Raw genomic sequence first — 124,486 nt, 5'->3', positions numbered from 1 at the left:
TTTTTACTTTTTGCTATAATAAATATCCCCCAAAAATATATATAAAAAAAATGTTTCCTCTGTTTAGGCCGATACGTATTCTTCTACATATTTTTGGCAATAAGCGTTTATTAATTGGTTTGCACAAAAGTTATAGCGTCTACAAAATAGGGGATAGTTTTATGGCATTTTTTTTAATATTTTTTTTTACTAGTAATGGCGGCGATCAGCGATTTATTTTTTGTGACTGCGGAATTATGGCGGACACTTTTGACACCATATTGGGACCATATTGTCATTTTTACAGCAATCGGTGCTATAAAAATGCACTGATTACTGTAAAAATTACACTGGCAGTGAAGGGGTTAACCTGTAGGGGGTACTGAAGGGGTCAAGTATGACCTAGGAAGTGATTCTAACTGTTAGGGGGCGTGGCTTGCCATGACACGTCACTGATCGCTGTTACCGATGACAGGGAACAGACGATCGGTGACATGTCACTAGGAAAAACAGGGAAGATGTATTGTTTACACTGACATCTCCCCATTCTTCAGCTCTGTGACCCAATGGTGGGACACCGGCAGACATCGAGTCCACGGTCACAGAGCTCGACCACACAACGGCAAATTAAAGGGGACGTATATATACGGCCATTTGCGCAACCGTGCCATTCTGTCTATGTAAAAACTTGTGCGGCGGTTGGCAAGTGGTTAAAAGAAGTTTGGTTGTTTTTTTGCAAAATCATGCTAACCTAGGTGGCTGCAGCATCCGTCCAATGCTGCATCTGTCCCCCGCCGGCTCTAACACTAAGAACCGAGTGATCAAACGCCTCCGAACGCTCGGTTCTCAGAGCTCCTTGAACAGAGAGCTAGGGACTATTAGTCAGCGCTGTATGCTCTGCCCCCCCCCCCCACTCACTGGAGCGCTGGGCTGTGAAGATGCTGGAGTGGCTGGCTCAGACTCTGTGTCTCGCTGAGAGGCTGAGCCGGTTGCCGTTCCAGACATGTGGGCGGATCCCGACTTCATTATCACGATTTTGCCTGAACCTGAACCGGCTCTGTGACGTCAGATGACAGCGTGCTTCAGCCTGCAGTCTGTTAAAAATGGGTCACAAGAGGGCGGAACGAACTGCAGTCCTGCGATCCACAGAAGTACAGCCAATTGAGATTTGAATGGTCTTCTCCTTTAACCACTTAAGGACCGCCGCCTGTAAATATACGTCGGCAGAATGGCGCGGCTGGGCAGATGGACGCATCGGCACGTCCTGTACATCTACCCAGCCGTGGCGCCTGCAACCCAGTCCGAAGCTCCAGGACCGGCGGACCCGATCGCTGCTGGGGTCCCGCGATTGCTCCCCGGAGCTGAAGAACGGGGAGAGCCGCGTGTAAACACGGCTTTCCCGTGCTTCACTGTGGCGGCTGCATCGATCGTGTCATCCCCTTTATAGGGAGAGACAATCGATGACGTCACTCCTACAGCCACACCCCCCTACAGTTGTAAACACACACTAGGTGAAACACATCCCTTCAGCACCCCTTGTGGTTAACTCCCAAACTGCAACTGTCATTTCCACAATAAACAATGCATTTTAAATTGCATTTTTTGCTCTGAAAATGACAATGATCCCAAATATGTGTCAAAATTGTCCGAAGTGTCCGCCATAATGTCGCAGTGACGAAAAAAATCGCTGATTGCCGCCATTAGTAGTAAAAAAAAATTTTTTTTTATAAAAATGCAATAAAACTATCCCCTATTTGGAAACGCTATAAATTTTGCGCAAACCGACCGATAAACGCTTATTGCGATTTTTTTTACCAAAAATATGTAGAAGAATACGTATCGGCCTAAACTGAGGAAAAAAAATGTTTTATATATTTTTGGGGGATATTTATTATAGCAACAAGTAAAAAATATTGAATTTTTTTTCAAAATTGTCGCTCTATTTTTGTTTATAGCGCAAAAAATAAAAACCGCAGAGGTGATTAAATACCACCAAAAGAAAGCTCTATTTGTGGGGAAAAAGGGACGCTAATTTTGTTTGGTAAACCACGTCACACGACCGCGCAATTGTCAGTTAAAGCGATGCAGTGCCGAATCGCAAAAAGGGGCCTGGTCCTTTACCTGCATTTTGGTCTGGGGCTTAAGTGGTTTAAGGGGTTTTAAAGGTTCTAAATGGGTTCCTTTAAGCTAGTGCATTGTTGATTCACTAACCTTTTCCTTCGATTTCCCTTCTAAATGTTTTCTTTCTTTGTCTGAATTTCTCACTTCCTGTTTCTCCTCAGTAAGCTTGCCCCCATTATCCATGGGGGTTAGTCAGCCAGAACCTCCTGAGGAGAAACAGGAAGTAAGAAATTCAGACAAAGAAAAAACAATTTAGAAGGGAAATCGAAGGAACAGGTAAGTGAACCAACAATGCACTAGCTTAAAGGAACATATTTAGAAAATAAAAAACAGACCTTTATAACCCCTTTATGTGTCTTCTGCCCATCCAATCCTCATTTTCATCATGGTTACTGTAAAGAAGTTTAAACTACTTTTCCTGGCCGCATTGTCATATTTTTTTTTTTTTTACCTTTTTGGTTTTCTTTAAATATATTCCTCAAAAGATGTCTACTTTTGTGTCGGCTAAATAAATGCCTTTTACACCCAGATAATAGCTTTGAATAAGTAGCAGTGACATCATCACTGTGCTGTATGTAGTCTGTGCGGAGAGCAGAGCTGTGGGAGGGGATCCAGCAGCCCTACTGTGGAAAACGACAGGAAGGGGGCGGATACAAGACCAGTCACCTTATAAAAGGAGACACAGCAGCAGTGATTGGTCAGTACTACAGGAAAATCCTGCATAGGGACAAAGTGCAGGAGTTATTTTGTGCTGCAATAGCCTGGATTTGGAACAAATTAAAACACAGTATGCCAAGATGCAGGAAGAATAGACTTTATTTCGACAATAATGGGGTTGACTTACTAAAACTGGAGAGTTCAATTAAGCTTTGTCAAAAAAAAAAAAAAAAAAACCCGGAAGCTTATTGGCTAACATGCACAGCTGCAGTTTCACTCTCCAGTTTTTGTATAGCCTGGAGTTCAACTTTAATTCCCAGAAACATGTCATTTTGTACAAATTAGTAGATATGTGATTATTTTTTATTGATTCTGAAATAATACATAATAAAAGAATACCAGAAGCAATACTCAGCAGCTAAGCATTTTACAAGAAGCACTTTTACATTTGTACAGAGAGGGAAGATCTGTTCTGTCTGTAGTCCCTCTATGATGGATGGGTCAGGTTTGTGCATTCTAAACTGATAATAATAATATCTATACATCTGTGGAGACAGGAGGGTCACAATCCATTCGCAGTCCCCTTCTGATGGACTGGTCAGGTTTGGGCATTCTGCTGATCCAGCTGAGCCAATTCCTGCTGGCGGATGACTTCCTGGGCATCGCGCTGCATCTTCTCCAGCTTTGTTAGCGTTACCGACTTTAGAGGTAGAAGCTTCGGCTTACACAACACCATGGTGGGGACGTCTTCAACAAATAGCTGCCCTGCAAACACAGATTAGAAATCCTGTCTGTGTTGTCATAATGTACGGTCATACACCAAGCCCCTTCAACTGGGAACGACAAATACTAAACTTTTTATATCATTCAGGGACTCAGAGAAAAAAATGACATACCAAATGTGGCATGTAAGGGGGCGAGGAGTGCTTAAAGTGGAAGTTCCACTTTTGGGTGGAATTCTGCTTTAATTTAGGGGGTTGTAAAGCCTCCTGTTTTTTCACCTTAATGCATCCTTTGCATTAAGGTGAAAAAAACATTTTACTCAAAAAGAAATAGAAAAAAGAGGACGCACAAACCTTGTGCCATTATCCTTAGATATATTTTAATAAAAGAGTAAATTAAAAACTACTCGCATGTGAAAGAAAACCGCAATATAAAATAGCCTTTAGATGATGGCAAATTGGTTTGACAATAACAGTCTCCAGATGGTAATAGAGAAGATTTTGAGGGCCACTGCTGGCTGACGCGCTTCGAAAGGGATACCTTCTTCCTCAGAAGGTATCCCTTCGAAACGCGTCAGGCGGCAGTGGCCCTCAAAATCTTCTCTATTACCATCTTGAGACTGTTATTGTCAGACTAATTGCCATCATCTGAAGGCTACTGTATATTGTGTTTTTTTTTTCACGTTCGTGAGTATTTTTTAATTTACACTTTTAATAAAATATATCTAAGAATAATGCACAAGGTTGGTGCCCCCTCTTTTTTCTATTTCTCTTTTGACTGCTAGGATACCCCTCTCCTTGAGGGCAGCAAGGCCTGAGGCATTGTCCACTACAAACTTTAGTCCACCTGGTTAACACATTTGTGCACTAGAGTATTTGTTTTCTACCCCCATTTTACTCACCTAAGCCCCATAATTCCCACCCTGGAGACGCGTTCACCCTCTCTGCCTGTTGTCTCAGCTCTTGATTGGATAGATTGATAGCAGCGCAGCCCTTGGTTCCCACTGCAGTCAATCAAATCCAATGACACGGGTGTCTAAAGCTGAACTCGGGAGCGCGCTCGCACGATAACCCCCAGGGAAAGCCAGGATAAGGATTACCATTCTGGATAGCTGCAATTGAAGAAACAAAGCCCCAGCAGCGATGTGGAGAAGAGTCTTTATTGAAGGGAAAAAAAGTACAGCATGGTTGAAGAAAATACGATTATCTTTTTTAGCACACAAGTAAAAAAACTGAGGCATGCTTGTAGTAAGAGTGGTTACACTTTAAACTGGGCTGGCCTGTAACAGCAGTGATCTCTAGCAGTTTTGTGTAATGTGTCTCCAGTCTCCAACAACCTCTTTAGCATGTTTACAGTCTCTGACCATCTTTTTTTTTTTAGAATGCCCTCAGTCTCTGACATCTCTTGCTGCATGTTCTCAGTCTCTGGTAGCTATCTGTAGTAGAGGCTGGCAGATATATCGGCCGATTTTTGCCACTTTTTAATTAATCGGCATCGGCCGATTGTTTTAAAAAAAAGTCGATTTACTTCAGCGCGACTTGCATTGACTTCTATGATACAGAAGTTATTTGCAAGTGGAGCGACTTGTCTCTGGGCAGCCTGCCAAGTTTGAGAAAAGATACAATGTTGCTACTTATCAATGAACTGAACTCTGTGTGTAGAAGTTCTCAGTTTAACCATTTAAAGACTAAATCTTTTCTAACACTTGTTGCTTACAATTAAAAATCCTGTATTTTCTGCTAAATACACTTTAATGAATAATAAAAAAAAAAAAACTAAACAGTAAAGTAAGCCCGTTTTTTTTTTTTTCTTCATCCAAAAGTTCTGATTACCTGTTTTTGTGCCTGATTCCCTTACCAAAGATGGTAGCACCCGAGAGCCAAGGGAGAGATCGGCTTCGGGTGCCGACATCGAGGGCGCCCAAGACAGGTAAGTGACCATATATTAAAACTCAGCAGCTGCAGTATTTGTAGCTGCTAACTTTTAATTCTTTTTTTCGGCGGAACTCCGCTGCTTTCACACTGGAGTGGGCAGGCGCTATTCGGCTGCTAGCGGGGCGCTTATAACCCAGCTAGCGGCCGAAGAAGAGGTTAAATGCGCCTGTGTAGCACCACTGCAGGAGCTTCGGCATCAGTGCCCATTCATTTCAATGGTCAGGAGTGGTGGAAGAGCGGTATACACCACTCCAAAGATGCTGCTTGCTGGACTTTTTTTTTTCGTCCTGCCAGCGCACCGCCTCAGTGTGAATGGCCTCGGGCGTTTACACTGAGATTGCAAGGGAGCCATTTTGCAAGCACTTTACAGGTGCTATTTTTAGCCCAAAAGCGCCTGAAAAAAACCTCCCAGTGTGAAAGGGGTCCAACTGTTAGATTTCATGAGATGAAGGGGACATTTTTGTTTTTTTTAAATCGGCTTAACATATCGGCCCCAAAAAATCAGCATCATATATCAGCCGCCGCAATTTCTAAATATCGGCATGAGAAAAACCCATATCGGTCGACCTCTAATCTGTAGCATTACATCCACTGAATATAATGCTACAGAATCTTTAATTTGCAGAGATCATGAGCTTTTCTGACTGCGGAGCCATTGATCTGACACAGCAAGGGTTGTGTTGGACCTCTGCAGATGGACCACTGCTTCTGCACAAAAAGCAAGGGTTTTTTTTTCAGCTTGTTTTTCCTTCTTCTTTTCTGCAGCATGCTGGCAACGGACAGACTTTTCTACTCTATCATTGATTTTAAAAGAAAACCAACTGTACACTTTTTGTTAGGATCCTCTTGAAATATTCAATAAGCCTTTAAAAATATTTTCACTCACCTTGCTTGGGGAGCACCTCCCGAAACATGGATTTTACTTCTGGCATCCTGGAGATCTGAAGACCCAACAGAGAAAGACACATTTTTATAAGAAATGTATCTGCTATTATAAATGTGCTAAAAGTTCTACCTATGCTACAAATGTGACATGACAGGCAATTTCGTTACTGCCTATTCTATATGGGTAAAAGTATGTGAACACTCCCCTTTCCAAATAAAATAGTTTAGATGTTTCCAGTGAAAGGTCCTGTGACTGACAGCAGTACAGTGCCTCCTGCCCTCCAAACCCTTCCAGCAGACTGAGAGCTAATACCAGCCTCTTTACCCCAAGCATCATACACAGACAAGATGTTGAGGAAAAACCAAAGGAATGACTGTTTATTGAACAGAAATACAGGTTTTTATACATTTAAAAATCAGGGCAGTCACCACATGAACAATAAAACCAAATATTACCCAAAACATCACACAATAATTAGACAAGGAGGTAAAGTTGACACAAGACTAAACCCATCATGTAAGAACCTCCAAGAGGATTAGCCAACAGACAGAAACATTAGGTGACTCAATTAACTATGGAAATTCACACCTAGGAAGCACACAATGGAAGAGACCCACTTAACAATAAGCACATAAGACCTTAATAAACAGATTATAGCAAGAGACCCCAGTAATAGGTTGTTTTGAGCGGACTATATCTATATAAAGTATAACATCTATTTTGAGTCTAGGAGGGGGGTTGAAGCACTCGTTGCTGGTTTGGGAACAGTGGTCCTAAATCTGTATCCGGGTCTTAGATTCCCAGAGTCTGTGTGTTTCGCGGAAACAGGGACCCGAGTCCGAAATAAAACCACTCCAAGGGTCCTCCAGGCACACAACTCCCAAGAATAGAGCCACTTGAAAAGCCAGGGACCATAGTCAATAGGCTAACTTGCAGTCCCTCACAAAAGCGATTGTCACACGTCCTGTTAAGTCTAGAGTACACAAAGACAATGCAGACAACCATGCACTTCCAACCTTGTAACAGTTTGGAGAAGACCCCTTATAGGTTCCAGCATGGCTGTGTACAAAACCAGCTCCATAAAAGACATGGTTTCACCAGTTTGGTGTGGAGGAACTCAAGTGGCCTGCACAGAGCCCTGACCTCAACCCTACTAAACACCTTTGGGATGAATTGCAATTATGATTGTGAGACAGAACTTCTCACCCAACATCAGTACCTGACCTCACAAATGTTCTTTTGGCCAAATGGGCAAAAATTCCCACAGACGCTCTAAAAATGTTGTGGAAATTCTTCCCAGAAGGGTGGATGCGCAGTTACACTCGTTTACATCATCAGTCAGATAGAGTCTGCATAATTTCCTGGGTGGAGGATGCCTAGCATCATCTAGCCAATAGGTGGGCAATTCATTGTCCTAAGGGGCCACATGAGAAACTGGGATTGTTATGGAGGGATCAACTTTATTATGCTCAATATTAAAGCGGTAGTAAACTACTATTATATTAAAAAAAAAGAAACTTTCCCCTGCAAAAAAATAGCATAATGTGGTATTATTATAGGCTTACCTGTAGGTAAAAATCACAAAGCAGACTTTACTACTGCTTTAATTTTGGACCCGGAAAGGTCTGCAAATATGTAAACATAGGGCCAGATTCACAGAGCAGATACGACATTTTTTTCTCCTGATACGCCGTCGTATCTGTTGTTCTATCTATGCGACTGATTCATAGAATCAGTTACACATGGATAGCCATAAGATCCGACAGGTGTAATTGTTTTACACTGTCGGATCCTAAGATGCAATACCGCGGCCGCCGCTGGGGGGAGTTCGCGTCGTAAACCAGCGTCGGGTATGCAAATTAGGAGTTACGGCGATTCCCGACGGTTTTTTGCGTTCGCTACGTCGCCGCTAGTCTAGTTTCCCATCGCAAATTTAGTCGTTTTTTTTGGTGCCTTAACTTTACACAGCAATCGTATTGCTGTATAAAGTATGGCCGTCGTTCCCGCGTCGAAATTGAAAAAATAACGTCGTTTGCGTAAGCCGTCCGGGAATACGGAATTACGCTACGCGCGTCGCCGTTCGAAAAAATGACGTCACTTTGCGCAAAGCACGGCGGGAGTTCGGAAACGGAGCATGCGCGGTAGGTCCGGCGCGGGAGCGTGCCTAATTTAAATGGCACACGCCCATTTGAATTGGCCCGCCTTGCGCCGGAGGCCCGCCGGCGTAGGTTTTCATCGCAAGTGCTTGGTGAATCAGGCACGTGCGATGAAAAATTGCGGCGGTGTAACGTATCTACGATACGTTATGCCGCCGCTCTTCTATGTGAATCTGGCCCATAGTAAACAAACACACACAAGGAATAGTAGGTACAAGTAATCACGAAAAAGGTCTAGTTTAGACTGGAGGTGGGGGTTGGTAGCACTGTGAAATAACAGCCAGACCGTCACATGTCACGGCCCTGGCATTTTTAATTTTGAGTGCAGAGTTTTGAACCGCCTGTCACACTCGCCCATTGAGTTCAATGGGTATGTTCTGGAAGTGCTTGCATTGCAGCATGTTAACATGGCAATATAGGGTTACATCAGACAATGAGGAGGTGCTATAACACCTCCTCACTGCCTGTCAAACGCCCTCTGAAAAGCACTGCGACTGGAAGAAGAGCGCCTGAGATCGGTGCAGCTGGGGATTTCTGCAGATCCTGACCTGGAGTGAAGAACAGGTTCACGGCTCCTGGGGTTTGCAGCACGCGGGTGCCAACACAGGAAGAACTTGCCCAGGTATCAGAGTGGCGGGAGAGTGCAGCCGGCAGGCAGGGTTGAGTGGGAGCCGACTCTCATCCCAACCTCCACCCCCTGTAGCAGGGCCTGGCATACAGCGGTAGTTGGTAAAGATCTATATGAGGTGGGGCGGGAGCTGCCAAAGTTTCCAGGAAGCTCTGTAAAGCACCCTGCCAGCCACTCCTCCTACCAGCCAAGACCTGCCTTGGAAAGAAAAGCACAGAGACCCAGTGATGGTGTCTCTTGATCTAACACAGGGGTCTCCAAACTGTGGCCCCAGGGCCAGATCTGGCCCTTGGGGCACTATTCCTCCCACTGACACCAACAATGGGGCACTATATCTTCCATTGATACCAATGATGGGATACTATTCCTCCTCCTAATAGGGGCACTCCTCCTCCTATTGACCACCAACCCTGAGGCCATATTTATTTTCGCTGATGCTGGGCCAATGACATTTTCTACCTCTGCTAGCCACAATCCGGCCCTCTGAAAGTCTAAAGGACAATAAACCAGCCCTTTGTTTGAAAACTTCCGGGAAGTGGGAACAGGTTCCTTTCAAAAACAAGTACCAGCTCCCCTGAAAGGTGCCAAATGTGGCAACGGAAGGGGAGAGGAAGATAACAAGCGGAGCTTCCCCTTTTGGGTGGAGCTCTGGTTTAAGGCCTACTCCCCCACTTCTATTTGTGAAATGGAGCTTTTGTGGGGTGCGTGTACCCGATACTGACAGGCAACCGCTTCCACTCCAACCATATAGGCCACAGGTTCCAAACTGATGGCCCTCCAGCTGTTGTGGAACTACAAGTCTCATGATCTATTGCAAAGCTTTTTTTAACAGAAAACTGAGCTTATAATGTGAAATACAGTATTTAGAAATCCGACAAACTGTTTAGATGTAGAATTTAGCGGCAAACCTTCTGATCTCACAGGTTTGCTAATTTGACAGAACGCCGCTGCTTTTAAATTTCAACATATAAACAGTCCGATGGATTTCCAAATCCTGTATTTCACCTTATAAGCTCAGTTTCCTGTTAAAAATAACTATGAAATGCAAAACTCCGGTGGGTGTAACAAGATGTCTGCTTGCCCCCTTCTCGGTGTATTGTTACTGTGGAGGAGTGCGGGGTGTAGCAAGATGGTGGCGACGGAACATCACTTCCGTTACCAATTCTGACGGAACGCCATATCTGACGGTACACCTGCAACTGTCAGCCTTGCAATAGATCATGAGACGTATAATTCCACAACAGCTGGAGGGCCCCCAGTCTGACACTTCTGCTACCAATTCTGACGGGTTACCAAATCTGACGGAATGCCAGCATGACTCCATCAGGCAGAGGCATGATGGGACTTGCAGTTCTGTAACAGTTTCACCCCTCCTCCCCCCTAAGTCTTCTGTGACACATGACAGGTCCCAAAAGACTGTAAGGACCTGATCAGCGCCACAAGCTGTCACAGCCGGGTGCCCATAGTAAAGATGGCGGTGCCAGAGGACACAGGGAGAAAACGGCTGGGGACATGTGAGTGTCTGTTTATTAATAGTCAGCAGCTACAGTTTTTATAGCTGCTGACTTTTAATTTTCACTGAAGAGCTTGGAGCCCCTCTTTAGGAAAGTAGAATGAGGGCTGCTCCTACCCCAGTGTGATGTATGGAGAGCATTGCTCTTCTCTAGGGAGATTCTTCCTCCATAATCCCCTTGGCAGTGAACATACAATGACCATGTGGGGTCCCCCCCTTCACCACCCCTCTCCCCAGAGCCCAGCCAGGCCTCCCCACTGTCTTGTTTACCTCTCTCCCCGCAGAAGACGTGCTTCAGACCTGTTGCCAAGCAACATCCGCCGTCACTACGTCCAGCGTGAGCCTCTCGCATTGCATCATGGGATCTATATTTCTAAATCAAGAACTACTTTAAATCGACCGCAGTATACAGAAAACACCGATCTATGTCACATTCACAGACTGGGGGATCTGGCCGGTAAATACAACTTTCACTGAAAAGTCAAATGACTGTTTTTTTTGGGAGGGGGGTTCTTATCTGCGGTAACACGAAATTGTCCGGTTTCAATAAAGATCGTTGAAAAGGGAGAAAAACAAAATATCGCGAGAGAACGCATGTGGATGTCACGTGACGCCAACAAGCGGGTGGGTTGTAGTGACAGCTGGGTCACGTGAGGCGGAGGGAGGGGAGCGTGGTGACGTCATGCGACGCAGCGCGGAGGAGGAGGCGGAGCGGAGGAGGAGGATGGCGGCGGCAGCGGCGGCGGCGGGCAGCAGAGCGGGGAGACAGGCGGAGAAATAACAACAACATGACGGTGAGCGGAACCACGGGGCGCCCCGGGACCTCTTCCCGCTGTGTATGAGGGCAACCAGGGAGGGGAGGAACCGACACCGCCGAGACCCTTCTTCACAGGCCTGAGGGGCTGACTGACACCCCGCACCGTCCACTCAGCGACACCCCTCCTCTGTGTGCGCCGACCCCGCCCCCCTCACTGACACCCCCCCATCACCTAATACAAGACTGACCCCCCCCTTAATACAAGGCTAACCCCCCCATCACCTACTCCATGACTGACCCCCCCATCACCTACTCCATGACTGACCCCCCCCCATCACCTACTCCATGACTGACCCCCCCCATCACCTAATCCATGACCGACCCCCCCCCCCCCATCACCTAATCCATGACTGCCCCCCCCCATCACCTAATCTATGACTGCCCCCCCCCCCATCACCTAATCTATGACTGCCCCCCCCCCTATCACCTAATCTATGACTGACCCCCCCCATCACCTAATCTATGACTGACATCCCCCCATCACCTAATCTATGACTGACACCCCCCCCCCCATCACCTAATCCATGACTGACACCCCCCCCCCATCACCTAATCTATGACTGACACCCCCCCCCCCATCACCTAATCTATGACTGACACCCCCCCCCCAATCACCTAATCTATGACTGACACCCCCCCCCCCCATCACCTAATCTATGACTGACCCCCCCCCCCCCATCACCTAATCTATGACTGACACCCCCCCCCCCATCACCTAATCTATGACTGACACCCCCCCCCCCCATCACCTAATCTATGACTGACACCCCCCCCCCCCATCACCTAATCTATGACTGACCCCCCCCCCCCCATCACCTAATCTATGACTGACACCCCCCCCCCCAATCACCTAATCTATGACTGACACCCCCCCCCAATCACCTAATCTATGACTGACAACCCCCCCCCCCAATCACCTAATCTATGACTGACACCCCCCCCCCCCCCATCACCTAATCTATGACTGACACCCCCCCCCCCCCATCACCTAATCTATGACTGACACCCCCCCCCCCATCACCTAATCTATGACTGACACCCCCATCACCTAATACATGACTGATCTCCACAGCCCCCCCCCCCCCATCACCTAATACATGACTGATCTCCTCTATATCCCCCCCCCGGATGCTACACAAACACCTTCCTCATCCTCTATGGTCGCCGCTGATGATACAAATATCTGACCCTCATCCTCGCCTTAGTACTGACTGACGTCAACCCAAATCACTACCTTGACTGTGCCTCCAATCACTCGCCTCGTTGCCCACGACTACCATACCCAAAGACTACTGGGCCTGACAGACCATCAAATGTCCTCATTCTTACCTTTAATGACACATCTTCATGCCACCCTGCTTCTCAATCTTCATGCCACCCTGCTTCTCAATCTTCATGCCACCCTGCTTCTCAATCTTCATGCCACCCTGCTTCTCAATCTTCATGCCACCCAGCTTCTCAATCTTCATGCCACCCGGCTTCTCAATCTTCATGCCACCCGGCTTCTCAATCTTCATGCCACCCGGCTTCTCAATCTTCATGCCACCCGGCGTCTCAATCTTCATGCCACCCTGCGTCTCAATCTTCATGCCACCCTGCGTCTCAATCTTCATGCCACCCTGCGTCTCAATCTTCATGCCACCCGGCGTCTCAATCTTCATGCCACCCGGCGTCTCAATCTTCATGCCACCCGGCGTCTCAATCTTCCTGCCACCCTGCTTCTCCATCTTCCTGCCACCCTGCTTCTCCATCTTCCTGCCACCCTGCTTCTCCATCTTCCTGCCACCCTGCTTCTCCATCTTCCTGCCACCCTGCTTCTCCATCTTCCTGCCACCCTGCTTCTCCATCTTCCTGCCACCCTGCTTCTCCATCTTCCTGCCACCCTGCTTCTCCATCTTCCTGCCACCCTGCTTCTCCATCTTCCTGCCACCCGGCTTCTCCATCTTCATGCCACCCTGCTTCTCAATCTTCATGCCACCCGGCTTCTCAATCTTCATGCCACCCGGCTTCTCAATCTTCATGCCACCCGGCTTCTCAATCTTCATGCCACCCGGCTTCTCAATCTTCATGCCACCCGGCGTCTCAATCTTCATGCCACCCTGCGTCTCAATCTTCATGCCACCCGGCGTCTCAATCTTCATGCCACCCGGCGTCTCAATCTTCATGCCACCCGGCGTCTCAATCTTCATGCCACCCTGCTTCTCCATCTTCCTGCCACCCTGCTTCTCCATCTTCCTGCCACCCTGCTTCTCCATCTTCCTGCCACCCTGCTTCTCCATCTTCCTGCCACCCTGCTTCTCCATCTTCCTGCCACCCTGCTTCTCCATCTTCCTGCCACCCTGCTTCTCCATCTTCCTGCCACCCTGCTTCTCCATCTTCCTGCCACCCGGCTTCTCCATCTTCCTGCCACCCTGCTTCTCAATCTTCATGCCACCCGGCTTCTCCATCTTCCTGCCACCCGGCTTCTCCATCTTCATGCCACCCTGCTTCTCCATCTTCATGCCAGCCTACCTGTACTAACCCATCCACTGCCTCTTGCCTAAAGCTCCAGGCTCGACATTCCTGATTCCAGCTCCATCCGAGACACCCGACTCTCTCCCTTCCTGTGTGCAATTCATCACATTTCCTCCATTCCAAATCTAACTGATATCCCCTTTCCTCACCCCTTTCACCTTTTCCATTGTGTGACCCCCCCTAGTCTCTACCACCGCAGTGTGACCCCCCCCTACCCTCCATCTCTTCACACTTTTTATAACCCCTTTCTCTAATGTGTTATCTCCCCACCTCACACCTTCCTTGTCCAGACGTCTCCTGCCCCCCCCCCCCGGAATTTAGTGTTCACCTAAATCAAATAAAAGTTAAACAAACATTTTACACCCCGTTCTTCACTGTACCTATGAGCAGGGATGCTGAGCTGCGAGTGCCCATGCAGCCGGATCATTCTGGGAACTTTAAATCCCCGTTCTTCTCATTCATCTCTGTGCAGCACTTCCTGCATGGACCAGAGGGATCTGATGGGTCAGCACCTGCCCTCTGACCTGTCTCAGCAGTGCTGCACAGAGAAGAGCGGGGGATAAATCCCTGGACCAGCTGCATGGGCACTGACAGCTCGGCATCCTTGGAGGTAAGTACGGGGGGGGGGGGGGGTCTGTACAGAAGTCTACAGTGTTCACCTTATCTGTAATTCAGCTGTTAGAAAATGTTTGCTTGATCAGTGCCACTGGCTACAGTGCTGAGTGTATAATTTCTGATGGGGAAGTCTCCCTGCTCTCAGTTTACAATAACTCTGCAGGAGGGATTCCCCCCCATCCACCTCAAATATGTGAATGGGAGAATCAATTCATTTTTCTGCTGGTTGAAGCAAAGAAAAAAAATCCTATATGACCAGACAACACTTTTTTTACTCAAGCCAAAGTTTTTTTTTTTTTCCCCAGGTTTTTACTCATGTTTGTCCTCATTAGTGTGCTTGCCCTGTCATGTCTTCATCGCAGAGCGTTAAGCAATGGAAGTGTCGCCAAACGTAGAACTTTGCCAGTGTTCGTTGGAATAGCTATCCTTGTTGTGAGAGATGCCCTTACCCGCTTGTGGCAGCTGTGGATTTCCCATCACTTTCTGTCCTGAAGACAATGGTTAACAGGACAAAGAGAGAGGGTAAATTTTACTACTGTGGGCAGACAGCGAAGAACAACTGGCAGGGGTTCTAACCCTTCTACACAGAATCCAAACCGTAATGAAAAGTTTGCACTTTAATGTCCCCGCCGCTGTCTGTTGTCCCCGCCGCTGTCTGTTGTCCCCGCCGCTGTCTGTTGTCCCCGCCGCTGTCGTAGATCATTCTTTCATGTAGATGTTTGTGTGTGGTCTTAGATGCTGTATACATGTTAGTATATATATTTTTTTTGTGTGTATCGATTGTTTTCAAAAATGTTTTAGTGTGGTTTTGGTAATGTATGTTTTGTGTGCCAGTACTGTAGTGGTTTTCTGTATAAGACACTTTTTGCTGGAGGTGCACCAAATAGAAATTTTGGTACCAAAAATTTAGGCTGCACTAATTTTATTATATTTGACTTTTTAATTGATCTCATGAATTTAAATGAATATGAATTCCGGTTTTCGGCCGATATGTTTGTGCACATCTCTCTATTTCGCTAGTTCTTACCTTTTTTTTGAAGGGCTTTATACATTGTGGTTATTACAAGACAGATTGTATTCTGGATACTTTATTTGTTTGGATTCATGCTTAAAGCGTAGCTCCACCCTATTTTGACACTTCACGTTAATAACATTGCAGCGGCGATTGCAATCAGAAACTGACCTTTTTCTTTTTTTTTTGGCGACAGTACCTGTTTTATCGTCATTCGTCACCTCCTTCCTGTCTCTGTTAGCTGCGGGTATTGTGCGGGCAGTGCGTCATTTCCCTTTACTGCAGTGTTTCCTGGGAGCTTTGGTCATTGCTCCTAGGAGTCATTGGGGTGGCTTGCTGCGAGTTCTCGTGGTATTTCGTACAGCGAAAGTGACGCATTGCCATCACAACGGGGCGGGTGCTTCCTACGACGCCGCCGTTGTGATGGCAACATCAGAGATTATCTGCGCTGAGGTGCGGAAAGCGCATGCGCGAGAATGGGGCGGGATGGGACAGTTCACGGTTCCTGTATCCAGGAAGTAAATGCTTGTGAGCTTCATGCCCACAAGCAAAATGAGAACCGAGGAAAACATTTTTAAAAAGTGTCTTTTTAAGTTTATTCGGGAGATCGGCGGCTAATTTAAATACAGTAAGTGTGAACTTACATATACAACATGATTCCCTCATGAGACACATATATAGATTAAATTGTTAAATGTAGTGGGAGCTCCGCTTTAAAGATGAACTCCAGGCAAGAACATAATACCCCTGTAATGCCCCCCTGCACTGCAAGGGTAAAGTGTTCATTCTGTCTAGGGGTGCTGGAACAAGTAGAAATACTTGCCTTATTTGGCGTTTCAGCAGGCTCCCTCTGAAGTCGCTCATGGCTGCACTTGCATACTTGCCCCCACTGCAAGGTTAATAGCCCTGCATTGCATGTGATGATGCTGAGAGCCCACTCACATGTCAGAGTTTTAGGAAGAAGAGCATTGTTGCTTTCCCGATCATTAGAGTCTTGCGCTACCTAGGAATTCTGACAGCCAAGGTTTTGGGAATTGAATATATCCTCAGATGATCGCCAGCTCTGCCCAGTTTGCCTCTGCTGGACTACAGAACATCTGCACCTATATTATGGACTTGAGAGTGGGAGGTGTTTTGTAACCCAAACCAGGAGCAATGCGGCAACTGCTCCCCCATAGTTGCATTAAAGTGAGTGTTGCCCTAGGACAGTGATTGTGAACTTTGGCACCCCAAATGTTTTGTTACCACATTTCCCACGATGCTCATGCACTCTGCAGTGTAGTGGAGCATCATGGCAAATGTAGTTCTAAATAATCTAGAGTGCTAAGGTTTTCCGTTACTGGCAGCATCACCAGGTAATCAGAATAGAGAAAATAGCCTGGAAAAAGAAAACTAATGCAGCCACCACATTTAAGAACTGGTAACCTGAAATACATTTTCTATTCTGAGTTATATTTCCCTTAAAAGCAACCCCCCCCCCCCCCACCACAATCGGTAAAACCTCATGCATGGACCATGCTGCTATTTCTGTGGATCTGTGATTGACCTTATCTGCACCGTGTGATAGCTGTAGCCAATCAAATTTTTTCAATAGTACACAATGAATGTCATTCATGCAAATGATTGCTTATAACCGTAATCATCACTATTCTAAGCAATCATAGTGTGTAAAAAAAACAAACCTAAATACTTCCCTAGGGTAGTGAGTGAGTGAAAAACTCGTAAAGCGCAACGCATTCGAACTGAATCGCCTCTGGGCGCTGTATCCATTTCATGGGTAAGGAACCCCTTGACCTCAGAAGAGATAGGTTTTAATCTTTCTCCTGAAGGCCAAGTGGTCCGACTCCAGTCTGATGGTGGTTGGTAGTGCATTCCACAGCCGAGGTCCCTGGACTGCAAATCTTCGATCTCCTTTGGACTTGTATTTCGCTTTGGGTATCTGGAGGACGTTTTGATTGGCGGATCGCAGAATGCGATTGGGGTTATGGGCTTTTATTTTTTCGCATTGATATTGAGGGGCGTTTCCTTGAATACACTTATGCATTAGGCAGAGTCTCTTGAAAGTGATTCTGTCTTTTACCGGCAACCAATGAAGGTAGTGCGGTGCCACAATGGTAACGCTGATCTGTAAAAAAGGTAAATGATATACTGTCACCAGTCAGTGTCCCTTATCACCGCCACACCAGTTGTATTGTGACACTGTACTGCTCTGACCATATGGGCAAAATAAAAACTACATTTATTTTTAATTTTCCTACAAAGTACAACTTCTAAAAACTCATGCCTTTTACTAAATACATTGGACTGCCTACTTTCCAAAAAGGGGTCATTTTGGGGGGGGGGGGGGTGTATTTGTGCTGTCCCTGGGCCTTAAGAAATGAGAGAGGCTGTCGGTGCATCAGCATTAATTGATTTCTGTATATATCCTAATAAAAACCCAGTAAATGCCACCAAAAGAAAGCTCTTTCTATGTAAAAAGAAATAGATACAAATTGAATTTGGATATAGTGTTGTATGACTGAGTAATTCTCATTCAAAGTGTGACCATGCTAAAAAGCTGTAAATTGGCCTGGGCGGAAGGGGGTCAAAGTGTGTGTGTGTGTGTGTTGAAGTGGTTAAATAAAGAAATCTTGCAAGATCTCGGCATCAAAGGAATTTTTTCCCCTGAGAGAGATCTGCCACAGATGTCAGAATACAGAAAGAAAAAGCAGGCCACGGATGGACCTAAAGATGGTGGCTTGGCTATAGGGGGGGTTGCTTCTTTATTGATCTTTCTTTGTGCACTGGTCCAAATCATTTGGTGGAGGGGCAATTACGGTGTGGGGTTGTTTTTCAGGGCTTGGCCCCTTAGTTCTGCTAATGGGAACTCCTAAAACAATTTGGACAACTTCATGCTCTCAACTTTGTGGGACCAGTTTGGGGACGGCCCCTTCCTGTTCCAACATGACTGCGCACCAGTGCACAAAGCAAGGTCCATAAAGACACACATGAGCGAGTTTTGGGGTGGAGGAACTTGACTGGCCTGCACAGAGTCCTGACCTCGACCCCTTAGAACACTTTTGGGGTGAATTAGAGCGGAGACTGCAAGCCAGGCCTTCTCGTCTAGCATTAGTGCCTGACCTCACAAATGTGTTTCAAACATTCCCATAGACACACTCCTAAACCTTGTGGACAGCCTTCCCAGAAGAGTTGAAGCTGTTATAGCTGCAAAGGGTGGACAAACTCTGTATTGAACCCTATGGATTAAGACTGATGTCCTCGTAAAGCTGGAAATTTCTGAAGGAGACACCGCTGCTCCAGTGATCGCCATTTACTTCCACATCTCATGTTGAAGGGCAGGCCTGCCGCACTCTGAACACAGCAGATTGGAATCTTTGCTTAGAATTTTCTGATTGGGCGAGGTGGAGATTCGGGGCAGTAACATCACAGGCGTCTAGTAGGTAGAGCGTTTTGGTTTGCTTTTAAGCACAATTTTTTTTTTTTTTTTCTGTGCTGCTCGAATTTCTTTGTTTTGTGTTTTTTCGTCTGAAGGTAGATCTTGCTGAGAAAAACCTTAAGGCTTTAGAACCACTTTACTGCTTAAGTCTTGCAATATATTTTGGAGTTACACATATGAAAGAGATCTGCTTCTTGTTGATCTTATCAGTGTGTTGAACATTATTTCTATATATAAATTTCCTGTTTGGATTTTATCTCAAATGTTGTTAAAGTGATTGTAAACCCTCTCTTTTGTTTTTTATCATATTTGCCTCCACTGTGCAGCCCGTTTTGCAGAGTAGTCCGATCCTCGACTTCAGGTTCTCTCAGCGGCTCCTCCCCCACATCAGATAACCCCCTAGGGGAAGCGCTCTCCCGGGGGGTCACCTTGCGGACGCATTCCTGAGTCCAGCATTTGGCGTTCATAGACACAAATGCCGGACCTCAGCACCCGCGTAATTGGATTTGATTGACGGCAGTGGGAGCTGCGCTGATATCAATCTATCCAATCAAGAACCAGGACAGCGTGTCTCCGCCGAGGGAAATGTCAGGGCTCAGGTGAGTAAAAGGGGGGAGGGGGGGTTTTACTTTAAGGTGAAAAACATGAACCTTTACAACCCCTTTTAAGTAGGGAGACTCAATGAGGCCAACTCAAACCCATAGCTCTCTAGGGGTCATTCTACACACACGTGTTGGGGGGGATATATATATATATATATATATATATATATATATATATATATATATATATATATATATATATATATATATATATATATATATATATATATATATATAATCTAATCTCTATCTTTCTATCTCTAATCATGTGAAGTTGCACTTAAAGTGATTAGGTTCGACATAAAAAAAAAAACAACAAACGTCATACTTGCCTCCACTGTGCAGCTCGTTTTGCACAGAGTGGCCCCGAACCTCATCTTTTGGGGTCCCTCGGCAGCTGTCTCGGCTCCGCCCTGCATCAGCTAACCCCCTCTGGAAAGCGTTTTCCCGAGGGGGTTACCTTGCGGGCGCACTCCCCAGTTCAGCATTTGCGTCCATAGACACAAATGCCGGTCTTGGCCCCGGTGCCCGCGTCATTGGATTTGATTGACAGCAGTGGGAGCCAATGGCTGCACTGTTATAAATCTATGCAATGAAGACCGGGCCGAGATCAAGCACGCTCTCGACGCGGGACTTTCGAAGGTTCTGGTAAATAAATGAGGGGTCTTTAACTATCTGATGTTTAACCTTAATGCATAGGACTAACAACCCCTTATATATAGTTAAATATATAGATACATAACATTTTCGTTCAGTTTATTAATCCAAGAAAAAAGTCTGTAAGCGTTGTATGAATACAAGGCAGACAATTCCTCTATGAACCTTGGCATTATGATACATCAATACAAATAAATTGTAACTGGGTATTATAACGAACAAAAGAGTGCAGGGTGAAGAGCCTTAGTTACTGCATGTGGGTCGTGATTGTCATGGGAAAAGCAAAATCTAGAAAGGGAAAGAGTGAGGAGCGAGCCACAGGAACGTCCGGGACTGGCTATCCCCTGTGCCTTCCAGCACGGAGAGAGGAGACATTTGTGCACTACATGCCTTTTTATTTTTTCACACGCGAGTTGATTTACTTGCAAATAGTTTTAACCCTATACTACACTTAGATTGGTGCTACCTTCCTCAGTTAGTTGGGTTTAAGGGATGTAAGGAGTAGGAGGGGGAAATGGGAGGAGGGTGGACATGGCAGGGGATGTCTACTGAGAAGCACCCAAAACATCACCATATCAACTACCTAAGGCTATTTAAACTAGAGGTGCACCAAATGGACATTTTGGTACTGAAAATGCAGGATGCACCTGGCCAAAAACTACAGGTGTGTGTGTGTGTGTGTGTGTGTGTGTGTGTGTTTTTTTTTTTTAGTTTTTTATTTCCCCCAAAAAAGTAAAACATCTTCTTTTTTTTTTTTTTTTGTTCAGTACAATTTTACATATTACCCACGTTGGTGATTAGATGTCTTTAGTTTATTATAAAGACTGTGCCAAGAAAATGACAGGTTTGAAAAAATATATATATTTTTATATAGAATTATATTCATCCTTTTTAATTAATATTCGGACCCAAAGACACCAACAAGCAGTCCAAGTGATGTCAGTGTAGGGGGGAGACTGTCACTTTGTTCCACAGTGGAGGAAGATCTCGGAGAGCCCTGATATCTTGCAGATTCTAATATATGCATGTTCGATCTACGTATGCGTTCCCCTCAGCCTGAGCAGGGGGGACGGGCGTGAAAATGTTTTTATTTTTTTATTTTTTATTAAATTCGATTTTTACGCTGTCACTTTTTTATTTTTTTTGTATTCCTTTCACAAAAAATTTAAAGATCCCTTGTGATAGAAATAAAGCATGACAGGTCCTCTTTATGGAGACATTTGGGGTCTAGAAGACTCTCCTTGAAAGCATGAGACCAAGGGAATTTTTTTTTTGATCTAATGCTTTCCAGAAATATAAAAATGGCATTGTTTAGATCTTCTCTAACTAGAAGTGAGGAAAATACTTGTCCCTTGCAGTTTTCTAGACTATAGAGGTGATCGGGGACCTTCTGATGCCTGCAAAAACAGTTCAGCGGCTGATTTGTAGAGCATTGTCAGCCGAAGAAAACCATACCGGGCTTATGGCTGATAGCTGCAGCCATAGCCCTGGTATAACCCCTTGAAATCAGTCCCGTACATGTACGTGATTTAGCGGCACAGCGCCTCCTCACCCACTTGTCAAATGCTCTCTGAAGAGAAACCTAAATGCAGATCGCTCTTCAGAGAGCAAAGCTCCGGGGAAGAAGCCCTAAAAGCCATTCTTCTATAGCTAGCATTTGATACGAAAGATGGACTGGTGGCATGCAGCTATGGTGCCTAAATCTTTCCCTGACTGGCAGATGATACCGTCACTATGCAGTAAAATAATCCTACTTTACTGGATTGTATAGAATCCTATCTAATTGCTGGAATCAACAAGTAGGCACATGATATGGACTGGGACATATTTTAACAACTTTTAGATCTACGTAGGAATTTCAACAGTTTGAGCCTACCGTGCATTATATAGTACATGCTATGAATATTTTGGACCTCCTGAATAAATTATTTTTATTTTTTTAGATGTAAATAAACAAGTTTACTTCAGTATGTCGAGAGGTTTTGTGATCTTATTTAATTGCTTTATACTTGTGGTTACTTTTTATTTATTTTTTATTACTGTTGAGCAACATTTTAAGGAGCCTTTGGTAATGGGTGTGATTTAACCGTGTTTATTCTTGTTGGTTGGCTCCAGTATCTGGATAATTTATAAACAGAACAGCCTTGAAGAGCATCATAGTTTTGTGGTAGTTTAATCAAGCCGTAGGACAGGGGTGCCCAACCTTTTGAAGAGCGACTTGGTAACTGGTTGCGGGCCACAATCAGTGCAGCGGGCGGATGGCAGGTCCATGTCTGCTCTGCATATGCAAAGCGGACACAGCCAGATCAGATTGGAGGTAGGACACAAGTCGGTTTACATCTGCCACTCCTTAGAGGTGAATTGAGGGTTCAATTGGGTCGGACTGACCGTGTAAAAGGGGCCTATGTCTGCTTTCACACTGATGCGCTGTGGTTTACCTGCACCGCGGGTGCAACGCAGTGTACCTTTGACTTTTCTGCACATTGCAATAGACTTCTATTATATTCTGCAGGTGTGATGCACTTTCAGAAAGCTCAAACTTGCAGGTAATAACAGAAGTCTATGACTCGGTGCAGGTAATCCGTAGGTGCACTGCTCTGCATCTGCGGATTAGTGTGAAAGCAGCCCAGTAACCACTGCAGGACAGATATGCCCATATATGCACTGTGATTTTAGTAATAAACTGACCTTTAATAACCGTATTCTATTCCATCCCAGAACAGGAGGTCGCAGGCGACATCAGAGCGCTCCGCGGGCCACTGTTTGGGCACCCCTGTCGTAGGAAAATTTAATCTCAAACCAATTATTTCTCTACTTTTTATGGTAGTTACAAGTATCTGATGACCTAATAGTGCGACCTTGCAAGTGGTTTAAAGGGGTTGTAAAGGTTTGTTTTTTTATTTTTTAAATAGGTTCCTTTTAAAGTGGAGGTTCACCCAAAAAAAATATTTTTAACATTACATTCAGCCGAGTTGTCCTAATGACAATCGGCTGTTTTTTTTTTGTTTTTTTTTTTCCCCCGTACATACCGACTTTCACTGCCGCTTCCGGGTATGTCTTCTGTGGGACTGAGCGTTCCTATCTGATTGACAGGCTTCCGACCGTTGCGGTGAAAGTCGGTATGTACGGGGAAAAAAAAACAGCCGATTTGTCATTAGGACAACTCGGCTGAATGTAATGTTAAAAATGTATTTTTGGGTGAACCCCTGCTTTAAGCTACTGCATTGTTGGTTCCCTTACCCTTTTCCTTTCGATTCCCCTTCTGTTTTTTTTCTTTGTCTGAATTTCTCACTTCCTGTTCCTCCTCAGTAGTAAGCTTGCCCACATCATCCGAGCCGTTCTGGCTGGGGGTTAGTCAGAGTGATCGCCTCATCCCTTGAGACTACATCCCTGCGGGGAGATGGTATGTTCAGTGTCCCCCTGTAGCGATGTAATCCAAAGTGAGGGGGCGAGGACGCTGACTAACCAACGGCTCGGATGATGGGGGGCAAGCTTACTGAGGAGGAACAGGAAGTGAGAAATTCAGACAAAGAAAAAACATTTTTAGAAGGGAAATCGAAGGAAAACGTAAGTGAACCAACAATGCACTAGCTTAAAGGAATCTATTTAGAAAATAAACAAACCTTTACAACCCCTTTTAAAGTGCTAACTTGGGTAAGCCATAGATTGATTGAGCTCCAGAACACTTTATTCCCTTCATAACCAGGCTATTTAGCACTGTGCTACTTTAACTGGTAATTGTGTGGTCATACAACGCTGTACCCAAGTTTATATCTTCTTTTTATGTGTGCACCATTTTTAGGCAAGTGAGTATTTTGACCAAATCTTATTTTTTGGCATTTTGTCCAACTCCAAGCTGTATAAACATAAATGCTTTTTGTTTTTAGGCATGTCAAGTGATGTGCATTTATGTAATGGAGGGAGTAGTCTAAGGACATCAACACCCTATATCGAGGTGTGCATAATTAGGCAGCATATTTTCCTCAAGCAAACTGGGCCAAAAAATTGTTTAACTGACCTGTAAAGTCAAAATTGAAAACGTCTGTTGGAAAGATTCAACACTCTTGAAATTGGGAAGATATTGGGGCGTGATCACTGAACCATCAAACATTTTGTTGCAAATAGTCAACTGGGTCGCAAGAAACGTATTGAGAAAAAAGATGCAAATTAACCGCCAAAGATTTCAGAAGAATCAAACATGAAGCTACCAGGAAGCCCTTATCTTCCAGTGTATCTACAAGGTGTTCAGTGCTCACAGACATGGCCAAGGTAAGGAAGGCTGAAACCCAACCAACACTAGACACATAAGTTAAAATGTCAGGACTGAGCAAAGAAATATCTGAAGACCGTTTTTTTTTTTGTTTTTTTTCCCTCAATGGTTTTATGGACTGATGAGATGAGTGACTCTTGATGGGCCTGTGGTTGAAGCTCCACTTCCACTCAGACAACATCAAGGTGAAAGTGGGCTACTGGTATGGGCTGGTATTATTAAAGATGAGCTAGTTAGACCTTTTCTGGTTGAAGATGGATTCAAAATCAACTCCCAAACATACTTCCAGTTTTTAGAAGACACTTTCTTCAAGCAGTGGTATGTGAAAGTCTGCATCTTTTTCAAGAAGACCATGATATTTATGCTGGACAATGCTCCATCGCATGTATCCAAGTGCTCCACTGCGTGACTAGCCAGTAAAGGCCTTAAAGTGGATGTAATCCCTCACATATACCCAGTGACGTGAACAGCCTCAGATGATACACAGATGAAACAACTCTCCCTACATAAGTTTTACATGAATATCTGCTGTCTTCAGCTTTCTAGACTCTTTAGAAAGTGCACATCATGTTAGAAATGTTCTTCCTATTTCAGCAGTGGGAGTGGAGTCTGGGCATACACTGTGTGTGAGCCGATTGGAGTAAAGACACACACCCCCCTCTCCGCATAGGCAGAGGAACGAAGATACTTGCAGAGCTGTGACTAAACAAGCTCACTGCTTATCTGTTTCTAAGTTACCTCGTCAAAACAAATTTCCAGTTTCTTTTATTTCCTGTGTCAGAACTTGTCAGAAGTTTATCATGCTGATAACGGGAAACAAGCAGCAGAAAGACATGGGACTCCGGGCTTTGGAGAGAGATAACTAAACACTACAGATATGTGCCCAAATCAAATTTCATGAATGGGGTTTACATCCAATTTAAAGATGAAAGAATAATGACCTGGCCCCTTCCTTACCTGACCTTAACCCTATTGAGAGCTTTTAGGACCACCTTAAACGGGAGATTTTATGGTGAAGGAAAACAGTATACCTCTCTGAACAGTGTCTGCGAGGCTGCACAAAACGTTAATGGTCAACAGATCGATAAACGGCCAGACTCCATGAATGGAAGGCTTATGACTGTTATTGAAAAGAAGGGTGGTAACAGTTGGGTCCATATATATTTGGACCCAGGCAGAATTTTCATACTTTTGGCTCTGTATGCCACCAGAATAAAATTAAAATGAAACTATTCAAATTATGTTGTAGTGCAGACTTCCAGCTTTAATTCAAGGGGTTGAACATGAATATCAAGTACAAATTTTAGGAACTGAAACCATAATTTGACAAATTTGGACAAAACTAATCATAAATAAAATGTTCTTTTGCAATATGTTGTTGAGAATCCTTTACAGGCAATGACTGCCTGAAGTCTGGAACCCATGGACATTACCAGAGACTGGGTTCCCTCCTTTCTGATGCTTTGCCAGGCTCTGACTTCATCGGTTTTCAGTTCTTTGTGGGTCTTTCTGCTTTTAGTTTTGCCTTCACGTGAAATGCATGCTCAATTGGGTTGAGATCAGGTGATTGACTTGTCCATTGCAGAATATTCCACTTATTTTCCTTCAAAAGCTCCTGGGTTGCTTTTGCAGTGTGTTTTTGGATCATTTGTCTATCAGTACTGTTAAAGCGTCGTCCAATCAACTTTGCTGCATTTGGCTGAATTTGGGCTGACAGTATAGCTCTAAACACTGCAGAATTCCTCTACCTGCTTCTGTCACATCAATAAACACCAATGACCCAGTGCCACTGGAAGCCACTCGTGTCTATGCCATCACACTGCAAGCTCCACCATGTTTTACAGATGGTGTTGTGTGCTTTGTAGGGCCGAAACAACTAATCGATTAATTGACAACTAATCGATAGTGAAATTAATCGATTACAATTGTCATAATCGATTAATTGACCAGTAACATAATGGGGTTAAGAAAAGGAAAATTAGTCTTTTAAAGTACAAAAAAGCAAATCACTACTGTAAATATTTCACTGTCCCACAGTAAAAAAAATGAACCCCCCTTACAGTAGCGATTATTTGCTCTTTTTGTACTTATTTTTTTTTTTATAACCCCATTATGTTACTAAACATCTCAGTCCTGGGTTCACACCTCTGTTTTTTGGTTCTTTTTGCAGAAACACACTACAGTTCATTTACATGTTTTCCTATGGGACACGTTCACGTCCATGATTTTTTTTTTTAGCTGCTGTGTATTTGGAAAGGGCAAGGACATTTTAACGCAAAGCGGTGCTTTTTTTTTTTTTTTGGGTTCAATACACTTCAATGGAGAAGCTGCAGAAAAGCATATAATGTGTTTTTGCGGAAATTTGTCCTTTGTAATTTGTCCAACAACAAATTGGCCCCAAAAAATGTAAAAATTATAATTTTTTTTTTTAGGGTATTATCCGATTAATCGAAACAATCAAACAACAATCGGCCAACTAATCGATTATGAAAATAATCGTTAGTTGCAGCCCTAGTGCTTTGGATCATGAGCTGTGCCAAGCCTTCTCCACACTTTTTTTTTTTTCTTCTTCTTCTTCCTGTCATTCTGGTACAGATTAATCTTGGTTTCATCCGTCCAAAGAATGCTTTTCCAGAACCGGTTTGGCTTTTTTTATGGTTTTATTAGGCAAAATCTAATCTAGCTTTTCTATTCTTCAGGCTTATGAATAGTTTGCACCTTGTGGTGAATCCTCTGTATTTGCTCTTGTGAAGTCTTCTCTTGATTATAGACTTTGACAATGATACGCCCTCCTCCTGTCCTCCTGGAGAGTGTCCTTCACTTGTCTGGATGTTGTGAATGGGTTTTTCTTTACCATAGAGAGGCTCCTGCAATCCTCCACCACTGTTTTCTTCCGTGGATGTCCAGGCCTTTTTATGTTGCTGAGCTCAGTGCATTCTTTCCTCAGATGGCCACTCCTAATGTTGCTGCTACAATGGCCTGTTTCACTTGCATGGATAGCTTCTTTGCAAATACCACACTTAGAATCAACCTCAGACCTTTTACCTGCTTAATTGATGAAGAAATAACGGAGTAGCCCACATCTGGTCATGAAACAGCCTTTAACTCAATTGTCCAATTACTTTTGGGCCCTTGAAAAATTGGAAGGGGGGGGGGGATGGCTAAACAGGTCCATATTTTTAGACACAGTTATCAAACTGTGTATTTGTTTTATTTGTAAATTTCTAGTTGTATGTTTGTTTTCATCTATAAAAGTGAGATGGGAATTTGGGTTTTTAATTAAACTTGCATGATAATTGTGCACACATAGATATTCTCCTAAGAAAGCCAAAATCTAAATTTTACGTTCCTGGAGCAGTTGTATACCCACTGACACAATTTTTTTATTTTTATTTTGTTACCCAGTAAGGCAAAAGGCATAATGAGCTAGTATGCACCGCATACTAACTCATTATGAAATACTTCCCTACGAACGAGGCACTGGACACTCACCTGGTTCACGCCGAGGTAGCTGACATGTTCCCTCGGGGTGTCTTCCGGGTATTGCGGCTCCAGCGCTGTAAGTGGCTGGACCTGCAAAGTCATCATTCCCGCACGCACTTCCGGCAAGGACCAGCGTCAGCCACTGCAGGTCATTGCAAGGGGAATATCTCCTAATCCATTGCGAATATGAACCGGGTGCAATTTGCTTCTGTGTGCGTTGACCCTAATGCAGCACAATGCTCAACAATGTGTGCATTACAGTGTCCTGTATTTTGATGCAGATTTATTATTTATATAATATATATATATATATATATATATATACATACATACATACATACATACATACATACATACATACATACATACATACATACATACATACATACATGTGTTTTATGCTAATGTCTGTTTTTTTTTTCTCTCCTGTAAAAGCAAATTTTGGCCCTCAAACAGCCCTGAGCCTTTTGATCCTCTTCTGTAAAGGGCAGACTCAGATTAACAGGGAGTTATTAGGGTGGGGGATGGGGTCAGGTTTGTCTTTGACAGGAAATATTGAGATTTGCATGTAACATCAGCTGCCTCTCTGATTTTTTTCATACATCATTTTCACCAAAGAAAATCTACGCTCTTACTTTTCTTTCATAAAATACTCCATCTATCACCTTTTCACTGTAAAGTATATTTAACCCTTATGCTGCTGCCATGATCACTGCAGTATTAGGATGAAAACAAATTTGCAACTGGAAATGTTGTTCACATTTTTAGCCTGTCCTATAAAAAGCTGCCCGATTCTTTACCACGACAGATGGTGCTTCTCATCCCCCTTAAGATGGCAATGAAAAATAAAATATATTTAAACCCTCCACAAACATGTACATACAAACTTGTGCATGCTTATGGCGCACAGAATACAAATTGTTTATCACTGCAAATGCCATGGTTAGAAGAATAATTCTGCGCTGGCTCATTGCGGTTAATGCTTAACTGATGAGCTGTGAAGGGGTTAACTGATGCAATGTTCAGTATCGTAGTTTGTTGCTATTTCACTAAATTTTAAAGTACAACTATAGGAAAAACTTTTTTACTTGGACCCAAAGTCACCATTGGAAGATTTCCCCTTTATTACTTTTCTGGGGACGACCCAAAATGTGTGATTTTCTTTCAGTGATTATGGTAAACTGGATAAATAGAGGGGGATGAATCTCCCTAATAGGGGGTATAGACGGCAATAAAAACTGACAGGTGTTCTAATCCCTCTCTCTCTATCTTTTAGAGCTGCATGATTCTGGCCAAAATGATAATCGCAATTTTTTTTTTTTTTTTGCTTGGTATGAAGATCATGATTCTCGCGGCGTAAAACCTTTCACATGATACAAAAAAATTTGGGCTAACTTTACTGGTTATTTTTTTTATTTGCAAGACCATTCCGCGTGTGACATAAAAATATTGCAACAACCACCATTTTATTCTGTAGAGGACCTATTAGGGCTAGGGATTTGAATCGAGTTGCAAGGGCAAATCGATTCAGATTAATTACATTTTTATTTTTTATTTTATTTTTTTCCTTTGTACCAGCGCTCCGTGGACTAGGCCGAAGCTGCGGCCTCGCCTAAAAAATCCTGCTCGCCGCGATCTTGGAAAAAGACCGCGAGGCTGGACGCCGCTCGCGGCCTTTTCCCAGGATCGCGGCGAGCTGCAGGCAGATTTTTTTTGGGGCCAAAATCACCCAGCTCTACTATCTATCGCATTTGATTCTACGTAATTTTCTAGCAAAACAAATATTTTAACTTGAAACCAACAAATTGTCAGAAAAAGGTTTAGTGGTTAAACTTTAGGCTCGGTTCACACTGCTGCGCTGTGAATTTGTTCCATTTTTTTTTTTTGTGGAGAGTAGTGTGGTGGAATTTGCACATGTGTGAACCATCAATGCGATTCCATAACGATTTACATTGACGTCTATGGAGACTAAATTCTCAATGCTGTAAACTCGCACAAGACCCCTTTTTTTTTTTTTTGCATCGCATTTGTAGAGGAATTGCAACACATGTATGTGAATGACCGTCATTGAAAATTGACTTTATGGATGATGTGCGAATTTAGAATGTTTTTGACGCATCACATTAGTTATGTACTCGCATCAGCGTGAACCGGGCCTTACTCATTTACACACAAGTTTATTCCTTTGATGTAAAAGACAAATCGTTACAATGTTTAGACTTGGTTTCCCTGCTGAAGAATGTTGTGATGCTTGGCAGACTGCCCGGATTTTTTCCCCTTTCTTTTGATGGCTGTGGCTTCAGGAGCAGAGAGAATTATCTGCATAGAAAGATCAGGAAATACTTTGCAAAGATCGCAGTGGGGGGAAAAATTGCGATAATGATTCTTGACGATTAATCGTGCCGCTCTGCTTTAGTTCTACTTTAAGTCTAGACATATTTGATATCTATTTAGGCCTTGTTTACATGGACACGTTTGCTGAAAATGAGATGCCTGGAGCTGCATGCAGGCAGCCTATGTTCATGAATGGACTCGCCCGCCCAGCTGAGTTTGACAAGACATGCAGGGACGGGTGCACTGCCCCAAATGCAGACAATGTGAGCTCAGGGCTGCTCACCCGGCCCTGAGCGCCTGTCGAACACGGCTGTTGGGAGAATACGTACAACTGTTTTGTACCCATTAAAGTGTTCATTAACCCACAACAGTAAAATTTGTCTTTATATGCAGTAAAGCATTCTTGTTATACTCATTGTGCTAAGGCGTTAATCATCTGCATTGTGTAAAAGGGCTGTTTGATCCTGTCTCCTCCTGATTCGCCCCTTCTTCCACTGTCCCCAATCCATCTCCTTATAGAACATAGCCTTGGGGGTAAGCTGCACATGCTCAGTTTGAGGTGTATTTAGAGTTTTTTGTGTGTGTGTGTGTGTGTGTGTGTGTGTTTTTATTTTGTTTTTTTATTTTATTTTTTTATTTATTGTGATTATGGCCCTGTGCTGATCACATGCAATTGCCACTGTATTTACTAAAGTGTATTTCCATGTACTTTGGGAGACCAGATTTAGTGAATGCAGTGTCCTAAGTTTAGTAACACTTTAATTAGGGTGGTCCCGATACCACTGTTTTAAGACCGAGTACCGATACTTTTTTTTCAAGGGGGGGGAGGGAGAGAGAGAAGTGGAGAAATAACTTTTAAATCTATACAGCGGTGATTGGTGCTTGTAACTTCCCCACGCACTGATCACCGCTGACAGTACAAGTATCCGGTGAAGCATTTCCCCGCGTACAAGTACTCGGTATCGGTACCAATACTAGTATCGGGACAACCCTAACTTTAATGAACATTGGCTGTCTGCACACAGCTCTGGGCTGCATCTGTTGTACAAGCCTCTGCACCTGTAGATTGATTAAAAAACAGCCAGTTCAGTACCCGGTCGAATTTTGATCCATCTATGACCATTCCCATTTGACAGGAGTTGACTTGGCGATCAACTCCTCTTGAACAGGACTGCACAGATTTGTGTTCACATTGCATACAGTCAATGGGCTGCAGTGCTGATTAATGTATTCTGGCAGCAGAAAAATCAAGCTGTCAGAATACAACAGTGCAGTGTGTGGATGGTGGAATGTCGTTTATCTATGGCTAGCTTTACTTGACTTGGCCTCATCTTTTATATTTTATAGGAAAGTTTTTTTAAGTTTTAGGTCTCTTTCAGATAGGGTGGACTTTGTCAAGCGAATCTGACTGCTCGAGGGATCTCTGCGATGCATACTAGCACATTATGCCATCGTCTCACTGTTTTTTTTTTTTCCCCCCCCAGTGGTTTACTACCACTTTAAAGCGGGTGAGTGTGAACACACTAGTGGGAATCCACCCCCGTATTTTATGTGGAAATCTTTGGAGACTTTGTGAGTTGTGATCAATCAGCGATTGTTTACTTTCCTTGATGGAAAAAGGGAACAGACGTTTCACCACATTGCGAGGAGCTTGGAAGTTTTGCTTTGCCTTGTTTCCTTTAATTTCTCACTTTGTGGTGGAAGATTTCTGAGCTCTGGGTGCGGCCTGTCTCCCTCTGACGACAAGGTTATATGAAGTGATTCGGTGAGAAGGGTGGCTGCCGACAGGTAACAAGCAGTTTGCAGAACTGTTGTATAAAAAAAGGAAGCGCATTGTTTTACCACTCGTTCCCACCTCACACACCCTACTCGTTTATGTTTATGAAGCGGTCTGAATACCACTAGCAGAGTTGTGGTTTTATTTTATAAGCATTTACATTGTGTTCAATTTTTTGTTTTGTTTTCATGTCTCAGAGCTCAAGCTGACAGTTTCAGCTTCCTGCTTCCCAGTGTTGAAGGACCATGTGCAGAGCAGGCCCCTTTCCTTCTCTGGTTCATGGGAAAAGCCTAGTAATCCGAATGGCTGGCTCCCCCCAGGCCCTGGACTAAGGAATCCTCATATTTGTTTAGGGCAGGCGTGCCTGTCTAGCTATTTTTGTTCTGTCTGCAGCCTTCTTACACCTTCCTGGAATGTCTGTTGTACTTTCTTAAAGCCCAACTCCATCTTTCCTTTAAAATAGCTTTCTTTTACCAAATGCTGCGGCCGCTGTCAGCGCCATATAAATTGTTTGTAGCATCAGCTACATTCAGTATGCAGCGCTCTGTTCTAGCAGTGGCGTGGGGACGTCCCGTCTACTTCCAGCACAAAATCAAGTCTGGCTGAGCAGCGTTCAGCCAATCGCAAGAAGCTTTGTATTTTTATCAATGATTTGGAGCTGCACAATTCTGGATACAATAAGAATCACAATTTTTTTTATTGCTTAGAATAAAGATCACGATTCTCGGCGTAACATCTTTCACATTATATAAAAAAAATTGGACCAACTTTACGGGTTTAGTTTGTTTTTTGTTTTGAATGAAATTAATTTTTCCCCCCAAAAAATTGGTTTTGAAAGACCATCTGTGCAAATAGTGTGACATAAAACATTGCAACAACTGCCATTTTATTCTCTAGGGTCTCTGCTACAAATATATACATTGTATTGTTTGGGGGTTCCAAGTAGAAAAAAATACTGAATTTAACATGTTGGCAACAAGTGTCAGAAAAAGGCTTTGTCCTTTTTAAAGTGGAGTTCCACTTTTTGGAATCCTCCCCCCTTTGGCACCTTTCAGGGGGGAGGATGGAGCAGATTCATGTGTAATACAGGTATTTGCTCCCACTTCCGGGCATAGATCACCTTGGTGACCTACGCCACTTCCTGCGCCTACGCTGTCCTCCCCCTCTGTCTTCTTGGAGACACACAGGTCCCAGGACGCAGCAGGGACCAGTGAAGCCACAAGGCTTTACTTCCTGATTCCCTCACAGAGGATGGCAGTGGCAGCAGCCGAGCGATAGATCGGCTTCGGCCGCCGACATTGTGGGCGCCCTAGACAGGTAAGTGTCCATATATTAAAAGTCAGCAGCTGCAGTATTTGTAGCTGCTGGCTTTTAATATTTTTTTTCTTGGGCTTTAAGTGGTTAAACTGTCCTTTTGCAGACCGAAGTTCATCCCTTTGAACCAAAAGAACCATATTATACGTATTTTTTATTTTTTTTGACAGCTGTGAACTCTGCACTTGTTACATGAATAGGGGAGATGACGGATTAAGATTGTGAGGGGGTAAGCAGGTGGGAGAATGGATGGACAGCCGCACTCCAAAAAGTCTTGTTAAAAAAAGACGTGCTCTTTATTGTAAAAAGGAAAAAATGCACAGCACACAACAGCATACAGTGGGATAGACAGCTGACGCGTTTCGCATTAACAACTAATGCTTAGTCATAGCTCATTGTGAGGGGGGTTGAATTTGGATCTCAATATTTTTTTTATTTTTTTTTTGGCTGGCTTAATGCATAAAAAAACTGACTGCCTATGGTCAGCTTAAACCGGAGTTCCGGCCACAATTTCACTTTTTAAATATAAATACCCCTGTAATACACAAGCTTAATGTATTCTAGTAAAGTTAGTCTGTAAACTAAGGTCCGTTTTGTTAGGTTGTTACAGCATTTAGGCACTTTATAAAATAGAAATTGACTGGGGCCATCTTAAGTGTGGGCATCATGAAGCCAGACTGTATGACTTCCTGGGTTTCAGCCTTGCAAATCTCGCACATGCTCAGTGCTGCACAAGCAGTGTCAGATCAGGTTTCAGCACCTGTACTGTCCAAGTCACAAGATTCTTCGTGACTGGGGAGTGCACAGACTCCTGGAAAGTTACACCCACTACATTCCCAGGAGTCTGTGTGGTGTAGGTTAGGAAGCATTAAGCACCTAGGTGCAGGAAGTGGGAAGATTAACTATTCTGCCTAGCAACAACACTTTGAAGGCATCTAAAAAAAAAAAAAAAAAAATTTCGTAAAGGACTAATGACATTTTTTTAAAACTACTGATGTAATGTTATATTTATGGGTGGAACTCCACTTTAAATGTACAAAATCTGATATTTTCTTAATGTTACTAAAAAAAAAAGCCCCGTGATGTTCTCATTAAATGTGGAATATAATTCATTGTGGAGATGGGGAGACTGTGATTGTAAATAGTTAATAATAATGAATATTTAGAAAATGCTTTTTTTTTTTTTTACAACCCCCACTGCATATTTTTACCTTTAATTGCGTTTTCACCTGTTAATGGCGGGCAGGCGAGAGTCTGCGTCGGAGCTCGGCCATTTTGTTAATGCTAATCCCAGGCATTATGTGTGATTGATGTAAGTTTAAAAAAAAACCTCAACTTTATTACATCGGTGGCACCAAGTTTCCGGTTTTACCAGTTTCTGGCTGTTTTGCGAAAGTAGGCCTCTGTTTCAGCTGAAACTGTCTTTTTATTGGTTTCACTTTTGCAGCTTTTGTTGCCTTTGGAGTTTTACTTACCGCCACTTTCCCGCAGAGGGGTTCCAGACTGGTGACCGCAACAAAGTTCTTTGACTAAAGTACAACTCCAATAAGATAAAAATAGGTGATTTAAAGTGGTTCTAAAGCTGAAGTTTTTTTTACCTTCATGCATTCTATGCATGAAGGTAAAAAAAAAACACACGTTGCTTATTGGTTTTGTTATTTTATTGTTTAACCACTTAAGCCCCGGACCTTTAGGCAGCTAAATGCCCAGGCCAGGTTTTGCGATTCGGCACTGCGTCGCTTTAACATACAATTGCGCGGTCGTGCGACGTGGCTCCAAAACAAAATTGGCGTTCTTTTTTCCCCACAAATAGAGCTTTCTTTTGGTGGTATTTGATCACCTCTGCAGTTTTTTTATTTTTTGCGCTATAAACAAAAATAGAGCGACAATTTTGAAAAAAATTCAATATTTTTTACTTTTTTGTTATAATAAATATCGCCCAAAACATATCTAAAAAAAAATTTTCCCTCAGTTTAGGCCGATACGTATTCTTCGACCTATTTTTAGTAAAAAAAATCGCAATAAGCGTTTATCGATTGGTTTGCGCAAAATTTATAGCGTTTACAAAATAGGGGATAGTTTTATTGCATTTTTTATTAAATTTTTTTTTTTTTTTACTACTAATGGCGGCGATCAGCGATTTTTTTTTTTTTTTTTTTTTTTTTTTTTTTTTTTTTGTTTTTTTTTTCTCGTGACTGCGACATTATGGCGGACACTTCGGACAATTTTGACACATTTTTGGGACCATTGTAATTTTCACAGCAAAAAATGCATTTAAATTGCATTCTTTATTGTGAAAATGACAGTTGCAGTTTGGGAGTTAACTACAGGGGGCGCTGTAGGAGTTAGGGTACACCTAGTGTGTGTTTACAACTGTAGGGGGGTGTGGCTGTAGGACTGACGTCATCGATCGAGTCTCCCTTATATAAGGGATCACTCGATCGATACGCCGCCACAGTGAAGCACGGGGAAGCCGTGTTTACACACGGCTCTCCCCGTTCTTCAGCTCCGGGGAGCGATCGCGACGGAGCGGCTATAAACAAATAGCCGCGCCGTCATCCCGGATCGCTCCCCGAGGGAACCCGACTGCCGCATGTAGCGGGGGGGGGGGTCCTGATCGGACCCCCCACCCGCTAGAAGGCAAGGACGTACATGTACGCCCATTTGCCAGTACGTGCCATTCTGTGGACGTACATATACATGCGGCAGTCGGGAAGTGGCTAAAGTGATCTTAAGAGCCGGTTCACACAGGGGCGACGGCGACTCAGCCGCCTGACAAGTCGCGCTCCGCTCTAATCAATGAAACCATTCTAATGGGAGGGACTCAAGTCGCTCCGACTTAGAAAAAGGTTCTTGTACGACTTTGGGGGCGACTTGTGGCGACTTGCATTGACTTCAATACAGAAGTCATTTTGCAAGACGCCTCTCAAGTTGTCTTGAGATCGATCACCTTGCCGAGTCCCCCCAAAGTCGTGACGCCCCTGTGTGAACCGGCTCTTAAGTGATTGTAATGATTCACATTTTTTTTTTTTTTTAAATAACAAACATGTCACACTTAAGGTAATGTCATTTGTCGCCATTCCACAGGCATACGCAATTTCAAAGTGTGAAATTTTAGGTACCTATTTTCGACATAACATCTTTTATATTTTATTGCATTTTTATGTGCACTTAAAATTCCTGAAAATATTGCGTTTTGATTAACCACTGCGTGACATAAAAAAAATGCAAAACTGATCAGGGCCTCTGCTTAAAAAAATAAACAGTTTGGGGGTTCTAATTAATTCTAATTCTAACGAAAAGAATTGGCCTTGTTTTGAAGTGAATAAACTAAAGGCAAACCTTTTTTAGTTTTAGATAGCGTGGAGATGGATTAGCGCACCTGTCAGTTTTTATCGCTGTCTGTGTTTCCGTTAGGGAGATTCACCTTCCTTGTCCTGTTTAACATGAACATTGAAAGTGAAATTAAAGTAAAAATTTTGGGTTGTTCCCAGAAAAGTGTGAAATCTTTCAATGGGAGACGCTAGTCCCCAATGGATTATCCTAATTTGCAGGGATTTCCTCTCGCTTCCTGTCTGGCTATGGGACAGGAATTTAAGTCACAGAAATGGGGCACGGAAGGTGAAAAAAAATATGGCGGTCTGTAACCCTCGCTTTATCCAAAATGCAAAAAAAAAATTGCCTGTAGTTCTACTTTAAGGGCCCTTTCACACAGGCTGTCCGGTCTGCCTGTTTGTTTTTTCAGGTGGCCCTGATTGGACCCAGCGTTCACCCCTATGAAGCGGCAGATGGCACTGACATCTCCGAAAACGGACAAGCGGTCTGTTTTTGTGTTATCTTCCCATAGAGGAGAGCAGGACTCTGACAGGTCCGTCTCTGCACAGTGAGTGGAGACGGACCTGTCATACGCCTGCTCATCGGATCGATCCCCCCCCGGCTGAGCAAGTGAAATCCATATAATTGAGGTGCTCGTGTGAAAGGGGCCTAGGCCTTCTAGCCAGTCCAGTGACCCCAGGAGGATCCTTTTGGAGGTGGTGGGTGGGTTTGACTAAACCACAATCATGGCCACATAAGCACCAACCACTCCTGGAGTATTTTCAACCCAAACTGCATAATGATGTGCCCCCTAGTGGGTGTGTAGGCTCACAAGAAATGGGCAGAATTATAGTGTCTCAATCTCGCCTGAAGAGGACCGGTGGAACTAGATGAAGGAGGAAGTCAGGAATATGGCTGGAGCGTGGAGATGGCAAATACAGGTTGGCAATATTTTTTGTACAGTAAGGGGAAATTCAAAATTTCCCAGGGATCAGCTTTGATTTTGGAAAGGCGAACTGTTGGGTTGCCCATCTCAGCCAGTCAGGCTCTTTCTCATTTTTAGCCCTATTTAGAATAGGAACATCTGCGATTTTTTTTTTTTTTTTTTTTTTTTTTTTTTTTTTTTTTCTAAGCTATTTTTTTCTTTTTTTATAGACACAATGTGTTTTTTTTTTTATTGGTTACCGCGATGGTTGTATGAATTGTAACAGACAATACCATGGCTGGCTGTTGAATGTTTGAACAGGTGGAGATATTCAAGTTAAATCTCTCATTACTCTCGGAACAATCCGCTTGCGTGTCATTATTGATACTTTCTCGGGCGCTAAAAATTACAGAAAGGCTCATGATACAATAACTATAAAAACAATTTGTGCAGCTTTTTGTTTTGTATGTTTAGCAGAATAGTTTGATGTCTGGAGCTACATACAGTCTAGTCACCAGCTGTGTGCTATCTGCAGGCTTGCTGCTCAACCTGCGGCCCAAAAGCTGCATGTAGCCCTGTAGTAATTAATGTCCGGTATATATCTATATTGTAAATGTATATTACACACTAGGGCTGCAACTAACGATTATTTTCATGATCGATTAGTTGGCCGATTATTGTTTCGATTAATCGGATAATAGCCTTAAAAAAAAAAATTTAATTTTTTTGGGCCAATTTGTTTTCGGGCAGATTATAAAACACAAATTGCCGCAAAAACACATTACATGCTTTTTTGCAGCTCCTCCATTGAAGTATAGTGAACCAAAAAAAACAAAATAGCATATTTTTGCGTTAAGTCCTTGTCCTGTCCAAATACGCAGCAGCCAAAAAAAAATCATGGATATGAACGTGTCCCATAGGAAACATGTACATGAACTGTAGTGTGTTTCTGCAAAAAGCACCAAAAAACAGAGGTGTGAACCCAGGCCTGAGATGTTTAGTAACATAATGGGGTTAAAAAATAAAAATAAAAAAATAAGTACAAAAAGAGCAAATAATCGCTACTGTAAGACCCGGTTCACACTGGGACGACACGGCAGGCGGCTCAGCAATGGAACCGTTCTAATAGGAGCGACGCTAGTCGCTCCGACTTAGAAAAAGGTTCTTGTACGACTTCAGGGGCAACCTGCATTGACTTCTATACAGAAGTCGTTTTGCAAATCGCCTCTGAAGTCGTCCTTAGGGCGATTTGCAGAGTCGCCCCCAAAGTCGTGCCGCTGCTGTGTGAACCAACTCTAAGGGGTTCATTTTTTACTGTGGGACAGTGAAAGTAATATTTACAGTAGCGATTTGCTTTTTTGTACTATAAAAGGGCTAATTTTAGTTGTTTTAACCCCATTATGTTACTGGCCGATTAATCGATTATGAAAATTGTAATCGATTAATCGACAACAAATAGATGATGAAATTAATCGATTAGTTTTTTCGGTCCTATTACACACACTGACCACCCACCATATAAGTTCAAGCCATTGACGCCACTTGACCTCTGAGGGGTATGCTATGCTATCTGGCACTAAGCCATGAGTACTAGATCCTTTAAGGCCAATTCACACTGGCCTGCACTAAAATGCATATACATTTCTATCAATTTTAGTTGAGTTTTAACGCACGTTGACATGCATGCACAGCATTAGGAAGTGACTAGTACACATTGGAAATTCTTGTCTTTTTGGAGGTTTTTCTGTTGAGCTGCTTCTTTACAGCTGTGCTAAATGCACAGATCAACGCACTAGTGTGAATTGGCCCTGTATGTTTCGAGGTGGGGGCTCCATCGATTGCACTTTTTTCAGTACGTCCCACAGAAGCTTGATTTGGATTGAGATCTGTAGAAACGCCTTAAACTCGTGTTCCTCAAACCATTCTCGGCAGACCAGGCACCTTTTTCCATTGCTCCATGAATTAGTTCTGATTCTCACATGCCCATTGTAGGTGATTTTGGCTGTGGACATGGGTCAGCACGGGCACCCTGACTGGTCTACGGCTACACAGCACCTATTCGCAACAAACTGCGATGCACTGTGTGCTCTGACACCTTTCTATCCAACTTTTTCAGCCATTTGAGCTGCAGTGGCTCCTCCTTGTGGTTTTGACCATTTATGACCCTGTCCCCAGTTTGGTTTGGGGGGGGGGCGGTGGTGGCATGAAGACAGTGATTAACGCTAGTGATGAGAATCTGGCAGGCCTGTGATTGATCGATCAACTTGGTACATTCAGCCTTCCTATTAACAGTTTAAATCTCGGCCAGTTCCTGCTGAACCGGCTGAGATTCCAACTGTGTATAGCCGGCCTTTGCTACGTGAGGCAGCGCCGTTGAAAGCAATGGGAGGCTACCATCTCCTGCAGCTAATCGCAGCCATTCACATGTGATCGCTGCATAAGTGATTACATGCAAGTGAGCCAGGTTGGCTGCAGGAGCCAATGAGCTTCCACTGCTTTCAATGGGGGTTGCCTTCTGTAGCTAATTGTGGGAACCCCTTCAGGGGTTCTTGCATGTAATCTGTGTGTGTGTGTACACTTTGAGTCTCTGTTTCAAGATCGTATTAAGTACAGTGGGGGGTTATTTACAAAAGGCAAATCCACTTTGCATTAAAAGTGCAAACTACAAGTTCAAAGTGCACTTGAAATTGCACTGAAAGGGCACTTGGAAGTTTAGTCGCTGTAAATCGGAGGGGTAGATCTGAAATGAGGGGAAGCTCTGCTGTTTTTTTATTTTCCTTGCATGTCGCCCTCGGATCTACAGCGACTGCACTTCCAAGTGCAATTTCAAGTGCACTTTGCACTTGTAGTTTGCACTTGTAGTTTGCACTTGTAGTGCAAAGTGGATTTTCCTTTCGTAAATAACCCCCAGTGTGTCTGTGTTTGGTTTTATTTTTTAAGTGATCAAGCTAAACACCTTCTTTTCCCAGCTCTGCTTTGTGGTCACATGTCCTCCCTCTGCTAGATTGCATAGGTCAGAGGGGAATCTCAGCCCCTCCCACTGTACTTTCTGGATGGAAAAGGAGAGCAGAGGGAGGACACGTGACCACAGAAGAACAAGGTGTTTCGCTTTGTAATAAAAAACAAAAAACGCACTGTATTTAATGTTCCTAAGGCACCTTTCACGCGGTCGGGCCGTTCAGGTCCGTCTGTCGTTTTTTTTGGCGGACCTGAACGGCCAATCCATATATCTCTATGGAGCGTCAGATGTCAGCGGTGACATGTCCGATGACATCCAATCCACTAAAATCATACGGGTGGTGATACGTCTCCATCCGTCCATGGCGGATCAGGTCGGGCGAGATCTGTCGAAAACGGACATGCTGTCCGTTTCCGTCTGATCTCTCCATAGCGGCGCTGGACAAGCCCCTCCCTGCTCAGTGAGCAGAGAGGGACCTGTCATCCGCTGACTCAGTGGAGATATCTCCTGCTGAGCTGGCGGACCGCTGCAAGTGGATCCGTCCCTGTGTGGAAGGGGCCTTAAACAGAGGATAAAAGAATATAATCTATGTGATTTTTACAACCACTTTAAATCTTTTGGCCATTAGGTGTATATGCTTATAAATGCCTGTTGCTTTTTTTTTTTGTTATTTTGTTTTTTGGAAATGTTTGTTCTCCACCAATTTTTTATTGTCTTGGTTTATAATCTCCTCTCTGTTTTTACTTCAGATGATCTAGCCTGGAGCTCTTACTTTTGGTATTTGGCTGCCTGCTTGGATTGTTGCTCACTGAACCCCCCCAGGATACAATATGTAGCAGAGGAATATTTCTGACCCGCATCTACTCCTTTTTTTTTTCCAAGACCAGGGATTTTACCACGTGTTGCTTTCCACTGAGTTCATGAGGTTCTTGGCTTATTGGCTTGCACCATGAGTACCAGTGTGGGTAAAGAGAAGGACCCCAAGGATAAGGAGCATAAGGGTCCTGCAACAGTAAAAGACCGTGAAAAGGAGTCCAAGGCCTCTGGTGGCACTCTGAAAGACAGCAAAGACAAGGACCTTAAGACCAAAGTGAAAGATGCCAAAGAAGGGAAGAAAGATGCCAGCGGGGCACAGCCCGGGGTGGCATTTTCCGTGGACAATACAATAAAACGTCCCAACCCAGCAGCTGGAATGCGCAAAAAGGCCAGCAATGCTGAGGTGATCAAGGAATTGAACAAATGCCGGGAGGAGAACTCTACTCGCTTGGACTTGGCCAAAAAGTCCATACACCAACTCCCGGCCTCCATCAAGGAACTCACACAGATAACAGAACTTTATTTATATGGTAACAAGCTGCCATCGCTGCCGGCGGAGGTGGGCTGCCTGGTGAACTTGGTAACGCTAGCACTTAGCGAGAACTCTTTAACCAGCTTGCCGGACTCTCTGGACAACTTGAAGAAGCTGCGCATGCTTGACTTGCGGCATAACAAGCTGCGAGAGATCCCACCAGTGGTGTATCGGCTCAGCTCGCTCACCACGCTATTTTTGCGCTTTAACCGTCTCACTACTGTGGAGAAGGACATTCAAACCCTGACGAAGCTAACGATGCTGAGCATCCGGGAAAACAAGATCAAACAGTTACCAGCAGAGATTGGTAAGGAGATATCGGTGGTTATGCATGACTTGTATAAAGTTGTCATATTCTGTGACACTCCGAGAAATATTTTTAAAGATTGACTCCACTTTTGTTAAGAAAATATTATCCCCTCAGGGTGATCCGTGTACATTGCAAGATTTTGACAAACGCTACTGTAAATTACTGCCCTTTTCTGCTCTAAAGAAATCTATTTAAATTTTATCAACATTTTTACCACATCCTATGCAGGGTGATTCTGAATGGGAGGATCTGGTTAAAGTGATATTAAAGGCAACATGTCATACTTGCCTGCTTTGTGTAATGGTTTTGCACAGAGCAGCCCCAATACACCTTGTGTCCCCTGCTGGCACTCCTATCCCCAATGCAGTTTGAAATGGATGGTAAGCAAATAAGGAAACAATATTCTTTATAAAGTAATTGTGTTTGCCTTGTCAGTGGAGTAGGTAGGAATGACAGTGTATCCCTTGTCAGTAGAGGAGGAATCGGTGCTGGATGAGTAAACTTGTATAACGTGTGTTTGTGTCTTGTCGGGTAGTGGAGGAAGCAATGCTTGATTAGTAATCTGTATAGAAGGATGCAGTGTGACCCTTATCCTATAGTGGACAATGAAGCTGTGCTGGTTCAGTAAGCTGTATAGAGGGTGACGATGGGTCTTATCAGAAAGCAGAGGCGGAAGTAGGTGATGATCAGTAAGGCCAGCCTTAAACGGTTTAAATCTCAGCTGGTTCAACAGGAACCAGCCGAAATTTCGAACCCTATGGGCAGGTTGAATGTACCAACTTTGGTACAACTAGCCTGCCGGATTTTACTTGCAATTATCGTTGGCAACGGCTATAACCACTGGCAATAATCGCTGTCTTCTCTCGGCGGGGATGTCTTCCCCACCTCCTGCCAGGGGAAGACAATATCTTGGCAGGAGGGATTCCCCTTTGTGTTGATTTTGGGAATCGTGCACCGTCTATGGCCTAACTAAGCTGTATGGTGACATGTGCCATCTTTTTAGATTGAGGAGGAAGCTGTGCTCAATAGAAGTTAATGGTGGGTCTTGTCAGATAATCAAGGAGGAAGCAGTAGAAGATCAGTAAGGTGACTGTGTGTGTCTTTTTAGTGCCGGTTCATACATGTCCAATTCTGAACATCGCATGGGATTCGCATCACACTGCTGTGCAGATCGCGTGCAATTTCTGTTTTGATGCGTAATTCAGCCATACAGATTGTATGGCTGAATTTGCATCACATTACAATCAAAATCTTGCAGTTTCCCCCCTCCCCCTTTAATTTATTTTTATTTTTGGTTTACACCAGAATCAGATTGCATGGGTGTTCACACCTATGCGATCCGATTCCTGTCTGAATTTACAGTTCGCACTGCGATATGCAAACCAACCTGGGGGAGTCATTAACGTTCTATTGACACAGCAGCAATTTGCATAAGGCAGTGTGAACTGCCTGCGAGTTCTATGCAATGCAGGAACCGGCGCTGGAATCAAGCTGGTTCCTGCATCGCACTGTTGTGAGCCGGCACTTAGTGGAGGAGGAAGCTGTGCTGGATCAGTAAGCTGTATAGAGGGTGATAGTGTGAGCCTGGTCAGTGGGACAGGAAGCAATGCTTGATCAGTAAGCTGTGTAGAAGGTTAGCGTTATTATTTTCCTGTAGTGGAGGAGGAAGTTGTGCTGGATAAGTAATCTGGGTATTAGGTGATGGTATGAGCCTTGTCAGATAGTGGAAGAGGAAGCAGTGCTGGTGCTGGATCAGTACTCTGGGTATTGGGTGATAGTGTGAGCCTTGTCAGTGCTGGATCAGTAATCTGGGTATTGGGTAATGGTGTGTGCCTTGTCAAATAGTGGTTCAGGAAGCAGTGCTGGATCAGTAAGCTGATAGTGTGAGCCTGGTCAGTGGGACAGGAAGCAATGCTTGATCAGTAAGCTGTGTAGAAGGTTAGCGTTATCCTTTTCCTGTAGTGGAGGAGGAAGTTGTGCTGGATAAGTAATCTGGGTATTAGGTGATGGTGTGAGCCTTGTCAGTGCTGGATCAGTACTCTGGGTATTGGGTGATGGTGTGAGCCTTGTCAGATAGTGGAGGAGGAAGCAGTGCTGGATCAGTACGCTGGGTGATGGTGTGAGCCTTGTCAGATAGTGGAGGTGGAAGCAGTGCTGGATCAGTACTCTGGGTATTGGGTGATGGTGTGAGCCTTGTCAGATAGTGGAGGAGGAAGCAGTGCTGGATCAGTACTCTGGGTATTGGTGTGAGCCTTGTCGTATAGTGGAGGAGGAAGCAGTGCTGGATCAGTACTCTGGGAATTGGGTGATGGTGTGAGCCTTGTCGGATAGTGTAGGAGGAAGCAGTGCTGGATCAGTACTCTGGGAATTGGGTAATGGTGTGTGCCTTGTCGGATAGTGGAGGAGGAAGCAGTGCTGGATCAGTACTCTGGGTATTGGTGTGAGCCTTGTCGTATAGTGGAGGAGGAAGCAGTGCTGGATCAGTACTCTGGGAATTGGGTGATGGTGTGAGCCTTGTCGGATAGTGTAGGAGGAAGCAGTGCTGGATCAGTACTCTGGGAATTGGGTAATGGTGTGTGCCTTGTCGGATAGTGGAGGAGGAAGCAGTGCTGGATCAGTACTCTGGGTATTGGGTGATGGTGTGAGCCTTGTCGGATAGTGGAGGAGGAAGCAGTGCTGGATCAGTACTGTACTCTGGGTATTGGGAGATGGTGTGAGCCTTGTCGGATAGTGGAGGAGGAAGCAGTGCTGGATCAGTACTCTGGGTATTGGGTGACGGTGTGAGCATTGTTGAATAGTGGAGGAGGAAGCGGTGCTGGATCAGTACTCTGGGTATTGGGTGATGGTGTGAGTCTTGTCAGATAGTGGAGGAGGAAGCAGTGCTGGATCAGTACTCTGGGTATTGGGTGATGGTGTGAGCCTTGTCGGATAGTGGAGGAGGAAGCAGTGCTGGATCAGTACGCTGGGTGATGGTGTGAGCCTTGTCAGATAGTGGAGGAGGAAGCAGTGCTGGATCAGTACTCTGGGTATTGGTGTGAGCCTTGTCGGATAGTGGAGGAGGAAGCAGTGCTGGGTCAGTACTCTGGGTATTGGGTGATGGTGTGAGCCTTGTCGGGTAGTGGAGGAGGAAGCAGTGCTGGGTCAGTACTCTGGGTATTGGGTGATGGTGTGAGCCTTGTCGGGTAGTGGAGGAGGAAGCAGTGCTGGGTCAGTACTCTGGGTATTGGGTGATGGTGTGAGCCTTGTCGGATAGTGGAGGAGGAAGCAGTGCTGGATCAGTACTCTGGGTATTGGGTGATGGTGTGAGCCTTGTCGGATAGTGGAGGAGGAAGCGGTGCTGGATCAGTACTCTGGGTATTGGGTGATGGTGTGAGCATTGTTGAATAGTGGAGGAGGAAGCGGTGCTGGATCAGTACTCTGGGTATTGGGTGATGGTGTGAGTCTTGTCAGATAGTGGAGGAGGAAGCAGTGCTGGGTCAGTACTCTGGGTATTGGGTGATGGTGTGAGCCTTGTCGGGTAGTGGAGGAGGAAGCAGTGCTGGGTCAGTAAGCTGTATGTAAAGTGAGTGTGTGCCTCGCTGGATCGGTGATCTGCAATACCTGCCTTTCTGTGTTGATAAATCCTTTATGGAAAGAAGCCGTTTTCTTATGTTTTAGGTTAAAATAAAAGCATAAACTATTGGTCTCATGTTTAGACAAGTGAATAAAGCAATATTTGGATCTACGTTGTAAACAAGGAAATGGAGCGCACATCCTATATGAAGGAAACGATTCCACTTCTTCCCTGTTTATTTAGTTCATCTTTGTTCTGTCGATAAATATTTAGCGAATTAACTTTTGGCTCTGCCCTTGATTGTGATTCTGCATCCTTTACAAAGTGACTCCAGACAAGTATATAAAAGCGGCTCACTATCATACACTGTGTTCCCTAAAATCATCATTCATTGTAATCAAAACTAGTGTCTTTTATCTTTCCAATTGAAATTAAAATCAAGAGAGCAGCTCTGTTGGCATTTAACCACATCAATACCGGGCACATTCACCCCCTTCCTGCCCAGGCCAATTTTCAGCACTGTCACGCTTTGAAAGACAATTACGCGGTCATGCAGCACTGTACTCGTATACATTTCTTATAATTTTTTGGAAATGGAGCTTTCTTTTGGTGGTATTTTTATTTTTTGCTAAACAAGACTGAAATTTTTTTGGGGGAAAAAAGTCTGTTATAAAATTTTGTAAACGGGTAATTTTTTTTTCTCCTTCACCAAGTTTGCACCGGTGGGCAGCACTGATAATCGGTGCCCTGATGTTTCCACTGAGAGAAGCCACTTATGGCCTACTTTTCAGACGTGTTGTCAGTGTGAGCAGAAGAATGTCGATGACCAGCATTTCCTATCTACACTGATCAGCTGTGATATTACATGATAAAGAGACTACGTCATAGGCTCTTAACTGTGACTGGAGATGCGGCGTGTCCGAGGGACACACCATAGAGCGGCACAATTAATTGTTAAAGCGAAGGTCCCACGAAAAAAAATATTAAAAGCCAGAAGCTAAAAATACTGCAGCTGCTGACTTTTAATAAATGGACACTTACCTGTCCAGGGTGCCGTGATGTCGGCAGCCGAAGCTGAGCAATCGCTCGTGTCTTGGCTGCCTCCGCCGCGATCCTCTGTGAGGGAAGCGGTGCGGCTTCACTGCCCGGTTCCCTAATGCGCGAGTCGCCCTCACTGTCTCCTGGGACCAGCGTTTTTCTCAGAAGACAGCGGGGGTGATGCGAAGGGCGTGACTCCCACGTGAGTCTATTCCCAGAAGTGGGTACAAATTAGGGCGGCAACTAACGATTATTTTCATAATCGATTAGTTGGCCGATTATTTTATTTTGATTAATCGATTAACCACTTAAGACCCGGACCTTTATGCAGGTAAAGGACCTGGCCAGTTTTTGCGATTTGGCACTGCGTCGCTTTAACTGACAATTGTGCGGTCGTGCGACGTGGCTCCCAAACAAAATTGGCATCCTTTTTTTCCCACAAATAGAGCTTTCTTTTGGTGTTATTTGATCACCTCTTTTTGCTATAATAAATATCCCCAAAAAAGATGAACATTTTTTTTTCCTCAGTTTAGGCCGATACATATTCTTCTACCTATTGTTGGTAAAAAAAATTGCAAAAAGCGTTTATCGATTGGTTTGCGCAAAATTTATAGCGTTTACAAAATAGGAGATAGTTTTATTGCATTTTTATTAATATGTGATTAATATAGTGATTTTTTTTTTTACCGCGACATGGCGGACACATCGGACAATTTTGACACATTTTTGGGACAATTGTCATTTTCACAGCAAAAAATGCTATAAAATGCATTGTTTAATGTGAAAATGACAATTGCAGTTTGGGAGTTAACCACTAGGGGGCGCTAAAGGGGTTAAGTGTGACCTCGTATGTGTTTCTAACTGTAGGGGGTGGGGCTGGACTTGTGACGTCATTGACCGTGTTTCCCTATAACAGGGACCACACGATCAATGACAGCGCCACGGGGAAGGTGTGTTTACACACAGCTCTCCTCGTTCTTCAGCTCCGGAGGACCGATCGCGGGACACCGGCGGCCATCGGGTCCCGTGGTCACGGAGCTCCAGACCGGGTCGCGTGCACGCGCCGGCGACCCCAGCCGTGCCATTCTGCCGACGTATATCGGCGTGAAGGGGTCCTTAACCACTTAAGCCCCGGACCATATTGCTGCCTAAAGACCCAAGGTGTTTTTACAGTTCGGGACTGCGTCGCTTTAACAGACAATTGCGTGGTCGTGCGACGTGGCTCCCAAACAAAATTGGTGTCCTTTTTTTCCCCACAAATAGAGCTTTCTTTTGGTGGTATTTGATCACCTCGGCGGTTTTTATTTTTTGCGCTATAAACAAAAATAGAGCGACAATTTTGAAAAAAATGCAATATTTTTTACTTTTTGCTATAATAAATATCCCCCAAAAACATATATAAAAATTTTTTTCCTCAGTTTAGGGCGATACGTATTCTTGTACCTATTTTTGGTAAAAAAAAATCGCAATAAGCGTTTATCGATTGATTTGCGCAAAATTTATAGCGTTTACAAAATAGGGGATAGTTTTATTGCATTTTTATTAATTTCTTTTTTTTTTTTTTTACTACTAATGGCGGCGATCAGCGATTTTTTTCGTGACTGCGACATTATGGAGGACACTTCGGACAATTTTGACACATTTTTGGGACCATTGTCATTTTCACAGCAAAAAATGCATTTAAATTGCATTCTTTATTGCGAAAATGACAGTTGCAGTTTGGGAGTTAACCACAGGTGGCGCTGTAGGATTTGGTGTACACTGTGTGTGTGTTTACAACTGTAGGGGGGTGTGGCTGTAGGAATGACGTCATCGATCGAGTCTCCCTATAAAGGGGATCACTCGATCGATGCAGCGCCATAGTGAAGCACGGGGAAGCCGTGTTTACATACGGCTCTCCCCGTTCTTCAGCTCCGGGGAGCGATCGCGACGGAGCGGCTATAAACAAATAGCCGCGCCGTCGTCCTGGATCGCTCCCCGAGGGGACCCGACCGCCGCAAGTACGCCAATGTGCCTGTACGTGCCATTCTGCCGACGTATATGTACATGCGGCGGTCGGGAAGGGGTTAAGTGGTTAATCGGATAATAGCCTTAAAGTAAGGGCCAATTTATTGTTAGGCAGATTACAGAACACAAATTGCCGCAAAAACACATTACATGCTTCTCCATTGAAGTATATTGAACCCAGGCCTGAGATGTTTAGTAACATAATGGGGGTTAAAAAAAATCAAAAATAAGTACAAAAAGAGCAAATCGATACTGTAAGGGGTTATTTTTTTTACTGTGGGACAGTGAAAGTAATATTTACAGTAGCGATTTGCTTTTTTGTACTATAAAGGGCTAATTTTTGTTGTTTTTACCCCGTTATGTTACTGACCAATAAATTGATTATGAAAATTGTAATCGATTTAATTTCATAATCGATTAGTTGTCCATTAATCGATTAGTAGTTTTGGCCCTAGTACTTATACAGGTGTCTGCACCCCCCTGAAAGGTGCCAAATGTGACACCGGAGGGGGGGGGGTTCCGAAAAGTGGACCTCCGCTTTAAAAAAAATTGTGATCTCGATTCAACCCCCCCTGACATCAAGGCAGAGTGCTGATTCTTTCATATAACAAGTGGAGAGACTTATCAGATGTCAAAAGAAACTATCTGGGCAGTCTGCCAAGTTTTTAACTGGAAACATTGTAACTAATGCTTCCTCCTTAGATCAAAGCGATACACTTGTGTGTGTGTGTATAAAGAAAATATCTGGGCAGTCTGCCAAGTTTGTAACAACATGAAACATTGTAACGAACACTTCCTTCTTAGATCAAACTCCTGTGTGTAAATGCAGGAAGTTTAACCATTTAAAGTCTAAATCTTTTTCTTGACACTTGTTAAGTTAAAATCAATATTTTTTTTTTTTTTTTTGCTAGAAAATTACTTGGAACCCCCAAACATTATATATATTTTAGCAGAGACCCTAGGGAATAAAATGGCAATTGCTGCTATTTTTAATGTCACACTGTATTTGCCCAGTGGTCTTTCAAATGCAATTTATTGGGGAAAAAATACAATGAATAAAAAAACACGAAACGGTAAAATTTAGCCCAATTTTGTTTTGTTGTAATGTGACAGATGATGTTACACCGCGAGAATCGTGATCTATCTTCCAAGCAAAAAAATCGTGATTCTCATTTTAGCCAGAATCGTGGAGCTCTAACACACCACCAATCGCCTCGCTAAGGACCCTGTTCTGAATGACGTTCAGAATGGTAATGCCACCGCCCCACCGTCAATCCGCTATAGGCCGGGTGGGAAAATGTTAAAGGGTTAATCTGCCATCACCAAAAAAAACACACAAAACACAACAACAAACTGTCTAAGGGTTGTCTAAATAAAAACAAACTCTGCAGCTTTGACTAAATTTGGGGAGAGAGAGAGAGAGAGATTTTTAAACCACACGTGAGTTATCGCCCCAATCAATGGAGTGAGAGCAATAATTCTACCCCTAGATCTCCTCTGTAACTCAAAAAATTCAAACGTCGCCTATGGAGATTTTAAAGGGTAAAAGTTTGTCGCCATTCCACGAGCGGACGCAATTTTGATGCGTGACATGTTGGGTATCAATTTACTTGGCGTAACATCTTTCACAATATAAAAAAAATTGGGCTGACTTTACAGGTGTCTTATTTTTTTTTTAAAAAAAGTGTATTTTTTCCCCCCATAAAAGTGCATTTGTAAGGCCACTGCGCAAATACGATGTGACAGTAAGTTTTGCAATGACAGCCATTTTATTCTCTAGGGTGTTAGAATAAAAAAATATGTAATGTTTGGGGGCTCATATTAGAGGGAAGGAGATGGCATTGAAAACAGTGAAAAACACATTGGAATTGCTGTTTTACTTGTAATGCCAACGGCCACCACGAGATGGCGCCCCACAAGATCACAGAAGGAAGCTTAGGCCTGTAGAAGGCCGCAAAGCCGTGGCCTCAATTACCGACTGGCACAGGCCTGTCGTGATCGCGCGGCGGGGGAGGATCCTGTGTCTCCATGCGCCCCCCGCGCCGGCCGGTAATTGAGGCCTTCTACAGGCCTAAGCTTCCCCGGGCGCCAGGTCACTATTTCTTGTCGCAATTGCGACCGGGTTGCCTGGATTTTGTCAAGCCTTTTTAATTTATATATATATATATATATATATATATATATATATATATATATATATATATATATATATATATATATATATATATATATATATATATATATATATATATATATATATATATATATATATATATATATATATATATATATATATATATATACATATATACATATACATACATACATTTTTTTATTTTATAGCGCAAAAAATTAAAACTGGAGAGGTGATTAAATACCACCAAAAGAAAGCTTTGTAGGGGGAAAAACATACATTTTATTTGGGTGCAGTGTCTCACGACCGCGCAAATGTCACTTAATATCGGCGTATAACACGCACACTTACTTTAATAGTGAAGTTTCAGGAAAAAACTTTACATGGCCCCCTGTGTATAACACGCAGGCACAGTTTACCCTCTATTTTCAGGGTAAAAAAGTGTTATACGCCAATAAATACAGTATTTCTTGGCCCTACAGGTAAGCCTTTAATCTAGGCTCACCTGTAGGGCCAAGTGGTCTGTAAGGGTTTACACTTTAAATTCATGCTTGATAAACAAAATTATTAATGTACCTTAAATAGAAAGAGATCTTTAGATAAAATGCTTTTGGAGTAAACATTCTATGAAAATAAATTGGATCAAAATCAGATTTTTAAATCAAATCTCAAATCAAAAAAATCTTAAATTAGCAGAGCAACAATTGTACTTTTTTTTTTTTGTTTGTTTAAATCCCATTATTTTAAAGCATAACGGTACGTATCTGAAATCTGGCTGATCGTTTCTTCCAAGGCAAGAGTTAATTAAACAATGATGTAATCTTCCCAAGCGTTGACACGGAGCTGTTGGTTGGTTCAGTGCAGGCTAAAAATGTATTTTCCGTTTTTGTAAGATCGAGTCTTGGTGCCAGGATCTAAAGACTGCTTAATCATTCTTTCCAGAATCTGAGGCTCTTGTGTTGCAAGCAGTATATTTGGATTTCGGTATACAAGGAAAGAGCAGCATGGGTGACGTTGTGTGACAATGCAGAGAAGGTTGACTGCTGACATCTCCAGTTTGATAGATTTTATTTTCCTACTCCTAGAAGCTAAATTATGTTATTCTATGTGTCCAATTATGTTATCCTATGTGTCCATGTACACTACTTTTAGGCTCTTAGCATTTTTTTTGAGCTTCAACGTCTTGGAGCAGAAAAAAAAAAATAGTTTTGAAAAGTTTCTTGGAGCGTTTTTCTAGCAGAAACTGCTAAACGCTCCTAATAGTTTTTTGAGCTTTTTTTTTCTTTTACTGCAAAATTGCTTTAGCGCTGCTAAAATGTTACTACAAAAAGCCATTAACAGCACTTTTTCCACCAGTTTTTAGGTTAAAAAAAGCCTAAATGCTCCTAAATTGTTACTAGAAGCCAGCACAAAAAATGCTATTTTTTTGAGCTTATGATGAGCACCAGTGTGCATGATGGAGTCTTGGGTCTCATGCACACTGGACATTCAATGTCCCACCATTGGATTGGTGTGCCGCCTGTCACAGGAGCCGGGACATTGTTATTGTCTGTGTAGTTAAACGGTGGTTCACCCTAAAAACTACTTTTTCTTATTCCACTGCCCCCCCACATTACAATCCGATTAAGGCTCTTATTATTTTTTTCATGCTGTACATACCTTAGTACAGCATATTCACCCGTGCATCCGGGTTGCGAGTCCCGCGGGAGTGGGCGTTTCTCACATGTGTGTGATTGACATTTGCCCAAAAACGAGCTCCCCCCCCCCCCCCCCCGTCGCGTAAGCCGCGTCACGATTGGCGAAAGGAGCCGAACGGCGATGCGCATGCGCAGTATAGCGCCGACTCGCCGTTCGGCTCCTTTCGCCAACCATGACGCGGCTTACGCGACAGGGGGAGCTCGTTTTTGGGCAAAACGTCAATCACCAGCATGTGAGGAACGCCCACTCCCGCGGGACTCGCAACCCGGATGCACGGGTGAATATGCTGTACTAAGGTATGTACAGCATGAAAAAAATAATAAGAGCCTTAATCGGATTGTAATGTGGGGGGGCAGTGGAATAAGAAAAAGTAGTTTTTAGGGTGAACCACCCCTTTAAGCTCTGTGACACTCGGAGGGAGGGGGGGAGGAGAGGACTAGACTGGGGCGCCCCAGAACGACGCCCCTGTTCCGGGTCGCTCCATGGGCATGGCCCCACCCCATTTTTGGCTCTATTATCGGCATGTTTTTTTTCTTTCGGCAGATATGTTTCGGCAGCCGAAATTTCGCCGCATCCTTGACGCCATCTAAGGAGTGCAGCAATGGGCAAACAAGCATTTTATTAAAGTTATCACAACTCACACGTTGCATGTACATGATATATCTTGCATGTCAAATGAAAAACCACGGCCGCTTGTGGTGCTCACAGGGCTGGAGGAGACATAGAGGCAGTCCGCCGCCAAGCTGACATCACTTTTGCCCTATACCCACTGGGGTCCCGGATAGAAGCACTTTTTGGGTTGTCCATCTTTATCAATAGTTTTTGGTTTTAACAAATGGTGAACATGCAAAAGTTATGCTCATGTGGGGGCTAGCATTAAAGGAGTAATAAGAGTTGGCTTACACGGAAGTAAAAAAATGAGGTGCTGCATGATCAGAAGAAACAAGAGCCAACATGACGGCAATGAATCAGCGTGTTTGTGGGCCCATGAGGACGAAGGGGTCCCGGAGAGGCTCCCCACAACTATGGGTTCCATAATCCAAAATGTGGTGCAATATTAGCCTATAGGGATCTAAAAGGTAAGGCTAGAGGAAAGGAGCTTGCGCACCAACTGACTAGGAAGCTAGAAAAGAGGAGGGGTCTAAGAGGGGGAGTGAAGCTAGAAAATTAGAAATGGAGGGGGGGGGGGGGTTTAAGGGCTCGGTTTAATCGGGAGCGTACGTCGCAGGCGGCCAAAGCTGGCTGGGGGCAAGGTAGGAAAGGCATACGACAGCCATGGTTCCCACATTGTGAGAAACTTGGCATGAAAGTCACTACGGATGCTCGACATCTGTTTGTTAAGCATCAACACGGTCATGCGTTCTCTCTCCCCCTGAAAGGGAACAGATTTTTTATTTTCCCAAGCTTGGGTAATTGTTGTTTTGGCTGACAAACGGTTAGGAAGCAAGTTTCTGTTGATAGGCGAATAAGCCCAGAATTGGGCAGTGTAATAAGTAGGGTTGTCCCGATACCACTTTTTTAGGACCGAGTACAAGTACCGATACTTTTTTTTTTTTTTTTTTTTTTAAATGTGTCCCCAAATGCAGCCGTGTCCCCCCACATATATCCAGCCGTGTCCCCCCACATATATCCAGCCGTGTCCCCCCACATATATCCAGCCGTGTCCCCCCACATATATCCAGCCGTGTCCCCCCACATATATCCAGCCGTGTCCCCCCACATATATCCAGCCGTGTCCCCCCACATATATCCAGCCGTGTCCCCCCACATATATCCAGCCGTTTCCCCCCACATATATCCAGCCGTTTCCCCCCACATATATCCAGCCATGTCCCCCATACCTAGTAGATGATGATGCCGCTGCCGCATTAATCAGCGTGCGGGGAACATTACAGGCAACTTTCGTTTGAATAGCTGTCCATTCCTTGCCACGCCGTGTATAGACACTCCCCCTTGCTCGGGATTGGACGGATCTGTCCAATCCCGAGCAAGGGGGAGTGTCTATACACGGCGTGGCAAGGAATGGACAGCTATTCAAACAAAAGTTGCCTGTAATGTTCCCCGCACGCTGATTAACGCGGCCGCTTTGCGGTATGTGGCGGGGGGGGCAAGTATTCTATTCAGGCATCGGGGGCATTTGCGGGAGTATAAGTACTCCCGCAAATACTGGTATCGGGACAACCCTAGTAATAAGGCAAACCTGGCTTCTTTTGGTATGAGCAGATGAAACAATGTAAATAAGAGGCCGAACACATGGGACCAGAAGCCAGTCAGTCTAGGACATTTCCACCATATATGAACGGCATCACCCCGATGGCCACAACCTCAGAAGCAGCGGTCACTGTAGGATGGATTGGCATGAGCAATTCGGGCAGGGACCCAATACCAATGTAGGAGCACCTTATATGCCAACTCCAAAGTCCTTTATCCTTCAAACAGTTAGCATGATCCATTAGCCCAGGGATCCTCAAACTACGGCCCTCCAGCTGTTGCGGAACTACACATCCCATGAGGCATTGTAAAACTCTGACATTCATAGGCATGATGGGAATTGTAGTTCCTGAACAACTGGAGGGCCGTAGTTTGAAGACCCATGCATTAGCCAAAGGTATTTTTGAAGCGACATTGAACCTTCACCTTAAAGACAAACCTTTTGTACTTGCCTGATCTGTGCAATGCTTTTCCACAGAGCAGGCCCGATCCTCCTTTTCTGGGGTCTCCCGCTGGTGCTTCAGTCCCCTTCTCTTTGGCGAGTGCTCCCATGGAAGCCACGTTTCATGGGGGCACCCATGCTTTCTCATTTCCAGGCCGCCCAGTCTGCATCTAATTGACACAGACCGGGCGACTTGGCCCAGCCCCTGTCACATCATTTGTTTGACAGCAGCAGGAGCCGATGGTCCCAATCAATGTGCAAGCCACTGGATCAGATTGGGCTCCGATAAGAATGGGGGGGTGCTAAGGAGCTCCTGCAGAAGGGAAGTTTTTTTACCTTAATGCATAGAAAGCATTTAGTGTTACTAAACCCACAACAGTAAAATTAGTCTCTATATGCAGTAAAGCATGCTGGTACTGGCACTGTGGAATCTTGGGGGTTATTCCTCCGCTTTGTGTATAAAGGCTGTTTGATCCTGTGTTCTCTGATCCCCTTCTTCCACTGTCCCCAATCTATCTGTTGATATAAGAGAGCCTTGGGGCTAAGCTGCAAACGCTCAGTTTGGTGAGTATTGCTAAAGATTTGTAGCAGCACTGTCCAGACAGAGGTTCAGGGTTCCTACAGCCTCTTGGGACAATCGGGGGAGAATGAAAACTCCTTCTACAACCTTTAACCAGACACTGATAGAAGTCACACAACTGCTATATACTGCTGATGAGAAAAGGAATTTAACATTTTATATTTACTAAAATAATTGCATTTCCATGTTCTTTGTGCTGTGGGAGACCAGATATAGTGAATGCAGGGTCCTGGGTTTAGTTAAGCCTTGAGACATTAGAACCACTTAAAGGATCACTAAAGGATTTTTTTTTTAGCTAAATAGCTTCCTTTACCTTACTGCAGTCCTGGTTTCATGTCCTTATTGTTCGTTTTTGCTTTGAAGTGGCTGTAATTCTGCTCTGATCTCCACACTTCCTGGTTGTCGTTTTCCTTATAACCATCATACTGGGAGCTTTTCACTGTAGGTCTAAGCTGTCCTTACTGTGTGTCTAAAACTTAACAGAACCAATCAGATTCATTTTAAAAACAAAACACTGCCCTGGATTTGTTTGTTTTTGTTCTGTGTGTCTCTCTAGTTCACATAAACATGAAACCAGTTTAAAAGTGAAACTAACCTACAGGCACATTATATGATTGATTTTTTATCTATTTGTAATCATTTTTAAAAGGAATCGGTCAATTTTTTTGTCTCTATACCCTGTAAACAGTCATTTCAGCAAAAAAAAAAAAATCCTTTAGTGACCCTTTAAAGAAGACTCCATAAACTTAGACTTTTCTCTAGCTGATGATATGGGGGAAAGATCCCATCCAACGTGTCAAGACCAAGTCTTGTTGGCTATACGTTTTTTAGACTGTGTTTTTCCCTTTCTGGTGTATAAAAATAAGTTTTTAGTTGTGGATGTGGTGGAGAGGGATTGGAACATCTGTCAGGTGTTTGTCTAATCTGCCCAATGGGGGGCCCAGTGCTGGGACAAGGCCATTTGGTGCCCAGGGCGAAGATGGCAAACTGCGCCCCCCCCCCCCGTTTTTAAGAAAGAATCAAAGTCGGAGGAGAAGAGAGGGGGACAGCAGCATGGAGGGAGAGAAGAGAGGAGGACCGCAGCACTGAGAGGGACACGGAGGAGAACAGCAGCACGGAGGGGGACTGCAGCACGAAGGGATAGAAGAGAGGAGGAAAGCAGCATGGAGGAGAACAGCAGCACAGAGTGGGACTGCAGCACGGAGGGAGAGAAGAGAGGAGGACCACAGCACCGAGGGGGACACGGAGGAGAACAGCAGCACGGAGGGGGACTGCAGCACGAAGGGATAGAAGAGAGGAGGAAAGCAGCATGGAGGAGAACAGCAGCACGGAGTGGGACTGCAGCACGGAGGGAGAGAAGAGAGGAGGACCACAGCACCGAGGGGGACACGGAGGAGAACAGCAGCACGGAGGGGGACTGCATCATGAAGGGATAGAAGAGAGGAGGAAAGCAGCATGGAGGAGAACAGCAGCACGGAGTGGGACTGCAGCACGGAGGGAGAGAAGAGAGGAGGACAGCAGTATGGAGGGGGACACGGAGGAGAAGAGAGGGGGACACGGAAATGGGGACAGCAGCACGGAGGAGAAGAGAGGGGGACAGCAGCATGGAGGGGGACACGGAGGAGAAGAGAGGGGGACACGGAAATGGGGACAGCAGCACGGAGGAGAAGAGAGGGGGACAGCAGCATGGAGGGGGACACGGAGGAGAAGAGAGGGGGACACGGAAATGGGGACAGCAGCACGGAGGAGAAGAGAGGGGGACAGCAGCATGGAGGGGGACACGGAGAAGCATGGAGGGGAACACGGAGAAGCATGGAGGGGGACAGCAGCAGAGCAGCAGAACAGAAGGGGACTGGAGGAGGATGCGGTGACAGTCAGTGGTGATCGTGTGTGGGAGAGTTACAAGTACCGATCACCGCTGATTTCACTTAAGCAGCTGAAAGCCGGACTTTGAAACCTATACAGGGAGATCAGTGCTTAAAACTCTCCCACTGCACTGATCGATGCTTCACCCAATACCTGGGCAGTCAGCGGTGGAGCATTTGCCCCGAGTACAAGTACTCAGGGCAAATGCTCGGTATCGGGACAACCCTAGTGTGTACCCATCTTTATCTTATTCCTTGCTCCAGTAGGCTCTCCCAGTGCTGTGATTGGTTCTGTGGAGCTCCTTCCTGGGTGAATTGTGAGTGGCTGTGGTCACACTCCAGCCTCATCCTACCATACAGGGTTAATGTTCCTGCATGGTATGATGATGCTGAGGCTTTGGGTGGAGGGGGAGAGCACTGCAGCTGGCTGGAGCAAGTACAAGCTTTCCTCCAACACTGCAGAGTGGACTTTTTTACTTTGCTGCAGTTGGGCTGCATCCCATCACTTGCTGTTTGGTTAAAAATATACTAGAATTTTTCCATTGCTACATAGATGTATTCCACATGCACACTATATTTTATTAAAATGCATGATTTTAATTAGAATACAGTGTGTGTGCAATAAATCTATGTACAGCCTGAAAAGTCCCAGTATATTTCTAACCTATATATAAACATTTTACTTTCACTTTCACTAGTAAACCTGCGCTGCAAGGGTCAGCACAGGTTTACAGCACAGCATTGCATAGTGTGGATAGCAGAACTGGTCGGGACTCACAGGAGGAGAAAAGCAGTCTGTTATCTGTCTCCCCTTATCTTAAGTCTGTGCAAGGAGAGAGAAAACCTCCGATGTCTGCTGGGCAGTGATGATCGGGGCTGCAGTGTACTGCTGTGCTGTCTGCTCTACCCACCTGTCTGGAGCTCTCACTGTCCCGATCCAACCGCCCAGCCTGTCAGGAAAACGTGTGCCCAGGAGAGTGTTCTTTCTGGGGAAGCCTGCAGCAGGTAAGAGCACATTCTCAGTGGTGCTTTTGGACAGAATTAGCAACGCAGAGGCTGAGACAAAGCATGAGGCTCTAGTGTTTTGCGCCCCCTTCCAAACTCCGCCCAGGGCAGTGGCTCCTCCTGCCCCTGCCTTGTACCGGCCCTGGGGGGGCCACACACACACACACACACAGCAACAATCTCCCAATGAGCACACTAGTTTGGGTGACAACCAAAGATTTCTTTACTTTTTAGGGATTTCCTCTTGCTTCCTTTTTTTTTCTTTTTCTTTCTGACTATGGGACAGGAAGTAAAGGACATGTCACTTTAATGGGACTCAGATGATGGGGGGGGGGGGGGGACTTGACAAGAGCTCTAACACTCTTATTATATCTAAAATGTAAAGTTTACATTTTAGTTCTTCTATTTAATATATTTTGGTTCTGCTATATTTCACGTAGTCCAGCTATTTCTTTTCCAGGACTTTTCCAGCAGTCCCACTCCAGACTTATTTAGTATTTTAAAGCTATTGAACAAGTTCTTTAGTTTACCTTCCCAGTTTGGTTTTTGTTCACTCTGGATTTTTGAGCTTTGACTAAGACCTCTTTGTGGGCAAAAAACAAACAAAACAAATGCAAGATTGTCCAGAGCGGTTTGTTCGCTCTAAGATAAATATTTGCAGGGACTTGTAGTTGTATGGCGGATTTTACCTTAAAATCAATAAGACCCCAGATCTCTCCTCCGCAAGTCAGAGACTGCTGGGGATCATCTAGTCACAGGTATTCTCTATGGTGAACTTCCGCCGGTGGCAGATTCCTTCTCCGCATCGCCAATCCAACGGGCAAGCTGGTAGAAGCATCAGAGATTAGTGGGAGGGGGGATGTCCCCTCCCGCCGCCTGTGAGAAAAATCAAGCAGCTAAACAGCCGCTTGATTGTTCTTACGGTGCAGAGAATCGCTGGCTAAAAAAAATGTGATGCCTGCAGATGCCGGCATCATTCAGATATCCCCACTCAAAGCCAAGGACATCATATGACGTACCTTGGTCGGCAAGTGATAAAGATATATTTTTCTTGAAGCTTTAGTCGCCTCTACCCACATCTAAAGCAGGGAATGTAGGTCTGCAGAGATTCAAATTAGTTATGTTGTATTACATTGGCTACATTTTCAGTAGAAGGTCCTGTACTTTCCATTCAAAGACTTTTAAGAATTCTCTGCTGCTCCCAAAGAAAACCTTTGCTTGCATTCAGCAGTCCACCTCAAAGGAAGTGTAAATGTCATTGTCGATTTCCTGAGTTTGGGGGTCCTGGAGAAAACGAATGTTTCCTGAACAAAGACCTTTTCAACATGATTGTGTCACAAAGTGAGCAGGCAGAAATGGGTTTATTTGATTCCAGGAAGAATGCAAAGCTAAAGATTTTTTTTTGTTAAATCTTGTGCACAACTCGGGATCTATTCACTTTCATGAGTTTGGTCTTTCATTTTTTGGGTGCACATTCCCAGCTAGACTTGAGTGTTTGGCCCCAGAAAGCTTAAGTCTGTCAGCTTTTCTCTATCGGAAAACATTTTTTTCATCTTCAGATTTCAGAGATTTTACGTTGGGTCCTCTTGTATTTATGCAGAAGGAAAGATTCTTCAGCTATTTGCTTGGGTCCTGACTCCTGTAGAGCAGTGGTCCCCAACCTTTTTGGCACCAGCGACCGGTTTAGTGGCTGACCATTTTTCCAGGGGAGTATTCACAAAGTTAGTCCACAGCTATGTCATAGTGTCCTTGGTTCTCTTTTACATCACAGCCCCCCTCTACATTAAATTCCTGTTTTAAAGTGCAGTCCCCTTTAAATGAATGTAATGTGGACTGCATTGTAAAGGGGGCACTATAAGGATTACAGTGCAGTCCCCTTTACAGTGCCCTTTTACATTACTGCGCCCCTAGCAATCACTGTTCCACTTGCAGTCATGGCCCCCTTTTCTTGTCTAATATCACAGTGGCCCCTGTAAATCTCTGCCTCTCCTGAACAGTACTATCATTTTGCAGGGCAAGAGGCAGTTATCAGACTGTGTGTCCTCTCGCCCGGCTGTCGATTGTCTGACTGATAGGATGACATTGGTGGTGGGGTTGGCAGATACGAGTGAGTGAAAAACTTATATAGCGCTGCACATGCGATTTAAATCGCCTCTGGGCGCTCGTTTGTCCATTTCTCCTTTGAACTCAAAAGAGATGGGTTTTGATCTTTCTCCTAAATGTCAAGTGATTCTGATCCGCCCAGTGTGAAAGAGGCCTTAGACTTGCTCCAGAATTTTGTGGAAAGCCTTCCCAGTAGCGTGGAGGTTGTGATATCCACAAAGGGGGACAACTTCATACAGGGTTTTTGGAATGGCATGTCTCATATAGGTGTGATGGTCTTATGTCTCCAAACTTTTGGACATTTTATTGTGTAATTTTAAAGCTAGATAATGACCCTGTTTATATACACAAAGCATAATGTAGGAGCATATGTACAGTGCTGATGGAAAATCTACATGGCTACTGTGAATAGATTTTTGACCTTCACGGCTGTTATGTCCAAGTTTATCTTAAAAGCAATAGTAAGTGCTATCCTTTTATTGCTTTAGTTTACTGCTGAGATTTTTTTTATCTTGACATGGCTTTAGCTTTCTTAACATTATCGCTAGGAATAAGTAAATATAATATAGGTCTTTCAAACCAGGAACTTTGCTAAAAAGAATCAGCAGGAATTGAATTGTGGTTGTATGCAATGTTGCTGAAGGATAAGCCAAAAATGTGAGCACATCAGGTATGTTTACATTGTTTTGAAAGGCAAATTGAAGGTGTGATTTTTCTCAGGAATGCGTGGTGCTCAGAATGCAGCGTTCAGGAATGCGTGGTGCTCAGAATGCAGCGTTCAGGAATGCGTGGTGCGCAGAATGCAGCGTTCAGGAATGCGTGGTGCGCAGAATGCAGCGTTCAGGAATGCGTGGTGCACAGAATGCAGCGTTCAGGAATGCGTGGTGCGCAGAATGCAGCGTTCAGGAATACAGCATTCAGGAATGTGTGGTGCTCAGAATGCAGCGTTCAGGAATGCGTGGTGCGCAGAATGCAGCGTTCAGGAATGCGTGGTGCACAGAATGCAGCGTTCAGGAATGCGTGGTGCGCAGAATGCAGCGTTCAGGAATACAGCATTCAGGAATGCGTGGTGCTCAGAATGCAGCATTCAGGAAAGCGTGGTGCTCAGAATGCAGCATTCAGGAATGCGTGGTGCTCAGAATGTGCAGGGTTCAGGAATGCGTGGTGCTCAGAATGCGCAGGGTTCAGGAATGCGTGGTGCTCAGAATGCGTGGTGTTCAGGAATGCGTGGTGCTCAGAATGCGTGGTGCTCAGAATGCGTGGTGCTCAGAATGCGTGGTGCTCAGAATGCGTGGTGCTCAGAATGCGTGGTGCTCAGAATGCGTGGTGCTCAGAATGCGTGGTGCTCAGAATGCGTGGTGCTCAGAATGCGTGGTGCTCAGAATGCGTGGTGTTCAGGAATGCGTGGTGTTCAGGAATGCGTGGTGCTCAGAATGCGCAGGGTTCAGGAATGCGTGGTGCTCAGAATGCGCAGGGTTCAGGAATGCGTGGTGCTCAGAATGCGCAGGGTTCAGGAATGCGTGGTGCTCAGAATGCGCAGGGTTCAGGAATGCGTGGTGCTCAGAATGCGCAGGGTTCAGGAATGCGTGGCGCTCAGAATGCGCAGGGTTCAGGAATGCGTGGCGCTCAGAATGCGCAGGGTTCAGGAATGCGTGGCGCTCAGAATGCGCAGGGTTCAGGAATGCGTGGCGCTCAGAATGCGCAGGGTTCAGGAATGCGTGGCGCTCAGAATGCGCAGGGTTCAGGAATGCGTGGCGCTCAGAATGCAGCGTTCAGGAATGCGTGGCGTTCAGAATGACCCCGTTGTATACACAGAGCATATGTAGGTGTATCATACAGTGCTGATGGCAAATCTACATGACTACTGTGAATATATTTTTGACCTTCACGGCTGTTGCGTCCAAGTTTATCTTAAAAGCAATAGTAAGTGCTATCCTTTTTATTGCTTTAGTTTACTGCTGAGATTATTTTTGTTTTATCTTGACATGGCTTCAGCTTTCTTAACATTATCGCTAGGAATAAGTAAATATAATATAGGTCTTTCAAACCAGGAACTTTGCTAAAAAGAATCAGCAGGAATTGCATTGTGGTTGTATGCAATGTTGCTGAAGGATAAGCCAAAAATGTGAGCACAGCAGGTATGTTTACATCGAGTTTAAAGGCAAATTGAAGTTTGTATATAATCTGGTGATTACCATAATCCTTGAATACATTATTTAGTCACATAGACACCACACTTAATAAAACACGTAGGCTGAATTGACCATTGCAGCACATGTACATGCTAACTGAAAGACCTAAAGGGCCATGTCACATAGGTGATTTTTAGAACGCAGAATAACTTGCTCAGTAGGAAGTCGCACAACCCCACCCAGGCCAGCCACTTTCGACGTTTAAAGAATTCGAAGTTGGCAATTTTTTTATTTTTTTTTACGTCACAATGTAGAGAATAAGATTTCCTATCATCTGTGCCCAGTCTTGCACACACAGAGTTAATCCAGCTCTGAGCAATCCTCTTTTTATTGTTCGGGGAAATAAAACAGACTTGCAGATAAAAACCATAGTCCTTTCTTGAGTGACAGGTTATTTACATATCTCGTGCACTGCTTGCAGACATACCCAGCTTCTGGAAAAAGTGCTCAATTCACATCCCCCTCCCCTCTTCCCTCCAGCTCCATGTATATTCTGATGGCTGTTGCATTTTCTCATGGCACTGAACTGTGACTCACCCCATATTTTGAAAACATTTAATCAAAACACAGGGGAGGAGATGTGAATTGTGCACTTTTTTTTTAGAAGCAAGGACTTTGGTTTTTATCTGGAAGTCTGTTGTATTTCACTGAACAATAAAAGAGGATTGCTCAGAGCTGGATTAACTCTGTCTGGCAAGACTGGGCACAGATGATAGGAAATCTTATACTGTACATTGTGACCTCAAAAAAACAATATTTTGGGGTTTACATCCACTTTAACTTTTCACTTCATTAAGCGATGCACCAACTGTATAATTGGTATGTACCCTCCACTACAAACCGTATACAGCGATGTATTCCAGTAATGGGACCGGAAGTTCCTGTCCCTCTCCCGCAAAAGCTTTGTATTCTATGAATGATATGCAGAGATTCCTTTGATTGGCCTGATGTCATCCACCCTTCTCTCAGCCTCAGCCAATCATAAGAAACTTTGTATTTATTCATAGAATACAAAGCTTCCTGTGAATGACTGAGCAGTACTCGGCCCGAAACGATTTTGTTCCAGGAGTGGGATTTGGAAGCTCCAATCCCACTGCTCGAACACAGCCCTCTGTATACTGTATGTAGCAGAGTCTATATACAGCTCTGACACCCACTGCATATGTCAGTGTAGTTAACGGTTTGGTTGGACCAGGCTGGTCCAAAGGGAAGTTCACCTTTTCTAAAAAAAAAAGCAATGTGCGTTCTTTCTTTCTTTTTCTTTTTCTTTTTGTTATCTTTGGAGCCTGTAAAAAAGCATTGCACCTGCGATCAGCAGATCATAGGTGCAATCTCGGGACCCTGCAAACTGTGTAGCTGTCTATCCACAGGCAGTCGGCTACTGAATGACAGGAAGAATCAAATTGCAAGAAGCGCTTTGCAGCTCCCTGGAAGTTAATTGAGAACTACAAGCTGTCATCCACAAAGCCTATCAGTACTTGTAGTTCATTCACAGATCTCCGAATGCATGCCTTTACTGTGTGGGTGGAGCCCTGTATGGCCACATCACTTTCAAATTATGACTGCGGGTGCAGAGAGGAGATCCCCCGGCTCGCTGTCACAATTAGGAGGTTGGGGAGAGGCTGCATGAGCCTAAAAATGGAAGGAACATGTTCCCAAAGGTTAACTTATTCTTTATATGTCACTAAAAAATGGAGTTGTATCCTGATCTAATAAATTTGGATGTGATCTGACGTCATTGGTGTGCAACTTCTTGCTTTCCTATAAAGTTCATGTAGTGCAGTTGGGTTTCCTTTGGTCCGTACCCGCATGGAGGATCTTCAATGCAGGCATGGAGCTGTGACATTTCTCTACATGTCCAAAAAGATGAATTTCTGTTAAAAAATTGCTAATGCCCACAATCAACGGTGATTTGTAGCTAGTGATTTTAATCAGTGGAGTCGCTAGCAATCTGCCTCTAAGAAACGATTGTCGTTGCTATAAATTAAACTAGAACTACAGCATTGTGCTCTGCTACAAATCGCTCTTCTGGCATTTGTAGGTAAGCCATGAAAGTGCAAATTTCTCTGGTAATCTTGTTGCTGTACAATGCCTCTCCAAAACCATTGCTGAGTCTTGAGTTCCTGTTTCGTTTTTTCCCCTTCCTTTTCTACATCTCAGTGCCGCTGATCAAACCCCCCACCCCCCCGCAACCAATTTTAGCCACTTCTTTTGTTTTCATGCACTTTAACACTGGCTGCACATTTTTGCTGTGGATCGGCTTTCGAACAGAGGACTGTGGCAGAGCAATGTATCGGCATGGCTGCTTGTAGACTGCATATGACGGGGCAATCTTGCAGGAGCGCAATTTGGATACAGGAACAAAGCGTTGTCACCCCATAACAGGAAGTGCCTGAACAAGGACCTTCATGATAATCTCCCTCTGCCCACCTCTCCCTCCAGCACAGACTGTATTTAGATATTGTAAGTAATAGTCTCCCAGCGCAATCCAACTTTTTAGCAACTTGCTGCAGCAAGCAAGCACGCACTTTAGCTGCAGCCTACAAAACCATAGTTTTTGCTTTCCAGCATGTGGAAACCATTTGGGGAAGGCCATTTTCTGTTCTATCATGAGTGCCCCCCTGTGCACAAAGCCAGCTCCAAATAGTCGTGATTTGACCCGTTTGATGTGGAGGAACCCCAGTATCCTACACAGAGCCCAGGCCACTATTATTGTTTTTAGGATTTTAGCGATGTTGGGTGCTTTGTGTATGGTCAATGAGATTGTACCACTACTTTTATGTTTTGAAATCTAAACTTTACGTTAAAAAAAAAAAAAAAAAAAAAAATGGCCTGGTCATGATGGTGGTTGATGACTATAGTTTTGGAATGAGACCACCAACAAGCTTGTGTGTGCTAGTTACATGGCCACAAACTTTTTTCCAGTTTGTTGCCTTTCTGGTATGACACATCAACCTTACTGATTGACAACATTTGTACTAGGTAAGGGGGTGTTGGGTCATAAGAAGCTGGATGTGTATTTATTGTCTGTGTTTTGTGGTCTTTGCAGGGCAATTGTGTAACCTCATCACACTGGATGTCGCTCACAATCAGCTGGAACATCTTCCGAAAGAGATCGGGAACTGCACTCAGATAACCAACTTGGATCTGCAGCACAACGAGCTCTTGGACCTGCCAGACACACTAGGTAAACTACATGCATGCATACCCTGTGTGAGCATTGGGGGGATTTCCAGGTACCATCGGGCTGTTTTCTTTTTGGAGAAGGAACTTTGCTTGCCTTAGGTTTGCATTTGTACAGGCCATGTCGCTTAGCATTGTAGTATTTGACTATTTCTAACACAGATGCTAAGACTTTTTCAGATTAATGGGTCAAATCAATAAAGCTTACCAACAACTGTGTAGGGTGCTGTGGAAATGCTGTGTGTCCAAGAATGGCACTTAAGGAGAAAGCTGCTTATTGAGCATAATGTTAGTAGAGCCCATTGGGTGCATGTACAATTATCTTAGACATTAGGCTGGTATGGTGACCTTGCAAAAGGTTCCTCTACTTTTTTCTTCTGGCAGTTGCATGGGACAGGCTTTATTCCAGGAATGTGTGGCGATCATACAATAATGTAAAGTGTGGATAATCTGCGCTCCCCCCCCCCCCCAAAGAAGCAATAATCAGTGCAATCTAAGGAAAAAACAAAAAATGGGGTCTGAAAGACTTAACAAAAACAATAAGTGACCCACCAAACACTAAGGTGTCCGTTTATGAAGCAGTGAAGAGCGGTGATCCCAGGGATCACCAGTGATCACAGCCCAGAAACAGTTTATGAAACAGTGATAATCGGGGGAGAAGTGTTTGAATTTGTTCTCCCGCAGATTATCTCTACACACAGAGAAGTCTCATAGACTGACACAGTAACGGCCAGTTTATGAAGCTGTGATCTGAGCTCTTCACTGGCGATCTGTGTCAGAATTCACACTCCCCGACTCACCATCTCAGAGCTGGTGAAGAGGGAATCCCGGGGGTTCTGAGGAGGAAGATTTTTAACTTCCTTCTACCTCGTTCAGACCCCCCAACACTGTAACCATGTCCCCCTGTAATATTTATGTGTATACATATATATACATACATACAATATGTATAATGTGTGTGTGTGTGTGTGTGTGTGTGTGTGTATATATATCAGGGCTGTGGAGTCGGTAGATAAATACTCCGACTCCTCAGTTTTATGTACTTCCGACTCCTCTGTATTATGCAAATGTATTTTATACATTCCTTGAGGGAAAGAAACGCAACCTACCACAGGACTACTGGCTGGGAAGCCAACAGTCTACTGTATTGCACAGTTTAAGCAAAAGACAAACACAATGAAAACAAAGTTTTATATAAAAAAAAAAATATTAATCAATCAAGTGGCTGGATAGTAGCAGCAGGCATAAACATCAGGAACAGGATCTTTACCAGTTCAAAAATACAAACCACATTATTTGGTTGTTTTAGAACAAAAACAAAGCTTATCTATAATGAACCAAAAACAAAATCTGTAAAACCTAGAAATGGTTTATATTAATCTTGAATGTAGTTATAGGCTTAGCAAATGCTAATCAATTCAATGTAGAGTTCTAAGGAAGAGAATTGCCTCTGCCAGATCCTCTTTCATAGAGGCTCTTAAGTCAGACTTTATTATTTTTAGGGCTGAAAATAATCTTAGAGAGGTAGTTTGGCTGCTGCTTTCTCCTTTGTGTGCTTATCTGCTGCTGAAGATAGGGCAGTGGGAGGATCCAGGAAGGGGCATTTATTCTAAAACATGATTTTCCTAGGAGAATCCCATAGTCATGTTTTTAAAGTTTAAGCTAACAATCGGAGTTTATAAGTTTTTATAGCCTTAGCTAAATGACAGCAGTTTTTCCAATGGTTTACAGCTTCAGTCTTGAACTATTGGCCCTCCATTCCCTTCACTTATACAAGTGTCTCACTCTCTAGTCCTGCAAAAAACATTTATTTAACCCCTTATTAGTGAGAGGCTAGGTTACACATGGACGCTGCGTTCCCTGTAAAAGCAGAACACAACACTATGGAAAGTATAAGTATTGCAGCTCCTAATTGTGCGTTGCGTGCCATATAGTGAAGCACATGAAAAGCATGCTTCTTCACGGTCACCAATGCATGCACTGCATGCATTGGTCGTTATTCTTACAGTAGAGAAGTCATTAATTATAACTTTTTGTGAATTGGGACATTTAAACTTGCTTTTTTTTTTTTATTCCAATCTAAATTTAGTCGGAGTCGGTGCATTGTTTGCCGACTCCGACTCCAGGTACCCAAAATTTCCCTCGACTCCGACTCCACAGCCCTGGTGTGTGTGTGTGTGTGTGTGTGTGTGTGTGTATATGTATATGTATATGTGTGTGTGTGTGTATATATGTATATATATGTATGTGTATATATATATATATATATATATATATATATATATATATATATATATATATATATATATATATATATATATATATATATATATATATATATATATATATATATATATATATATATATATATATATATATATATATATATATGTGTATGTGTGTGTGTGTGTGTGTGTGTGTATACATATTATGTAGGGGGACTCGTTATTTTAATTACATTGGCCATGCGGTCTGTCAGTGTAATGAGCGGTGATAATTTATCACTTCTCAATAAACTGACATCTCTGTATTTCTGTGAATTTCTTGTACTGTAATCGCGTAGGGTCTCACGAGATTCCAGTATCAGGGCCCGTTCTCCAGTGTTCGAAGCGTTGGAAGATCACTTCACTCCTCCGAGGGTGAAGTGATCTTCTCCGCTTGATAAACCGGCACACAGAGGAGAAAAATCTTCACTGTGATAGCCGGAGAACGAAGCAGTGAATAGAATTCACTGCTTCATAAACGGACACCTTTGTGCTAATTAAATGTTTCCAACTTGGCAGGAGGAAACCGTGAAAGTTTTAGGCTGCATTCACACCTGAGCGTAGAGTTTTGCTGCGTTTTTTACTCATATGAGTAAGCACTAATCAATAGTGTGAAACGCGTCAACTGTATACCCCTATTTCTTGCTGTGATGTGTGGTGTTTGAAAACTTTTACCAATAAAAGGCAACCGAGAGGTTTCTTCAGAGTGCGGCTGTCCAAACATTTCTTTCTACATTTGCTTTGTGCATTGCCAGCACCTGGGTTTCTCTGAGAGGACACGGATTCATCCACATACCCACCTGGGGCAGTGACTATCATTTCTCTAGCTTGTAGAAGAGCTTGGATTTATTAAATGAGTTTGCCAAAAAATGTAATATTGCAGAATATACAGCCTCATGCTATATAAGCTCCATTTCATGCTGAATGAATTCAATTATTAATGTATCTAAAATGGAAAATCTTTCGATAGATTTTTTTTTTCTCCAAAAGCATTTTATTAAAAAAAAATCCACCCTGACACGTATACAAGGGGCAGCCTCCGCTGCCCATGATTGGTTGTCTGCTTTGACCGCTTCCTGAAGGCATAGCTCAGGCTAAATAGAGTTCTTAATGTCACCTCCACACATTGAAAACTGCAGTCCATAGCGCCATGGGATTTCTGTGCAGGTGCAGTGTTTTGTTTTTTGTTTTTTAAAGGTTTTAGGGACCTTTTTCCCTGTTTCCCACAAGTACAGCTGCCCATTCAAAGAAATTGGCTCCTGTGCCCGCACAAACGCAGGTGCCAGTAAACCACATGTAAACCTAAGCTGACAAATGCCATGCATCCGTTGCTAGTGCATGTAGATAGGTAGTGTCTGCAGGAGATCAGCTGAACAGACAAAAAAATGTTCTTTGCCATGAGGTGCCATGTTGAACTTCCAGTGACCAGTATGGGAGAGTGAGAGCAATAACACCAAATTTAACACACCTGCTCCCCATTCACACCCGAGACCTTGTAACACTGAGTCACATGACACTGGGGAGGGAAAATGGCTAATTGGGCCCAATTTGGATATTTTCACTTAGGGGTGTACTCACTTTTGTTGACAGCGGTTTAAACATTAATGGCTGTGTGTTGTTGTTTTGAGGGGACAGCAAATTTACACTGTTATACAAGCTGTACACTCAGTACTTTGTAGCAAAGTGTCATTTTTTCAGTGTTGTCACATCAAGAGATGATAATTATAAAAATGTTAGGGGTGTACTCACTTTCCCTGTTCGTCTTTCAGGACAGGTACTGTAGAGAGACACAGGCTCCTCCCCTCACAGGAAACACCGCCTTCCAATTAAGAATTTAAGCCTCATCCTCCCTCAGCTCCTCAGTTTTATGGTGTTTCCTCCGGAGGGGAGACACCGCTGGGGGCCAAGGGCCAGACAGCTGGGGAAGCTGAGGCCAGTTTTCCTGAGAGGGGGGACCTGTTCTCCCTGGGCTCAGGGCTATTTTTTAAACGCATGGCGTCCTGGTTGACTGGGGAAGTCACTTACCCAGGACATCGCCGTGTAGCGTCCCGCGGACATTCCTGGGGTGGATTCAGCCGCGGAGGCCTATTCACTCAACGCACAGGGGTGGCGCTGCAGGCGGGGTGCACGCTCCCTGTGAGATTTCACAGTCGGCCAGGAGCTGGGCCGGACCGGATGACGAGTGACGTCAGTTCCGGGGGGGGCGGGCACTTCCGCCGGATACGCGTCACTGGTCCCGGACGCTGCAGTGTGAAAAGGCCTGACGCTGGGCTGGTGCGGCCTCTCTCTTCTCAGCCGTAGGGTCGGCGTTTTGGCAGGCAGTCGCGACCACATTCCTCAGCGAGATGTCGGAAGCAGAGGCTTCCCGTGCACCTCCGGATGACGACAGCACCAGCCACTCTAAGGTAAGGAGAACCCTGGGGTGGTGTTCCCTTATCATGTTGTACAGCTTCACTGGTGATTTTTTTGTTTTCTTCTCCTGGTGGTCGGGGAGTTTGTTAGTGTAGTGTGTCTGGAACCCTGGTGGTGGTTGGTCCTAGAACACTCCTGGTGGTTACCTGTGTTATGCGCTGGTCTCTCTTTTAATCTAGCCTCCACTTTCTTCTGTGTTTTTCAGAAATCCACAGAAAAATCAGCCCACAGCAGGAAGAAATGCCCTTCCTGCAGATCTTCACTTAGTGAGAGTTGGAACAAAGCACTTTGCAGGAGATGTATTGAGGGGCTGGTTAAAGAAAGGGAGGCAGAGCAGGCATCTGAATTAGCAGCTTCTATGAAAGAGCTTTCTGGCACCTTTCAATCGTTTAAAGATATTTTTGCTAATTTTCAATTGCCCCAAAGCAGCCCTTCTGTAGCGCAACAGGTAATTCCACCGAATCCTGAGGTTCTTCCCTCTGGGAGTAGAGAGAAACCTGCGGATATCAGAGAGGATGCTGAGGAGGAGCAAGACAGTGCCGCTTCTAGCTCCCAAGAGGAGTCAGATAGTGAGAAGACAGAGGCAGGGTCCTCAAAGGTCTCTCGCTACAAGCTTTCCCTTGAAGAGGTGGAAGAGTTATTGGAAACTATCCACGCTACTTTAGGGATAGTTGAGGAGAAAAAGACACTGTCACTCCATGACCAGATGTACAGTGGTTTGGGAGAACAAAAGAAAAGGGTTTTTCCAGTCCATGAAGTACTGGTCAATGCCATCAAAAAAGAATGGCAGGACCCAGAGAGGAAACCTTTCTTCTCAAACTCTTTGAAGAGGAGGTTTCCTTTTTCTGAAGAGGAGGCTTCAGTGTGGAACAAATCCCCCAAACTAGATGCCGCCTTTTCGCAGGTATCCCGACATACGGACTTGGCGTTTGAGGACATGGGGTCCTTTCAGACCCCATGGACAGGCGGATGGATTCGCTATTAAAAAAGTCCTGGGATGCTTCCCAGGGGAACCTTAAGCCAGCTATGGCAGCAACAGTGGTGGCCCGTAATTTAGAGCATTGGCTCTTACAAATTAAGGCACATATTGAGGCCGGAACGCCAAAAGAGACTATACTTTCCTCTTTTCCAACTTTACTGAGTGGCGTACGGTATGTAGCGGACGCCTCAGCAGAGTCAATCCGCATGTCTGCCAGATCTGCAGCTCTATCTAATTCTGCAAGAAGAGCTCTCTGGCTCAAGACATGGCAGGGGGATAGCGCCTCAAAGGTTAAATTGTGCGGGATCCCCCTTACAGGAGACTTATTATTTGGGCCAGGCTTGGAGGCTGTCTTAGATCGTACAGCCGACAAGAAGAAGGCTTTCCCCTTAAAGAAAAAATTTGGGGGACAGACAAAGAAAAAATTCTGGACCCAAAAGAAGGTGGAAGTCCCCAAACCTGAGGGAAAGAAAAAGTTTTGGGGACCAAAAGGGAAAGGCCGTGCCGGGGCACTTTTTCGTGCTCCTGAACAGCCCCAAAAACCTCAATGACGGAGTCAAGGTGGGAGGAAGGTTGGGGGCCTTTCTCCCACAATGGGAGACGATCACCAGCAACCAATTTGTGCTGGGGATCATAAGGAGAGGGTACAGACTAGAGTTCTCAAGTCCCCCCCCATCCAGACTCTTAGTCACCAATTTGCCCCAATGCAAAGAGAAATCTGTGGCTCTGATCTCCTCTCTTCAGGAGTTGGAGGATCAGGAGGTGGTAGTTCGGGTTCCATCGGAGGAGATAGGAAAGGGCTTCTACTCCCACATATTTGTGGTCCGCAAGCCTTCAGGGAAATTCAGGCTTATACTGAATTTAAAACCTCTAAACACCTCGGTCACGTACAAACGGTTTCGGATGGATTCCATCTATTCCGTGAGGACACTCCTCCTTCCGAACTGCTTCATGGCATCCATAGATTTAAAGGATGCCTACCTACACATCCCAATAGCGGAATGCCATCAGAGATTTCTCAGACTGGCCGTGAGGTCCAGAGAGGGGATGTTTCACCTGCAATTCAAAGCACTCCCCTTCGGGCTCTCCTCTTCCCCCCGCATATTCACCAAAGTGATGGTGGAGGTACTAGCCTTTCTACGTCTCAAGGGCATCCTGGTGATAGCTTACCTGGACGATCTGCTATTCTTTGCAGACTCTCCGACACGGTTGTCCCAGGACCTCCAGGTTGCAAAGGGGATTCTGGAGAACCTAGGTTGGTTACTCAATCTGGAAAAATCCAGCCTGACACCCTCCCAAAGAGTCACTTTTCTGGGATATGTACTGGACTCAACCAGACAGATGACTTTTCTCCCAATAGAAAAAGTTCAGAAGGTGGACAACGTAATATCACTTCTTCAGAGCAGTTGCCAGCTTCCGATAAGGAAAGTCATGTCAGCTCTGGGGTTATTAACATCTTGTCTTCCTGCAGTGCAGTGGGCGGGTCTGCATTTCCGACCTCTACAACTGTTCATACTGAACATTTGGGACCACAAACCGGAATCCTTGGATTCCCTGATATCCATACCGGTTCACATCAAGAGGTCCCTTTGGTGGTGGAGGAAGGGGGCGAACCTTTTACAGGGCCTGGATTGGATCTCCCCGATTTCCAGAACAGTGACAACAGATGCCAGTGGCTCCGGTTGGGGAGCACACCTGGACTCCCTTCTGACACAGGGTCGCTGGGCAAAAGAGGACTCGCAAAAATCTTCGAATTGGAGAGAACTAAAAGCGATAGAGTTAGCCCTCAAAGCCTTTCAGAAGGAGCTGCAGGGACAGCATGTTCGAATCAGGACAGACAACTCCTCGGCAGTAGCTTATGTCAACAAGCAGGGGGGCACCAGGAGCAAGTCCTTATGGGATCTGACAAAATCTATTCTCATATGGGCGGAGGCCAATGTCTTGTCCCTCTCAGCCATACATCTGAAGGGAGAATTAAATCAGGTCGCAGACTTCCTCAGCAGGAAGAAACTGAGGGAGGGCGATTGGGTTCTGAATCAGGAAGTTTTCAGAGCGATCACTCAAAGATGGGGTCTTCCGGAGGTGGATTTATTCGCCTCAAGAGAAAATGCCAAAACTCGGCTCTTTTTTTCCCTAAACAGATGGGATGGAGCTCTGGCGGTGGACGCTCTGGCCCAAACCTGGAAGTTCTCCAGGTGTTATGCTTTCCCCCCTCCGGTTCTAATACCAGCAGTCCTGAGGAAACTGCAGGGGGAGAACACAACACTCATTCTCATCGCACCTCATTGGCCCAGGAGACCATGGTTCTCTATCCTAAAAAATCTATCGATAGAATCTCCTTGGATTCTACCAATTCGGGAGGATCTCCTTTTGCAGGGTCCAATCTGCTGCCCGCAGGTAGAGAGATGGAACCTGGCAGCCTGGCTTCTGAGGAAGAGCTGCTGAGGGGCAAAGGGTTTTCAGAACGCTTGGTTGAAACACTCCTAAGCTGTAGAAAGAAGGAGACGCAAGCCATTTACCAAAAAGTGTGGAAACGGTTTAACATCTGGTGTGCAGAAAGCTCATTCAGTGTCAACAGCTCTGTGGCTGTTTTAGAATTTCTTCAAGCTGGAGCTGATAAAGGGTTGGCAACTAGCACGCTGAAGGGTCAGGTGTCAGCGCTAAGTGTATTTTTTGAAAAACAACTAGCATTTGACCCTTGGGTCTCTAGATTTTTTAAGGCTTTGAGTAGACGGAGACCTGTTAAAACCTCCAACTTCCCAGTTTGGGATCTCTCATTGGTTCTTCAAGCCTTTACAGTAGAACCATTTGAGCCTTTAGACAAATGTAGTTTAAAAGTGATCACTCTCAAAACAGTGTTTTTAGTAGCGATCACTACTGCCAGGAGAGTGAGCGAACTCGAGGCCCTATCTATTAGGGTCCCCTTTTTTCAAGTTTTTCCGGATCGCATCATTTTTAAGACAGATCCGGCTTTTCTACCAAAGGTAGCTTCTAAGTTTCACAGAAGTCAAGAAATAACATTGCCTTCTTTTTGTTCAAATCCTGTGAGGGAACAGGAACACAAGTTTCACAACCTAGATGTTAGGAGGTGTGTCCTACAATACTTGGATTACACAAGTCAGTTCAGGAAAGCTGATTCACTATTTGTTTTGTTTTCTGGGTCCAAGAAAGGGTCTAGGGCTTCTAGACGCACGATAGCCAGGTGGTTAAGGGCAGCCATCGTTCTAGCCTATTCTTCTAGGGGAGTAGAGCCTCCACAGGGTATCAAGGCTCATTCCACCAGGGCAGTAGCAACTTCCCAAGCAGAGTGTGCTGGTGCTTCCCCGGAGCAGATCTGCAAGGCTGCAACATGGTCTAGTTTCTCAACGTTTGTAAAACATTACAGACTGGACCTACTTTCAACCAAAGACCAGGCTTTTGGACGCAAAGTACTGCAAGCAGTTGTCCCACCCTAGGGTAAGGTGCTCGCTTATCCTCTCTACAGTACCTGTCCTGAAAGACGAACAGGGAAAAACGGGGTTACTTACCGGTAACATCCCTTTTCCTGGAGTCTTTCAGGACAGCACTGGTACCCACCCTCTTTTGTTGTAGGGGTTATTATGGAAACTCATCAGACGAGGCCGTCGGGTAAGATGTAATTTTATACTTTTATGACGTGTTCTTGTGTCTCCCCAGCTGGCCGGAGGTACTCTGGAAAAAACTGAGGAGCTGAGGGAGGATGAGGCTTAAATTCTTAATTGGAAGGCGGTGTTTCCTGTGAGGGGAGGAGCCTGTGTCTCTCTACAGTACCTGTCCTGAAAGACTCCAGGAAAAGGGATGTTACCGGTAAGTAACCCCGTTTTTTGTGAGGTACTGTATGTGAACAGCTTCAATGGAAATCAATGTGGTTTCACATGTCATGCGAATTGGATGGGGTTCAAAACGCAATTCACACACATGTGAACCAAGCCTTAATGATTCAGAGAGAGAATGGTTCTCTTCTAAGCTGTCGTGTTTTAGCCTTTAGGGGAGGAAAAAAAACCTAATGCACTTACGAGTGTGCCAACAATACATTGCACTACAGGCGTGTAGCTTCACCGCCGTGAGATCTCGGTGACCCCAGCTTCCTCTTGTGACCTGCAGCCTTGCCTTTGGGTGCTGGGAGTGACGACACAATCGTGGTTTCAACACTCGGCGCGCTGTCACTTCCCAGCATTTTTGGTCAAACCTGAAAGCTGCAATCTCACTGAGAACCTCTACTTATCCCTTTCTTTTTTCCTGTGTAGGTGGTAACAGTTGTTGTCAATCTGCCTGTTAGACCCCATACACACTATTAGATTTTCTGCAGCTTTTTGTCTTCAGATTTACCAAAACCATATAAAATAAGGTCAAACCTTAAGAGTTTCTATTTGTATGCAATTGGGAAGGCCCTTGCACTATATGGTTTTGGTAAATCTGAAGACAAAAATCTGCAGTGTTCAGTGTTCACGGAAGTCCAATCACTAAACTTTTCTTCCCGCAGAGGTCTGAACAGCGTGTTTGTGCGATGACTCTGGTCCTTCACATCACAGGCCCCCTCCTTTTATATCACAATCCTGTCCCTATATTCTCAGTCCCCCTGCATATCATAATCCCCCATTCACAGCAGTGTCTTCTGTCACCCCCTTCACATCCTGCAACAGTGTTGTCCTTTTACCCCCCTTCACATCATTCCCAAGCACCCACATACACAATGGTGTCCTCTCCCCCCCCCCCCCCCCTTCACACCATTCCCAAGCACCCACATACACAGTGGTGTCCTCTGCCCCCCCCCCCCCGTCACATCATTCCCAAGCACCCACATACACAGTGGTGTCCTCTGCCCCCCCCCCCTGTCACATCATTCCCAAGCACCCACATACACAGTGGTGTCCTCTGCCCCCCCCCCCCCCCCCCCCGTCACATCATTCCCAAGCACCCACATACACAGTGGTGTCCTCTGCCCCCCCCCCCCCCTGTCACATCATTCCCAAGCACCCACATACACAATGGTGTCCTCTGCCCCCCCCCCCCCCCGTCACATCATTCCCAAGCACCCACATACACAGTGGTGTCCTCTGCCCCCCCCCCCCCTGTCACATCATTCCCAAGCACCCACATACACAGTGGTGTCCTCTGCCCCCCCCCCCCATCACATCATTCCCAAGCACCCCCCCGCCCCACACACACAGTGATGTCCTCTGCCCCCCACCCACATACACAGTGGTGTCCTCTGCCCCCCCGTCACATCATTCCCAAGGCCCCCCACACACACACACAGTGGTGTCCTCTGCCCCCCGTCGCATCATTCTCAAGCCCCCCCCCACCCACACACACACACACAGTGGTGTCCTCTGCCCCCCTTCACATCGTTCCCAAGCCCCCACGCACACATGCACAGTGGTTTCCTCTGCCCCCCCTTCACATCGTTCCCAAGCCCCCACACACACATGCACAGTGGTGTCCTCTGCCCCCCTTCACATTGTTCCCAAGCCCCCTCACTCATACACAATGGTGCTCTCTGCCCCCCGTCACAGCATTCCCAAGCCCCCACACACACACAGTGGTGTCCCCTAGCCCTGCCTACACGTATGGGTGCACACACACGTGTCTTCTGTCCCCTCCCCTTTACAACAAGGAAACAAGGTGGGCTCCATCTGACTTGCTGCATCTTCTAATGCACATTGTGAGAAGCTCACAGTGTGCAGTGAAATCGGAGTAAAAAAATACAGTACAGGAGAGGAGCCTGTACAACTGTTGAAGATGAAGTCCAGTCTTGAAGAGCCCCAGTAGACTTTCATTTTGTTATACCCCGCTTTCTGTTCCTGTTTGTGGTTTCAGCTAGTTTGTATTTGCTTTTCTGTTTACGAGGGACATTTAGTGAACTCTATTGTGAGCTAGTTTATGTGTAGTGGGAATCCTTGGATGCAGAAAAATTCAGAGGGGTTTTCGATCACTGGACCTTCATTTTGATTTATTAACCCAACAGAAGTTTTATTAAAAGATTCGTTCACACTATCTGCGGTGACCTGCATCTTTCTGCATTGGATAAATGAAGGTTAATGCTAGGGCACATTAGTTTTCTATGTGCCCCATTCACATCACAGTGCTGGTGTGATGTGCGCCGGGCGTAGTGTCGAAAAAATGGCATGACTGCATTTTTACACCCAGCATGTCACTGCACAGCAGTGCAACACACCACGCTGCTGGGCAGAGGCATGAATTCAAGTGTCATTTTTAAATAAAGTAAAAAAAAAAATTAATAAAAACTGTAAACAAAGACGTGCATTGCATTGAAACTGACGCCATCCTGCTCTGTCAAACTTTTTTTTTTTTTTTTTTATGGTTTAGTGTGAATCTATGAATTCCGAGTATAAGACATGTACTATGTTGGCTTTCATGTCAATAACCACTTGACATACATGTATCAGTTTTGCAAGTGTTTTTTCAGGACTATAGCTGAAGATATCGGCCATAACCAGGTACCGTCTTTTGCAGCCGGCACTGGCTTTCTCATGAAACCGGTCCAATCGGCCCATGAGCAGCTCCTGCCGCTCGCCGGTGTTTCTGGGGCTTACTGTTTCCGCTGGTTAACCCGAGAAACGATCTGATGGTGCTGTCAACAATCTTTGATCAACTCTAAAGGCCTATACGCACAATTGGACTTTTTGACAACATCGGTCTGATGGACGTGTTTTATCGGACAATCCGACCGACTGTATGTTCATCCTTCGTTTTTGCTTTTAAATGTCCTTATTTCTTCTGAGAAATACTCGCTTCCTGTTCTTCTGTCTGTAACTCCACACAGTAATGCAAGGCTTTCTCCCTGGTGTGGAGTGTTGTGCTCGCCCCCTCCCTTGTCCTGACTCTCCTATATTCCAGGGGAGGGGGCGAGCACGACACTCCACACCAGGGAGAAAGCCCTGCATTACTGTGTGGAGTTACCGACACAAGAACAGGAAGTGAGGATTTCTCAGAAGAAATAAGGACATTTAAAAGCAAAATGGAAGGATGAGGTAAGTGAAGGAGGACTGCACTAAGGTAAAGGAAGCTATTTAGGAAAAAAATGTTTCCTTTACAACCCCTTTAAAGTGGAAGTAAACCCTCCTATCTTTTTCAGCCAAGGAAGCTGCCATCTTGGCCTTTGTTCAATCTTCAACTGCCATGAAGCTGCACATGTGATCAGTTATGACACCAGCCATTGGATGGTTTGGCAGTTTGGTTGAGAGCACAACCAATGTGCAGTTAGCATTCCCAGCATGCCCGGAATGGTAACAGTTTTTTTTAAGCGTTACATCGATGGGTTTACTTCCGCTTTAAGAAGATTGCGTGTTTTTTTTTTTCACTGCAGATCTCTCCATAAAGAGGACCTGTCATCCTCCTCTCTATTCCAAGGGATGTTTACATTCCTTGTAATGGGAATAAAAGTGATAAAAAAAAATTGAAGGGACCGTGTAAAAATAAAATGCATAGGAAAAAAAATGTAAGCGCCCCACCCCTCTGTGCTTGTGTGCAGAAGCAAACGCATACATTAATCGCATGTACATATCTGTTTACTTGGCGTAACATCATCCTTCATATTTTACAAAAAAAAGTGTGTTTTTTTGTTTCGCAAAATTATGTTTGAAAAACCGCTGTGCAAATACTGTGTGGCATAAAAAATTGCAACAATCGCAATTTTATTCCCTAGGGTCTCTGCTGGAAAAATTCAAATGTTTGGGGGTTCAGAGTCATTTTCTAGCAAGTAATACTGATTTCAATTTGTAAACAAAAAGTTTCAGAAAGTCTGGTCAGTAAGTGGTTAAAATGAAAATTGGTTTTGTTTGAATATCTACCAGTATATACCCAGCTTTAGGAGACTGGGACAAAGTATTGTCGCCCTATGACAGGCAGGGCCTGAACATGAACCTTCATGGCAGGATCACCTGATATTCTTTTAAAAAAAAAAAAAAACATATTCAAAACTACTTTTGAAATAACTTGAACATGTCAAAGCGTACGTGATTATAGGGATTGGGTTTATGTCTACTTTTACGGCTTTCAAACAAAGACTGTCTGAGGAATAATTGATGGCAGTCGGGAGGGGGAGGGGGGAGTTATTGGCTTCTCAGCCTTTAAAACTCTCTTCCTTTTAATGGGATAAACCTGCAAGTACAAAAATCATGGCTTGGACGCTTCATTACCCAGACTTCACCAAATCCCCCTTGTTTTGAAGTCATCCTGTAAAATCTTGTCATGGCATTGTAGCCCATCCTTCATGTTGGAGGCAGAAGTTTGGCTTTCACAAGCTTCACATCATTAATCGCTCTTTGCTAGACTGGAGGTGCACCAATGGTGGCGGCCCCGACATTGGCGCAAGCTAAATCGTCGTTTTATACTTTGCAATTGTCATCATACTTGAAATGTTGGTGTTTTGTGCACAGAATTTAAAGAAGGTGTTTTTTTTTTTTTTTTTTTTTTTTTTTTTTAAATACGCTGTGGCGTGTGTAAGTTTAAATTATTCAGCACTCTATACTAATGCACAAGTATATGTAAACTATAGGTAGAACAGATCTTCCCAAGCCCAATTTTGACATGTGTTGGTAAAACCGTACATATCACTATTTTGTGCATCCAGGTGGATTATACCGCGTTTTTTCAGGAATTTCATTTAGCAGTAAATGGTATTCGCTATCTGCTGATTTATTTTTGTATTTCATCTAAGGAGAACTGGCCCAAAATAGTGAAGGAAAAAAAAAAAACCCCTCCAAAAAAATGTAACCATCTATTTCTTGCTACTACCATAACCTACCACCAAAGAATAGCCCAAAATACGTTCTCCTGCCCCTGACGATCGCAGCAATTCCACATATATGTATGTTGATGTTTGTACCCGGTAGTACAGCCCAGAAACAATGGTGTGCCTTTTTTTATTTTATTTTTTTATCCTATTTAAAACACACTGTTGTTGTTGTTGTTGTTGCTTTTCTTTCTCCCTTTTCTTTCTCCCTTTTCTTTCTTTCTCCCTTTTCTTTCTTTCTCCCTTTTCTTTCTTTCTCCCTTTTCTTTCTTTCTCCCTTTTCTTTCTTTCTCCCTTTTCTTTCTTTCTCCCTTTTCTTTCTTTCTCCCTTTTCTTTCTTTCTCCCTTTTCGCTGTAAATATATGATGGTTTTCATACAAACACTATCTATATATATATATATATATATATATATATATATATACATCTATCTCTCTATATATATATATATATATATATATATATATATATATATATATATATATATATATATATATATATATATATCTGTGTATAGGTAAACCCCTGTAATATCTCTATAAAATAATATTGTAACAAAACGCACTGATTATGAATAAAAAGATAAAAATACTCACCTTGACCCAAACACTAATTTTGGGTCTGACTCGGATCAAACCTTGATCTGGGTATTTTTTTTCCTCCTGCATCTAATTCTGCATCTTACCCTCCCCTCACACTGACAATGCTGTCCATGTGTGTTTCTGTTGCTCCTTCGTCCAGAGTGTAGGCACCCTGAGGCAGGAAGTGTTACTGGATGATGGATTGCCAAGTGAAAATTGGTGGGGGGAAAATGCCTAATGATCCATTCACACATTTGTACGGCTCAAGTCCTGCGACTTTGATGCGCCTTTAACTTTGACGTGACTTTGGATGGGTGCGGCTTGGATCTGACTTGTTTTCCCTCCACAAAGTTGCTGGACAATCCCACTGTTGCATGTAAAACTTTCAGGTACAACTTTGCTCTTTAAGGGATTGTCAACTCCAATACAGCACCTTGGTGTCGACAGTCCCTTGCAGAGCAAAGCTTTTTGTATTGGGCAATGATGCCCAACATGGATGGTGTGAACAAGCCCATAGATCTTACTGCTTGTTAATGAGCTATAAATGCCTATAGTCCGGGCGCTTAAAAGGACAGTTGAAGTAGAGTTGCCATTTGTAGTGTAAACTCTACCACTTAATTTTCATTGGTTGGTGGTTGCATGGGTTTTAAGTCACTTGCAACTTTCTTGGTGAGACTTAAAACCCCAATGTGTCCTTTCAGCTGTGTTCTTGGTTTTGCAAGAAGTCGACAATCAGGATTTTATGTCTGTTCTTTTTTTTTTTTTCTAGGGAATCTGTCCAGCTTGAACCGCTTGGGGCTGCGCTACAACAGGCTGTCGGCCATCCCACGATCCTTAGCGAGGTGCAGCGAACTTGATGAATTGAACTTGGAGAATAACAATATTTCCACTTTACCAGAGGTAAGATAATATGGTTCCCTTTCTTCACCAGGAGGTAGACAAGTTATCATGACTTGTAATTACTTGGCTTTGTTTTTGAACACTTTAAACTGAAAAGCTAAAGCAAACCAGATATTTTCCTTGCTCCCCAGAAGTACATACTCGCTATCTCTTTACTCCCCTGGCGCTCTGTTCAGTCACAGTGAAAAAGTGTCGCTGGGTGTGGTGGAGCATGTCACTCGTTTTTATGTTGCAGCATAGTGCTTTTTAACTGGCTGAGCACTGCCACATGGGAGTATCGAAATGAAAGCAGAGCTCCACCCCAAAGGGGAAGTTCCGATTTAGGACATCCCCCCCCCCCCCCCCCCACTCTCCTTCTCCAAATGCCAATTTTCTTTCTTTAAGGTGGGTTGTGGGTAGCTGGTTTTGATAGGTGGTACCGTCGCCTACTACTTTTCGCTTCGCCTAGGACATTTGAACGGAATTTCGTCGCCAGCCCCCCCCCCCGCACTCATCTGGGACATGTTAAAGGTCCCAGAAGACTGAGGGACCATTTACAATGCATAGTGGGTGCCCACAGTTGAGATGCTGGTGCCGGGGAGAGAAGAGACTGAGAGAAGGGACGACTCGGGTGAGCACATTGCTGGTTCCTGGAGCAGGGGAGTGTGTTTATTAAGTCAGCAGCTACAGTTTTTGTAGCTGTTGACTTTTAACCACTTGCCTGAATGACCGCTACAGCATGGTCGTCCAGTTCTGGCACCCCCCAGAACTGCACCTGTCTGACACAGCTGATCACAGAACGGGGTAAATGGCCAATCACAGTTGCCTTTTACCATGTGATCAGCTGTGTCCAATCACAGGTGATCACAACGTAAACACACTTGGTTATCAGCATTTCTTTACTCGCACCGTGGAGAGCTGGTAACCGGCAAATGTGAAAGGGGACATCTACACTGATAATCGGGACACCCTCATCAGTGAAAGAGATAAAATTACCTTAACTCAGGTTTTTTTATTATTTTTTAACATTTTTGATCTGTAAAAGGGGTTGTAAAAGTGTTTTGTTTTTTTTTCTAAGTGGGTTTCTTTAAGCTAGTGCATTGTTGGTTCAACTTACCTTTTTCCTTCGATTTCCCTTCTGAATGTTTTTTTTGTTTTCTTTGTCTGAATTTCTCACTTCCTGTTCCTCCTCAGTAAGCTGTTCTGGCTGACTAACCCCCAGCCAGAACGGCTCGGATGATGGGGGCAAGCTTACTGAGGAGGAACAGCAAGTGAGAAATTCAGACAAAAAAAACATTTAGAAGGGAAATCGAAGGTAAAGGAAAGTGAACCAACAATGCACTAGCTTAAAGGAACCTATTTGGAAAATAAAAAACAAACCTTTACAACCCTTTTAAGCAAAAAAAATAAATAACAGTGGTGGCTAAATACCATCAAAAGAAAGCTTGATTTGTATGAAATTATACAATTTAATATGCGTACAGTGTTGCATGACCGAGCAATTGAAGTATTAGGACTCTGGCCCCCTGACTTCTGGTGTAAGTCCAAACCACATGCCTTCATCCTGTCCAATGAGAGTATTCTGAATGGCTGCTGAGATGCTCCCATTGGCTTGATGTCTGGCTCCTTGTAGAATGTGTAGTGTGGAAACGAGATTCTAGCTGGTCGGTGATTGGAAAGCGCCCTATCCAGTTGTGCTGACCTTTTTACAGCGCTCCTCCGCTGCTCTTTCCTTTATTGCAGCTGTTAGGAGGGCCCTGCTTATGAGAATCTCTAAAAGGAATGGACAAGTGATCCGAAAAGGTAATAAATATGTGAGGGTGACTTGATGGGGGAAGTAAAAGTTCAGTCATTGGGTAGAGGGAGGACAGGCGTCCTGAAGAAATGTGTTTTCAGGGATCGCCTAAAGGTGTACAGAGTTTCTGTAAAGATTGCAGAAGGGAGTTTTAGTGGATGGGTGAAGCTCTGGACAAGTCCTGGAGATGGGAATTGGAGTAGGTGTTGCGGTAGCTAGAGATTAGGAAGACTTGGAGGGAAGATGATGGTTTCAGTGATAGAATTGGGTGATATGACTAATGTGGTGATGTAGTTGCATGGACTTGGCGTCTAGTTGCTAAGTGTGAACACTTCACATAGTTGAGATCATGTCTGCTCCATGTAAACTCAATTATTTAGCCATAGAAGAAGGGAGTGGCAGTGAAGCACTGTAAAGATGGGTATGACTGGGTTTGGGGGTAGTGGGGAGCTTTAACCACTTGCAGCCATGAACTTGGTAAGATTTATTTATTTATTTTTTTATTTAGAACTGGCTGTTCGGTAAAAGATCTGGGCAGCTCTACATGCCCCCCTGTGCTGACACTGTGGTGGTTTATCGGGCTCTACTATTCTTTTTTGGAGCTCTGGGCCACAGTAAACTGGCAAGTAAGTAAGAGCAGGAAGAGATCAAGGAACATCTGTTCCCTGATCTCCTCTACTAGTAATGAAGCTGAAAGCAGCAAGCATTTTATCACTTCCAGATTTAGTTTATGCATTCTTAAATACTGTAGCCAGGGATCTGGCTTAATTAGGTGCAGTGGGTCTAATGTACTCCTGATGTCTCCATAAAAAAGTGTCGCCTGTCCATGCTATTCCATTGCTCGTTAGCCCCCTTAGGATAGCAATAATGTTAAAGGGGAGAATAAAAGTGCTTGTATGTAATTGCTGGCACATGCTTAGGGTCTGCCTGCCTGCTTGTGTATATCAACAGCGTTTGCGCCACACGTGAGGTATCGCTGTGGACGTTGGGGTGAAAACAATTATTCTAGGGTTGTAATTTATGGTTAAATGAGTTGTTAAGCTTTGTGTGTTTTCACCTTAATGCATCCTATGCATTAAGGTGAAAAAACACCTTGCACTCTCCGGGCCCCCCGAGCCCCCGTTTTACTTGCCTGAGCCCTGAATCTCTGTGGGCGCAATGCTTTCCGCCAGCTCTTGTGGGCTCTTCATTGGATGATTGATATCAGCGCAGCTATTGGCTCCCGCTGCCGTCAATCAAATCAATGATGCTGCACACGGGGGCGGGGCCAAGTGATGCACTCTGCGGCTATGGCCGCTGACTGTATAACGTGGGAGCGTGCCTGCAAGCTAACCCACTTGGGAGAGCACTTCCCAGAGGGGGGGGGGGGTTAGCTCTTGCGTGGAGGAGCCGAGACAGCTGCCGACTTTAAACCCTTTTAACTCTATACTGATAACCTTTAAAGGCTTTTAAACTTTCACCTGATTACATTTTGGGTATCATAGTGTTTCGCTCATTTCATGGGAGCTCGCAATTTTGCGGTTTGACATGTTGTGTATCTATCTATTTTCTTGCAGCACCATTTTTATATTTTACCAAAAAAGAGGCTATGTTTGTATACACTAAAATTCATGTCCGTGTATTTTTCCTTTTGAGAAAAGCTGCGACAAAACAAAAAAATTCAACTGCCACCATTTCATTTTAAGCTCCATGTACATGGGACATTTTTACAACTACTCCTAAATTATTAAACTTGACATATAGTAACCCACGTTTAAAACGTGAGTTTTGCTGCGTTTACATTTGATTTGTAGGTAAAGTTGATCCAGGGTAAATCCGATTGCCTCTCGGGGGATCAGGAAGGAATTTTTTCCCCTGCTGTAGCAAATTGGATCATGCTCCGCTGGGTTTTTTTGCCTTCCTCTGGATCAACTGTGGGTATGAAGTTGGGTGTATAGGATTTTACTGTGTTTTTTTATTTTGTTTTTTGTGGTTGAACTGGATGGACTTGTGTCTTTTTTCAACCTGACTAACTAACTATGTAACTATGTAACTATGTACATGCAGTGTTTAGCGGCGTTTTGCCGCGTTTGCGTTTAGACGCGTATAAAAAAGGCTTGTTGCTGTGCTCCTGGCCAGTGTGGCCTACATGTATGTCATGCTAATCCTTTCTATTCCTTCCTCAGGTTGGACGCTATTTTTGCCCTGTTGGCAGTTAGGGGTTAATGCCCGCACCAGTTGGGGACAGTGCAGGGCAGGGTGGGGGGGTGTTTGGGTTTCTAATGTTAAGAGACAGTCTTTGTTATCCTGTACAAATTTATCTTGCTTGGTACCATGTTTTTGTAATTGTGTTGCTAGCGCTCGCCCCCGGCTGGGGACGGTCGCATGGGATGATGGCCCTCCGGGGCGCCCCGAGTCCCGGAGTCTCGTCTCACCCATGGAATGTGAGGGGGGGTTAGAGACCCCATCAAAAGGTCAGCCATGTTTGGGCAGCTTAAAAAGCTGCGAGTGAATGTGGTGGCCCTGGTGGAAACACACGCTGAGGGTCCAGTATTACGGTCACTCAGGCGGCCTTGGATAGGTTGGGCCTACCACTCTGTCCACACCACCCACTCCCGTGGAGTATCCCTGTTGATTGCTAAAAATACACACTTTGAGCTCCAGGACTCTGTAATAGACCCATTGGGTAGATATGTCTTCCTAAGAGCCAAACTACTAGGGGATATGTACCTCCACCGTTCCAGTTCGATGTTCTGACCGAGAGACTTAACTTTATGGCATTGTACCCTGCTGTACCAGCCGTTTGGTTGGGCGACTTCAACAATGTGTTAGACTCCGCTCTTGAACGACCGGCCCTCGCAATCTTCAACATCCACCCACCCGACGAGATTTGCACGCCCTCTTAGTGACTTTAACCTGATATATACGTGGAGATCCAGGCACCCGGCGGAGCGGGCATACTCCTGTTACTCTACATCTCATCACTCTGTCACGTATAGATCTTATCTCTCTGACCATTGCCCCTACTGGGCTGGACTCTCCCTGCTACATGCCCACCCACCGGGAATCCGGTGCCACCAGAGACCCAACTGACTATATATCTCTAAATATAACGCCGCTATTTGACATGCTTAAGCAAAGGACACAGGTGTGGGCATGTTTGCCTTTGGGTGTCATGGGCCGCATAAATCTCATCAAAATGATTTTACTGCCAAAAATCCTATATGTGCTCTGGCACTCCCCTGTGTATCTGGTGCTCAGGCTTTTCAAATCCATAGAAGCTCTTTTAAAACCATTTGTCTGGGGCAATAATAGGCACAAACTTCCGTGGCACAAAGTTAAATACCCCACTGACCTTGTAGGAATGTCCCTTCCTGACCTTAACTTATACTACCTTGCGGCCCAACTTTTGCAAATTTTTCACATTGACAAGATTGACAGAGACAGGTTCTTGTGTCCAAAATGGTCTCGATCAACTTTGGACTCCATGGTGGCGATAACTGGAGGGACGGAGAGGGAGGGCGGACCGACAGACCGAAAGACTCTTTTGTATCAGTATAGGAGAGTGTGGGGACTCTGGCTTCAGACAAACTACGCATACCGCCCCTACACGATTTCACCCCCTTATGGCACAACATGGCCCTCCCCGAATTCAATGTGATCCCAGACAGTGGGCTATGGAGCTCGAGGTAAGTTTTCTATTTGTCACATATCACCTTTAATGGGGAATTAAAATCCTACGACCACCTGAGGTCAGAGTATTCACTGTCTGATCGAATGTACTTTAGATACTTACAGCTTCGCTTTGCTTTCAATGCACAATTCCCCCTAGATGATCTATCTGTAGGAAATAACCCTTTGATGGAGGCGGTAAAGTACCCAGACCCCAAGAAACTCATCTCTAACTTTTACACTATGTTATCACTCCCTATGGCGTCCGTGGCGGCGTATGCCTTGAAGTCTAGGTGGGAGGGAGACTTTGGCCCCATTGCTGATGAGGGGAGTGACACCCTGGACTCGTGCAAGCTGGTCTCTCCCAAATTGTCTGATTGACCCAGATATTCATAACACACAGAGCACATCTCACGCCATTCAGAATTTCAAAGTACAAAAGCGATGTCTCAGGTGCCTGCCCAATGTGCAATCGGGAATCGGGCACTTTCTTCCACCTTCTGTGGAAGTGCCCCAAAATACAGACCTTCTGGTCCCAGGTTGTAAGGTTCCTACATGACACGATGGGATCCCCCGTAACACTAGAGCCGAAAACCGTGTCTTCTGGGAATTTTCCCTGACCCAGACTTCAATAAATTCACCAAAATATTTCTACATGAAACACTTTTCTCTGCACGTAAGGTTGTTGCTAGAGTGTGGATGAGACCCAATCCTCCGAATTTTGCACACTGGATTGTGCAGGTTAACTCAGTCTTGCCCTACAAGAAATTAATATATTCTCAGAGGTTGTCCCTCTAAATACAAAAAAGTTTGGGACAGGTGGCTTAAGGCCGCTGACACTTGTGTATAACTAGAAGAGATGTGGTTTGTTCCTTTTGGGTCTTGCCTGCTGTTTGGTGGGAGGTGCGTGTGATGGGTGGGGGCGAGACCTCGGGCGCCATGAGGTGTTAATACCCTGAAGTAACCGACTGTTATTGGTACCAATTATGAAGTCTCAAGTTTACGTTTATACTGTTAAGGAATGATGCTGTTTACTTTTTTTTATTGCGGTTAAGAGATTATGTAAGCTTTATTTGTCGTTTGTCATGATATCCCTATTGTCCCTTTTGCTCAATAAAAAAACAAAAAAAGCATATAAAAAAAAAAAAACGCCTATAAACGAAACGCTGGTAAACGCGGGTTACCACGTTTAGCTGTGTTTAGTCGCGTTTGGCATCTGAAATGTGGAAATCTTCTGAATCTGAACCCATTTTTTTGCTTTCAAAGAAACGCTGTTAAACTGCCTAAACAAGGCAATAAACGAGACTGTTCATGGTCACATGGGATAACATTGAATGAGGCTCGGGGGCAGTTGGCAAAAAACATCCAACTGCCTCTGAACGTACGTTTAGCAGCGTCCCGTGTACATGGGGCCTGAGAGGGCCTCTGCTTTCAGAAAATATTTACTGTTTGGGGATGTACAGTAAAAATGAAGGCTCTATTTCCACTTTGCAGGATTCTACCCCTTGTTCCAAATCTCATGGCAATCGGTGCAAAATGCACAGTGTGCGCTAAATGGCACCCCAAACGCGGAGTGATTTTGCGTGGCAAAATTGCTATGAAAATCTTGTGAAGCTTGTCACCCAAAAAGGAGCTTCTTTTGGGTGACACACACATGGAGTAGCTCTTAAAGTGAATGGGCTGCCCTATGCGTGACGTGTGAGGATCTCCCACACAATTTCGCGAGCTGGAACCCACGTTCCCGCTACGCAAAGTGAGAATAAGTGTTTTAACGTTTTTGCTTCTAAGGTAATTTTTTAAAATGTTTCCCCAAAGTGGTTAAAGAAGCTCTGTAACTTTACCTTGAACCAGATCTGCAAATGCAGGACCCTTTAAGTCCCTTTCACACAAGTGGTCTGATCAGGTCCGCCTGTCCATTTTCAGGAGGACCCTCTATGGATGACATGTGTAAACGGACTTGTGTCCATTTACACCTGTCTACCTCCAATCTGATCCAGATCAGAGGGCAGTTGGCTGTACACGGACAGCTGGTTTGTTTACATCTGACTGCCCATAGAGTAAAGTGGGCTGTGTCTGCATAAGCTGATCGGACCCAGACCTGTCACTGGCAGGGCATCAGCGGACAGATCTGGCCTGTGTGAAAAGGGTCGTATACTCTTAGGCTGGCTATACACTGGTCCAGTAGGGACTGGCCGAAATATAATCCGTGTGTGGCCTCTCCCCGCTTAACAGAAGTCAATTGTTGAATCCACTTCTGTTGAATGACCACGTTGGAAAAATGTATCGACGATCAGCAACTGCAGCCAATTGACTCCAGCCACTGATCAGAGTATTCTCACAGTGACAGGTGGATGGAGGTGGGATGCCTTCATTCACCTCACTTGTGTGGATGGAGGAATTGGTTAAAAAATAAATGACCATGTATGGGTGAGCCTTAGAACGAGCTGTGCGTTTCCTGCTATGCTCCAACAGCAACCAGGTTCAGAAACGTTCCAGAAACTCAAAACTCCCTAAGGCAATCTGTTCTCATTAATCTGCATGCTTTCTTCAACTTTCCGAGTAGACAATTATAATTTTTCAGGTTTTTATCAGTATTGCGATGCCAATAAAGAGAGAGCTTTGATCTGCTTAATGGACGCAGCCCTAATGGACTTCCTTAATGGAAATCAGCGATTTTCAGCAGCTCTTCATAACCGTATTCTGCCCTAGGTTGGCGTTCGCCTTTAATTCCCTCCCTGGGCTGCATTCATCGAGCCCCTCTCCCTGAGACATCAGCGGCATGGTTACTGTCAACATGGCAAGCTGAATTCTCCACAGATTGCTTCATAAATTAGTCATGATTGTAGCAATTGGCAATAATTTCTCCGCTCTGTGTAAACACGCCCTGCCAACCATATCTGCCGTTGTTTTGCTGGTTTCAGAAGAGGCGCAGAGCTTTTTTTTTTTTTTTCTTTTCCCTGTTCCTCCCCCCTCTCCTCTGCTAAACGCTGCATGTTTTAGGTGTAAAAGATTTCAACATGCTTTCATGCTGTAGTTTTAACCCTGACTTTTCTGGAACTTTGAAGCATTAGCTTGGAAAGCCCATAGGCTGGTTCATTGAGGCTTTTTTATTGTTTCTTTTATAAACTCTAAGTGAATTTCATGTTTTCTTGTGCTGTAAGCTGTGATGCATATTCTTTTTTACTTTTTTTTTTAACCTTTTTGCACTAGGTTAGGTCTTTGTCCCAAACCTGTTTATATTCACTTACTGTGTACTACTTGCTGGAGGTCTGTTCCACTCAACTACTCTTATAGTAAAATGCTTTCCAAGGTTAGTTTTGAAGGTGACCCTTCTAGTCAAAGTGAAGATCTATTTAGAGGAATCGTGACCACTTTTCTCCTATTAGTGACCCATCTAGTAATAACCAATGATCTTTATAGAGGAATCGGGACCACCTTCCTCCTATTGGTGACCCATCTAGTAATAACCAATGATCTATATAGAGGAATCGGGACCGCCTTCCTCTTGTTGGTGACTCATCTAGTAATAAATAAAAATCTATACAGATGGAGGAATCTGGATCACCTTCATTCGCCTGGTGACCCCTCTATTGAGAACTATAGATCTATAGAGAGTCCTGGTGCCCAACCTGCAGTCCAAGGGCAGCATGTGGCCTTTTTGTATGTGTTGTGCGGCGCTCGGACCTTGGCAGTCTGTAGTGGGAAAATTGATTGGGGTAATGGCATTGATCCCTACTAGCCTCATGTAATGTTCCCAGTTTTGTATGGTCTTCTGCAGCCTATCCGCAGGAAAATATGTAGCATATCTACATTCTCGAACCCTCATTTCCTCTTCTGAAGTTTGAGTCATCTCAAGCATTACATATATTGAACACTGTGTGGCCCTTTGATGTCAGGGGTTGCATCACATTTGAGGCCCCTTTAGCTCATACGTTGACAACCACTGATGTAGAAGAATCGGCACCGCTTTCCTCTTGCTGGTGATCCCTCTAGTGATAAGATCTAAATAGGTTGGTCAGGACTTCCTACCACCGGTAGGTGATCCCTCTAGTCCAGGGGTCTCAAACTGGCAGTCCTCCAGCTGTTGCGAAACTACAAGTCCCATGCAGCATTGCAAGGCTGACAGTTACAAGCATGACTCCCACAGGCAGAGGCATGATGGGACTGGTAGTTTCGCAACAGCTGGAGGGCCACCAGTTTGAGACCCCTGCTCTAGTCTAATGACAACTAAAGATCTCTACAAAGGAACCAGGATCTCCTTCCTCCTGCTGGTGATCCTTCTAGTGTTCATTCCACACTGTTTGCTCATTTTACAATTGGGTAATAATGAGATTGTATTGTGACTCAAAAGTAAACTTGCCTGTGTTTTCTCCACAGGGTCTGCTGTCCAGCCTGGTGAAAGTGACAAGTTTAACCCTTGCCAGGAACTGTTTCCAGTCCTATCCGGTGGGCGGGCCCTCACAGTTTTCCACTATCTACTCCCTTAATATGGAGCATAATCGTATTAACAAAATTCCATTTGGAATTTTCTCCAGAGCTAAAGTATTAAGTAAGCTGAATATGAAGGTGAGTACTGATCTGTTTGTTTGTAATTGTTTAGAGAGGGAGAGGGCTGTTGTACTGTGTGACCTTTAAAGCGGAAGTTTAGATATGTTTTTTATAGCTTAGTTACATTGGTCCATTAGCCCTCCAGGTCCACTGCCCTTCTGTATAGTAATCACAGGGGTTGCCCACTGGGCACTGTTCAAATTCAAAGGTAACTTTGTATTTATTTTTAAACGATATAAGTGGTTATCAAATTGAATGAATCTCCACATCATCCAATCAGAATGTCTTGAATTTATCAAATACATTTTCGCCGGATGGGGACAGTGGCAAACAAGAAACCCCTCTATGCAGAAGGGCAGCCCCTCAGCAGTCTTCTGGGAGCAGAGCTGCTATTACTGTTGTAGCTGTGACTACTAAAGTGATTTGCAGCTTACACAGGGATCAGTCTGGTATGAGATATGCAACCTTAATTGGTCTAAGATGGACCAGTGTAACAATTCAATAATGCCAAACCTAACTTCAGCTTTAAATATAGACTTAAAACATTTTTTTCATGGGGGAAAAAAAATTGTTCCAGCAAAAAGAAATTTTCAGCGTTCTATGTCTTTTGGGCTTGGTCACATAAATACATCTTCAACCAAAAAGTAAATAAATAATTTAGATCCGGAAGGGGAAGTAGTTGGATGTCCACTTTAAAGTGGGGGTTCACCCTAAAAACAAATTTCTAACATTACATCCAGCATACTAACGACATTTACAGTATGCAGGTCTTTTTTTTTTTTTTTTTTGCCGTACATACCGATTTAGTGTGATTTTCTCCCCGGGTTCTGATTCCCGCGGAACTGGGCGTTCCTATCCCTGGGTTAGATGATTGACGTCTGGTTAAACAGTTCTCATGTCGCACAAGGCGCGTCACCAGATTTCCGTAAATAGCCGAGCTGCGAGTCGCCTCTATACGGCGCCTGCGCCCGCCGTGTAGAGCTGACTGCGTCTGGTGACGCGCCTTGTACGACATGGAAACTGTTTCACCAGACTTCAATCATCTAACCCAGGGATAGGAACGCCCAGTCCTGCGGGAATCAGAACCCGGATGCCGGGGAGAAAATCCCACTATATTGGTATGTACGGCAAAAAAAAAAAAAAAAAGACCTGCATACTGTAAATGTTAGTATGCTGGATGTAATGTTAGAATTTTTTTTTTTCAGGGTGAACCCCCGCTGTAAGGAAAAATGCTGTGGTTTTTACCTGTAATGAATAGTATTCAGTAAATTCATTATTTTTTTCCACTGTCTATATATTTTTCTCCACATTTTACATGCAAGCCAAGCTGTCCATCAAAAATGCAATTTACAGGGGATAGGGCAAACTATTATACCAACAAGGGGGGTCCCTGCAGCTGTCTTCATTGGCCGGGGGGGTGACATCATACCTGTGTATGTGCAGGAGTTCAGTCATCCTGGCACACAGGTTCTGTGCCGTAATGTACACTGAGCTGTGCTTGCTTGGCTCATTATACATCCCAAAGAACATTGAGCAGGAAGATAGGTTTATTTAATTGCATAACCTTGCATGTCTCTTAGGCCTCATGCCCACGGACATTTTTACAGCCACTTTTAGGAGCGTTTTTTGCAGCTTAAAAATGCTTCTCCATGTTGGCCTATGGCCTCATGCCCACCATGACGTTTTTGAGCTATAAATGACATAGCCGTTTTTAAGCTGCAAAAAAAACAGGACCAGGGCATTCTGAAGCTCCATCGTTGGAGCTGTAATGACATCAGATGCCGGCAAAAGGTGTTAAAACGCCATTTAACGAGGTTTAATGCTGTGTTAAGCCTCGTCGGGCATTTCTTTCTCTATTCAAAATTAATAGTTCCCTATGGGAGCCCATTGAGTTGAATAGGTCTCACCAGAAGTCGGATCAAGAGGATCCGACTTACGTTGTGAATTGTGTGCTGAGAAAGTAAAAACACTGCGGCCACCAAGCCTTGACGGGTCAGTGGCAGCTTTATGTTTCCTAAGCCCTTAAATTTTGGCTTCCTTTTGTAATATTTTAATAGAGTAATATTCCTGCACATAAATCTTCACTCCACATTTTTCCAACAGGACAATCAGCTAACTTCTCTACCCTTGGATTTCGGCACATGGACGAGTATGGTTGAGCTGAACCTGGCCACCAACCAGCTAACCAAAATCCCAGAAGATGTGTCTGGTTTAGTCTCTATTGAGGTATTTCTTCCATTAGCATAGAGCTTGTTTATCTTCTTTAAGGTGCCTGAAGCATCCCTGCCTTCTAAACCATGTGCATATTTTTTACAGGTATTGACTCTATCAAACAATCTCTTAAAGAAGCTGCCACATGGTATTGGGAATCTGCGCAAGCTGAGGGAGTTGGATCTCGAAGAGAACAAGCTTGAGTCTTTGCCAAACGAGATTGCTTACCTGAAAGACCTACAGGTAACAGTGGGGCAAATAGTGGAAAATTGGAGGCCTTTATCTTTTCCGTAATGTAGCTCTCTTCTTTGTAGTGGGTTTTGTTGGTCTTCAGAATTGTTGCAACTAGTGCCAGATATCAAGAATCTTTTTGGTTACCATTTGCTATGCCAGGGCTCAAAATTTCAAGTCTTGAGCCATTAGCCAGGCCTCAAAGGTTACTCGCCACCATTTGGGGACGAGAGGGTGGGGGGATTGGGGACAAGAGGGTGGGGGGATTGGGGACGAGAGGGTGGGGGGAATTGGGGACGAGAGGGTGGGGGGATTGGAGACGAGAGAGAAGGGCCCTGGCTGCAGTCCCTTCTGTGCACCCCCTGTCACTCTGTGTATTGGTGTGTATGCTGGATGGTACCTTAACGCTTGCCAGCAGCAGGCAGGACCCTTCTCCTTCTGGGTGATGGGGATAGGGATGCTCTGCTCCTTCCAGCAGATCCTTCTTAGACCGCAGAGGACTGTCCCGGGTAGCAGTCTCTGGCTGCATGCATGCAAGCCCTGCCGTCGGAGGGGGGGGGGGGGGCGATCCACCTGTCTTCCGGGCTTGGAGTTGAGAGCAGGGTGGCAGTCCCTGGCTATGTCCTCCTGCCAGTCCTTGGGGGGGGGGGGGGGGGGGGGGGCCCGATCCGCCTTGTAGAGGAGGTTGGGGGAATACAGCCTCTGGGTGGCGCAGCCACATCGGGGTTGCGCCTGTCACTCCTTACCTCTCTGGTGATCAGAGAGCTCTTTCCCCTCTCAGGCTCTCACTTTACGCTGCTCCCGATCAACGGCCAATGCTCGGCCCCCCCCACTCTCAGGCAGCCCAGCTCCTCGCCAGACCTCCTTTTCCACTCGCAGAATGCGAGTAGGCGAGTGGAAAGTTTGAGGTCTGTGCTATGCCATCATGTATTTCCACCCATTTAATAACCTCATCTATGCGAATATTGGGAAAATTATGAATTTTATATTTCAGCTTATTTATTACGGATCAGCTTTTTTTTTACTTTGTATAGGTTTGGAATTTTACTCAAATCATTGAAATATGATATTTGTTATCATGCAATAAATATACTATTATATCTACTATTGTGATTTTCCTCATGTAAAGTCCCATGATCAATGTATTCGTTAGTGTATTGTAATGGATAGTGTCTTTGCTGTGGTGGTGATAGACAATTGTTCGCTCACATTCATGTATGGTAAATTCTTTCAGTGTGACACCAGCCTATAACTCCTCTAATCTCTGAGCACATTCCTAATGAGCTCCTGGGAGGTTCTTGCTGATTATATTGATTGCCCGAATGTTGTGCGCACATAACTGAGCAGATCTTCATATTATCAACTAACATTTCCTCTTAGCTCTGATAATCCAATTAAGCAGAGATTTCCTGTACAGGAGAATAATGAAGGCAGAGAGGGCTCATCCTAATGTGTTGATTTGTGACTATCGTGTTTATTCAGAAATTCTCTGAAGATCAGCAATTGTAATCATTTAGTTTTCTTCCTCTCTGGTGTTTCTTTCGCTCACTTGTTTCTCTATTCATGTTATCTGTTTCTCTTCCTTTTATATATCTCTGCATTTCTTTCTTCTGTTATTTCTTTTTAAATGTTTGTATATATATATATATTTTTTTTTTCTTTAGTTTTGCTACTGGGTCTTATTCACTATCTCTCTTCCTTCTTTTATTTTTGGAGATTTTTCTTATCCATCTCGTCTGCTCCCTCTCATTAGTCTTCTCTTTTTTTCTTTTTCCTTCATTTCTGTTTCCTTTGCCTTTTATATTCTCTTTTCTTCCTTTTTCTACTTCTCGCTCCTTATAATAATAATCATGTTGGGACTCGGACACTTTTTTGCTTTATTGATTAAAAAGGCAACATGGAACTACCCTGTTTCCCCGAAAATAAAACCTACCCCTAAAATAAGACCTAGCGAGGACTGCAATATAAGCCCTACCCTGAAAATAAGCCCTAGTTTAAAATCCTATAACCCACTCTATTACAGTAGTACACAATGTACAATGTGTGTGTTTCTGTAACTTAAAAATAGGGGAAAGAGCTCCGGCAGGTCACAAAAGTGCAGAGCGGTGCTATAATGAAGGTATTTGGCACAATTATATTACAGAAATACACACATTGTACATTATATACTACAGTAATAGAGTGGATTACAAGATTTTACAAGCATTTTAACTAAGCTCACCCTGGGGATTCCTAACAGGCAGGTCGAGAGAGGGGAAGAGAAGACAGCACATTACATGGCAAGACCTACCCCAAAAATAAGCCCTACTGTGTCTTTTGTTGCCAAAATTAATATAAGACCCGGGCTTATTTTCAGGGAAACACGGAATGTGTATATATACCGATTCCTTCTTTCTTTCTGAGCACCACCTTGCACCATAAACACTGCTTGGCATATAGAATATTTTTTATGCAGGGCAGATGTTTTTGATAACTGTTCCATCCCCACTGCATTTGATATAAATAAGTAGTGTTTAAAGTGATATTAAACCTTTATTTAAAAACAAACATGTTATATGGTTTTGCACAGAGCAGCCCTGATTCTCATCTGGTATCCTCCACTGGTGCTCCTGGCTACACCCCCTTCCTGGGTACAACCCCAGCCAGCTGCTTGCTAAATTTGGTGGAGGGGGGTTACTCGTGCAGTCTCGCTTCGAGTGCCCCGCTGCCTGCATCCTTTGACAGTAGGGCTTTGCCATGCTCCCTCATCATAAGATTTGATTGACAACCGTATTAGCCAATGGCTTCCGCTGCGAACAATCTTCCCTGTGAGTAGGGAGAGGGCAAAGAGCCACTGATCTCGTGCACATCGTTGAATTCAGATCGGATTTAGGTAAGTATAAAGCAGGTGGGAGGGGGATCCTGCAGAACAGAAGGTTTTTTTTTTTTTTTTTTTTTATTCCCTAAAGTGTTTGTTAACCCACTATCTAATCTTTATATCCTCCCCTCTGTCAGATAATGTATCCTAGTGCCTGTGATATATATATATATATATATATATATATATATATATATATATATATATATATATATATATATATATATATATATATATATATATATATATATATATATATATATATAATTTCTGTTAACAGCAATCACGTGACTCATGGCTCTCTGCGCTCCCCGTCTGATAGCTCCAGTGGGCGGGGCCTAGAGGCCACAAGCACATATAAACCACAGGCACTAGGGTACAGCTTTTTCTGACGGGGGGTAGATGGTTTTGAAGCAGCAGGAAGAGGAGTAAAGCCGCGGTAGTGAGAGCTGACTGTCAGGGAGAGGAGGACAGAGGTAGACACAGGAGAGCTGCGGATGATCAAGGCACGTACTCCGACCATGGTGTTAAGGCTCAGCAGCCCTAATATTTTGTGGTCAGCATACAGAGGGGAGGGTAGAAACTGGCAGAATCATCCAGGTATTTCAGGTGATACAGGGGGCCAAATGACACTGCACAAGCACTGTGCTGTCTAACATGCTTTAACCACTGCCCGTCAAATTTCAGGCATCCCCTGCAATAAAAATTTAATTTTTGGTGAGATACTCCCAATAGGAAATCGCATCTAAACGGATGCCGACCCTGACATTTACCTCATTAGAGCCCTGCATGTACAGCAGCTGATTGATAATTATGAAACCACTCTAATTAGATTCACTTTCCACACAGCTACAAACACAGGGATTTCTTTAGAATAACAAAAGGTAGGAATCTGCAACAACGTTTTTCAAATCCTTGTGATGTCACCCAGAGGGGAATGTTTTTTTTCTTAATAAAAGTGGAGTTTAAAAACTTTTAGAAGAGCTCCAGGCTCCCCCCAAAAAATTAAGTCAACAGTGCTGAGTTTTAAAATGAGGACACTTAACTGTCCAGGGATCCAGCGCTGTCCTCACCCAAGCCAATTTTTTGAATGAGCTTTGGGTTCAGGAGTCAGCATCTTGTCTAAAGTTTTCCTCTGTGCATGCCCATGCACAAGCTACACTGCCCTTTGTGAATGGTTTTTTTTTTTTTTTTTTTTTAAAGATATTTTTATTAGGTTTAATACAAACCAACAAACAGAAAAACATACAAAATAACCCACCAGACAACCTGGTCATAAACGTTGGGCAATACACTCAAACATATATATACTGACATCAGTGCAAAATATAAAGTAGGCACAGTGGTAAAATGATCAGGTATAATACCTGGATATAGCAAAAGCTGAGGTCCAGACATTAGAGATCTGTGAGGCACGGCCCATCAGTGGTCAAGCAAGAGTAGTTAGTAGGGTTAGCGGACTAGTCAACCATCTACCCCAAATTTTGTGGAAGGTTTTGTTCTGTTTCCGGAGTTCAAAAGTAAGTTTATACAGTGGGATAGCGTCATTGATAAGTTTTAACCAGAGGGATTTCAGAGAGGTCTGTGTGCTCTTCCAGGACAGTATAATCGCTTTTTTAACATAGAAGAAGAGTATACGGAGCAGTCTCTTGGCATGTGATGATAGGTGTAATTCGCCAAAAATGCCTAATAGGCAGTTCTTGGGGTGGATTATGTTTGGGAGGCCTAGCGCCGTTGAGATGAAAGCACTCACTTCTTCCCAGAAGTCCTGGACTACCGGGCATGTCCAGAAGCAGTGTAAGAAATCGGCCTCCCGGCCACAGCCGCGGAAACAGGCAGCTGAGGGCAGGAGTCCCATCCTGTGTAACCTAGCCGGAGTGAGGTGGGTTTGATGGAAATTTTGACCTGTATGATGCGGTCCCGGGAAGCAATAACAGAGGTTTTATACGTATCACTAAATTCTGACCAGTCCTTGTCTACCAGGGAGATGTCCAGAGAGGTTCATTTTACCTGAGCTTTGTGAAACCTGGTGTTAAAGTCAGTGGTCAATGGTCTTGCAGTGTTCAGGTGAAGAGTGAGTGAGCTTTCGCTTGGATCACCTAGCTGATCTGTGCAGGAGTGGGTACCTGTCAAAACTAGTTACCCGCTATCCCCCTGCCCCACCCAATAAAGTGCCAATTTGGAAGGGGGGGGGGGGGCAAACAAGCAGAACTTCCCCTTATTTGTGACGTCCTGCTTTAAGGCTTTAGAGACACTTTACAATTCTTGTACTATAATCACCATGGCATTCTTCTTTTTATTTTATTTTTTGTTCATTTAGATTTTATTTAGTAAAACAATTTACCATGACCGTAACCGTCTCAGGCAACTCCAATATTGGGTTAGGAGGCAACACATCAGCACCATCTAGCAAGACGAGGTAGTCAAACTTACGCATTGCGTTCCGTATGTAGTTTTCATTTTCAAATGAAATACACCTATTCACTTTGCATAGGCTGATGCCAATATCCATGCTGGCACAAAAAGTAATTACAAAAGTGAGCAACAAAAAGTCATCTAGTGACCACCAGGAAAATACATCCATAAGGGCATAGGCCTGCGCACAGGGTGTGCCTGGGCACACCCTAATCGCCCCATGTGCCACACATTCCCCCTATTTTTAAAAATTATAAAAAATAAAATAAAATTGTAAAAAGAAATATAAAATTATAAAAAAAGGAACTACTGACACCATCCACTACCCTACTGACACCAATTTCTACCCCACTGACACCGTCCACTGCTCTAATAACACCGTCCGTATATACATACACATGAACATGTTTGAGCTTTGGGGTTTACATAAACCCTAATGCAATGAGCTGGGCACACCTATGCATAAGGGAAATGTCATAGTAACTTAAAATACAAGTAAGGGGTTCCACCATTTAATACTAAAAAGGTCATTGATCATTTTAATTACACCTTTTCAGTACCTTTTCATTTTGGGGCACCAACATAGGTGTATGAGATTCCCTGGAGGATAGCCATATCTGTTGCCCTGAGGGTCGGCTTGCAAACCAGTCCTGTGTAGGTATTTGGGGGTACCATGTACTCTAAGCTGTGTTCATTTATGTGAGAGTGATAGAGACACCATCTGTGGGAATCGCAAAATATCATTCCATATGTCGCAACATGGCATTATTGTAAGAAAAATTAGGCATGTATAAGTTAGACAGGACCCCCTGGCTCTGGTGTATAAAAAACAAAACAAAAAAAATAGTCTGTATCAGCTGCTTTCTAATTGGCCACAGAACATATGTTCCTTCCTTTGCTGTTGTCTTTGTCATCTAAAGCCTTTATTTAAAATCTCATCTCTCATCATTATTTTCCACTGTTCCCTGTGTTTATTTTTCAAACAGAAACTGGTTCTGACGAATAACCAGCTGACGACCTTGCCAAGAGGGATCGGTCACCTGACAAACCTGACACACCTGGGACTTGGGGAGAACCTTCTCACTCATCTTCCAGAGGAAATAGGTGGGTTTTTTTATATTCACTTCCTAATATCAGAGTATCTGGTGTGATAAAAAAAAAATGAACTACCGTATTTATTGGTGTATAACATGCACCCTAATTTTAAGAGGGAGGCTTTAGGAAAAAAACATATTTTTTAAATAAACAACTTTGAAGCAAATTATGGGTCAGTGCCCATGAATTTCCTCAATGCAGCCTGAATTAATGCCATCTTTTATCAAAGCAGCCTGAACATCAGCAAATCACAGAGCCGTCATCTCCTGTTTACTCGGCTCTCACACACACAGTCCTACTTTCCGCCATTGGTATTGGACCAGCTCCTGTGATAGACGGATCACTTGTCCAATGCCAATGGTGTGTGTGACGTGAGAGCCAAGTTAGAGCCTAGTAAACAGGAGATAGCGGCTTGTGAATTTCGGTGGCGCTCCTTCACCTCTGAGGTACGCTGTCGGCGTGTAACACGCACCGTGAATTACCCCCTATTTTCAGGGGGGAAAAGTGTGTGTTATACGCCGATTTAAATACAGTATTTAAAAATAAAAAATAAAAGGCTTCCTGCAAAGAAGACCTTGAATGTGCGCCTCTCAAGTTGAAGATTAAGTCTTACATTTTCAGATGTTTTTCTGGATTAGATTTCCTGAAGACTGTTGGCCCCGAGCATTGGAAGTTACCTCATTCGCAGAGGTTGAGGGACGCCTATGCACCATTCCTTCTCTTTTATGCAGCGTGTTAACGCTGTGCAGTTGTCATCCAGTGGGTGGAGTTTCACATGCTCTTTTTTTCTTTTTCTAAAAAAAAAAAATTCTTTATTTTTTCACAGCAATAGCAGTATACATACATACATTAGCATCGCCGACTTGCATTACAACTAATATTTCTGCAACATTACCAATTACTGCCACATATCTCAAACGGTTATATTATCTTTAAACCTAAACTCCTAATTTTTCGTATTTCCTCATAATTCTAATACAACTCTGTGATATTTCCTACTCCTATTGCAATTACATTTTCTTTAACCAGGGATAGCCCTGGTTATCCTCCCCAGCAAGAACAAACATAATTATTAAGAAAAGAGATAAAACTAAAGTGATAGAGAGGGGGAAAAAGGAGCCCCCCCCCCCTAGAATATTATACCCTCTCTTACCACCCCCACCCCCCCATCCAGGACCTTTTATTTAGGAGTTTTGTTCTCTATCCAGACCTCCCGATACTTCTTGCTCTCTCAACATCGTAGTACGATTTTCCATTTGTTGGATCTTTGTTATTCTCCCCATCCATTGTATTTTAGTTGGGGCTACCATACTTTTCCAGATTTTTTTTTCCAGACTTTTCTATTTTCCACCATACAGCATCAAGGAAGCATCTACCTGTTGTTTCTCCTATTTGCAAAGGGTTAAATGGAACATTGATTTTCAGTCCATTCCTGCTGCCCGGCCACTGTTACTTTGGTCACCTCTGGCCATCAGCCCTTAGCTGCTACCAGCTGTCTGGGTTTCATAAGTACCTGAGGCATTGTCTCTTACCTTGTGCTCTCATACTGCCTTACAGCATTGTCATAACATATCTGTTTAAAGATAAGGGGGAGGACAGCCCTGTGTGCCTTCAACTTACACTCTAGTAATGGCTCTGGATGTTTAAGCAAAACTCTCTCAGCATCATCAAGGGATCGGCTTCTGCCACTTCTGTTTTGTACAGGGGTTCTTCCAAGTAGCTCACCCCATCTGTTACCCTGTCAGTGAGCTCTAAATCTGGTTGTCCCCTGCACTTTAGAAACAGAGGTTTAAACCTATTAGAGGCATTCCTCCTCTTTTCTCACCCACAAGGTGATGTTGGTTTTAGCCATCACCTCTGTAAATCAAGGGTTAAAAAACAGAGGTCATACCCTGCAAGGAACCCTTTCTGGCCTTGAATTGGGTAAATGTGTGTTGAGTCCCAGGACTTCCTTCTTGCTGAAGGAAGTTTCTGCCTTTTATCCCAACTAGGACATTTGTTTTTCTGTCCAGCTCAAGTTCACGAGTAATAAGAAAAATATACTGCGCTCGTTTTAAATATCTAAAGTAAAAAAAAAATGCAACCAAAAGATGTTATACTACATCAAACTAATTATAAACAGAAAAAAGTTGCGCTAATTCAACCTATTGGCGCAATGTACTGAAACCAACACCCAAAAAAATAGACAAATAATAAAGTGACTATAAGTAAATATACAAAAAAACACTAATATAAATCGAATAAATGAAAAATTCATAAACAGTGGAACATATAAAAAAATCAGTGTACAATCGTGAAATGAACCATAATCCAATATAAAGTCCACCGAATGAGGAAGAAAGTTCATAATAAATAATCTTCCAAGTGAGAATGGTCACCAAAACATCCAAAGGAGAAAAGTGATGCGAAAGGCACTTCCACCAAGATCACACACTGCCTCTTACCGAAAATAAATGATCTCTAAATTACAGGAGATCAAATACAGCGTGCACGATCAGAGTAATGGATGATCTCAATCAATATGCCGACACAAAATATATATGGGAAGGAAGAAGGGACTCACATAGTGTAAAATCCTCAGGTTTAATAGGTAATAAAAGAAAATGCACTTACATCGAATCAGCAGATATAAAGCATCCAGTAAAAATAAGCCGGCCGGCTCTCAAAACAAACAGCCCGTATCTTCCGGGTCAGATCACAAAGCGCGGTGACGTCAGAACGTCGCCTCCCTACGTTTTCGTCTTGAAGGGGTCGTGGTATACCCTTTCCTTTTATTACCTATTAAACCTGAGGATTTTACACTATGTGAGTCCCTTCTTCCTTCCCATATATATTCTGTGTCGGCATAATGATTGAGATCATCCATTACTCTGATCGTCCTGGGCTGGAGATATGTTCCAAGGATACTATCGTGCACGCTGCATTTGATCTCCTGTAATTTAGAGATCATTTAATTTCGGTAAGAGGCAGTGTGTGATCTTGGAAGTGCCTTTCTCATCACTCTTTTCCTTTGGATGTTTTGGTGACCATTCTCACTTGGGAAATTTATTATGAACTTTCTTCCTCATTCGGTGGACTTTATATTGAATTATGGTTCATTTTACGATTGTACATTGATTTTTTTTATATGTTCCACTGTTTATGAATCTTTCATTTATTCAAGTTCACGAGACCAGAAATTTCCCTCCATTGTTTGTATTGGCTCAGGTGGTGAGAGCCCATCTCTCAGCCAATGCTTCTTTCAGAAGAACGTATTTTTATGATCCGAGGTGCACCCTGAAAAGTCACCTGGGCTTTTGTTAATCTTCAAACATTAAGGTCCTTTAGGTGGCTCTTTAAGTTTCAGGCAGCCTCAGGGTTCTCTTCTTCTTATCTTAGGCTTTCAATATTTGCTGTGTTGCCCACCCTTCAGTTTGACTGCTTTTGTAATTTTGGAGTCAACACAGACTTTAAAAAAAAAAAGCCCCACCATCCCTCTAAAACACAACAAACAAATTGAGACATAATGGTAGTAGGAAGGGTTATCCTGGACAGCCCTAAAGTGTTATGTTTGCTAGTCTTCAGTCCTCTTGCAGAGAGACCGTATAACTCGAACATCTGTCAATGGACTCCAACAACAGTATTATGGTGAGTATTTTTGTATTGTACGATTATGTATTATTTACAGTGTATATATATGTTTATGAAGATTGGGTTTATAAAGGGTAGCGCTTACATGCTATTCTTACCTCCTGAAATAAATACCACCAAAATTATTTTAAAGTTTTTTTTTTATCCAGCTCTTCGGTAATGAAAAGGAATCATGACTGTAACACTTGTGTCCTCTCAACTTCCCACAGGTACACTGGAGAACTTGGAGGAGCTGTATCTCAACGACAACCCCAATTTACATGGCCTCCCCTTCGAGCTGGCCCTGTGCAGCAAACTGTCAATCATGAGTATTGAGAACTGTCCTCTCAGTCACCTGCCTCCACAAATTGTTGCTGGTGGACCCTCATTTATCATCCAGTTCCTGAAGATGCAAGGTCCTTACCGTGCCATGGTCTAATGCAAGTCCTATGCCCTCCCCATACACTGTACAAAACTGCATCCATGTTGTGTTCATGTATATATCTATATCTGGAAAGAGGCCGTAGATATAGATATATCATTCTCGCTCTCTTTCTCTCTCTATATATATATATGTATATGTAATGAAAAGGCAAATTTATTAAGACTGCATTATGTGTTTTTGCTAATAGAGGAAACATAGCCATTTAGTTTGTTTTTTATTTTTTATTACGTCAAAAATATCAGTTGCTTGTTGAAGCGCAATTTTTTTTTTTTTTTTTTTTTTTTTTTTTTATTTGATGTATTTTTTTTGTTATTGATAAATTGCCAGCGCAGTTCTGATCAGTTGCCAATGTTACTTGGTAGTGATCGCTGTTAATGACATCCTGTGTATTCGCCAGCCATTTTTGTAACATGGTTAAGGAAACATTATGATCGCTGCCGTGTCAGGTTTCGATCGTCTACTCCCTCTCCACTAATCGTATAACTTTCACAGTTGCCCGGTTCCTTATATTGTCTTTAACTTATTGTATATGTGTTTTCTCTCTTTTTTTTATTTTTTTTTAGTTTGTTCTTCATATTGTTTACAGATGGGGTAAATCACTGTTTGGAATATGGTTTGCTCTGGGTTTTTTTTTTTTTTTTTTTATCGCAACAAGGGTTTTAGTGCTTACTCTGGAAAATCTCCAGCCTGGCAAATCTGTCTGTGATTCCTGTCCGGTCTTATATTTAATCTTGTAATGAAATGGTTAATGGTCAATGCACATCCTCCTCCCCCTTTTTTTTTTTTTTTTTTTTTTTGCAGCGCTTTTTATTATCTTTAACCTGTCAGCTGGTTTAAAAGTAAAGCCTTAAAGCAGACACCATAAATAACCTGTTGTTACTCTCCCCCCTAAAAAACAAACATTGTGCGACTCTTGAATGCTTTCCTTTACTAGGGCCCTGGCATCAGTGGAAGATGGTCCCTATCAAATCAGCATTCTACAGGGGCAAATAGAGGGACTGTCACTGACCAAGGATGCGTGGGAGTGGCAGTTGGTGGATCCTAGTTCTGAATGTCGAGAAGTCTGTTTCCTAGTAAAGTGATGGCTATCTGGTTGTGTGCGCCTTGTGGAAATGGTCATCTCACTTGAAAAGAAGATCTTTTGTCAGGTCATGCAGATGCTCAATCACTTAAATCTTTGTATAAGCCCTGAACCGCCACACTGGCTGTATCTGACATTCTTGTTCAGTAAACATTGAAATTAATTTCCCAGCAAGGTGACCATTTTTCCTAGGCGCTCCCAATCGCATAGTCAGGATTTGATGTTCTCCATCGTGATCTAAGAATGAGGGCCTCAACCAGGTTTAGACATGCCATACCTTCCCAACGGGTTCGCCTCCTGCAAGGAGAACAGTCCATCTTTTGAATTCCCACTAAAACAAATTCTCACTCCATCTAGTCTAGTACTACTACATATCTACTAGTAACAAAGTCTAGCTAGTTTCAGAGAGGAGCTTAGAAGGGTTTTCTGGCTAGTAGGTGAGAAGTGAAAGTGGCGGCTGGGTTTGCTTTATTGTTCTGCAGAAAAGAGTTAAAATATCTCCTGGTATGAAGGGAGTCTATAAATAATTTACGTGTAAAATATGCTCTTTTTTTTTTTATTGTGTTTGATGTTTTGTCTGGGGTTCCAAACTAAATTTGATATTGATGTGTGTATCTTCCCCAGCAGCAAGTCCCTCTTGGCAGAGATGGTTTCAACTCTTTTGGAACTTTTTAATGGGACAGTTGTAAATGACTAAAGTGCCTCCCTTCATCTCAGTGTACCTCTTACCTGGAGACGCTCTCTGAAGGGTCAGTCAACTAAAAAGTGATTTTTTAAACGAGTGTATATGACTATAACATCACAGTTCCTGGCTCTATTACTGCACAATGTAGGGTGTTTCCACTCTTAAAGTATCCCGGGTACCACTCAAAGGTCTGCCGCTGTCACCATCTCAGCTGCAGGCGCATCTCGGAATCCGCTCCTGTCAAATGAGTCCACATACCACAATGGGAAGCTGCATATCGCTGTTTTATAAGGCATTCAAATTTTGTTTCAGCAAATCTGAGGATACTTTACCCAGCTCCACTCTCTGATGTGTTTAGTTCCCTGCTGGGACTTTATTGTAGGTTCTACAATTATTCCTCCTGGAGTGGGTGAAATATGTTAGGCCCCGTTCACACCTGAGTGATTTTCTGCTAGATGCTTGTAGCTCTAAAAATACTCAACAAGCCAAATCCCATTCATTTCTTTGGCCTCTCTTCACATATGAGCATTCTGTTACCTGAAGCAAAACGCCTGTCGATCAATAAAGTACATGGGCTTCTTTCTGGCAAGTGTTTTTGGCCCTTTAGACTTCAATAGAAATGCCTGACTTGAGCATATTCCAAACGGAAGCTCTCCACTCCCTCTCCTACCCCTAGTGCTTTATATTGGCTAAACAGAAAATGCATGAAGCTGTAAAACGCTTGTAATACACTTCTAAAACCCTTTAAAAATGCTTGTAAAAGCTGCAAAAAAACGCTTAAATGCCTGAAAAGCGCAAATAAATCGCTATGCTCAGGTGTTAATGGAACAGCGAGAATAGCTGGGTGGAGCGTCCTCAACAGTCTCTTGTTTCACTGTTTGATATATGAACCTCTAACGATGAAGGAAATGCAAGCGTTCCTCATAATGGCTGCAGTAGGTGTGCAGACACCACTAAAGGGATTTGACTCTCCAGCATCTACCAAACACTCAAAATTAGGTTTTTGGGTGGACATAATATCTAGCCCAAAAAAATTATACTTTTTTATTTAATTTTTTTTTGACAGTCTGCATCATATCAATCTGTTGCTACTGATTTTTACTTGGGGGAGTACCTGTGTTTTTTTTATTTTTTTTTAATATAGTTCTGTGTCTTGTATGATTATATAAAAAGTAGTTCTACATATATGAGCCATTGATAGTCACAGGTATGTTTGGAAACATTACCCGCAGTTGTTCAGAGAGATTGTTGACCTTTGGGTGTGTAGACTATGCTCTTTGGCCTGCCTGAGCCTAAAATGGCAGCAAACACAAGTTGGCTAGTTATTTGAACCCAGCCTTACGGCTGATCCAGGAATTCACACTCTTTGGCAAATTGGATGCTGACCACTCGCATAACAGGAGTGTGTGACCAGCTCTCCATAGAACCGGTTCACACATCTCTGGGGCAGCCCCGGAGCGCACAGCAGAAGAGTTCTGTGCTTCTTTGGCTTAGTTTCAGGTCCGAATTCAGCTAAAAGTTCTCACCCGAAACGGTGAATGGGGACGCATCGGACCCCCTGCTGTGACCTGCAGGCCGCACTTAGTGTGAACCCAGCCTAAGCCCCCCTTCGCAAAATGGCTCGTGTCACTGTGCTACCTTCATTGTAATTACCGTATTTATCGCCCTATAGTGTGCACCGGCGTATAGCGCGCACCCCAAACCTAGAAGAGAATCCTAAGAAAAAAAAAGAAATACTGACAGTTTACAGTTGCCCGGCTTCCATCGGCAGCCTTGTCCGGTCCGGCTGCGGCATTTGTGGTGTCCTCCCCGCTTCTTCCGCGCTGTTTTTGAACGCCGTCGCCAACATATACCAAGCACAGTACACTCGGCTAGGCTCGGCCACGCTCGTCTCCTCTCGCATAAAGGCTAGGAGGCGGCACAGGGCGTGACTGCGAGCCCAGCCGAGTGTACTGCACTGGGTATATGTCGGCGGCGCTCAGAAAGCGGGGATCGGCGTATAACGCGCAACCACGGTTTTCCCCTGATTTTAAGGGGAAAAAAGTGTGCGTTATACGCCGATAAATACGGTAACTCCTATTACACGTTGCAATTGTAACTGTTATATATACTTTGAAAAAGAAGAAAAGGGCGCTGTCAATGCCTTTCTCTTCTCTTTTTTCGATACAATTGTTTTTTTGCGACACCTACTTTGGGGGGTAGCAGTGCCACGTTTCGAATTGGTGAAATTCCCAAGACCCAATTTCTGTTTGTTTTGTCAATTGTTAAATGTTTGTTTATAAAAGCCTTTCGTTCAAATACACTTTTAGTAACTTGGAGAATGGTGATTTTTGTAACATGTAGTTTCACAATTTTATTTAGATTAGGACATCTCAGAACTTATCTGCCAGCTTTCTTGTTCAGACTATGGTACAGGTTTCGTACATCTTGGCGGTCACGAAACATCTGTTACCTGCACTTGGTTCAGTTCACTGCAATGCTGGTCATGTTTTTTCGAACCACGTGGATCGCATCAGTCTATGCACAGACATAACGTGCGTCAGAACAACCCTGAACTGAAGAAAAGGTGTATTCCATTGATATGAATTGTAGACCTGATCACTAAAATCTCTTAACTTGTACATTGAATGACATGGGGTGGATTTACTACAGCTGGAGAGTGCAAAATCTACTGAAACTCTGCATGGAAACCAATCGGCTTAAAGATTATTTTGCCAAAGCTTCATTGAACAAGCTGCAGTTAGAAGCTGATTGGCTACCATGCACAGCTAGACCAGATTTTGCACTCCAGTTTAAAGCAGAGTTCCACCCAAAGTGAAAACTCCGCTTTTTAGACTTCCCGCCTTTTTGTTTGCCATTTTCCATTTCTCCTGTAGGCAACAGTACAATCCAAATATTCAAGACTTGCAGCGTCCCCAGATAGGCCCAAAAAATTCAACAGTCATTTCAAAAGTTGTTTCCAGGTTTTTGAATAGTCGGGTCATTAAAGTGGTAATAAACTTTTTTTTTTTTTTTTTTTTTTTTTTTACATGCATACAGAGACCAGAGCGGTTCCGGTCCCCTGTTGGGGTTCCTGGCTCCTCCCACTCGAGCAGTGCCCCTCAGAAAAAGCCACTTGCCCTGGGGGTTCTGCTGCACGATCGCTATCGAGCCACTACTCTATGCGTCCATAAAACCATAGAGCAGTGGCTCGGCCCTCCCGCTCTTTTCTCATTGGCTTGCTGGCTGTGATTGATGGCAGTGGGAGCCAATGGGCTCCTGCTGCTGTCTCAGACAATTTAAGGGGAGAGTCCCACGACAGCCAAGGCTATAGTGAACACTGCTGGATCGGAGGGAGCTCAGGTAAGGATTGGGGCGGCTGCGGCTGCACACATGCTTTTTTTTTTTACCGTCATGCATAGAATGCATGATTGTAAAATAAAAACTTTAGCCTTTTGAACCACTTTAAATATATATTTGGGGGGGGGGGGGTCCTTGTTCAGGCACTTTTGTTATAAGGTGACAGCTCCTTTGCCCATGTCGCCTAGATATTTGTTTTCACATTTCAATAGAGACTACAGGTGGCTGTGCACATGCACGTTGCGCAAGCATGGTGCATTGTCAGCATCAGGAAACCCAACCCTGAGGCATCGCTGGGGTGCATATAGACAGGAAGTGCCTGCAAAAAGGTGTAAGAAGATCAGCAGTACTGAGCGGTAACAACGGATGAAAAAAAGGGAAAAATAGTATTTTACAAAAAAGGAAAAAAAAGGCAGATGTTTGATACTCGGTGCTTTAGCAAAGTAAATCTTTCAGTTTGGGTTTATATGTATTTTAATTCATGTACACATATAGACCTTGCTTTAATCAATATGTGAAACAGAAGCTGACCTACGTATACCTGTGTTGCTGGGCACACGGGTAAAACTTACCATGTTGAAGCTGAGCAGGTTTGAACCAGGAGGGGAGAGGCACTCCGTGGTACAGCTGTACAGAAACAAATGAAGGGAGTATTCAAAGACGTAGTCTGTGAGGGTATCGGGCATTAGTTACATTTTATTCAGCTGATCTGCCCTTGCAAGAAAGAATTTGGAAGTTTTGATTTCTCTGTGGATGGAAACGGTCAGTATGGATTTTGTATCCATGAAATGGTTGTAGTAGGTGAAGTTTTTGTTGGCGAACTCCTCCCCTTCACTAGTTAGGGCCGTGTCCGACCAGCGATCTCACCAGTAGGATCTCTGTAGAGCACACAGCATGACAATAAAGCACTCGCTTGATTGGATATGTCGCCCGTTCCTCAGCTGGATGAGCGAGGAGTCACATTCTTGAGGGAGCTACACGTTTGTACATTTTGTAATGATTCTGTTGCTGGTGAAATCTTCACTGGGCACAGGTACAACTAGTGTGATATCGAATTTTCTCTTGCTGTGCTCCCCAACTGCTCCGTTTCTCTGTCTGAGTGCAGGCTCTAATGCCTGTAGTCTCCCCTCCCCCACATGACTGTGTTTGGACCTGAGAATTGGCTGTTAAGGCTGCATTCACACCTTAGGCCCCATGCACACGAGACGCTGCTGAACTCGAGTTCAGAGGCATTTGGGCATTTTTTTCAACTGCCCCTGAACACATTTAATGTTATCCTATGTGTCCATGCACAATCACGTTTTTTGGCATTTTAAAGCAGTTGGGTTTATGTCCGTTTTTTCAGACGCAAAATTTTGGGTTCAGAAGCGTTTTATTTTTGCGTTTTAAACTTTGGGAGGGTCTACAATGTCTTTAAGGTAAGCGCTGACAGCCGCAAACGCGGTAAAACGCCACTAATCGCGGCAAAAACGGGTGATTTAATCGCCGGTTATTGCCTTTGAAAACGTGAGTTTGGAGGTGTTTGTAATTGCTTCTCGTGTGCATGGGGCCTAAGCGTTTTGAAGCCTGAAGCTATATAACGCTGGAGGGGAAAAAATCCATTATTCTCAATGGAGATAGTTCACATCTGCACTCCAAAACGCCTGAAGCCGAACGCCTGAAGCTCAAACAAGTTCTGGACCCTTTTTTGTCGCAAGAATCGGGCTGATTTGGGCGTTTTTGAACGTTTGTATTCCCATAGAAACTAATGTAAACGCTCGATTCAAGCGTCTAGCGTGACGACTAGCGTTTCTACGGGCGCTTTGTCGCTTTAATCTGTTCTGTGAAATAGAACATTCACCCAGGAAGAAGATAAAAAAAATCTACAAACATAGCAACAACTGATGAAAGAGATGATCATTTTTCCTATTGGCTAAAATAAAAAAGTTCAAAAACGTCGGACAACGCTGTATGCAAACGCGCAAATACGCGTGACAAAACACCGGAAAAAAGGACCGAAAGCGCTACGCTCAGGTGTGAATGCGGCCTAAGGCCCAAGCTCTGCATCATGGGAGAAAGCCACAATACCCCCTATACCCATAAGTACACAGTATTTCTGAAGACTCATGAACAGTAGTGGGGGTGGAGGGTGACGGATTCCCCCTCAGACACATCAGGTTCTATAAACTGAACTTGATTACAAATAAGGGAACTGGTCTTCCTGTTAAAGGATATGTAAGAACACTGTTCAGCTGGTCTTGTGATCCAGGCAGCAATAGGTGAAAACGCTGTTGGTGTGCATCTCTCGGCTGCCGCCTCCTATTGGCTTGTTTACTCTGCAAGAAATGCTAATTGTTTCCAAGTATTGTCCAGCCTCTTCCAGTATTCTGTGCTGCTTTACAGGCAAATTCAAAGTTGACATTAACAAATTGGGGTTTCAAAGTGCCTTTTTTTAAAAGACATGTCTGCATTAAAGCGTTTGTTACCCCAATATTTCATATTCCTGATATGTGCCTGCTGTACCATGTACTTGTATGAGAACGTCTCCTGTTCTTTGTATTGCTTCCTTTGTATGAAATCCCTGGTATTTCTGCCAGTTATTCTGCTTTTCTATTACAAAAACAAATCTGACCACACTAAGCAGGAGAGCACACCGTAGTCAGTTCTCTAACTATGCTGGGAACTCGGCCTGCTCCCCCTCCAATGATCAGACTTGTCCTAACATTGAATGGGCTGCTTCTCCTCCCCCAGCTCTTAAGCAGCTGAGGGAATGAGATCTCTTTTTTCCTTTTAAAAAAAAAAAAAAAGGGAAGAGTTTTTGTAACTCTGCATGGTTTTTCAATAAACGTCTTTTCTGATTTAAAAAGGAAAAGGGTGTTTTTATCTTTTATTTTTTAGCTATAAAAAGTTTTTTTCTTTTAATTGCCATTTTAAACTGATTGGGTTGTTTTGCCATGTGATCGTTTACATTCACTTTAAAGTGGTTGTAAGCTCTTAAATAAACCCAGTAAAGTGACTAGCCTCAGGTAATACACTATGATAAAATAAATCCTTCTACATAAGTTGTTTCTGTTTATCTGCTGCCCCCTAACCTCTGTTTTAATTTCTCTTTATTGTTTTCCGTTTTCTTTTTATACAAAAAAAGTGTATTAAATTACAGGTAGATGATACACATTATCAATACATCATATACATGAATACAGCAATCGTATAATTTATAAATCAGCTAGATTCATATGTTCCCCCCCTCCCCCCTGCCCTCCCCCCCCTTCCACCCCCCCATTAACATTATAGGATTTTAAAGGAGAAGAAAAAAAAGAAAAAAAATGAAAAAGAAAGGAAAAGAAGAGGAAAACCTAGTAGGAGGTATCCTCGTCCAGGCTGTCGAGTGATCCAAACACAGGAGAGTAGATTAAGAGGAGGTCAGGAGAAAGAGAGCCCAAGGGGTATTGCCAACAAGCAAGCCATAAGTGTTGGAGAGTGGGGAGACCCTGCTTTTCCTCAACAACTGTCCACAGCTATAAAGAAGTTTTGGCACCCAATGGGGAAAAAGGATTTTCCAACCCCCTGTACCGATTATCTATCCAAGGGGAATCCCATTTCTCTTAGCCACGGCCCCCACACTCTTCTAAATCTACCATAGTTTCCCTGCTTAATAAAGGCCACCCTTTCACACCATATCAGAGCGTTGATTGTTTCAACCCAGTTTTCAACAGATGGCGGGGCATGCGCTTGCCATCTCTGAGCTATCAGCTTCCGAGCTTGGAATAAACACCTAAGTACACTTTCCATAGCTCCTGGAGGAATTCTATGGTCTTCCATACCTCCTAACAAGCAGGTTATAGCCTCCGGCTCTAAGGAAGTTTTAAAAATTTTGTTAATCCTGTTTATCACTTCTGTCCAGTATCTAAAAAGCTTCGGGCATCTCCAGAACATATGAATAAGATCCCCAGATGTCTTGCACCTGGGGCATTCATCACTCTGCTTCCAACCTAAAAAAAACATTTTTTTAGGGGTATGGTAAACCCGGTGCAATAGAAATAAATGGGACAATCTCTGTGCTGGAGCGATTGACACCAATGTCCCTCTATATAAGATATCGTTCCATTGCTCCGAGGTTAGCAACCCAATATCTTTTTCCCATCTTTCTCGGCTATTAGACACCCCACTTTGGCTTATAGATTTAGTGCCGAGTTGGTCATATAGTACCGAGATTTGGCCTTTCGTGATATTCGTTTGAATTGTCTTAAGAAGCACAGGAATGTGTGTCCTAATCATTGGGTAAGCCTTAAACTGGGTCTGGAGGGCATGTCTGATCTGTAAATAACTAAAAAAAGTTTTGTTTGGTACATCATATTCTTCTCTCAGTTTCGAAAACGTTTTAATAAGGTTGCCCTCATACATATGTAGAAGCCGTGTTATTCCTTGACTCTCCCAAATTCTGGGAATTTCTAAATCTTTAAGTTCCATTAGGTTCTTATTGTGCGAAAGGGGAGCAAACTCAGTTATCCCAATATAGCCCAACAAAGCTTTCGTAGTCCGCCACACTTTGTTAATTAGCCTTATAGTCGGGCATTGGTAGACAAATGAGTTTGCCTCCAGGGCTTCTATTAGAATTTTATGTGGGGCCCTTAATAGCATTAACCTAAAGCAGTTATTACCAAAATTTAGGTTGCCACAGCCCGCTAATTGCTGTAACTGAGCCGCCAGGAAATATGATCTTGGATGTGGAACCGCCATCCCCCCTTCCTTCACCGGGAGCTGCATCGTCTGCAATCTGATTCTGGACTGGCCTCCCTTCCACATTAACTCCCTAAATAATGTTTCAAATCGTTTAAACCATATTTGGTTTAACCAGATTGGAGAGTTGTGTAGCACATATAGTATCTGGGGGAGCCACATCATTTTTATCAGGTTGCATCTCCCAGCTACAGAGAGGGGGAGCCGGTTCCAAGTGTCTTTTTTTAATTTCAGTTTTAACAATAGTGGAGCTATATTGTTACTGGTGTACTCCTTAGCCTCGCTAGTGATCCAAACCCCTAGATACTTCAGTTTTGATGTAATTCTCAGCTGGGGTATCTCGGCAATTGTCTGTTCCCCTATTGGATCTATTGGAAGTAAAGCCGATTTATCCCAGTTGACAATTAGTCCCGAGAACCTTCCAAATTCCTTTACCATACGGACCACTGGAGCCAGCGAACTATCCACATCTCCTAAGAAAAACAAGACATCGTCCGCGTAGAGCGATATTCTGTCTTCCTCCGCGCCCCTTCTAAACCCCAGTATATCTTTGTTTAGTCTAGCTTTAATAGCAAGAGGTTCCATTGCCAATGCAAACAAGAGTGGGGAGAGGGGACAACCCTGTCTCGTTCCTCTTTCAAGTTTGAATATATCTGAGGCTTCACCGTTTATTTTTATTTTGGCTCTTGGTTCGTTATATAAGAGTTTAACCCACTTGGTAAATATTGGACCAAATCCAAAACTTTCCAATACCTTCCATAGGTATGGCCATTCGATGCTGTCAAACGCTTTGGCAGCATCCAAAGCCAACAAAGCTCTAGGCCTATCGATGTCAGTGGGAATCTGGATATTTAGGAAAGCTCTTCTGATGTTTATGCTAGTTGACCTGTTCGGGATGAACCCTGATTGGTCAGAATGGATAAGGCTCTCAATGCACCCTTTTAAACGGTTTGCCAGTACCTTGGCAAGGATTTTTGCATCTGTACAGAGCAATGAAATTGGGCGATAAGAGGAAGGGTCTAATTTATCTTTTCCCTCCTTATGGATTACCACAACCGTTGCCTCCATCATAGAGGACGGTAGCTGTCCCTCCAGAAACGCGCTTTCCAATGTCTGAAGCAGTTCTGGAAGCAAAATTGCACCATACCGCTTATAGATCTCTATTGGGAGACCGTCAGGGCCAGGCGATTTATGGTTAGACATCCCCTCCATCACCAGCCGGAGTTCCTCCAATGTAACAGGAGACTCCAATTTCTCCCTATCGTCGTCTGACAGAGTTGGAACCGGAGTTCCACAAAAAAAGGACTCCATACCTTCACTTCCTCCCTTGGATTTGTAAAGAGATTTATAAAAATCATAGAATACATGTCCTATCTCCCTACTCTCAGTACGAATATCTCCTGCAGGGGCCCTGATTGCTACAATATTAGAAGAGGAAGAGTTGGCCTGTATCAGCATGGACAACACTCGTCCAACTTTCTCCCCTTCCCCAAATTGGGTTTGTCTCTGAAATATTTGATGATTCTGTGCTTTCCTCATAGTCACCATTCTATAAACCTCTTGCTTGTCCAGCCACTCTTTTTGGGTGTTTAGAGACGGGGCATCGATATATCGTTGTTCGGCCACCATCGCTTCACTCCTTAGATCCTCCTCCCATGCCCTGGACTCTTTGCGCACTCTGGCCACACTCTGAATCAACAAGCCCCTTAAGTAGGCCTTCAGCGAGTCCCAGACCACTCCAGACTTTGCCGAGCCTGAGTTTATTTGCACGTATTCCTTCAGGCTATTAAGAAGTACCTGTGGTTCGCCCAGCAACTCAAGCCAGCATGGGTTAATTTTCCATTCTCTTGGAGAAATTCTCACGTTTGTCCTAATAACTAAGTCCAAAGGTGAGTGGTCCGAGACCCCCCTTGGCCCGTACTCTACCTTCTCAACCAAATCCATTACCAACTCATTGCCCAGGGCCAAATCGATTCTCGACAGGGTAGAATAGGATCTAGAAAAACAAGAGTACTGTCGGATATCAGGATGGCGAGTGCGCCAGATGTCCAATAGTCCTGTCTCGTCTAGGAATTGGGTCAATCGGCTCACTTGTTCTAGCTTTGGTTCGTGTGTCAGAGGGAATCTGTCATAGGCTCTATCTAGAACTTCGTTGTAGTCGCCTACCGCAATCAGGGGGATATCGTTTTTATCAAGCATAAATTCGACCAGCCTCTGAAGGATGTCAAATTTAAAGGGGGGGGGGATATAAATGTTAGCTAGTACAAATGGCCTGTTCCCGATAGAGCAGGCCAGAAATATGTACCGACCTTGATCATCGATCCAGCTTTTCTCACAGGTAAATGGCACATCCTTTCCCACCATTATGCTCACCCCCCTCGAATAAGAGGAGTGAACTGAATGATAGCGAAATGGAAATTTCCGTGAGCCCAACTGGGCCATTGTATCTTTAGTAAGATGTGTCTCCTGTAGGCAAAGTATCCCCGGCCCCCTCCCGTCCATTGACGCTAATACCAAGGCTTTCTTAATGGGGTCCCCCAGTCCACGTACGTTCCATGATCTAACCCTCAATGCCATAGACTGTAGAGAAGCGAGCAATTATAGAGAGTAGCAAAAGTAGCAAAAGTAGAGATAGTAGATAGAGAGCCACCCCTTCTGGTCTCCCCCTCCCCTCTCTCTCTCCCACCCTCCCCCCCCCCCCCCCCCCCTCCAGACAGCCATGCAGGCTACAACTCCTCCTTTTTCCTGTATTAATTAAGATAACTCCCTTTCTCAAAACACCCTCCCAGCTTCCTCCCCCCCAGCCCCCCCTCCCTCTCCCCCAAACCCCCCTCCCTCTCCCCTCCCCCCCCTGCCCACCTGGGCTCCCCCGTGGGGCTACACCTGTGGCCTCTCCTCTCCCATCTTCCCACAACCATACTCTCATTCTTACACTCATACGTCTCTTGCCCTCTATTGAGGTGCAAAGATCTCCACCCTCCCCCCCCATCAATTAAATCAAAATCAGATTATGGCTAAGTGTAACACCTCAAATCAAGTATAACTTTTAAGAATGCAGAAAAACAAACCTAAATAGAACTTAAATAGAGTATAAAAGTGACAATTGATACATAGTGCCCCCCCCCCCCAAGCCAAAAAAAAAAAAAAAAAAAAAAAGGGAAGGGAAAAACCCCCCTTCGTTAATAAATACTAAGTGCAGTTCATCTTATAATGCAAGTTTTCTTGTGCTGATTTTCCTTGTGAAAACAACCTAAGACAAAAAGTGAAGGACAAGTAAGTCCAAATACACGTGCGTCTAATAAGTAAAAAGTAATTAAAATCAATGTAAACTACCCCCCTCAAAAAAAAAAAAAGGGGGGGGGAAGAAGAAGAGGGGCAAAAAGAAGACCCCATATTAAGTAATAAGTGCAATTCATCGTGTAGTGAAATTTATCTGATGCTAAATTTTCTTGTGAAAATGATCTAAAATAGGAAAAAAAAAAAAAAAAATTTTTATCTAAAAAAAAAAAGGATTAAAAAAAGGGGGTATCTATATGGACTTTCTGTGCACCTAACAAGTGAAAAAATTATTAAAGTCAATATAGAGTCTCCCCTCCCGAAGGGAAGGAAGGACGGCTCTCCCCCAAAAAAAAAAAAAAAAAAAAAAAAAGGGGGGGGGGGGAGAGAGGAGGATAAACAGCTATGTAAGTGACTATAGATCCTTGGAGTTTGCTTCCAGCCACTTTATCCCCTCTGCCGGGGAATTAAAGAAAAAGGTCCTGCCCAGGGCTGTAACCCGTAGGCGGGCTGGGTACTGTAAGGCGTATACCACCTTGTGCTGTTGTAAGGTGCGCTTTATTGGTATAAATTCGGCCCTGCGCTTTTGTAGGTCAGGAGAAAAATCGGGGTAAAATGAAATTCTAGCTCCCTTATACATGATATCTCCCATTCCCCTAGCTCTTTGGAGGAGAGTGACTTTATCACCATAGTAAAAAAACTTGAAAAGTAATGGTCTAGGCCGCTCTCCTTCCTGCGGGGGTTTAAAGGGCACACGGTGCGCCCTCTCAATAGAGAAAAAAGACGAGAAAGTAGCAGGGCCAAAAATCTCCTTAAGCCAGCCGTCCATAAAGGCTACAGTATTGGGCCCCTCGCTCCGTTCTGGTAGACCGATCACCCGGACATTATTCCTTCGGAGCCTATTCTCAATTTCATCCATTTTTGCTGCTTGTTGTTTCGTTTTCTCCTGTAGGCCTCTGAGTTCATTTTCAAATGGATATAAAGTATCTTCAACTGTACTCACTCGTTCTTCAAGGGTAGTAACCCTTTCAACAGTTTTACGCATGTCTTGATGTATTGAGACAAGCTCTTCTCTCAGAGTTTTTAGCTGGTTATCAAAGCCCACCATAAACTCTTTACAGTCATTGACTGCCCGCAGCACGTCTTTCAATGTTGGCTCTTCTGCTAGCCCCGGGGCGGGTGGGGTAGTAGTGTCCAATACTCCTTGTCCAGCTAGTGCAGACACAGTCGCATGAACCCCCCCCCCAGACCCTTTAATAGTATTCATAGTGTTCGGGCCTTTGATTGCATTTGAATTTATGGGGTTGGACGGTTTAGAGACTGCTGCCCCCAGACTTTTCCTAGCCCCTGATGGTGCTGCAGAGCTCTTGGACTGTGTTGCTGGGGGTGATGGTGATGGGCCTCTTTTAGTAGGTGATTGAGGAATAGCCTGAGAAGGATGAAAAAAGCGCTCCAGCTTAGCTGCTGCAGCCTGGCTACCTTTATCCTTTCCCTTAGCGGACCGTGTGGTCGGGGCACCCTCTATATGTTGCTGATCCTCAGCCCCGCGTTTACTAGTCATAGTGAACATATTGGGGAAGAGAAAAGAGGAGAAAATATAAAATGGAGTGACCCCCAAAAAAAAAAAAAAAAAAAAAAAAAAAAGGGGGGGGGGGGGGGACAAGACTTCTAAGAGCCCCTATTGGCCAGCAGTTGTAGTCCTTAATAAACACAGTCTGTTATTACCACAAGGATTAAAAGCCGATCTGTCAATCCCCCTCTTTAAAGTTAATTTAAGCAACACACTGTGAAAATATGCAATTTTGTTATGTGCGTTTTTTTTTTTTTTTCCCCGCCCTGTACCACCCAAAAAGGAGGGGGGGGGGACGGTCTCCAAACTTGCAATCCTCCTTAGCTTTGGCTATTAGGCTATTCAGGCTTTTTTGAAGGGGAAAAAATCCACATCCCCCTTCTTGCAGAAAACAGAGAGTTAATGGGAGGGATGCACCCAAAATCAGCAAAAGTTCTAGTACATGAAACACCAGTAGACCCTGGGAGCCACAAGGAAGCCTCAAGTTCTTATCCCTGCATGCCGCAACAGCAACTGTTGTCTTACCAGTACCCCCGCATGTGGTGTGACAGTCCTCTGTAGGCTCCGGTGGCGACTCTGGCGTCGACAGCCGTTCTCCTCCGGTTCAGCTCCCCGGCTTCTGGTCTGTACAATGAGGAGACTCGCTCGTTCTACAGGGACCCGTAGTCTCGCGAGATCTCGGAAGTCAGGTGGTGTCGGGCAGCTCTGCCTACCTGACACTCCTCCGTGTAGTGTAGTGAACCGGCTCCGTCCAGGCAAGAACACGCAGCCAGGGAACACAGCTGCAAACACACTCCGGCTACTCCAGGCTCCAGCCGGGCATCAGAAACTAAGGTGAGATATGGCCTTAAAGCTGCGGCTTTCAGGGATAGGGATCCGTTTTTAACGATAGGGCATCGGCATGGTTTTCACAGAGGGAAGGGGGAGAGTGGAAGTCCATATACGCTCACATCTCTACTCACACTCTCACTCTAGCTCTCACTCCCTCCTGCATCCGGCCACGCCCCCGACGACCTTCCAAGAGCGGAATCACCCTAACCTCTGTAGGTGGGGTCTGGGACCTCTTCTGGGAGGCTGTAGCGTCTGCTTACATTTTTAAGAATAAGTTATGCAGAGAGTGGAGAGATCATAGAGGAGCCAGTCTAAGTTATTTGAATTCAGACTAGTACACTATAGTGGGATGTGCTTTATTTTTTCATGTTAGTTTATTTCCATTGAGTATAGCTTTAACAGTGTTTTTAACAAAAGTGAAAGTAAACCTTGTGGTTTTACCTTGTATCACCGGTCATACGTGTGTGTGTATATATAATATATATATAGCAGCACGGTAGAGGGCTTTAAAGTGGTTGTAAAGTCAGAAGGTTTTATTATCTTAATGCATGCTATGCATTAAGAGATTTTTTTTTTTTGGCTTGCAGTAGCCCTCCTAATACCTGAGGTCCACCTAGATCCAGCTTTGTTGCACAAGAGACTCTGCTGTCAATCAAGGTCAGTGAGCCAATGAGGAGAGAAAGAGGGCGGCCCGGGCAGCAGCTCCATGTCTGAATGGTCACAGGGAGCTGCAGCTCGGGAGCCCCCATCGCAAGCTGTTTGATGTGGGGGCACTCAAAAGGAGAGAGGAGCCAGGAGCACAGACGAGGGACCTGAAAATAGGTGGATCTGGGCTGCTCTATGCAAAATTATTACACCGAGCAGGTAAGTATAACACGTTTGTTATTTTTTAACGAAAGAAAAACAAGACTTTAGTATCATTTTAAAGGTGTTGTAAAGGTAAAAGATTCCCCCAAGTGATACAGGGAGAATGCCCGCAAGCACTCAACACCATGCAAGCTTGCTGGCATTAAGGTGTTGAGTCCTTGCGGGGGGAGCCGAGACAGCCGCAGAGGGACCCCAGAAGACCAGGTTCGGGGCCACTCTGTGCAAAACGAGCTGCACAGTGGAGGTAAGTATAACATGTTTGTTATTTAAGGCCCTTTTCACATGGGGCGGATCAGTAATGATCTGCCCCGTGAACCTTCGCTTGCTCAGCGGGGATCGCTCCGTTGAGCCCCGCTGAGCCGGCGAATGACAGGGCGGTCCCCGCACACTGTGCAGGGACCGCCCTGTCTTTTCTCCGCTCTCCCCTATAGGGGGATCAGATGAACACGGACCGTCTGTCCGTGTTCACCCGATCCGCCAGACGGATGGAAAAGTAGGCTTTTCCTCCATCACACTTCATCACATAGAGGAGCACGAAGCGCCCGTTCAGGTCCGCCTAAAAAACTGACAGGTGGACCTGAACGGGCCGCCCGTGTGAAAGAGCCCTAAAAAAATATATAAAAATTTACTTTAGTGATTCTTTAAGCCCTTGCTGCCATATCTGCACACAGCAGGTGTATGTTTTGTGCCAAGAGCATGGCTTATTCGTGCCCCCAGCACTGTAACCATGCTGTTACAGATGGCTCCCGGTCACGTGGCAAACATCAGGAGTCAGGACGGCTCCCACTGGCGGGAAGGGGTTAAACAAGACAATATCGTATTAAATTCACTACAAAAGTATTTCAGGATTACATAAGGAAGAGGGATGTGGAGAATGCAGCTTGTGAAGGGATGTTTCTAAAAGGCAGATTAGCATGTGGTTAGTGTTTGGGTGATGGTGCATTATTGTTCCTCATTAAAGACACATTAAGTATGAAACGCATTTGGAAGTGCAGAGCTAAGTGCTCATTAGGAAAAGCCAAGCCTTCGTTTAGGCAGGCAATTTGGTTACATAACCAGATGTCAGAAGCAAGAGCCTTCTGGGTGTCTGTTTCAGTCTTGACAATTCCTTTTTCAGCAAGCATGTAATTCCAATTTTTCCTTGATTGGGCAAAGCACAGGTTTGCTGTCAGGCATAACTCCCTCAGCCTAGTATTGGTTATAGACTGACAAATAAGGTTAGCATCACCTGGAAAGGGTTTAGATTACCTTGATTTGGAGGTACTGGCTCTTCTTTTCAACACAGCTAATTATAAATCAGATCGCTCAGTCACTCCTTCCATATTCTTTGTAATGCAATATATATGTAGAGGTCAGCAATCAGACAGCTTTCCGTAGAGGCATGAGTCCCTCAAACTCTGTCATCTACCTGAAATTTTACATTTAAAGCAGAATTTGGAAATCTTCCCTGCCAAAATGCATGTGGTCTGCTTTTTCTAAAATCTTAAAGGGGTTGTAAAGGTTTGTTTTTTATTTTCTGTGTCACAGCCTCTCCCTGCAGGGATGTAGTCCCAAGGGAGGGGGCAAGCATGCTCACTAACCCCCAGCCAGAACGGCTCGGATGATGGGGACAAGCTTACTGAGGAGGAACAGGAAGTGAGCAATTCAGACAAAGAAAAAAAACATATAGAAGGAAAAGGTAAGTGAACCAACAATGCACTAGCTGAACCTATTTAGAAAATAAAAAACGAACCTTTACAACCCCTTTAAGATTTTAGAAAAAACAGACCACATGCATTTAAGCAGTGAAGATTTCCAAATTCTGCTTTTAAATGTAAAATTTCAGGCAGGTGACAGCGAGTTTGAGGGCCTGTTAGTGGGGTCCTGAGGACAGGAGTTGAGAACTACTGATTTAGAACTTCCTTTCCAGCCCCATAACAGGAAATTGGGAGTAAACAATGCAATGCGTCTGTGACACACTGATTGCGGTTTCAATGCTCTGAATGCAAAAATGTAATAAATGCACCTTTTATTTTTTTTATTATCAGTGTTGGTGCGTTTATTCATTTTTGTTTTCAAAAGGTGGATTATACCTATTTTGGGGGTTGCTCGTTGGCGGTTTACGAATTTGTTAAATTTACAGATTTTCAGTCAGCCCATTATTCAGTTATCTGGCAAAAAAAAAACCTGCTTGCCTTGGCTATCATGCCAGTTTTCCATTATGATGAAACTCTATTCTTATTAGTCCAAAATATAAATTATGCGGTCTACTTCTGCCAAAATGGCCAAGCCCTGTAACACAAAGTGCAGAAAGGACTTGTAATTCCATTGTCCTCAACAGCCCTAGGCCCTCTGTGTGCCATAGAATTCTTTCTGCCAAATGAGTGTATTAGTGCCATAATGTCCAGCCCCTGTACTCCCCACACCCCTGTGTAAAGGGTTAAAAGATGCACTGCCATGACACATCGTACCGGAGCCAATCAAGACTATCGGCCAATGAACCCCCACATCACATATTAGTTTAGGGACAAGTATTCTTAGTGGTCACTTTACTGTTCTGGTACTCCTGTGCCACCTGGCAATTGGACAAAGGAGAGAATTTTTTTTTCAGCTGAAAGCACTGAAATTGTCTCAGCCAAGTATGCAAAGTCTCCCCAGTTAGAATCTAGATGCCAAACATTTAAAACGTACTGTCTGTAGGATAGGAATTTGGATTTCATTTGCGCAGTATTCATATCTGTAAGGCCTTTTTATGAGTCGTGTACAGCAAGCTTCTAGAACTTAATATGGAGGAACCCTTTCAGACCTCAGGGAACCCCTGTCAGTATCTACAGTTCATGACACATTAGCATGGTGGTCAATGAGAAGGTGGTCCTCTTGAAAAACCGATAACAAATAGCAAAAATCATTGGTTTCAGTGGTCGATTATCAGAAGAAGAAATTGCTAATTGTTGAATCCCTGGCAACCCCTGGAGGGACCCTATGGTTCCAAGGATCCCTGGTTGAGAATGGCTGGCTGTTCTAGAAGCTTTGCTTTGAAGCCTTTAGAGCACCCTGTATCTACAGTTTGGAAAGCGTAAACGCGCGTCGTGATT

The 124,486-nt window shown here is 44.0% G+C and overlaps 2 protein-coding genes across 3 annotated transcripts; one reads left to right on the top strand and one right to left on the bottom strand.

Annotated features, from left to right (window-relative positions):
• Positions 1-3,102: 3,102 nt before the first annotated feature.
• BBIP1 (BBSome interacting protein 1) lies at positions 3,103-11,084 on the bottom strand. Of its 2 annotated transcripts, none has more exons than XM_040361634.1 (3): positions 10,868-11,084; positions 6,301-6,347; positions 3,103-3,522 (listed from the first exon to the last, which is right to left on the bottom strand). In XM_040361634.1, the coding sequence occupies exons 1-3, from the start codon at positions 10,912-10,914 to the stop codon at positions 3,356-3,358; spliced, it is 261 nt and encodes an 86-aa protein (XP_040217568.1). In that variant the 5' UTR covers positions 10,915-11,084; the 3' UTR covers positions 3,103-3,355. The 2 variants fall into 2 exon arrangements, with proteins under 2 accessions (XP_040217568.1, XP_040217569.1); XM_040361635.1 differs by having other exon boundaries at positions 6,301-6,355; positions 10,868-11,080.
• A 220-nt stretch (positions 11,085-11,304) lies between these two features.
• On the top strand, positions 11,305-105,690 carry SHOC2 (SHOC2 leucine rich repeat scaffold protein). The gene is made up of 9 exons (XM_040361633.1): positions 11,305-11,391; positions 41,377-42,282; positions 66,163-66,300; positions 82,078-82,208; positions 92,011-92,199; positions 94,285-94,407; positions 94,498-94,635; positions 100,882-100,999; positions 104,830-105,690. The coding sequence occupies exons 2-9, from the start codon at positions 41,577-41,579 to the stop codon at positions 105,036-105,038; spliced, it is 1,752 nt and encodes a 583-aa protein (XP_040217567.1). The 5' UTR covers positions 11,305-11,391; positions 41,377-41,576; the 3' UTR covers positions 105,039-105,690.
• Positions 105,691-124,486: the final 18,796 nt, after the last annotated feature.

This window comes from Rana temporaria, chromosome 8, assembly GCF_905171775.1.
Source record: "Rana temporaria chromosome 8, aRanTem1.1, whole genome shotgun sequence".
Taxonomy (NCBI): Eukaryota; Metazoa; Chordata; class Amphibia; order Anura; family Ranidae; genus Rana; species Rana temporaria.
Note: the sequence above shows the minus strand (reverse complement) of the source record. Positions and strands in the feature narration are given on the sequence as shown.

Bases quoted from the DNA above. Each gene is read 5' to 3' on its own strand.
- SHOC2 (XM_040361633.1), top strand. From the start codon at position 41,577: ATGAGTACCAGTGTGGGTAAAGAGAAGGACCCCAAGGATAAGGAGCAT. The intron at 66,301-82,077 runs GTAAACTACATG...TTTTTTTTCTAG, and splicing joins GGACCTGCCAGACACACTAG to GGAATCTGTCCAGCTTGAAC. The intron at 82,209-92,010 runs GTAAGATAATAT...TTTTCTCCACAG, and splicing joins ATATTTCCACTTTACCAGAG to GGTCTGCTGTCCAGCCTGGT.
- BBIP1 (XM_040361634.1), bottom strand. From the start codon at position 10,914: ATGTTGCTTGGCAACAGGTCTGAAGCACGTCTTCTGCGGGGAGAGAG. The intron at 6,348-10,867 runs GTAAACAAGACA...TCAGATCTCCAG, and splicing joins CGTCTTCTGCGGGGAGAGAG to GATGCCAGAAGTAAAATCCA. The intron at 3,523-6,300 runs GTGAGTGAAAAT...CTGTGTTTGCAG, and splicing joins GGAGGTGCTCCCCAAGCAAG to GGCAGCTATTTGTTGAAGAC.